At 32.1% G+C, this 144,179-nt stretch overlaps 3 protein-coding genes and 2 long non-coding RNA genes across 5 annotated transcripts in view; 2 read left to right on the top strand and 3 right to left on the bottom strand.

The window, feature by feature from the left end:
* The first annotated feature begins 1,293 nt into the window (after positions 1-1,293).
* On the top strand, positions 1,294-5,625 carry LOC143063231 (uncharacterized). Its single transcript, XR_012974978.1, has 2 exons — positions 1,294-1,512; positions 3,850-5,625. It is a non-coding gene; the product is annotated as an uncharacterized LOC143063231 (long non-coding RNA).
* Positions 5,626-8,003: 2,378 nt separating this feature from the next.
* On the top strand, positions 8,004-83,969 carry LOC143062183 (gamma-aminobutyric acid type B receptor subunit 1-like). The gene is made up of 18 exons (XM_076233970.1): positions 8,004-8,245; positions 35,983-36,117; positions 48,569-48,739; positions 55,654-55,755; positions 56,968-57,033; positions 57,390-57,587; positions 61,324-61,463; positions 66,322-66,427; positions 67,105-67,168; positions 67,631-67,708; positions 68,392-68,542; positions 70,315-70,447; positions 70,896-71,003; positions 73,614-73,818; positions 79,242-79,369; positions 80,934-81,062; positions 82,222-82,362; positions 83,670-83,969. Exons 1-18 carry the CDS (start codon positions 8,015-8,017, stop codon positions 83,919-83,921), a joined length of 2,538 nt encoding a protein of 845 aa, XP_076090085.1. The 5' UTR covers positions 8,004-8,014; the 3' UTR covers positions 83,922-83,969.
* Positions 83,970-97,772: 13,803 nt separating this feature from the next.
* On the bottom strand, positions 97,773-104,213 carry LOC143062006 (uncharacterized). The gene is made up of 5 exons (XM_076233860.1): positions 104,090-104,213; positions 103,189-103,356; positions 102,808-102,966; positions 102,117-102,293; positions 97,773-98,903 (listed from the first exon to the last, which is right to left on the bottom strand). The coding sequence occupies exons 2-5, from the start codon at positions 103,354-103,356 to the stop codon at positions 97,773-97,775; spliced, it is 1,635 nt and encodes a 544-aa protein (XP_076089975.1). The 5' UTR covers positions 104,090-104,213.
* A 4,879-nt stretch (positions 104,214-109,092) lies between these two features.
* On the bottom strand, positions 109,093-111,544 carry LOC143062184 (uncharacterized). Its single transcript, XR_012974597.1, has 3 exons — positions 111,503-111,544; positions 109,825-109,907; positions 109,093-109,227 (listed from the first exon to the last, which is right to left on the bottom strand). It is a non-coding gene; the product is annotated as an uncharacterized LOC143062184 (long non-coding RNA).
* A 16,078-nt stretch (positions 111,545-127,622) lies between these two features.
* Positions 127,623-144,179, bottom strand: part of LOC143063232 (uncharacterized) — a 27,427-nt gene continuing 10,870 nt past the window's right edge. Inside the window, exons 2-7 of the mRNA XM_076235239.1 lie at positions 142,063-142,219; positions 140,308-140,490; positions 139,320-139,633; positions 138,702-138,849; positions 137,967-138,030; positions 127,623-134,690 (exon numbers count right to left, since the gene is read on the bottom strand). Of these exons, the coding sequence (XP_076091354.1) occupies positions 133,133-134,690; positions 137,967-138,030; positions 138,702-138,849; positions 139,320-139,633; positions 140,308-140,490; positions 142,063-142,219 (2,424 nt within the window). The 3' untranslated portion in view covers positions 127,623-133,132. The remainder of the gene's footprint in view (positions 134,691-137,966; positions 138,031-138,701; positions 138,850-139,319; positions 139,634-140,307; positions 140,491-142,062; positions 142,220-144,179) is intronic.

Consider the following 144,179-nt stretch of genomic DNA (forward strand, 5'->3'; position numbering starts at 1 on the left):
AACAAGAGAACACTTTTCTTGCTTTTGACGTTCTTTTCTGAATGTACCTACATCATGAACGCTAAATCCAGCGGCTTTTTTCACAAAATTTTACATGAAGAAGATCGTAAGTTCTACCTGCTACAAGTGGAGGTAAATACCACAAACAAATAAAGATGAAAATGAATATCCCCGCCATCAGTATACATGACAAGGCAGAAAATAGTAGTGTTCAAGATATAATATAAATTTTAGTCGCTAAATAAAAAAGCGTATTTTCCAACACATGTAAATGAATATTCCAACCTCAAAAATCAATTAATCATTCTTCGCGAATTATTTTTCGTAAGAGACTTTGAACCCCAGTACTGTTCAACTGTTTCTTAATTTATCGGGGACTTAAGAAAAATTGGTTATAAATCATGTCAGTAACGATGTATATGAAAACTGTACTGATTTTCATTTCTTTTTTTCTTTTCTTTTGTTTTATATAACATCGAGTAAAAAAGTAACTTTAAATGAAATTTGAAACACAAATTTTCGAAAATTTGAAAAACCTCACATGTTGTAATCTTATGCACAAACAATACATTTGTACATGGGGCAGAATTGGGTAAAAAGGGAAATATAATCTGCAGATACCGCAAACAAATTAAAAAGACGAAGCAAGCATTTTTTTAAAATTCTGTGGAGCTATCAACATGTTTAGTTTTATACATTTCTGCAGGTAAATTTTCTCCTTCTCATTTTAGAAAATAAAAAATATATGAGGAAATGCATCATTCAATTCACTTATATTACATAAATCGCAGAATCTATCGATACTAAATAAAAGCTACCATCTACAATGGGTTACCTTTGACAGTTTTACACTTTGTTGTCTTTAAAATCATTTTTTTAGGTACAATAATATGTAATACCATTACAAAATTTTTCATGCCAAAGTTAGACTCATACATTTTGTCATTTAAACACCTAGATGATTATGAAAATATTTGATTATAGTCGTTTACTGTCTATACAATACTCGTACATTTTCTTCTATTTCAGAGCTAGTACAAATAAATTTCATATCTTCCTTCACTGTATGAATATTGTCTTTATCATTTAACACTGAACTTTAACGTATATTTTTTTTTACATCAAATTCGAATTTAATTTTTGAATAAATTTATCGACATTACTAAATTGCGGATGGCAATTAAGACCTCAATATTGAACTGTTATGTAATTCAACCAGTAATCTTAACATAACCATTGCTCGCAACGGAAGTGAGATACCAGGAGACTATTAATTTACAATATATTACGTCTATCACTTAATGTTATCTGTCAACCTGTATATGCGTAGTAGAAAGGTCGATTGCAAGATAACATGGATAACATCAAATCCTGATAAAACTGTTTCACAATTGTACAACGTCATAACCAATGTATTTATCTCTCTTTGTTCTGCATCACAAAGTTACACTTTACTGGTAAACGGTCCAGAGTAACTGAAGAATATATGCTACACACAAAAAGTTTATCAAGGTTCGTAATTCGGATTTAGTAGTTCCTCTTTCTTTACACTTTTTCTACCTTAAAAGGTCATCATTAGGTGTAAGTAATACACCTTATCGCTAATCCCGGCTGACCCGGCCGCTTGAACTTTTGACGCATACAACAATCACTTTTCCATTGTGTCGTCAGATGTTTTGTTTTATGACGTCAAAATTTTACGGGAACCTGCGTGATATCCAGAAATTTACATAAGTGGGGGCCCACTGACTGACCTAAAAGGGGGCCCGCTCCAGTCACGCTTCAATGATTCCCTATATAAGCAACCAATTTTTTTTCCCAAAATCCGCCTCTGCAATACACGAAGTTTTCTTTTTAGTGTACAGCAATGACATCTACTCATCTCTTCAGTATAATTACAGGATGCTAAACTATTTTTAGAAGCATACATGCACTGTAAATAAATATATGTATATATGTCTACCTATGTGTAGTGAAAATTATACCTTGTCCATCGGTCTTCGGTAGATTGATGATGTACTGTCTCTGAATAATAATAGATTCAGTGATCACTTACATTTAATATGTCCAAGTGAACTTGAAATTAAAGATATTACCGAAACAGGCAAATCTGCTTCGTCTTGTTCATGTTTAGACCCTTTTCTCGAAATGACTACTCACTGATGGTAGGTTAAATACCAAAATTTATGACAAACGCGATGATTTTAATTTTCTTATAGTCAACTTTTCATTTCTGTGTAGCAACATCCCAGCGGCACCAGCATATGGAGTATATGTGTCTCAATTGATACGTTACTCTAGAGCTAGCTCAAATTACGTTAGTTTTGTTGAACGAGGTATACTACTTTCCCAAAAGTTGCTAGAACAGGGCTATGAATCAATCAAGTTAAGGTCATCACTCAAGAAATTTTACGGTCGCCATCATGAGCTGATTGGCTATTATGACAAAAGTGTGTCAGAAATAATATATGATAATATTCTTCCTCAGTCATAATAACCTTCCATCATTACCGAACTGAACAAAGAAATAACACGACGGGTACCATATACGGTGCAGTAAAGGCTTACCCTTCCGGAGCACCTGATTTTACTCCCGGTTTTGAGTGGAGTTCGTGTTGTTTCTTATTTATTATTTATAAGTGTTGATGTAAATGTCTTTTGGTTTTGTGAGTCTTTGTTTACTCCTTGGTTTTGATTGTTATTGTCTTCTTATGATTAAGAAATATCAGACGTTAGAATACTAGTATTTGTAAAATGCCTAGAAAATCAATCTAACGATGTTAGAGTAGATCTGATTCAAAGTTAATATTTCATTATATATATAACATTTGATGATTACCGAGATGAATAAAATGACATATTCGAAAAATGTGTATAAAACAAAAATATAACAAAAGTACCGAAATCTGTGGAAATTCTAAACGGAAAGTCCCTTATCAAATGAAAACATCAAAAGCTCAAACACATCAAACATATGGAAACAACTGTCATATTGTTAACTTAATGTTAGTCATTTTTTAATTACAAACATACAACTACGTCTTCTCTTCTGGAAATGAAATTTGAAACGCAAGCTTTTGAAATTTTGAAAAACTTCACATGTGGCATGGTAGTAGTTCATCCTTCTTTACACTTTTTTACCTTGTTAGGTCATCATTAGGGGTAAGTAAAAGCCTTGGTGTTGTCAGTTTATTTTATTTCTATGGGTTTGACTGTCCCTCTGGTATCTTTCGCCCCTCCTTCACTTATTCATAAACGTGACAGGTACATATCTCTCGGATTTGTGCATGCAAAAAAATGAAATAGTATTATTTCCGAGATAAATGATATGAGATATACGAAAAATGTGTTTACAAAAATAATAACATTAAAATACCTAACTCTGTAGAAAATTCAAAGCGAGAAGTTCAATTTTGAATGACAAATTCAAAAGCTCAAACACGTCAAGGAAATGGCAAACAACTGTCGTTTTCCTGAATTGCTATTGGCCTTTTCTTATGTAGAAAACGGTGGATTAAAATAGGCTTTATGGCTAGCTAAACATCTTTTAGTGCATGTTTGAAAGCAGTCTTCTCGCTAATGTCACATAAAATAATTTTTGGACAGTTTTGGGCTAAACTTTTTCATTTTCCAATCAAAAAGGGACATAGAGGACGTACACACCTTAATCTGCCGCTGGAAATTAATTTTCAATATTTTACTTTACCATTTTCAAATGCATTTTTCTTAAGCTACTAGTACTCTTTAAAATTATATGGTTTTGCTTCTAAAATAGTTGAACCCTGTTTGTTTGTAAATTGATTTTTGTGTCAGAGAAAACATATATAACTTGATTATTATAATTTACAGAACATTAAAATGGACAAACAGGCCGATTCTAAATGTAAACCTTGTAGCGTCAGAGGTTCTAAGAAAGATGCGTCTGTTTGGTGTACAGTATGTAAAGAAGGTCTTTGTTCGACTTGCCAAAAGTACCACAGCTCCTTTAAGTCACTTAGATTACATGGTACAGTTCCTTTTGACACACGCGAACAAGTTCCACAAATCTTTAAACATGTGATGGAATCATGTTCATATCACGAGCGGAATTTTGAGCTTTTCTGCCCTGAACACCAAGAGCCATGTTGTATAAGATGTACCACTAATAACCACAAAGGTTGCAAAGGTCTATGTCCAATTGATGATGTCATTGAAAATGTAAAGTCGTCCGTTGCTATAAACCGCATTGATGAGGGGTTTAGCGGGTTGATTTTAAAGATCGAGCAAATTATTGAAAATAAAGAGCAATCGAAGCGTAACATTGCAGACCGAATTATCAAGATAAAGAAGGAAATTACTAATACGAGGAAGAAAGTAGAAGAAAAGATTGATTTGTTAATAAAACAGCAGTTCGATAACATAGACAGAATGAATACAGAATATGAAAGAACAACTAGCGAAGGAATAAAACAATTAAAGATAAAACTTGAAGATGTCCAAGACATAAAAACGAATATTCAACAATCAACAGAACACGGAACTAACCTCCAAGTATTTTTGAGTCTGTCCGAATTTGAGAGTATTTTATCAAAGCAAGAAACTTTTGTATCTGAAAGTATCGAAAAAGGCGAATTTGATAATGCAGATTTGATTTTCAGCGAGACCGAGGACTTTAAAAATATAATGTCTGTCGCAGGAATCTGTCATATTGAATTAAAGAAACAACCGTTAGAGGTCAAGCTTAGAAGTTCAGGACAAATTGCCAAGGTCCAAATAAAACCTACGAAAAAAGCTAGCGGACACATTGACACCATCAAAATTATAAAAAGTAAAGAAGCGTCTTTTCGTTCTCCTTGTTTACTAACAGGCTGTGTTGTTTTACAGAATGACTCAATATTATTTGCAAACAATGATAACAAATCTCATAGGCTGTTCTTGTATGATTGCAACTGTCGCTTTCTTCGTGATATTGAAACTGCGTCAAGACCTTTTGATATCGCCATTATGGATGAATCCGTTGTTGCTGTTACCATGCCTGAAGCGAAAAAAGTTTCTTTTATTGATTTTAGTAAGGACCAAGAACAAATTGTAAAAGAACTTGACGTGATTGGGGAATGTTACGGAATCGACCACTCAAACAACAAATTAGCAGTTGCCGTGAAAGGATATGGTGTTCAAATCTTTGATGCAACTGGGACACAAATCAAAACAATACCAGTCGCCAGCCAGTACATATCGTTCGATGGGTCATTTATATATCATGCAGACTCTGATTCCAATGTTTTAAAATGTTGTGATTATGAAGGAAAACATGTTTGGGAGATTACAATACCGGGAGACCAGTCTTCGCTAAGTATGGCATTAGACATTCATAAAAATATATATGTTGTCGCTAGAACCAGTTATAAACTTTATATTGTGTCAAGTGATGGAACCAAACACAGGCAGCTGTTGCAAAAGTCGGATGGACTTTATTATCCGCAAGGTGTTTTTTATGATAAAAGAAAACAACAGTTAGTGTTATGCGCAAATCCGTACAGTTCGAGTATAATATTTAGTATTGATTGAAATGCCCCGGCTCAAATTTATTTATATTTCAATATTGTATGAATGATTATTCATAACATTAAAAAGAAACGAAAATATGCTAAACATTGTCATTTAAGAGTAATATCTCTTTTGAGGAATCTATGTATCAATTAAGCCAAATTGGCATTTTCTTTTTTTTTTTTTTTTTTTTCTCATTTAGAGATTTATTAAATCGAGAGAAAAAAATCTCGCAGTATTTTTCTTTCATTGTTTTAAGGTAATGGACTAAAATCATAAAATGTTAAGAAATTAATAGACATCTATATTGTGTGTGTTTGTTGGTGATTAATGAAACTAAACGCACCTTAGCAACATCATGGCGGCCATCTATATTTTGTGAAGAAAAGCGTTAGAGCCGGGGAAAACTACCGATTTTCATCAGGAATACAAAATATTAGTTACATAGTGTGCTAGTGACCTAATACGGTATATATGGGGTCAGTAACTTCCATATGGGGATTCGAGCGTATATATGGGGTGAGAGCGAAGCTCGAATCGCCATATGGAATTTACTGACCCCATATATACCGTATTAGGTCACTAGCACACTATGTAACGAATTTATCTTACCGACTATCTTAACGTGTTAAAAATTTAGACTAAAAACCTATCAAAATGAGCAAGTCTTCAATATTGTTAGCATTAAAAAACTACATAGTTCCATTAATCCTACAAAAAACAGATACCAACAATAACAACTTGTTAGGTTTAAAGGTGTTTTATGAATTTATAACAATCGTTATCATCAATTTCTTCGTCTGTTGAAACTTTTAGGATTTTTTCTCAGTGCCGTTTTTTTTTATAAAGGGACGTAACACCACTACTAACCGTGTATGAAATAAGCCCCGCCTCCCTTCTACCTTATATGGTATATAAAGGGACGTAACACCACTACTAACCGTGTATGAGATAAGCCCCGCCTCCCTACTAACCTAATATCAAATATACACGGTCTCCACGAGGGCGCTTTTAACCAATCACATTCCTAGAAATGTATTGGAGGTAAGATAAAAGGTCTTCCTAGTATTTTTTTTTATGTAAAACCTACAATAAAACGGGATTCGAGCTCACAACACCAGTATTGCCCTTGAATTGTCACTTAGGATGATGTTTTAAAAGGACTCGATAGATGGTATCAATAGTCATTGGCATTTTAGTTATCTTGTAATGCAGATTATAATTTTCTTTTTACGGCGTCTTTCTTTCTATAACAATTTTAAATTAACAATTAAGTACGCAAAAGATGCTGTTTAAGGGAAACACTCCATTCTAGGTAAATTAACTATTACCGCTATATAAGCCCTGTTTATATAACTTTTGTTTCTTATGATTGTTTTACTGTTTATAGTTTTTTTTTTTCTGTTAATCGTTTTCAAGATAGTTTGAAAACACTAAAATTTGGAACAAATAGCCATTTAAACGCAATGATTCGTTTTAAAGAGCCGATAACAGACTTTATTCAGGGAGGTATTCCCAGTAAAGGCAAATAAAAATTACAAAATTTAAATGTTACTTTTTAAATGAATTCTATTATTGAGCTACAATCCGTAAATTAACCATTTAAACCAAAGTACATCAAAGGAGACAATTGAATACAGTTTGGTGATTTTAGCGGTTTGGAAATTTCACAGTCCCTTGACTTGTATTTTTCGCAAATTCGCCTCCATAACATGATATATCTGTTCAATACCGAAACACGTGTAGAGCTTTATCACCAAAATGGAATAAAATGGCAAAACCCATATAAGGTCGACCTTGCCTGATGAACCTAAGTTTCATATTTGTTTTTCAATTTTTTTCTATCAGAGAATTTCAGTAAGTATGTCAGTACCGAAGCACTGACATTAAAGCTGATGATACCAGAATAGGTGACTGATTTAAGGGAACGGAAGGATATATCCATAAGTATTTGTTAAAGGCTATAGTATATAAAACATGTTGTTAATATATTCATACCTAAAATGTCCTGATTCCTTTAACACCACAAAATAGTTACTGGACAATTATTTCTAGAGAACATATTCTAGATACTCAGAAATGATGATCGAGGATATTATTCAAACGTAAATTGTTGGTTGACTTTTTTTCATTACTTCTGACTTAATTAACGTTTTTTTAGTTTAACTAGTATTTTATCTAGTTTCAATACCTCCTGCAAAGCCAAATATAGATTTAATTCTTCAAAGCGATCATGTCCATAACATAACGAATGGCAAAAGCAGACGACATATTGACAAAAGGAAACTCTCCAACAAGTAGCACAAGTAATGATTCTGACTAAAATTCATCAATAACTGCTTTTTTTTTGTAACCTTTACATTGGCTATCGGAATTTTGTAGGCTTCAGACCATTTATGCTTTAGCAGTGAGAAAGCGAGTGTGTGGTTATTGGATGAATTCAGTTTTTAATTATAAATCTTTACAAGATGTGTTGCTGAACGTAAAAATGTTGTTTAAGAAATGGATTTTAATATCAATTTATAATTTAATTTGGATAAAAGTTTTTGAGTGTTTCAAACATAAAAATTTGACAATAGGAGGAATTTTCCCCATGTCCGGTAGCTGGGCGGGAGGACAGGGCTGTCTTCCAGCAGTAGAGATGGCTTTAGAAGATGTAAATAATAATTCCGATATTTTACAAGATTTTTATTTGAACATGGATCCAAAAGACAGCAAGGTAAGCACATTTTAATACTTGTAGATTTGAGTTTTTTAAAACTAGTTGTCCTTTGTTTTTACTATCAGTGCATTACCTTGAAAAAAGCGCTTTCTGGTTAACCATCTATGGGAATAATAAGGGCCAGAAGTTAGAATAAATTTGATGGTAAATGTTTGCCCGATAGAACAAAAAAATACATTAAAGAGAACACAACAATGGTCATGTTTCGTCTGAGATTGAATTTAGATTCTTGCACATTTTATCAAGGCATATTCTTTTCAGTATGACTGTAACGAATGCTGACTAACCCATGCAGGATAATCTCAAGTGTTTACTTAATCCAAAGATTTATTGCAAGATAACATCTATCTATATATTGGCCTATAGAATCATGTGTATATGCAGCTGTGCTGATGTTCAAATACATTTAAGAGTTTTAAAAAGAGAAACACTGTTTATTGTTTATTTGGAAGACCAGTTAATACTTCTTAATGGCAAATGTAATGTTAAGTTTTTTGTTTGAAAATTAACCCACAATTTAACACCTACCTAGCGTATATTCTTACTAAACATTCTGTACGATTAATATAATTTAAAATTTATGAATAAAACGTGTATAAAAAAATTATGCATTTATTCCGAATTTAACTGTAAATTACACATAGCTATCTATTATTGGGAAAGAGTAAATAAGGAGAAATGTATAAACAAAAATAACATGACATAAACAAAACACACGATGATGTGCTATCCTTATCGAACCAGTTCTTCTTTTATTTTATTAAAATTTAGGTTTCTTAATAATTATATACAAAATGCGAAGAAACTTAGAAACAATTTTATTTGGCAAAACGGTGTGGGAAAGTTCAAAATCTAAAACAGATCCTTTGTCCAAGCTGTGCTAACAAGGATAAGAAAACGCTCCGTTCTACTTTCTGTTTTTAAGGCCTCTTAGGAATTCTTTGGTTTTGTTGAATTGATACACACCTTCTTAATGTTGAAGGCTGAACTTTGATTGGCTGTTGTAATAATTACCAGAACAGAAAGTAAAGCAGAATGCTATGAGATCCTTGTTATTAAAGCACACAGGGTCTGAATTTCATCCTATTGGGAATATTCTGTATATTGATGCAAGTTTCCCTTTTTATTCCTGTTTTAGAAACATAGATTTTCTAATATAAATTATTACTATATCGCATTTACGTTGTTTTTTTTGTTTATTGTTTTCAATTGTTTGGAAATATCACACAGTGCATATTTATCATAAGCATGGGACGCTTAATCTACTGGGGTATTTGAGTTTATCCGACTGACCGTTTTTATTAACTGATTTTTCGACGGAAATCCGGTTATTCATATAGGATTGTACTGCGGGGATAGGTATGAAAGCAGCTCAAGTTGTTTCCGTTTAGTAACTTATATGAACCGTTCAACCAATGCTTCTTCAAATTCTTATATGTTGTCTCTGCAAGAAAAAAATGAGGTCAAGTTCGATATTAACGATTTTTTTAAAAGACTTTGATGATTGAAAAATGAAACTTGACGTCGTTTCATTGCAATTACATCCGAGCTGTTCGAGCGATGCTTTCATATTGGAACATGCTGTTACTGATGACAAAAAGAAGGTTGAGGTCGATATTGACTTTTTACTATTGCTGTTCGGGACTTATCATCACTAATTAATTGTAAAATAACACTTTATGTCAATTCACTGCAATGTTGTGAGAGCAGTTCAACTATATTTAATTTAAGGTTTTTCGTTATTTGCAGAATTTTTAAAGGTGGTATGGGAATCTAAAATAAAAATGATAGAATTTGTTCATACTTTGTCAAAACCTGATATATGTTCGAAAATATAATAAAAATGATAGGTCACTGCGCATTTTCTTAAGCTACAGAATATGACAAATGACACATTTTGTATGGATTATACAGGAAAAAACACAATTTTGTGATAAGAAACTAAACAAAATGATAGAATTGTAAAATGATCTAGGAAAAGAGAGCTTTAAGACAATGCTTTGAGAATATTAAAAGTAAAGATAGGGTCACCGTACGTTTTTTCCGGCTAAAATACAAAATAGGAAAATTCCATATAGATTCCTTCAGAAAATGCACTGTTTTAGAGCTAACCCCCCTTAAAATGCGAATTTAAAAACATTTAAAAACATTTAAAAACAACCAAAAATACTCTTCACTTTTAAAAAAAAAATTATTTAAAAGTTATATTCTTATATATTGGTTCTTTTAAATGTAAATTCACATTAAATATTTGCATTCCTACCTCCAATTTTGCTAACTTGAGAGAAAATCTGGACCTTAGTTTCTCTGTTTTTTACAATCCAAGATGGAGAAAGACACCCATAACACCTTACGTTTAAATTTTTGTCTGTTTCTGTTAGAATTAAGAAGTCTATGTGGACTTTTATTGGCGTTTTGGATAGACACATTTCTTTTCTTACAGACTTATACAATGAATTAACTCTCTAGATATGTTTTATATACAATGTATATATATAAAATGAATTAACTCTCTAGATATGTTTTATATATAAAATGAATTAACTCTCTAGATATGTTTTATATATATTTGTTGTATGGTTGATGGTTCTTTGACCCTTCTTTCCATTATTAATACTTCACATTTGCATTTGTCTTTTTTGGTGATTTTGTTCTAATAATGGGTCTCATTTATTTAGATATAAGTATCTTATTAAAAACGTGCAACTCATGTCAGTAGCGTGTGTCACAAAATGCACACAAAATATTCCAAATTTTAACAAAATTACCCAATAGTAGTTCTCAGTTTTTCTATGTTTTGATGCGTTTCAAAATTCCAAGTAAACACGTACCCATTGAAGAGTCACTGTATACCATTTAATTAAGGAGCTAGGTGTCAACTGTAGTTGAACATCCCAGTTATAAACATGACGAGAATAAATTAGAAAATAAATAATTTCATTTACATCAGGATTTCTGTTTCATTGCTTTGGTATTCAATTTAAAAATGAACTGCTGAGAATTAATGGGGCGAATATCTTATTAGATTGTTTCAAGGTTAGTTGAATTTAAAACAAATTACGTTTGCTCTTATTTTCAATTGTTTCCAAGACAGTCTGTTTCTTGTGTATTGAGTCAACGATTGAGTGATGCAATAAAAGTTTTAAAAATATCAGTACACTTTGTCGGATTCAGATAAAAAGAGGGGCGAAGATATCGAAGGGACAGTCAAACTCATGGGTTAAGATATACAACCGAAATATGTAATCTTAATAACAAAACTAATAAGTAGAAATGAATTTATCATTTAGATATTATTATCAAAATTTAAAAAAAAAGGTAGTGATTATAGCAAAAGACATTGAATGTTGGACGTGTCTTCTGCCCTTGCCGCATATATATAGTCAGCTATGAAAGTCATCGAAATGACAAATATAAAACAATTTAAACGAGAAAACTAACGGCCTGATTAAGATACACAACTTACATTATTATCGCATAATGCAAAATCTTTTTTTTATCATTATAAAAAAATATGTTTTTTGCTGGTCTTCTTATACGAAGATGTAATGAGGTACATGTATATGATTAAAACATATCGCTTTTCTTGAGCACCAAGTAAATATGATGCAGATGTAAATACGTACACCAGTTTAACTGCGTTATATACTAAACTCTAACAGAAACGTTAAACCCGTGTTCTAAAACCAACTCTGGCAGAGGGATTTCAATCTAATTTATAGTTAAATTACTGAAATCACATTTTGACTTAAAAAGGTATCAATTTGGTAGTTCATGATGTATAGATAAACAGTCATGTCAAATCGCAACGGATACTTTATGTCTGAAGCCTCATGAGGTTTGGGTGACACGTTTTCTGCATGAAGTAAAAGACCATTTACAACAACCTTGTGTGATGTCCGTATGTAGCCTGATGTCATGTCACATTTATAAACTTATCCAAAAACACCCTCACTTTTGTAATTGTTCGCCCTAATTCTGGTCGACCTACAAAGGAGAAAACCTACTCAGTGCATGAACATATAATTATCTTTCGTCCACAATATGCATACTCAGTGACCGGTTACTCAGTGCATGAACATATAATATCTTTCGTCCACAATATGCATGTACATTTGTCAACACCAATAAACCAATCAATGATAAACAAAACGAAAGTAAGGTGAACTATTCATAGCATCTATAAAAATATATGTTAGTCTTCCCTAGACCTTAGTCATCCCTAGACTTTTATCTCCGCACTCGTTTATCCTTCTTTATTAGAACAAGAAATTCTCATCATAACTATTAAAACAAAGCATGTCTGATCCAATAACCAACCCTTCGACATTTGTAACAGTTCTACTTGCATATAAATACATAATTGGTACGTTAACTTATCTAATATAAATGTTATCATCTGATGTGGTGGATTACTAGGTGATAATTTCAACAGAAATGACATTGTCAGCATTTAATGGACACAATGTATAAATACATCAAACTATTCCAATTACTGTTTCATATCTTGTATTTGAATTATCTATCATGTAAGCATAATAAGTTTACAAATTTGCTTACATGTAATGATATGCGATTCCAAAGTTCTTCCCATTAGTCTGTTATTATCCATCGTTTTTCTCGTCAAGGAACACAATACATACAGTTGAGAATAGAAATGGGGAATGTGTCAAAGAGACAACTACCCGATGGTAGGACAGAAAACAACCGAATGCCACAAATTGGTGTTCAACAAAACAGGAAACCCCAGGTATACTTAAAGATTACAACTCAATAAAATGTATAATAATGTATGCATACTTATGTTTTTCTTTGTTGTGATGTTATGCTATTGTTTCAGAAAAAGGGAGAAGGTTTGGATCCATTAAAACGTTTAATCCCGCTGCAAATGTTTGCACCTGTCCTAAGTCAGGAATCTGATGTACAGTAGTTGTCGTTTGTTTATGTAATATATACGTGTTTCTCGTTTCTCGTTTTGTTTATAGAGATTAGACCGTTGGTTTTCCCGTTTGAATGGTTTTACACTAGTAATTGTGGGGCCCTTTATAGCTTGTTGTTCGGTGTGAGCTAAGGCTCCGTGTTGAAGGCCGTACTTTAACCTATAATGGTTTACTTTTTAAATTGTTATTTGTATGGAGAGTTGTCTCATTGGCACTCACACCACATCTTCCTATATCTATATACATTAATGTACGAGACAAATTTAGTAGTTTACTTTTGAAGGCATCAATAACAGAACAGTGTGGATCAATCCTTAAATGCTTTACAGATCACGTTTAAGTCAAATAACTCTGCCACTACAGACTTGAAGAGAAACCTGATTTATGTTCTTACAATAGAGTATTTTAATCTTATCTTTGAGTTTGCAGTTGCAATGCTTTTCAAATACATAACTATTTCAAACGAAGAAAGTCGCGTCTTTCCACTTCAGGAATCTTTTGATAATCGAAAGTATACAAATCAAGTAAAAGTAAATATATGAGAATTTGTCAATTACGCCGAATTCCAATCTTCTACATGAAAGGATTCATTTTCTAGGAAATTAATATCAATTTAGCTGTCAATTAAGTCCTTTAAACAGGTCACTAAATAATCGTCACCAACTTTATTAGATTTTCTAGTTACGTAATTAAGACGTTTCCAATGCGTTTGATTTTCTTCAAACTAAGTAAAATGTTATTCCAATAATACGTACAACAAACCGTTAATATAGCACATTCATGTTCATCAATGATGTATTCTTGTGTAATTCAGCTGTTGCAAGAAATGTAATACTGTACTTTCCTAAAATTAAGCTGTTTAGTGAACCATTCTTAGGCCAATATACATGAATACAGATGAGATGATCTTAAAACATTTAGTTAAAAGCTGCAAGATAAATTGAGTGTCTGAACTTCAAGGAATTCGACAGACACAGATGCAATTGATATTTGTAAAATTTTTAATGCACTCCATGTTTAAAGTCAAACACTTATACCCCTAATTTATATAGCTGGTGGAATAAAACACACCTAAGTCTACAGAAGATTCCCCAAACGATGGAGGCAAGATGACATCAGCATATTTTCCTCTGTTTTTCATCACTGATTATACTTTTTTTTCGACGGTGCGGAATAAAGGAAACAGTAGTGTACCGTGTTCAGATGTCATAAATCGATTGAGAGAAAGCAAAACCGACAGCTGTAGCCATGTATGTCTGTTTTGTTCATGCATCGTTTTTAAATATAACGGAATTTGATGTGACTGTCATACAAGTGAGAGGTTTAGCGCTATAAAACCAGGTTAAATCCACCATTTTCTACATTTGAAAATGCCTGTACCAAGTCAGGCATATAACAGTTGTTGTCCTATCGTTTGATGTGTTTTATTATTTGATTTTGCCATTTGATTAGGGACTTTCTGTTTTGAAATTCCTCGGAGTTTAGTATTTTTATGATTTAACTTTTATCAATTAAAACCGAGGCAAACACATCAACTATAAGAGGAAAACAACGAAACAACAGAAACACCTAAGTGCAAGAACAAACATACGACAATGTAACATATATAGAAAAGATTATATAACAACTGCCAAATTTCTGACTTGGTACAGGATATTTTAAGAAAACTGTTGGGTTGAACATGGTTTTGTGACTAGCCAAACCTCGTGCGTTATGACAATGTTTATTATACCATTAAAATGACAACATTACATGACGACAGGAACACAGTACAAATAAATCCGGGAACACGCAGGTCAGAAAATCCATAAATAAATAATATTATAGTACATTTCGATATATTTACCACAGAATAAAAACGAATACTTAAAATCAAGTTACGACATTACACAAAGACAGCATAATATAATTACGAACTGTCACACGGATGTATCAACGCCGCAAAAAGTGACATAACAGGCTTAGAGTGGAAAAGAAATTTCAAACTTTCCTATGTTTATCGCGACGACGTTCAATCGTTTTCACATTCTATGATGGTTTTTGAACAGACAAAATATTCTTTGTAGTTAGCTATGTTACTATCTTTAAAGTCATCCTGTATTTTTACATGTATATTTTATGTAAATGTAATGTGATATGTATCCCCACTTTTGATTGAATGAATAATGCCTTGTCGGGCATATATATTTCAAACAACGTTGGAATTGCAGTAGACGTTTTTCGGAAGATTTCAAAAACATTAATTTAAACATGGCCTTGTATTTACTATAGGTTGTATCACAATGTTATACTGACATAACGATTATTTCAATTTTGCGGCTGAATTGTAAAAATAAAGAAGTGCCAAAGGTATCTTTTGGGTAACTAAAATTAACCTCAAATTTATATATCTAATTGCCAACTCAGTATTCCGTTTCAGATCTAAGCAAGATAAATTGAGACTGCTCTACATTATTTTTGTATGAAAAATACTAAAAATACCCAAAATATCTTTTTTACAAATTTGCAGCTAAACATAGGAACTTTTTTGTTAAAAATATGTAAAGATAATTTCAATATGTGTGAATCGGTATTCAGCGTCGATCTTTTCTTTACATTCATATGTCATCACTTCAATATTTAGAATAAAGTTGTAAGATAAGATATCTCACTTTGTGTATTGACTAACTTGTCCAGTAGGATAAGACATTGACAAACTATTAACTCATTTTATGTATAAAATCTAAAAATAAGTGAGACAATTTTTAACTTTACCAAACTTGTCAACTGACAATGAAACAAAGATTTAGATATGCCATTTGAATTTGAAATTGAAAATTGACGAATTATCATAAATAACACAAAACAAATGAATATATTCCAACATAATCTTGTTAATCAAGCAATCACAAAACTATTCAACAAGTGTAGATTACATGCTAAAGACAAAGTTTGATATTAAAGCGTAAGGTTTTAAAAATGGTCGATGAATAGTTTTTACTGGTTGCGTGTCGCTTACCAAAGTCTTCTAGTATAATACTTAAATCTTCGAAGTACAGACATAATTGTTCTTGAATGATTTATATGGTACTGTTTGCTTCAACTAGTAACCCAGTTTAATATGAAGAACAGTTTCTTGAAAATGAACCTCTCTAAAAAGACTGAACAATAGATTTTAAAATATTTTCCAATCGTTTAGTCTTATCCTCTGCGCTAAATCCAGTACTGTTCAGAATACGCTCGTTGTTTTCCTATACACATTACAATCATACTGAATTTCGCTATTTATATGTTACGGATTTCACTGGAAGCGAATTGTTTGCAACAGTACTGAACTGACCACAGTATATACGTCTGAAAATGAAAAACCAAGAATGTGTCCCTAGTATACGGATGCCCCATCCGCACTATCAATTGCTATGTTCAGTGACCGTGAAAAAAGGTATAATCTCTATTTTGGTATTAAAATTATCATATCATTGGGAACCTGTTTACTAAGTTGATTTAACTTCAACTTTATCAAAAACTACCTCGACCTAAAACTTTAACCTGAAGCGGGACAGATGGACGGACAAACAAACGAACGAACGAACAGACGGACGGACGGACGCACGGACGCACGGACGCGCAGACCAGAAAACATGCCCATAAATGGGGAATAAAAACAGTTTTAAGATGGTGTTATAACATTGACATATCTGTTTAAGACTAAACTTCAATTACTAGTTTTCAGAGTTATCAGTTTATGAATTTTGTATTTACCTCAAACTAAGTCCGAACATCCCTTACACAACGTTGACCTTAGAGGGTTTGTTTCTAGAACAGAAGTACGATTTAAGCCTTAGTCTGGTCTCTTTGATGATGCGGATGTAGATTGAGGATTTTATCTCAAAGGTTAATGTCAAAGTAAAAGTAGAACTGGCATTTAGACAATTTTTTTGTCTCATTTAAATTAAAAAAAACATCAGTCGGCTTTTTCCCTATTTCTGAAATAATCCTTATATCATGTTATTTGATACTAAGTGGCTCATTTCTATCAAAGTCATTATTGCAAAACAGACTTAAAGACACTCCTTTATCTTCAATTAAGTCTAATATAAATATATAATTGGGAAATTTTGTAATACAAATTAAAAGCGTCTTCCGATTTCTGTCTTTTTCACTAATGCTATTGATGAATGATTGACGTAGACAAATGTCACTTCCTTAGCATACTTCAAATATCTTTAAAAAAAACACATGATGAATGTAAAATATCAAATATAACTTTCGTATTTTAGAACCCTCGTACAAGTGTTCTAAATACTATTTGACAGGAAAATTCCACATTGATGTCAAATCTACTGAGTAAAGTTAAGGTAAACATTACTTTTACTTATCATATCGTAATAAACCTTGAGTATATCAAAGTTCAATCATATTAAATCTCCCTCTATACATAAACTTTTATCAAAGATACAAGGTTTTAAATCTAGAACGCCAGACGCAGGTTTCGTCTACAAACGACTCATCAGTAACGCTCAAATAAAGAAGGATGAAAAGGCAAACACAAGTTGAAGAGCATGGATGACCATAAATTTCAAATAGTTTTGTCAAATACAGCGACGGTAATCTACATCTAGGTTGAAGATCCTGAGTTATTCGAACAACTAAATTTTTTACTAATATTTAGAGATATGAAGATGGGGTATGAGTAGTTTATAATTTTGGCCATATCACTGATATTTCTGGTCAACATAGACGTGCTAACTATTAAGCTTGTGATACCATCGGGGGGGGGGGGGGGACCGTCACAAGCAGTTGCATTTTTAATTAAATCATCATATATACCAGGCTTTTTATTTACGCCAGAATCGCGTTACCTTTCCAATATATGCTGGGACTATATTGTATTCGGGATTCCATTAAATATTTCACTTGCCTTTTTGTCAAGTTCTACTTAACAGAATGACTTTAGAATTAGTCAGCAGCTTGACGTTGATGAGTTTTAACGTTTTGCACTTTTTGGGTCTGTCAGATACATACTTCCTGTTTACCGATACTTTGCAGTTTTCAATATGTTGAATTAACTTTTCTAAAGTATCGCTAAATATAATCACCTTAAACTTGCAGCAGCTTGACAGTTGTGATCTTTAATGTGTGAGAGCTTTTCTGATCTAAAAGAGACCAAATTTATCTGCAGATAGTTTAAATTAAACATTCTATAAGTTACAAATCCCAAAAGCTCAAAACGATTCTGAAAACGTGCACGCTTTTATATCGTTGACGATATAATAGATCCTTTAAACCTCAAAATGACTTGGAACTTATCTAAAATCAATTTTCAAGATTTGTTTCAAAATTTATATTAAAAATACCAATTCACACAGTAATTTTTATTTATCACAAAAATTTTGACAAATTCTTGTATAATCCTTGAAGGACTAGAAAGAAAAGTTACGTTACATTACAAATAGTGTGCGCGAAAATACGGGAAACAATTACATAACATAACTTTCTAAAGTCTCTTGGCCTATATTCACGACAACGGCATTTAGGTGAAGAAATAAAAGTTCATGCAAACGGTCTAACTTTCAATCTTGTAAATGACTTAACAAATCAACAAAATTTCTGGAGTAAAGGAAGCTTATTTCAAATACAGTCAAATACAGTCATACACAATATATTTAAAAGCACAAGGACGATTACATGTATCACTAAAATATAATCCATAGAATAGAAACATTATTCGTAATGATCTTTTAAACAATTTGCTGGAGTCTTGTTTCTGTTTATCTATTGTATAACAACACAATTCCAACTGATATAATATCTTCTCAGAACTGTTGAGCTATGTGAATTGACAGGAAATGACAGACAATTATGCTATCCCATAAGTATCTAAAATTGTTTTCTTGATTTGGAGGCCGGTAATTACTAGAAATGACTGTTAGGAGATCAAAGTCATTAGCAAACATGTTTGATTGATCGCATTTATGTTGTTAGCATCTACAATACATAAGAGATGCTAATTACTTAACAGAATGATAATACGGAAAAATATCACATAGAAGAAATTTGTCCATAATACTAAACGAGATCAATAGTGAACTGAAAACTTGTCAAGTGCAGGTTTTCTGTTATGAATAAATACATCATGTCCATTCTTGTGTCATTTCAATATGTTGAAATAGCAAAACTGATGTTTTATTTGTTAAACTTATGTACGAACAGTACATTTGTATCAAAGTTTTCGTGATATTCACATCATTAGACATATCATATATATTTTTATATATATGCTTGCATCAGCTTTACAAAGAAACATGTACGCTAAGACAGGTATTGTCCAATCGTTTCATGTGGTCGGGTTTTTAATTTTGCCATTTGAGAAGGGAGTTTCCGATTGAATTTCCCTTTGAGTTCGGTGTTTTTGTTGTTTACTTTTTTTAACATAATTTATATTGATTTTTTTTTAATGTTTTGTTTTCCAATTTATACTTTAATATATAATGGTGAAATGAGATAGGTTACAGAATCTGTTTTGTCTGTTGTGCAATCTCATTCAATCAATCTTAAAGATAACATACTTCAGAAATAAACTAAATATTGGTAGAACATAAAACATATTAAGCTAAAAGATGAAATTGAAACATCAGCAATTTAATATTTAGAAATGAAAAGAATTCTAGGTACAAAAAAAATGTGTGATTGGCAAAACAAAAAGCTTCATAAAAACTAAAATTCCATCAATAAAATGACGAGTTTTGTTTCAGGGATGAGCTATAAAAAAATATTTCTGTAGTGTTATTGCATTATATATCCGAGAAATTGTCCAGCCTAAAATAAAAAAAAAAAACACAAAAAAAACTAGTAAGAACAAAGAAATTGCCGAATAATATATACTTAATCATAATTTTTCACCGGAAAATTTATGTATAAAGCTCTTATCTGATTGTGTAAATTGAAAATATATGACGTCTTGCACAATGCTACCTGAATAGTGAATATAAGAATATCACTTTATTTTCTGGTTATCAAAATTTTTTATTTTAAAGTTTTCCTTAAAGCAGTTGCCTACGGGGGCGAGCTTTTGGTATTTTCTATGTTATATAATTATTCAATAACGTATAATCTATATTGAGAGTTATGTACTAATAACAAAATTAAGTTACCGACTTTATTTTTGTCTGATCGGGTCTTTTTAGCTTTAATGAAATACTAAAAACCTTTATATTAGATTAACAAAAAATGACATAATAGATTATGAGATAAAATCAATAGGCGATTTGAGCTTTTCAATATAATTTTTCGCCTTAACTATAGGATTGCTTAGCTCAGCTCGCTCTCCGCTGAGTACGCGAATATATACTATTTCAATATTACACTTAGTTACTTCAGCTTGATTATGGAAATACTTTCCTAGCAGCGCAAATATTGTTTGCACTTGTAACCTTTATTTACGAGACACCTTAAGACATTGTTTCAGGAAATGTTTTATTGGTTTGAAGAAATTGATGTTATAAAATGCAGAATACTTTGAAATAACCTCAAGAAGACATATATTCTATTTGTTTCCTGTTTGATACTTAACAAATTTTAAAAGTATACAGTAATACAGTTGCTGTTGAAAGTATAAAATATTTTATATGAAATCAATAAACTCAAATACGACGAACATGTTGCTTATTCGGTCAAATAGTAAATTTTACTATATTTCCCACTTGTTGATATGATTGGACATCAATTTACTTGAAATTTTAAGGTGGTTTTTACTAAAATCACAATTTACCAGAAACTAGGATATTTATCTTTTACTTAACAACTAAAAGCCAATTTCTCGGTATCGAAAATTAAAACAAGTACACAACAGCAAGACATTTAACCAAATATTCACAAGATTCAATTTTATAAGTTAAACTGAGTTCTAAATATTATTCAAATCTTCATTGTATTAACGTCGCGTAAATTGCAGATTACTTTTCAATTCCTTAGGATTTTTATTTATTTCATGAGAATTTGAAATTTCGCAAGAAATGGGAAACTCATGTAAGCAAAGTATGTGTGACCCATAACTGTAGATCTGACATATATACTGTATCAATGATAGCAACGAAAAGTTATTCAATCAACTTTTAGCGGTTTATTTTCATCAATCACATGCAATCCCTTTGGGGTAATATATAATGTTTTTTTTTTTTCATCAACATGATATGTTCACAGTCTGCGTACAAGGAAAATGTTCTATTAGTAACTATATAATTTCTTTTTATCAGATGGTTCCTTCTATCAGAAAAATACTATGAAAATGAAAATAACACTTTATTAATTAGTGTATACATCCGAATAGCTAGTTTTTATTGACCTTCATCAAGAAGTCTAAAGTCAAAATATTTGAAAGCCAAGGATATATAAGTACACGAACATCGTCTTATGTTAACTTTTTCTGAGGGACTTGACAATACAATAGTGTTTGTGTCCATGGTTCCATGAAGTCTGAAATAGCTAGGTCTGTTGTAATTAATTATTGTTTTTATTTTTCGTATGAAAAGGTAAACCACGAATGTAAGTATTCAAGAAATTACATCTGTTCTATAGTCAGCTTTGCAGAAATGTAGGTAAGAATTAAGAAATAAGTCATGGCAGCTGTATGCGAGGGGTAAAATATGAATATAAATGCCAAATCCATGGTTAAATAAAAACAAATCTACGGCTACCAGGAATTATTTCGATTATTTTGTTAACCGTGAAAGCCTTATACACACGATACTGTTTTGGCTGTTCCGTTTTACCCACACATGTGTTTGTACTATTGTCTCATTCGATATTTACTTTTTATCAATCGCATTTTTCACCTATATATTTTTTTTCTTATGTAATCTTATTGCATTCTGATGCGTATAAGAATCTTTAAAACGCCCGGTGTTTACATTTGATTGTTTGTTTACGGAAACATACTTATGACGTAAACCTTGTTTCGTTGCCAAGCCAAGACGATAACATCATTTCGCGGAATTTTTGTTTTATGTAATTTTACCACGAAAAATATATTGAAATAGACTCATTTGTTTATTTTGCTTTAGAATAGAAATATCTAAATTGTATCAGAATCTTTGCCTACGTAAACTGTTGGTTATGATGTCGAACATTTAGAATACTTGGTATTATATTTAAGTTGGGAGTAACGCGGAACAGCCGGTTTTGTGTATTTATGCGCTTGCGCGAAAAGTAGTTATACCGAGATTATACTGGTTGGTGATTATAGGTCGTCATATAAGAATGCAATTTAGAATATACGAAACTAGTATTTTTAATCAATACATGCATATTTATAACAAAGAAACGAAAATAAATGAATCTCCGGTTTACTAGAAATATCGCAATGACAAACCAGCAGTAGAAATACTCTAGCTTGATGATTTAAAGGAAAAAACCGATCTCTTTCAGGTAATCTAATAAATTACAAAAACACAGCTGTTTGTTTTAGTGTATATTATTATTTTTGATAAATGCATCTTTATTGTAATACATTTGTATACTTTTAGGAAATTATTTCAGATAGAGCGGCGTCTTAATTCGTTGTTTAATGTAGGCAATATCACATTGACTAATAGCTCACTGGCCGGATATTTATGAAAAGTAAAAAATAAGACAGAAAAGAAACACATCAAGGTTCTTTGGAAACAATCAAATTTTTAAAAAAGCCATATGTGCCTTCTTATTTCTTGGCTTTTGCAATTTTTCGAAATAGGTGGCAGACATGTTTTCTCACTGGCATTGCCGCAATCAACAACATCTGCGTATATCTATATATATTGGTTGATTACACTTAAAGTAGAAAGTAAAAATTTGTATAATTTTACTACATGTAGTTTGAATGCACAGTTTGGTTCGACTTCAGCCGACCTTAATATGCTAAATTCAGTGTTTTGCACAATAAATAATAGGAACAGAAAGAAAATATTTAGGACAATTACAAATAAGAAGATGATATAGAGCATGCAGCACCATGGTCGGTAGTTTCCCAATCGTGTGAAATCGGACGGAATTAGAGTAACGATTAAAAAATTCTGTGGTCAACATAAACGCTGATACTGCATAATGTTCAAACAAATCCGTAAAATCTTTTCACTGAATGATTTCGATTTTAGTATTATAAAACGGATATAAGCTGGTTCTCGGATAACACAACTTTCATTGAGTGTAATGTATATATAAGATGATTCTAATTTAAACAGGATCATTGTTCGAACCTTTAAACACATACTCAATATTCGGTGTTTGAATGTTAATTCAAAAAAATAAAATTATTCATAATAAGAAAATTTGAATTTTTAAAGACGTTTTTTTGCCAATTTAGGATTTTATCTCTGGAAATTTCTGTTAGAATATGTAATACTGACAAAATTACAAATTTGAATTTTCTGAAGAATGATGCATGACTGTAGAACTTTTGAAGATATTGACACAACTGAGTTGACTCAATTTTTGTTTATTTTTGCTACTACCTGTTTCTGTGATTGAACATTGGAATACTTCTATACTTTATCTCTGAGTTTATGTATTGTCATTTCCCAATAATTCTAAAACAAATCTATAATTAAGCAATTAAATTGTTTACTTTATTCGCGAGGTCTTTTGTATGGAATTTAAATCCCTTCAACACAAAACTGTGATATTTGCAGTTCTTCATCCACGCGTTATAATTCGATGCTACAACACATACATCAATTGAGGAGCAAATGTTCTAAAACATTGGAGACAGTATTTTTTACTATCAATAAATCGAAAAAACTAATAAGAGAAGTTAAGTTAACCTGCTGGTTTTTCGCCAAAGAAACCGCCAGTTAATCGTAATGCACCCAATGAATCAATTAACCAATTTGAAATGAGTGCAACTCAGACAACAGCAAGGAAATGAAGTGCAAACTATTTTAAACTTGATTATTGTCTGAGAACGAGACCAATTCCGTTTGAGCTTACAAGTCCAGTATTAGTTATTGATTCCAGTTCTGAATAAAGAAAAATGACAAGTTACCTTACAATAACCTCAGAACGCTATTTACATTTCCACTGCGATTTTCACTTCAGACTTAATACACTAGACTTATATTTATCATAGTGCACAGTTCTCGGAATGGACGAACTTTAATTGTAAACTTGTTTATAAATTTACTGTTTACAAAACATTAAATTTTTCGAAAAACTAAGGATTTTCTTATCCCAGGCATAGATTACCTTAGCCGTATTTGGCACAACTTTTTGGAATTTGGATCCTCAATGCTCTTCAACTTGGTACTTGTTTGGCTTTATAAATATTTTGATATGAACGTCACTGATGAGTCTTATGTAGACGAAACGCGCGTCTGGCGTACTAAATTACAATCCTGGTACCTTTGATAACTATTTACACCACTGGGTCGATCCCACTGATGGTGGACGTTTTGTCCCCGACGGTATCACCAGCCCAGTAGTCAACACTTCGGTGTTGACATGAATATCAATAATGTGGTCATTTTTATAAATTTCCTGTTTACAATCCTGGTACCTTTGATAACTAATTAAACATCATATGCATTTGTAAAGCCTCGGTCACACCTTACCGGATAGCTCGAACGGACGCCTAACAGTTCTTTTTTTCAATCCGTTGCATGTCCGTTAAGCGAACGTTTTGTCCGTCAACGTCCGTTCTGTCCTTCGGAGAATTTTGAGCATGTTCAAAATTTTGAACGGACGTCCAACGGATAAAATGTCCGTTGAACGTCCGTTAGGCGTCCGTTTTGTACGGTACTCGTCCGTTTTATTTCCGTTTTGTATCCGTTACATGTCCGTTATACATCCGTTAGAGGACTGGAAGATAAATTCAACAACGGACTTCTACCGGACGTTTAACGGATAAAACGGATGTTGAACGAATGAGAAACGGACTTCTACTGGACGTATAACAGATTAAACGGATGCTGAACGGATCTGAAACGGATAAATGCCAATTGAAAAATTTCGCGTCAGAAATGCCAATTATCGGTATGTCAGATTTCTTAAGGTTCATGAATTCATATTATTCATAATCGATCTTAGAGTAAAGGCATGTCGTCACAATCAAGCAGCCCTTATTCAGACCGAAACTGCCCGTTGGCGGCATTTTGAAGAACTAACCAAAACCAGTTACACAGAAACATTTTGAATATTTATGCGATTTACATGTATTATTATTGTCGCCTTTAATTTTCCGTATATCTTGTTTATCCGTTTTATCCGGTACTCTTCCGTTAGGTGTCCGTTTTATGCGGTACTCGTACGTTGGATGTACGTTCGACATCCGTTCTGTCCGTTACGTTTCCGTTTCTCGTACGTTGCATATCCGGTGTGTGTCTGTTATGCATTCGTTTCACGTCCGTTTTATTCGGTCATTACATCAACGGACTCCCAACGGATAACAATTTTGTCAACGAACAACTTTTATTTTCATCCGTTAGGCGTCCGTTCGAGCTATCCGGTAAGGTGTGACCGAGGCTTAACGCGCTTTATCAGTGTTTTCTCTGTATCACGTGTCATTTAAATCGATATATCATTTTTACGACTTTTTCAGAATGATATCTGATATGTAAAACATTGTTTCGCTGGATTGATTGGAAAAAAATCATTTTATCAGAAACTCTTGCATGTGCACAAAAATTTGCGCACGCACAATAAAACGCAAATAAGAGGAACTGGAATCCTTAAAACCGATATCAGCGACATACAATGACACAAAACTTAAAAAAAAATAATAACAAAAATGACAAAAATGACACGAAACACAACAAGGTTACAAATTCAAATTTACAGTTAAAATATTAAAAAATTACTAAACACTACAGTGAATGATCAATCGTACAAACTCATGTATTACTAAACATTACAGTGAATGATCAATCGTACAAACTCATGCATTACTAAACACTACAGTGAATGATCAATCGTACAAACTCATGTATTACTAAACACTACAGTGAATGATCAATCGTACAAACTCATGCATCACTAAACACAATGTGAATGATCAACCGTACAAACTCATGTATTACTAAACACTACAGTAAATGATCAATCGTACAAACTCATGCATTACTAAACACTACAGTGAATGATAATCGTACAAACTCATGAATTACTAAACACTACAGTTAAAGATCAATCGTACAAACTCATGCATTAGTAAACACAATGTGAATGATCAATCGTACAAACTCATGCATTACTAAACACTACAGTGAATTATCAATCGTACAAACTCATGCATTACTAAACACAATGTGAATGATCAATCGTACAAACTCATGCATTACTAAACACAATGTGAATGATCAATCGTACAAACTCATGCAGACCAATCTATTGCCAATATGTTTTTCAAACGACATTTAAAAAATATAAGTAAAAGATAGAGTTATGCGCCCTGTGACCAGTATTAAAGTATTAAAGATGAAAGTGTTATTTTAATTTAAAGGAGCAAGTTATCTACCAGAAAACAAACGTAGGTTGATTTAAATATATAAATTTAATGGACTCTAATATATCTTACAAATAATACGTCTCTCAGATTGTTTCCCTAAAGCAAAGATCCATTAGTATACATAAGGATACAAATGAAATTGCATTGAACAGAATGTGCTATAGCATAACTATAAAAAATAATTCTGTTCTAAGATTGATTGCACACAACTTCAAACATAACGCTAACTGGCTGCTTAATGTTTTCTGAAAGCCTTTTAGTGGAATTTAGGTTATCTAATGATTTACTGATTCAATTTAAAATGGATTAAACTTTCCAATATTTATGTTATAACGACAAATTTGTCGATCAATGATAAACACAGAACTGTCTTAATAAGAAAAATCTAGGATTAATGCGTTCCTTAGTATAATTATTTTGGATTTCCAGAAAATCAGGGGTTAAATATATGGAAGTTTGAATCTTTTTTTAATTTTGAAGTTTTAGGTCTGACACCTAAATTTGATATTCCTGATTACAACTTTAAATTTTTCTACTTTTGTAAACATTGTATTGCTTAAATGCTGGATTTTAGAAAATCGTGCATATCAATCAAAACTAAAAGATCGCAAAACACAAACATCAAAGATAAAGAAATTCATAATGTCCAATGAAAAACCCCTCAAAAAATCTAATAATATAAACAAAACACTAATGGAAATGTCAATACACAAATTGTGGCTCGAAAACGAAATCATCTATGTATATTATAATTACGTTACCCTCATCTCTATTGATAAGGTCCTCATACTGTATATTACAAGAAATAAATAGTAAATGAGTTATGTGTTCTGTTGTTTCGTTGTTTTCTTCTTATAGTTGAAGTGTTTTCTCAGCTTTAGTTTGTAATCGGGATTTGTTTTCTCTCAATCGATTTATGACTTTTGAACTGCGGTATACTACTGTTTCATTTATTTATGTATCCTTAATCAACTAGATAGAACATCATTTTTTTTTAAATATTTTTTAAGATTTGTATTATGTAAGGTGTTTTTTTAAAGATGCCAATTTGATATAAGGATTATACCATCTACCAGAAAACAACCGTAATTTTTATAGCCAAATTGAATAAATTAATTTAAAATGTGGTAAGATTTCTAACAAATAACCAGTTTCTAAGAACATTCCCTTTGAGAAAAGATTCATAATATGTAAAATTGTACAACTATTTTTTTGAGACGAAAAAACGTCTTCTCGATTAATTTGCTTTATCTTGATACTAGGCATTAGGTACCAAGATCGAAGTTTAAATGGCAGTTGCATTGAAAAGATTGTGATTGTATCATTAATCTAATAAATAAGTAATGTGTTAAGATTAATCGCACAAAACTTCAAACAGAACACTAATTTGTTGCTCAAGGTTCCTAAAAGACTTTCACTTGAATTTCAGTCATATGATGATTTACTGAATCAATTTAAAATGGATTAAACTGTCCAATAATCAATTATGTTATTACGGAAAAAAAACTCGATCAATGACGATAAACATTTCAACTCATAATAAAATAAATTTGACTCAGTAGCCGAATCAATATATTCGCATTTATTTAGTTAAACATTATTTTCGTTCATTTCTTTGCTAATAAATGTTTTCAAAAATTATTTGTACGAATTTTGTTACAAATTTATTTATATCAATGACCTATCAGAAGATATAGGTGACATAGATCAATTCCTTTGCCAATCCATTTCCTGTCCTGTCTCTTATCTGGAAAAGAGCTTTACAAAACGTCGAAAGGGCTATTATTACACATGTTCTGTCTTCTGGAAATAACCTTAATCACGCATGGGAATTTATAACCATTACAGTCTTTCTGAACAGAGATGATATACAAAATGTTGTTATTCCCAATCATCCCTGACTTGGAGTAGAAACAACTGTTTTAAACGTATTAGAAATCGCAAGTTAGCAACATTTTCTCGGCATTGAACGATATATTATTTTTACGACGTGCTTGTACCATATCTGAACTAAAACATTTAAAGAATGGAAAACACATCCGTTAAAAAGAATGCTACACATCCACATGGTATTGGTCATTCGATTCACGATGGAAACTATAAACCTTATGCGGTATTGATTTAAATAGTTCTTCCTCGAAGCTTGAGGAGTAGGTACTGAATGTCCCAAACCGATTTATCACTGGGTGTTTACTAACACGAGCAACACCTCGGTTTTTGGTGGTGTTTGTGGTGTCTGTAGTTTTTTGTGTTGTGTTTTGCATAAGTTTTTTTTTATCTGATGACCATTTTCTTGTCTTATGATTTGATCGTCTCTTTGTCTCTCTTTTGTGACCATGCACGAGTGTGACGTATTAATTGAGATATCCAAACGCAATACTATGGAACAGATAGTATGTTTCTTCTTTGAAATGGAAAATTTCCAATAGGGAAGTTAGCATCATGTTGGTCATTGATTCTTGAACTTATAAGAGCTTCACGTATTAATTAAGATATATAAACATAATGCGATGGAGCAATTGACTAAAAAAATATTCCAAATTAGCTCTCAGGTGAAAAATTACCAAAATAAATGAAGAGAAAAGTTAAATCACAAAAATACTGAACTCAGAGAAAAATTCAATCGGAAAGTCCCTAATCAAATGGCAAAATCAAATGACAAAACACATCAAACGAATGTACAACAACTGTCATATTCCTGACTTGGTACAGGCATTTGCAAATGTAGAAAATGGTGAATACAACCTGGTTTGATAGCGCTAAACCTCTTACTTGTATTACAGTCGCATCAAATTCCGTTATCTTTACAACGATGCGTGAATAAAACAGATATAATAAATAAAATAGTCAAAACATGGATACAGCAGTCATCAATGTGTTACTATCTAAAAACAAACAATCATTTACAAAAAAAAACAAAACACAAACGCATCAAATTAAAAAACCCATCCATTGCTTCGTGTGTCTGACGTCATACAAATGTAAACGTCACATAGGAAGAAGTGTTGTCGTTCAATTTTATTTCAAAACAATTATAATTTAACATGGAGAAGTAACTGATATCTAGTGAATATCTGAAGGACATTTCTTGACATCCATAACACCATTTGATTATAATTCGTTTACCGTAAAATAAATAGCGTTATTACCTCTTTTTTCGTACAATATCCTAATACATGTTAAATGATTAAAGATAATGGAAAACAAGTCTGTATAATGGCAACTTGACTGAAATCTAACTCCTTATGTCGATGTTACTACCTGTCCTGTACCAAGTCATGAATATGACAGTTGCTATCACATAATCAGTTTCTATATATGGAGGCGTTTGTTTTTGTAGCATTCAATATTTCTGTTGTTCCGTTTTGTTTCCTCTTATAATTGATGTGTTTCACTCAATTTGGTTTGTGACACGTTTTTGTTTCAGTTAAATTCACTTTTTACTATAGACAGCGGTATACTACTATTGCCTTTATTTACTAACCTTTTGATATGGTAAATATAGGTAGAGAGTAAAGTAAGTGTACTGAGAACCCGCGAGTTATTTGATAACATATACATTATTGAATTTGAGGTTACTTCTTTTTTCTTTTTTTCTTTATCTGAAAATTACTTTTGTTTACATAAAACGTTTCTAGTCATTGCAATACTGGAAAGTTACCAAGTATTTTTCCATGGTAGTCGTATGTTGTATGCTTCATTAAATGCTGTCTTTATTCTTTGATAAATCAAATCTTTATCAAATACTTCATATTACCTTCAGCAAAATTCGCGAATTACAAATAGAACTGGTTTAATTAGTCCAGACATATTCCTATATTAGATTATTGATATGTTTTTAATTAATAGATTTAAGCATCGTCTAGGCTATATATACAAGATCAAATATTGCTTTTTACCTCTTGGAAAAAAGAAAAAAAGGACGTATTATGTCAAGTCGTGCATAAATGCATAAAATATACATAACAGAATTACCTAGGTGTATTAAAATCGTACTTAGATTTAATTTCCGACGAAACATTAGTTTATAACTATATAAAAAATGATTTCATGGATCAAGTCATCAAAACAGTTCCAAATTGTTTAACACATCCTTGCTAACAAGTTTTAAATTGTGTAAGCCAGACGAGCGAATCGTCTAAAATGACTCCTCATTAGTGATGTTTGAATTAAAAATGTAAAATGACCAAAGGTCAAAGTTCCTTGACTTCAGCAAAAGCGACATATATTCAAAATCAGAATATTTTAACGGAAAGAAGAAACCACTTTTGTTGGTATTTGAAAACTAACTGATGCATTTTTTCCCCTTTATTTGTATTTTCCAAATTGCAGGTTACAAAGAGACATTATAGTAAATGAGGTTTTTTGGACAATTTTATCAAAAGAACTTGCAATAAATGACCCAAAAAAGACATTATGCAACATTCGCTAGATGACGTTTTGGTTTAGTAGTAGATTTTATACATTTTGGTAAAAAAAAAAAACTAAACACAATCTATCTTTCATCGTGTATTTGACAAAACTTTTGGGAATTTTGGTCCTCAATGCTCTCCGTCCTTTATATGGCCTTTTTAACTTTTTTGGATTCGAGCGTCACTGATAAGTCTGGATTAGACGAAACGCGCGTTGGCGTAAATACAAAATTTAGTCCTGGTACCTATGATTAGTTTATCTGATATCTGTTTAGACCTAGGCCACAATATTGTTAGAACCTTAATACTTGTACGCACTTGAAGCTGTTAAACTTTGAACGAAAGACTTTTCGTAAATGTCCCTGATGTGAAAAGGAAATCTACGGAAATTGACTGGTTGCGAATTAAATATTTGCAGGGGCGTAGCTGCCGTTAGGCACTTTAGGCACGTGCCTACACATAATTTTTTCACAAATATTTTTTTTTTTGTTAAAAAAAATAATAAACAACGTTATATGTACATGAATTCCAGTGAAGTTGTCACAACTCTAATTATCGAATGTCATGTGTACACTAGTCTCTTGTCCTTAGTGAATGGAATATTGGATAGAATTGAATGTTTTTTATGTGTGTACCTTATATAGAAACTATAAACTAGAACTTTGGTTCAAATCATTTCAATTCTATCAACAAAAACAAAAACAAAAACATGAACCTCAACTTAGACACATGAATTTTTAATAAGTTGTTACTAGTTTTCAACTAGCTTTCCACTTTGTCTTCATCCGACTTGCCAATATTGGTCGTCCGTTTGGCTGTGCAGGATGTTAAATACGTAGTCACGTCTGGTCAGAATGGGGAAATTTAATATTATGCCTAGTTGTAGAGAGAATGCCACTCTTTGAGGAGTTCGTAGTTGGTCTACTGAAAGGCAAAGTTTCTGCTCCTATCCAATAATCCCTCACTTTCCAATGCATGGCATTTTCAAATTTCAAGACCTTCGTCCTGTACAACACCTGTTACCATGATTACAGGACTAAGCTCCCTGTTGTGTTTATTGTAAATAATCAATTTGTTTGTTTTTTTTTTGTTCTAAACTTGCATAAATATTTTACACTGGATGTTATAAAATCAATCTATCAAATAGCTTCCAGTAGTTTTGAGTACTCTCAGATCTACGTCTAATGACCACAATTATTCAAATTCCTAAGCAGGTAGCAATTTTACAGTAGAGCGGGATATAAAGAAATACGAATTTCTTGAATTTTGTTACGTTAGAACTTTTGCATTGGCATCGACTATGTGTGTATGTGTTTGTGTGGCTAGGGTGAAGGTTTAAGAATCAAAAGATTGATGGTTGATGTCTTTCTAGCCAAAATGATAGTGTTATTTAATAGTAATATCAGTGTTAAAGTGCACGTGCCTATCTTTTTAATGAAGGATCGTCAATATGTACTATCAATTAAGTTAAACGTATATATCGATCATATTGGAATAGATTTGAAAATATCAAACAGGGTGTACTGCTTAATTAAAGGGATACACTGATCTATGCTGGGCAGTACATATTGTAAATATTTTTTTTAATATTTGATTTTCCAATTGTACTGCTTTATTTAATTCACCATTCAGATGTTATGGTAAATTATTCTTAATTCTTCAATTTTTTCATCATGATATTTTTGTGCATAAAATTTTGCAGCCAAAACGCTGAAATCCGTTTTCCGAAGGGGGATTGGCCCCCCTGAACCCCCTACCCGGGCTCTGCCCTCGACCTGCTGGAGGCCTTCAGCGGCCCCAGACCCCCTGCCGATTTGTGCCTACAGTTGAAAGAATACCTAGCTACGCCCCTGATTTGGAAACTTTAACCAACCTCTATAAATGTTTCGACCTTGATTATTATAGTGATATTAACTTCTGGTAAACTTAAGAATGAAAAATCTTCTAAGTATGAGGTATAAAAAGGTCTTATCGTATGCCCCGGATGGAAATCCATTATAACGATTATCTTGTATGCCATGCTAAAATCATTTATAACAAACTAATGTTAGTTTTACGTTTGAACCACATCTTTCTTTTATTCATATCAAATAGCAGCATGTGATGCATTTCTCTCCTTTAGACATTGGTATATCTACTTGCACGCACGTGATAAATGATACTGTTGATACAATGCAATGATGTTACGTAATACAGAAGTGATAAATATTTCTAATTTCATTGGAATTGACACGGTGTCGGTGTAGAATGTAAAACGAAGACAAAGACGTCAAAGGCTAACACTTGATAAAAACGGAAAATTTCCCAAAGGATGCCTAATTTTCAACATGCGAGAAGTACAGTATAATTATTGGACACCATTTAAGAGACGTTTATAGATTCCTGGTGTTTAAACCAATGATTTAGTTTTACTGTCGCTTATTTAAAGTAAAGAGAACCCTCAAGTGTAAAGGCAAACACAATTCGCTGTATTGCAAATGTTTAAATGTGTTTTCCTGTTCTTTATAGAGATTCTTTTTGCCCTAGAGTTAAGTTTGTGTCAAATTGAATAAAAAAGAGAATCGTGACAAATTTACATAGTTAAACTTCTAAGTCAGCACTTTTGCGTTCACATACAATGTCATTGATATGGTCATAATAATAAATTCCGTTCAAGCCCCAGTCCCACTAGACCACGATCGCACCACGCTCACCGCGATCTAACTTAAATTCAGATCGTGGTGAGGTCGTGGTATGAGTGGCATGAAAATGTAAATTTTCGTTGCTTTCACGATGCTACTACGTCCTCATTACACTTCTACAACGATCCCGCTACGATTATAACACGTTCTCACCGCGCTTATTCTGCGACCTTACTACACTTATCAAGATCTTTCTACGCTCATCACGTTCTCACAACGACCATACCACGAGTTATCCGATTGCAACACGACCTTACCACGCTTCTGCTGCGATTATAGCACGTTCTTACCACGATTACACTACGTTCAAACGACGATCTTACTACGCTCTCAGCAATAACGTCAACATCGGGTTCCATATCAATACAGTATCATTCCTTCAGTTCTATTTCTAATTAATACGTAGATTTCTCGAAAAAAAAAAAAAACAATCAAGCCACCAAAATCTACTAGAACACGTGGGCGTGGTGTTAGGGTTGATGTAGAGGCAGATGGAGCTCTGATAGTAACGAATCTTGATCAAGTAGAGATGTCGGACCGACCAATCCGACCTAAATTACAACCTATTGCTGGTCCATAAAGCTGAAATGACGATATTTTAGTGAACGATAGCAGATATGAAACAGATGTGTCAATAGATATATATAGGAAGATGTGGCATGACGGTGCCAATGAGACAACTCTCAATCCAAGTAATAATCGGCCTTCAACACGGAGCCTTGGCTTACACCGAACAGCAAGATAAAAAAGGCCCCAAAAATTACTAGTGTAAAACCATTCAAACGGGAAAACCAACGGTCTAATCTATATGAAAACAAGAAGCATGGTTGAGCCGTTAGAGAAAATGGACAAGAAGTCCCAATTACATACAGACAAACAAAACCTGCAGAGAATTAATATATTTTATGGGAAAATGACAATGAGAATAATGGTCGCAGTATGAACGTAGTCAGGTCGTGAGAAGAGCGTGATGAGGACGGCAAGGGCGTGCTAGAATCGTTCTATGGTCGTGAACAGCGTGGTATAGTCGTAGTGGAAGCGTAGTTTGGTCGCGGAGAGAACGTGATGATCGTAGTGAGGTCGTAATAACGTCGCAATGAGATCGTAGCGCAGTTTCTCCGAATAGAATCACGCTTTCGCTACGCTCTCACTACGATGGTACAGCGACCTTTGCGATCTTACTACGATCTTAATGCGCTCTCACTACGCTTCTACTACGATCTGATTTGGCCACGACCGCACCACGATTGTTTTGAACATGTTCAAAGTTGGCCACGCTCATCACGATCTTGAAGACCTCACCACGACCGTGATACGACCTTACTGCGATCTACACGATCGTACTACGATCATCAAAATTTGCATTTTTTTCACAGATCGTAGTGCGATCGTGGCCTAGTGGGACTGGGGTATCACAAAACTTTTTGTTGTCCGAAACATTAAGGATTTCCTACCTCAGGAATATATAATCATGGCTGTATTAGTCAAAACCTTTTTGAGTTTGAATTCTCAATGCCCTTGTTCTTTGTTGACCTTTTAACATTTTTGATTCGATCCTCAAAGAAGTTTTTAAAGACAAAAAGCGCGTATGGCGCACACAATTATAAACCTGGAATCCCTTACGAGTTTTTCTTTCGATACAGCAACAAAAAGGACAAATTATCATCGCTTTGTATACCCATTCTAATAGATCCACTCCGAACTTATATAGACCATAATTCAAAGTTTCCACTATACTTGAACTACAAGATGCTGGGTAGATTGTCTGTATCCTATATTATCGAGAAATTAAACCTGTTGAAAATATTTTAATAATAACGTTTTTCATATATGAATTAATTGTTAGGGGTATATTTCTGGTATTCTTGATTGAATTAATTTCTCGAAGTGTTTATACTGAAACCTATTAATGGGAACTACAAAACTTTTTATTATTATGAATACAACAAGATGTTGGAAATGAGCAATGCAATGAGGCAGCAGTCCAACCACAAATTAATACAAAAGACACATTAATGTCAAGTGCCAATACAGCATGTTAAGCTCTAATATTATCCTATACAAAAAACGATAAAAAAGTATTATCAGATATATTCTAAACAAATCTGTACCAAAAGAGATTCAACTCTTTTTAACTCTATAAAATTATATATTCATCACTAGCATTTATTGAACAGCGGTATACTTCTATTGCCTTTATTTAACCCATATGATAAAGCGAATTGATGATACATATTTATTTTTTCAGTGCCTTCCAGGTCTTGGTACCAAAAAGTTATATGAACTCCTATACAACGAGCCAACCAAAATTATGGTATTAACTGGATGCAGTATAGTATCAACATTCGTAGCACAGGCAGCAAAAATGTGGAATCTTATTGTGGTAAGCATTAACTTAATTTAGATGCCAATATAGTTCGTTGTGTTGTTTGTATTGTGTCAACTGGATCAAAAATAACTAAAGTTTGTTCTGTCTGAATGTGTATGATCCAGATGGATGGATGGATGGATGAATTGATGCATGAATGGTTGGATACATAGATGGAGAGATTGATAGATAGGTTGTTTACCTTTAATTATTGACAGAAAATCTTAAAAAATGTGCAGTACGAATGTTGAAATTATAGGTAAGCTTACAAAATGTGACTTGTATTTTCAAGAAAAAAGTGCCTAATGTGTATGAAAATAAATTGACTGACATAATTTTATCCATTGATTGAGCAATAGCTTGATTGTTATGCTCCCCTGGCCTGTGATAAGTGTTCCAGGAATATTTTCTTTATAAATGTTTGAAATTAAAAAAAATCTTGATTTGATTTTTGTTGTTGTCAACTTTAAATTTATAGCTAACGGCCCTTTAAAATGTACAATAAGTTTATATAATGTGTTTCTCTGTTTGAAACGAATACGTGTCTCATTAATAATGAACGAATCAACATGAATCAGAGTAATATGTTTAACAATCAGCAAGCAGTCAGTAAATGTGTATTCAACATGCAAAAGGATATTTTAAACGTTTGCAGAGGGATATTTTTTCCAACAGAATTATTGCTTTATATTATTCAGATTGAAGACTTTTTCTACGCAAACGGCTGACATGCCGTTACAGCTCACTTTTTAGAAATCTTTGTAATGAGAAAGTCTAATCACAGAGCTCGTCATTGTTTAAGAAGAAGTATTTTGTGTCCTTTTTGGTAAATGTCGCTCATTTTGGGTACTCATCAGGCACCAGTGATCTGATAGTTCAAACATATATACCTATGAAACATGGATAATCATTGTTATCATATGTATAAAAGAATACAAAAAGGAGTGCATCCACAATGAGAAAATATATCAAATCAACAGAAACATGCACAAAAAATATTTCTAGCTCTCTTTCAATGCAGTGGAGGAATGAAAAGAAAATTAAAACAACAAAAATACCTAACTCCAAGGAAATTCACAAACAGTGAGTCCGTAATCAAAGGTCAAAATATCAAGGTCAAAAACATCAAGCAAATGGATAACAACTGTCATATTCCTGTCTTTGTACAGGCTTTTTCTTATGTAGAAAATGGTGGGTAAAACCGGATTTGATCACTTGCTAAACCTCTCACTTGTATAACAGTCGCATAAAACTTCTTTATATTGACAATACAAGCAAACATAATGCGTAAAAATGTCAAAATTAGGAGTACGGCAGTCAGCATTGTGTTATAATGTTTATCACTGTAAAACAAACAAATATGTCAACAAAAAGGCATACAGAAACAGCACTCAAGCACAAATGAAAGACAAAATACAAAAATTCACCATAGCATATCTTATGAATTTTGATTGTCTTGTCTTTTTGCTTTCTTCTACTTCTTTTTCTTTTTTTGAGAAATAAGTGAACCAAATAGTTCAATACACCATATAAGTTAAATAAAGAAATAGAATGTTTAAAATACGAATTGTAAGTTGACAAATAATCAGAATGATATTATAAACTAATACGATTCTCGGTTACATATTGTCTGCATCTTTAATTGTATTTCCGTTCTGGAATGTCAGCGGAATAAGTCAACGACAAAATGTCATTAGAAGCATGCTGTTTCATTTAGTTTATCGCCGTCAAAGGAATTAAAATGCAAAACATGTTTATTTATGGACAATCTTATTAAAACCCTTTTAAGTATGCATATAGACTTCTGATAGATTTATCAAGCTGAGACCATATTCTTAAAATCAAATTTTATTTATTAGTTATGATATGTCAATGGCCTATGCACAATTTTAACTTTTCTAAAAATAACTTATCACTCTCCAAAATAGACAGGAAATTACATGTTACCTAAGGGACAGTCCAAACGTTGAGTCCGTAAAGTTAGCTTTACTTTATATAAGACGTTTCAGACTATAAAAGATCTATAAGTGTCAACGGGTAGGTTATTGATTCAAAATTTTCTATGAAGTTAAAAAGCTTTGGTTTAGTTTAGTTTAAACAAATTTATGTATAGTGAATTGGGAAACAGGATATTACAACTTAATATTAATTCCTTTCCACTTCGTGGGTGCGAGTGCTGCCTTGTAGCAGCATTAGCCTTCTTTTTTCGAAATCTACAAGGATGTCTCTTATGTGCGATAGATATTGCTCTCTGTTAAAACGGATCAGCCATTCATCGCCCCCTTCTATTCAATTTTTGTAAATAGAAAACTTGTTTTACAGTAAGTAAAAAAAAGAACAAATTTAAAGATTTTTTTAATTCTTTTTTGTATACGAAATCCCGTTTACATTTTATGCTCATGGTCGACAATCAATTTTCTTTTAACGTCCGGTGATGTAGTATCCCTTGAGAAATTGTGTCAACTTTAATCAATTTCATCTTGTTATGTGAGCAATTTCTGCTGTGCCTTTTGCTATTCAATTATTTTATAGTGTAAGCCACAACGAACGGTAGTAATGTTCGATGATTGATTCGGGTCTGTTTATAGTAATTGATTTCTAGGGAATAAAAATGGTTATTGAATATAACACTTTATTACTATTATTGCAATCCAAACAGATCTTTATTTAATATGACATTAATGCTTGAAAATTGCTGATATAATCTCGGTTATAGCTCCCATTTGTGGTTTTTCAATTTGTTAAAACAAACATTCTAAACTGGGGTAATGCAAATCCTCGAGATCACGACCAATAGTTAATTCTTTTTGTATCATTTGTTTGTAATTTGATGAATTATTTTGGTTAATTATTGTAAATGGGTAGTATAATACAGGAATCGCCAAGAGAGAATGAGATTTGAGTCTTTTATAAGAGAGAGAGATAAGCTTAATCAAATTATTGCATCAAGTACTTAGTAACTGCTAAAAGACATGAAACCAGCTATGTTTAATATATATTTGAATGCATGGTAATATTTGTAAAGGCCTACTCTAAAATAACTTATAACCATTGAAATGCCGTTATTTTTGTTTTGGGGCACGAACATTGAAATTACACATAATCCATTAGATTCTGAAAGGACGAATTACGGCTTCAACAAATCGAGGTCAAGAGGATATCAATGCAAACACAGCTACTTTTGCAAAAATACTATTTCTGTACCAAAAATCTGTAGTATTTGATACTGGAAATCTACTTTTAATATTCAGTGCTAGTGTCCTAATTTAAAATAATTGTAAAATTTAGGTACCTGTAATTTACATTACTTCTTTTGTACTTAGTACTGCACAAGTAGTAGTGTAGTACATCAAACTATATAACGCCTTAAATTACTATAGTTAATAAGATAGATATACTACATTTACTTACTGGACGTGTGGTGGTAGGAATAAAGCTGTACAGTTTTCCTTAAACGTCAATTTAGTTTATGGACAAGTATTCCATTAGGCACCAATTGCGTAACTTTGAATAAATACTTGTTCCTGTATTGTTTTGCATCACAGTCCTTGCCTAAAACTGAAACATTCTATATTCAAACTAAAGGTCAGTATACATTCAATTTAATCAATAATTTCAGTGTCATTTTTATGAATAAAGAAGTAACAAGGAGGACAGAATTACAACCTAAAAAACTGGATCATGAATTTTACTAAATTTACTAAAGTTGTGATTTTGGTCAGTTAATTTAAAAAAATAAATTTTAGTAGTTGTTTAAAGTCAAATAGTCTTGAGTGACTTATATGAATTCAATTTTAGCTAAGGAAGATGCTGGTCTAGAACTGTATTTGTAGAAAATTTTATCAAAAGGGATATCAAAACAATATTGTGTCTTGAGTCGTTATGTCAAGTTTTGTATAATGCCAATCTGATGAACCAAGCTTTATATATATAAAAGAAGATGTGGTATGATTGCCAATGAGATAACTATCCACAAAAGACCAAAATGACTCAGACATTAGCAACTATAGGTCACCGTACGGGCTTCAACAATGAGCAAAGCCCATACAGCATAGTCAGCTACAAAAGGCCCCGATAAGACAATGTAAAACAATTCAAACGAGAAAACTAATTGTTTTTTTTTCAAAAAACTATGTTGTGTTGTTAGGGGGATTATGTTCTCCTAAATAGTATAATTAGCCATATTCTGTATGTGCCTGTAGCGCAATGGTTTCCATTAATCGCTGTCTGTCATATTCGTTTAAAGCAGCATGTCAGTTTTCTCCTTTGAATTGTTTTACAAGTTTTTATGTAATGGCCTACAATATTGTACGGTATGGGTTGTCCTCATTGTTGAACAGTCGGTAGTACTTCAAATATTTCATTTAAGTTATGGTAGATGGTTGTCTAGTGGGAAATCATACTACATCGCATTATTTTAATATATTCTCTAGTAAAACACATCAAGAAACACATACACTCTTTTGGCAAAACAAAGCAAAACTTAAAACGAAGGCTGTGTGAAAAAGTTAGATGTTCTAAGTTATATAAATCAGTGATTAAACATACAGATTGCTATTCATTTAACGAGGAGTAAACACAACAGATTGTTGAGAGAGTCATCAAATTAACTGAATCCTGAACCATTCTTGTAGCTGTCTCACTAATTTTACCCCACATTTAATTGTTGAAATTGATTCAAAACGCTATTGTCTGCCGCGAATGTCCTAAAAGCAAACAAATCATGTAATGTGTTAAGTCCTAGGCTAGTCTCGGCCTTCTCAGGATGTCTAATCAATGGTCGATATGGACTTTGAGTGGCGAAACATCGAACGATGTTAGTTTTGAAAATCTAAATACTCATTACGCTTCATGATTGGACAAAAACCTCTGTTTTAAAATAACTTCACTATAAACATTTGACAAACGCTGAATAATTTTTAAAATTATACACAGAGTATAGCCATATTAATTGACTGGAAACATGTGGTTTCCTTATAAAGGCCACATAAGAAACGACACAAACAAGCAATTGTGATTAAATCCTCATTACTGAACAGTCATAAGTCAAGATACTTTGATGTAACAAACCAGAGCATAGTAGCATGTGATGCGGACTAGTGTATTATTATGTTTATGCATCACGGCCGACACTCGGCTAACCGAGAGATTGGTCGGTTAATCTATATTGAGTATGCGGCTATATGGGCGATTGGTCTGTTAATCGGGTTGGTTATACGTCTGTTAAGAGTAAAACGCACAATTTAATGTTAAACACTATTAAATATACAGATTTTTTGGCATATTATAAGAACCAAATCAAAAAAAGAAAAGTGTCTGACAAAATGATATCTATCATAGAACATTTTCAACCTGTAAAAACATTTCATAGTCTGCGCAGTTTTCAGTAAAACTAAAAGGCGTCGCGCAAGTGTGTAGTATTTACGTTATACGCATTGCAATTTTTTTAATAAAAGGCGAAACAAACAATTTTAGATATCATTTAAAGTACACAAAATAGCACTTTGGTTCTAAAAAACAAATTGAAATTATTAAATGTTTTATTATTGTAATATAACGTGAATAATACCACGTTTTAGGGAAAATTATGGGAATAAAGTCTGTTAATGGGTTGGACAATTGAAATTGTGTCAGTTAAGAGTTATTTAGCCACGACAATATATAGTTTTGCTACCTTTATATTTTCCCATTGGAAAAGTTAAGAATGAGATGTTCTTGAGAGAGAAAAAAATGACAATACAGTATCCTTCTATTAACCGTAGTCAGTTTATTTTGACTTTCTTTTCATTTAATTGAAGGGTGTGTCACTTCAATATAGATTGGATTGGCCGCTTGAATATGCATGAATTTATTATTAACGTTTTCAATCAGCCTTAATTTTTGTGTCTGTTCAAAGTAGCTTGTTCTCAAATCCGACTGAAAGTGTCCCTCTAATACAACACAGGGTACATATAACCTGTTGTCGTTCTCATATGCACATGATATTTGTCACTGGACGTTAAACTCTTATTCGTCAGCATTATCCAACTGGTTCTTTTCTTCTATTACTTAATCATATGTTGTTTACAAATCATTCTAAAGAAGTAAATGGAAAGGGGCGAATGCAGCTACATTTGGTTATCTTGAGTTTTCATTCATTTTGTTCCGTTTAGTTCCTTTCTACATTAGTGCAGAGGAGAACTGCAGTTGTCCGTATGCAAACTTCTAGCATTTGTCACCAATATGAGTAAATCGCAATCCGTTACTGTTTTAACACACAGGGCCGTTCTATGTCTGTATTCTTAAACAATTATTATTTCTCTCTCTGGACAATGCATCTCTCTCACTGTCCTTATCTATTATTCTATATTCTGCGTCTCCATCCAGATTCTCGTGTAGGGTCCAGATTAGGGTTGTTGTTTATTTCTGTATTCTTTAAATTGTTATGTCATTTTTCTCTACATTTTATTTATCTTACTCATTATTCTTTCTCTATTCTTTATACTTAAGCATCCCAATATATTTTACTTACTGATGTTTATTTACATTACGATGTTTATCTCTGATTTATATACTGGTTACCAATGTAGATGACAATTGGCGTCATTCATGACAATTAAACAGTAAACAGAATCCACATGATATACTAGTATGCGACCATTCTTGGATGAAATTAATATTAATTTTATTACACTTTTTGAAACCATTTTTATCAATTTTCAATTTCCATTGTCTAAATTGGTCATTATTCACGTGTTGTTTAAGAAATAATTGATGCAAGCTATAATGCAGACTAAATTGTAGTTTTAACATGGGTAGGCATTATATTCGTGATTATTTTTGCCCGAGCGATAGTGAGGCCTAAAATAACACGAATATAATGCCTACCCATGTTAAAACTACAATAAAGTATAGTTTGAATCAATTATTTCGATTCTGAATAGGACAACTTGGGTAATTTCTATGTCCGATAAGTATTAAGTGTAAAAGCGTTTGTGTAGGATCTTCCAAGAACCTATCTTTTTTGTTTGTAAAGAAGCTAACGGCTGGCACTGTGATTTTTCAGAGGGAGGAGTTTGAACAGCCAGCATGAACGGTTGTCGTATCTAGGTCGAATATGTTAATTTCGGAATGCAACACATTACAGTCATCATAAATAAATTGGTACCATCATGTGCACCATTTAAGAGTTTAAAGTGTTTTAAAGTTAAGGAAATATATTAAGTGCATGATAATTTGATAAATTCATTATTCTGAAGAAGTCAATATACGCATGTGCAAACAAATTTTATTGGATTTAGTGCATAGGTTTGTTCACAAAGCGAAAGAAACACGTCATCTTAGAATTCCGTATAGTTTATGTTTCGTTATTCATGTGTTTTTATCGTATATTTTAGCTGCTCGCCTTGAGCCTACCCATTGGATTCGATAACAGTTACCCCATATAGCAATAAAATTATTCTTGTGTTGCCATTCATAACTCTTAACAGACCTATTAACAGACCGGGTTTTATATATCCGACCAATTAACAGACCAGGTTTTAAATAAAGATTGATTAATGTCACCAAAATACAGATTTTCCTGTAGATTTTTCACACAGTGATATCAATATGGTTGACAAACATAATACCCGTCTTTTTTCGATATTCAAAATATTGTATGCAAGTAAATTCAACCAACGTGTCATTTGTGTACATTTTGTGTGTGTAAAATGTGTATAAATCTATTGATGAGTAACCCGCCTTTTCATTTTATAGATCGTACATCGAAGCTAGAAAAAAATTGATTACACCACTGGATTCAGTACATTGAATTGTTTTGTTAGACATGACTAACTTTTATGATAAAAATATATTTAAAAAGTTATACAATGAAACAGGCTGAACTTTCAATGATTTTCTCGATAACACCTGATTAACAGACTTTAGCCAACCCGATTAACAGACCAACCGCCGATATAGCCGCATACTCAATATAGATTAACCAACCAATCTCTCGGTTAGCCGAGTGTCGGCCGTGTGCATGCATATAAGCTTTACGAACATAATCCAATATGAAGCAAACATTATGAAATGAATTTCACGGAAAAGGTGAATCACAGTTGTTAAAAACAAAGTTTTATTTTTTTTTGTTATTAGAAAAGGCTTTTATTTTTAATGAAAGTTTTAATGTTTTTGATTGACATGCTTTTAATATGCTAGCTAGCATGCGGAAGTCATAGAATAATTAAAGGCATACCAATTTGATACTGTTAAGAAAAACTGATTGGGAAAAGGAAAACGGTAAAATGAAAGAACATGCTGAGAAGACTAGAAAAAATGTTTGCTCTGCAAATTGGAGCAAGTGAACTGCTTTTCTAAGAAAAAAACAGTGCATTTTTATATTTATATAGGAAGTTAGATTTGATAACAGAACGTTTATAATCTTTGTGCAATGTATTCTATTCTTGAGGCTTATTTTCTTATTGTTTTAATCGATCTATTGACCAAAGAAATCAAGAGGTTTTTTTTGTTAGGTTTCTGCCGCTTCAGATATACTCCAACATACAGAATAATAGATGATTATGGGCAGGGGAGTTGGGTTAAAGATATGGACAAGTGTAAATAGTGTTTCCTGTATAGTTTTTTCCAAACCAAACCTTTTTTTCCAACTGACATATTCCACGTTTAAAGAATTCGCTTCTAAGGATATTTATATCTCTTTCAATCAAATGAAATCCCGATGTATTTGCTATATTGATGGCAATAGCCAATTAAGATAAGATCTTTTTCGTAGTTATAAGTTGCTTGACGAGTCCTTGAACTCTGAAAGCAATATTATGGACATTGACATTTTTTTTTTTTATTCTGAGAACACAGAGACTAACTAAATGGTTGATTGAAATCTTATTAAACGGATAAATTGAGAAATGAAAATTCTCTTATTTCATTTACTTAAAGTTATCCTGTGTGGTAAAGCTATAAAACAAGAATAAGAACTTCAAGTCAATATTTGAAATGTTGATCATACAATATCGTTGTGACAATATAATGTCAAACTTACAGTTTCAAGAATGTGTGCCCTTTAAGCTATAGCTGTATAATTACATAATAAGATATAGTAGAATTCCGAGAGATACATACATTATATAGGATTTCGCTATATTTTTTAAGAAATGAACTTTATCATATACTTAAAAGAAAAATGAAATAAAAAAATGGGGTCACCGTTCATTTAAGCTCACAATCTGCCTCCGGAAGAAGCATACATTTTTGTTAATGTCGTTTCTTTCTGTTGACCTAATAGGTGAAATAGAGGTAATATCGTAATAAAAAAATAACCTAATTACAGAAATCGCTTAAATTTGACAAATATTTATTTTATGTACAGCTTATTTGAAAACAATAATAAAAAATATAGGTCACCGATGAGTTAAAAAAGATATTTCAAATTCAATGCCAAAAAATGGCATTTTGCTCCAAAGGGAGATAATTTGGAGCTTTTTCAATGATATAAAAATGTTAAAAGTCTTCTGGGGCCAAACCGAATCGATCTTTTGGGTTGATTTTTGTACTATATCATAAAGTAATAACTAATAGTGTAATAAATAAAATTTGTAATGAAAAAATAAAGGTTTAATTTTTTGCTGAAATTTTTGTACCCACGAGCCACCTTAACACAGTTAAACCGTGTTCTGGTTACTTCTAAGTGTATACAGTTAACCTTTCCAATGACTAGAAGTATATCAGCATACATGTTATAATTTATCTTTTTGAAACTGTGATGTAAAGTAAAAAATGCTTATACATTAACTGTAGAATAACTAGTTTCACGCACACATGGGTGAAATGTTAACATGTAAGTTTGAATATGCCTTTATGACAATTTGCAGTTACACAGGCTGATAAGGAGGTTGAAACATCAGCAACCTACTTTTACACCGCAGCATGTCCAAATGTCTGTCCAAATCTAGAAACCGAAATTAGAAACCGTGTTAATGATTATGTTTTGCTATTTCCAAATTAATTCTTTTGGTCATATGAAAATATGTTTTTCTATATTTACGATAAAAGGTCGTATTTTCCACCAACAAGGAGACATAAAACTACTTTTACCTGTATAGACCTCATGTTTAAAAATAGATTAACATGCAAAAGCACTATAGCTATAGCTACAAACAGCATAATACAAATTAATAACAACAATATACATTCAGAGAGAGAGAGAGAGAGAGAGAGAGAGAGAGAGAGAGAGAGAGATTTAACATAATTAAGATGTGTGTAGTGCGTGTGGTTATCCATTATTACAGACTTACAAATTATTAAAATATAACGGTCAAATCTGTATCAAAAAATTCATTCTATTGCCCTGTGAAATTAACATATTAAGAGAGGCGACCTTTGATTTGAGGGTCAAAATGCATATGTACATCTACGACAGGAAATGAAAAAAGTAGCTTTCCAAGAAAGGTATTTTGCTAAAAAGAAGTTACCGTTTAGCAGGTTTGACTGTACTTTAATGGTGTTGACTCATCTGTTGTCTGTTGTTTATCTATATTTTGAAAATGACCAGAAGAAATGTAAATATTATGCAATAATGCGGTTTTATGACATTTTAATTTTCTATACCATTACACAAGCTTTTCATTAAAATTGCATTTCTTTGCCATTAAACTGTTTTATAAATATATTGATAAAAGATGAAGATTTTATAATCTAAGAGACCTAAATGAAAATATCAGAACCTGCAGCTGTGAATGCTTCCAGTTAAAAAATCTTAATATAATTTATTGATTACTGCCTGAGTAAGATTAGGAGAAGTTTAATAAGTTTGATGACATTCCGAGAGAGCGTTGAAATTGGTTGCATAATCACCCCATTCTTCAAATTTTTATGAAATATAAATTGCATGCTATTCTATCCATCACAGCATTTTGATGTTATATTTTCTGACATGTTTTGATTGCACTTCAATTTCTAAAACACTCTCACGCACAAAATGCAATTTTATATTCGATTTAATATTATTTTCTCCTTAATACAAATTATGTTCTGATGAATGACATTTAATGCTTCTTAAACGAATGAACAGATTATAACAGATTACAAAATCAGATCAATTTTAAACAGAAAGTTTTGTTCCCTTTGAATACTTTTTCTCATATTCAGCATGCAAGCCATTTGTTTATTTGATACAATTTACATAGTTATTATAAATGTGTATAATATTAATAGTACACCACCACTTCAAAAAAGGAAAAACAAGATATTATGTACTGATGGTATCCTCGGAGAGCAACAGTCCGCCAGTTTTCAACACCAGCCTACTTCTTTTATTCCAACCGATGTAGGGCTGTTTAAAAATATTGTCCATGATCTGAATTGTGACCATTTCCTTTCATAGTGTTATCGATTTTCCAGTTAGTTTACGTCTCTGTCCACTATAAATCATATCCTTATTCAATAAAACTATGATTGAACCATTTCCTTTTCCCGTTTTATTTCTTAGTGGATGATTATCGGAGATTCTTCACTTTTATAACCCATCGCCTCTGGAATAAGAACGAAAAACTTATTATTAACTCTATCATCAATTGGAAATATCCTATTTAGAAAATATCTACATTGCAATAGTTTTCACATTAAAGGATATGTTATGCCGTATTTTTTATTTACGTGTTCCTTTTCGAAAATATCAGATGTCAAAAAGGACAAACTTGTCCTAGGAAGTAAAACGACAAAAACACCAAACACCGAGAAAAATTAAAAACGGAAATGAGATAATGAAAAAAAAAAAAAAACACAGAAAAAACCCAATAACACCAAACTAAGCAATAATAACTGTCATACCAAGGGGACAATTAAAAACAATATTACATTGCAGACCGGTAGAAATCCCATGACAAAACGCAAAAAGATGCACTGACAATCTCCACAAAACACAAAACAGAAAACCGAATATTGGGTAATTCTTACTCTACCGATACTATATTTTGTGATGGAGTAAGTATTTTCTTCTCCAATAATATAGTCTATCGTGTTATCTACCGATATTCAGGCTAAAAATCTTATACATTTCTACGTATAAGATTTTATAGCCTGACTATCCGTAGTTTACACGATAGACTATATTATTGGAGCAGGAAATACTGCACAAAACCTATATAATTTCATGCTTCGTTTACCTTCATCTGGAATGTTCAAAGTTAGATGTAAGAATGTCAAGTATCTTTCAGAACAGAAAGAGTTAAATAGGTTAATGACAAAATATGGCAGAGAAGTAATAGCCAAATCAATGTACGGCCTACCTTGCCAGCAGAAGTTGAAATCTTGATCTCTAACTAATTCAAAATGTCAACCTTGTCCTTTTATTACAATTATACCATTATATAAACTAGACATTTGAAGTACAAAATGTATGATTTGAATTTATACCAATACCAAAATTAAGAATATTACTACTACTACTACTTTCTATCAAGTATATTTTCTTAATGTTTATTTTCAGCTTGGATACGGTTCTAGCTCGCCTGCATTATCACATAGGGAAAGATTTCCCACATTCTTCCGTACTCATCCATCTGCAACACTTCACAATCCAACACGTGTAAAACTGTGCCAAAAATTTGGATGGAAGAGAATTGCAACAATACAGGAAACTCAAGAACTGTTCACCTCGGTAAGTTCCTATTTAATAAGCATTGTCGTCTACAATTATACTTGATACTAACCTGTAATTGTCTTGACATGTGGTGCTGTTATACTAGAGTCTTCTTTTAAAATGCCACAAATGATATTTCTCGGAATGTCTCAATGGCAATCCTCTTTAATCTTAAATAACTACATACTTTATCGATATGGGCATCGTCATTGTCATGTTATTAAATGTGACTTTAAATTGGCAACTAAAGTGCTTATCTATGCTCTGGTTTCTTTCACTATTGTCTGATATATACCCACATACTCCAGATAAATTTCTTTAATTAATAAACAGAATGTTTAAAACAGGAAATATTTTTGATATGTGCATTTATGAAATACACATATTCCTTGACCATTCGAAAACATCTTATTTATATTTAATTATATAAAATCTTTTGGTCGACGACATAAAATTTGTTGCTTCAAGAACAGTTGTGGTATTTTAAACAGAGTACATTTCGAGTTTTTATACTGTTCTATGCTGATCGATATCTCAACTCTCTCGCGACAAGAATCCACGGTCTTATATAATTAAATATCGATGCGGATGATGCCTGCATAGAAGAAGACGCTTACCATAGAAAGCACACGGTCTTGCTTCTTTTGGAGTTCATGCGATTCCTCTGATCTGATTAGTAACTTAATTTGTCTCTTCTTAATTGATTTATGAAAAAAATGTTAAATCAAAGTACCTGGACTTTTTTGATAGAATATCAGTCATCCCTTTCATACTAACAACGGAATCAATTACTTAATTATAAAAGACTTTGTCCATGCACCGGTCTATTCCTTTAAGGGTGTATACGTTGTTATGTTGTTACCTTGATTTATGATGTTCTTAGTTGATTACATTTATTTGAACATCAGTTAACTACAGTTGTCTCTAATTAAGTTCACGTTTACGACGCCTGACACTAGGATTAGGTTAGCTGACTCCCTGAACTTTTAATTGTCAGGAATATATGGTAAGTGAACATTGATTACCATCTGTCCTATGACAGGAACCTGATGTTCAGTGGTTGTCATTTGTTGATGTGATTCATAAGTGTTTGTGATTGAGTAAAGCCCTTCCAATTGATATTCTTTAGTGTGTCTTTCTAAATTGTGATGTTACACCGATACTTCAGGTAAGGTTGAAGGTTGGCTCCTGGTAAAATGTTTAAACCCGCTGCATTTGTTTGCTCCTTTCCTATGGCAGGAACCTGATGTTCAATGGTTGTCGTTTGTTGATGTGATTCAGAGGTGTTTTTTGTCTGAGTAAAGGAGGGACGAAAGATACAAGAGGGATAGTCAAACTCATAGATAGAAATAAACTGACAACGCCATGACTAAAAATAAAAAGACAAACAAACAAATAATAGTACAGAAGACACAAAATAGAAAACTAAAGACTAAGCAACACAAACTCCGCCAAAAACTTATGTTATTAAAAATCCGGTAAATAGTCTAATTCGGTAGGTCACATTCGTGAAAAGGAAAAGGGTATTGTAGTTAAGACATAAGGAACATATTCAATACGAAGGGATGATTTCAACTTCACCATTTGGAACTCTTGGTTTAATTGCTTCTTTGTGAGTAGCAATCCCCTATCAAGGAAATCATGATAGGAAATACAAGTCCGGGAATATCGTATCAATTGGGAGATATATCCCAATAAAGCCATTTCAATTGATATTCTATAGTGTGTCTTGTTAAAATCTTTAAACTTGCTGAATTTGGTTGCACCGGCCCTATGCGAGGAACCTGCTGTTCAGTGGTTATATATTGTTGATAGGGTTCATAAGTGTTTCTATTTTTTTAGATATATAAGACCGTTGGTTTTCCTGTTTCAATGGTTTACATTAGTTATATTTTGGGAGCCCTTTATATCTTGCTGCTCGGTGTGAGCAAAGGCTCCGTGTTGCAGGCCGCACTTTGACTTATGACGGATTACTTTATATTAGCTTGCCTGGCCCGATGGGCCAAGTGAGCTTTTCTCAAATTTAACCAAACATGACCACAATCATCATTGGGGTATCTAGTTTTAAAATGTGTTCATTGACTCGGCCAACCAACCAAGATGGCCGACATGGGTAAAAATAGAACATAGGGGTAAAATGTAGATTTTGGCGTATATCTCTGAAAGCAAAGCATTTAGAGCAAATCTGCCATAGGGTAAACTAATTTATCAGGTTAAGATCTATCCGCCCGGCAATTACAGATGAATCGGACAATCTGTTGTTGGGTTGCTACCCCTGAACTGGTCATTTTAAGGAAATTTTGCCGTTTTTGGTTATTTTTTGGAATACTATTATAGATAGAAATAAACTGCAAACAGCAGTAATGTTCAGCAAAATAAGATCTACAAATAAGTCAACATGGCCAAAATGGTCAGTTGATCTTTTAAAGAGTTATTGCCCTTTATAGTAAATTTTTAACAATTCTTGGTAAATTTTTGTAATCTCTTACAAAAATCTTCCCCTCTGAAACTACTGAGATAAATTTAACCAAACTTGTCCACAATCACCATTAGGGTATCTAGTTTTAAAAATGTGTCCGATGACCCCGCTCGCATACCAAGACGGCCGATATGGCTAAAAATAGTACATAGGATGAAATACCGTGTGTTGCTCATATCTCTGAAACCAAACCATTTAGAGCAAATCTGATGGGCAAAAATTGTTGAATAAGTCAAGATCTATCTGCCCTTAAATTTTCAGACGAATCAGGCAATCCGTTGTTGGGTTGCTACCCCTTAATGGATAATTTTAAGCTTTTGGTTTTTATTTTTAAAATTATTATAGATAAAGATAAACTGTAAACAGCAATAATATTTAGCAAAGTAAGGAGTGATTGTCCTTTATAGTCAATTTTAAACAATTTTCATAAATTTTGTGATTTTTTTCAAATTTTAACAAAATATGTTCCACTGTAACTACTTGGAAAAGTTCATTATACATAGAGATAATTGCAAGCAGCAAGAATGTTCAGTTAAGTAAGATCTACGAACACATCACCATCACTTTAACACAATTCTGTCATGAATCAATCTGTGTCCTTTGTTTAATATGCACATAGACCAAGGTGAGTGACACAGACTCTGTAGAGCCTCTAGTTAATTGTGTATTTGATGAAGAGTTGTCTCATTGGTACTCATACTACATAATTGTACAACTAAGATTACATGCAGAGTAATGTCAAACGGTATAAAACAGTGAAACTGTTTGTGAAGGATCTATGGTTTTGTTAAAAATCAAAAATTGCATGCAGTAATATAACTCAAACCCACTGTTGATTATACCATCAGAACGTGTATTGAAACCCTTGCCCAAGAAACAGCTGTCACTCTCGAGATTTTGCAGTGTATTCAAATAATGGGTTTGGAGATGACAATGTCAAACATTTTGCCGCAGCCCTAACCACGGGATATATGGTATTCTCTATTTCGTATAGATGTTGTATCGACAAAGAGTATGGATATAACACCATTGTACCAAAGTCATGATCACGGAGAAAAAATGTGATCTCTTTCACAGTGTACCAGCTTAGTAGTCGTAAAAAATCGTCTAACCCATTAATTTCACTGTATTTGATTAGCAGTCAGTTCAAAAGCTTTTTGTATTTACATCTTGTAGATTAGTAGCTATCCATTCCTTATTGATAACCGATTAAAGTCACTAGTTATTATAATTTATAATCACGTCGTCAGTTGTCAATTTTGACATGTAATCAATAAGTGATCACACCGTTACACTGATAAAAAAGTAATATTAAATGGTATTTTAAATGAACAAATAGAAATGTGCTTGTATGATCGACCATATGTTTATTTCTATTTCTATTTTTTTTTAATTAAAGTATACAAATGTGCTCAACAATTAGTTTCTAAATAACAGTACAATTAATCAGAGGGCAACTTATAATATGTCCCCTTTTCTTATCGAAGCAGCAGAATAACACTCTAGTTTTCCTTTTAAAGTAAACCAAATAAATTTCAATTGTTGCAATTATGAACCTTTAAAATAAAGATAGAAGGACATGACAAGAATTAAAAATCACAGTGCCAGAAACATTTATAACTTAATTAGACAAGGTAAAATGTATGTTCATGTTACTCACTTTCCCATAAAAGGATTCAAATTAACCATAGACACAACTGTGATTTTGTTTTCAGTCATACCTCAGGAAAAAATTACCTTAGCCGTATTTGGCAAAACCTTTAGGAAATTTTGGTCATCAATGCTCTTCAACTTGGTACTTTATTTGGCCTTTTTAACTTTTTTTGGATTTGAGCGTCACTGATGAGTCTTTTGAAGACGAAACGCGCGTCTGGCGGTAATACAAAATTAAATCCGTGTATCTATATGAGTATATTTATCTTACATGATATGTATTTGAAATTTGGTCATTAAACTGAACTCTCAAATTTATCGGCAACATATGTTGGTTTTATTTTTAATTCATCTGAAAAATTTACCTAACAGAAAACCAATTAATGGCAATTGTTTTCATACAAAACATTACCTAAGTTTAATCTAAATATTACAGTTAAAACTCTACAGTACTTGCATTTGACTACTTCAAGGCTTCCATCACTAACTCATGATTAACCCTATTCATGATATCATCAGTTAAATTGTTGTGATACTTTTTATTCAAAACTCATATATCTGGAACATCAATAACTATATTCAAAACAAAAATGAAGAAATTATACCTTCATTAAAGGTTCACATCAGCTCTGCAAGTGTCCATGCTTGACCATGGCATGTGTGCTTTAAAACCTTTCAATGTTTCTAAGTCCAAAACAATAATATTTTAGTTGTAGAATAGCATCATCCTTAAAACCGTGTACTTATAACTATAATTCTATTAACATTACATTTTGAATAGCGGGGAACGAACTAGTTTAATAGAGTCATGCGAGTTTTAGTAAAGTTATCAGACATTATACATGATGATTATAGAATTCAAATTGTTTTATTGAATTTTTTTTTTGAAATATCAAATATACACTGTAGGTTCGTTTATACTCTTTGTCCTTTGGTTAAATTGTCCTCATAATGGTTGTATTAGGTTTTCAAATAATTTGGACTTTTGGCATAATTGAAAAAAATATTAATTGTCGAAATATTCATCTGATGTAGAAAAGAAGGAACTGTTATTGTTCTTACTAACATTTGGTCGATACCTTCGCTGTTGGATTTAAAGATTAAAGTATACTCGTTGATTCAATTAAACAATTGTGTGGACATAAGAATAGTGTTAAACTAGCAAATCTTGTTTTGTTGTTGTTATTTGTCGAAATAATGCGATTTGGATAAAAACACGAATAATACAAAACTGTGAAATATAGCAGACGTTTGAATAATATCTTATGTTATTTAGAATTAAGTCTATGTTAAAAAAAATCATTTAAACTGTATTTGACTTCTTCATCCTTTTTACTTTTATTATTTTTTACGAATAAATAAATTAACAGTTACTCAGCTTTTATACATTTTGAAACTATTAAGAATCTAAGGTTTTAACTCCCTCAGACAAAGTTGACTTTAGATGAGTTGGTTATCAATTTTAGGTATTTTTGTCATATAGCTCTTCGACGGTTTCGCTACTTATACATCCTCGGATTTCAAATGTCTGGCTTTGAGCGTTCCTGGTGAAGGTAAATCCAGAAAAGCGCTTCGGACGCATTAATTATACGTGTTGTTTTCACTTTTTTTTAAGAATAGTGCTGTAAAATTGGATTTCATGTTTGAACTCATTATTCCCATAAATACTGTTAAGATAAAATACAGATACACTAATGCAGCAATATAAAATTATCTTAATGCTATTAATTTCACCATTGTCATTCACTGCAATCTTTAAAATTGACGCACGAGTGACGTGATCGAGAAATGGTATTTGTATTATTAGTTTCCTCCACTAAAACATTGTAAGTTAGAAATAAAATTTAGATAGAAAGTGCATCTACATATTATATTATTTTTGTAAGGAAAGTTCAATTGTACTACATTGTATTTTGAGAGTGTCCTAATGGTGAGGGTGATGTCCGAGGTCTAAATAGTCATTACTATTCAGAATGTTTGCAATACAGAGAGGTTGTTTTTACTCTTGTCGGATTACAGTACCCATTTTACAATCCATTTATGGATAAGACCTCGCATCACATTGTAAATAAATGCATTGGTAAATGATTAGACTGTCAGCACTTTAATAGATGCTTTTGCATTTAAGCTATCATTTCTATTTTGATTACATTCAGTACTACAAAGTGAACTTATATAAATATACATTCAATTAAGAAATGTGTAAGTAATATAGTTCAAAAGCAGCAAGTTTCATTATTAAGTGTACATAAGTGAAATTGATACAAAAAGATAGGCGGATGATATCAAGGAGATATTCAAACTTACACAGGTATAAGACCAACTGAGAGCGCTATGGTAAGAGAGAATGAAAGACAATAACACTTTTTGGTTGCTGAATATTAAGCTACGAAATTATGTTTTTTGTTTTGAACAAATTGATTAATTGACACGAAACACGCAGGATTGATCTGTTGTTTTTTTTCTAATTCTGTAGTCACTAATGGAATACTGATATCTGTTGGGTCACTTTTCTGGCAGTTGTAATCAATTGTCCATTTCAACGTTTGTTGGCGTTTGTTTTGTTGCAGTTCTGTTGATGATGTTTTTCTCTTATAATTGATGTGTTTCCGTCGGTTAGTTTGTAAACAGAATTTGTTTTCTCTCAATCGATTTAAGAATTTTGAACAGAGGTATACTACTCTCGTCTTTATTTGTGAAATTGTAATATAAAGAACAAAATTATATGAAATACAGAAAATATTTAAAAAAAAATATTCACAACTTGGTCATTATATGGTTAAATGCTTTGATATTTCAGACAGTAGAAGATTTAGAGGAAAGGGTTAAGAAAGCTGGTATAGAGGTCTCTGTTAGACAAAACTTCCTTACTGATCCAACTAATGCCGTACGTAATTTAAAAGTAAGTAGTCTATGAACATGTACTAGACTTATATTTGCGCAAAAATGCATTTTTTTGTCATTGCATTACCTCTCATTCTTACGGAATAAAAAATATATGTCAAGGTGTGTATGACTAGAATGACAAATGTCTAGGGAAATAGATCATAATTTTAAGTGTTCATGGATAAACTCATCATATATACCAGGATTAAGTTTTATATTTACGTCAGACGCGCGTTTCGTCTACAAAAGACTCACCAGTGACGTTCGCTTCCAAAAAAAGATAAAAAGGGCAAATAAAGTACGAAAGTGAAGAGCATTGGGGACCAAAATTCCTAAAAGTTTTGCCAAAAACAGCTGAGGTAATCAAAGTATATATTTTTTTTCCCAGAATAAATGTATCTTTGACATTCTTGTTTCGAAGATAGACAATATATCTTTTTTCAAAATAATTATCTTTCGCGTTCTTTATTTCATTACCTTATTTGTGAAACATATTGATTTCAAGAAAAAAAAGTGTACTTAACCATTAAACAACTCGAATCGTAACATTGTTTTAAATGCTATCATGAAAGGGAGAAAAATAGTTAGACATGACGGTGAATTGAAAAACATATTTGTATGAATTGGAATTGAAGGGGGAATCAACAGGGCAATCAAGACAATTAGTCGATGAAAAAGAGACAACATTATGACCATAATACAGAAAAACACGTTTTTCCGATTGATTCAAAAAATTCTTGTCAGGGCATTTAACAGCTGACCTTAGGTTAAGGGTTTGCCCATTGTTGAAGGTTGTTAGATGAACTACAGCTGCTTACATACACATCAATTGATCTCTGTTTGATAATTGAGTCATTTGTAAATCAACTCTATCAGAAAACTAAAGCGTAAGCAACAGGACATTTAGTGATTATGGCACAAACCATCTGAAAGAGTAACACAAATTACAACATTTGAAACGTTTATTTAATATTATTTTGATATATATTATTTAGTTCATGTTTCAATGCAAATAGTGTATACATAATTAAACATATTTCCAATAATTAAAGCAAACTTAAAACTGAGAAAGGAAATGGGGAATGTGTCAAAGCGACAACAACCCGACCATAGAGCAGACAACAGCCGATGGCCACCAATGGGTCTTCAATGTAGCGAGAAACTCCCGCACCCTTAGGCGTCCTTCAGCTGGCCCCTTAAAAAATATGTATTGATTACTTTGTTTTAGCGTCAAGATGCAAGAATTATTATTGGAGTATTCTACGAAAATATGGCAAGAAAGGTGTTTTGTCAGGTATGGTAGTCTAAAAGTACACTAGAGAATTGTTTTCGATGCTTTTAAAAATATTATCTTTTTGTTACATTAAAAATTATTGAAATGTACGCGTTTGTTTGTATTATGTATTCGTCATTTCATCTCATCAACTTTTCCCCTTTAAAATCATTAACGTATACTAAAGAATATCTAATAGTTGTAATATTAAAAAAGTAATAAAGTAGTAATTTTAAACGAAAAAAAAACGATACAGCACGCATAAACTATTCTTTGAATAATAAATTATTTTGATAGCTTTTAAGCAACTTTTTTTAATTAAGTTTGTGTTAATACATAGCGTTAAATCATCAGAACTCTTTATGGGTTTGTTTCAGGCATACAAAGAAAAATTGTATGGTAAAAAATATGTTTGGATAATAATTGGTTGGTACCCAGACAACTGGTACAAGAAGAAGGATCCTAAATGGCCCGTAAATTGTACTGCTGACCAAATCAAAGAGGCTCTCGAGGGTCATATAACAACAGAGGCTGTTGTTTTACACCAGGAAAACACTGTGACACAATCTGGAATGGTAAGCATAATTACATAACTCATAGTAAGTACAATTGTTAATATTTGTGTCATTAGATCTCTTGTGAAGAGTTGTCTCATTGGCAGTCATACCACATCTTCTCTTTTATATTTTCAACACTCCGCTAGGTAACCTTTGACGAGTCTAATGTCCAGTAAAGTATTTTTAGTTTTTCCTATTATCAATTTTATGTATGGTAATAAATCAGCGTCTTGGGGGGAAGGTAACTACTGGAATGACATGATTATATAAGACAACCACAATTACGCAATAGTACAAATGTTACATCTTAACTGACACGAATCAGTCTTGATGGATGTTTCAAAACAGGCCGACATAACCTAAGGAAGTTCCATTGGGACACATCACTATAAAAAAAATGTTATGTCTGATTAGGAAAACGCGATTAATCATTGTGGAAAGTTAGTAGATTACGGATTACGTCAATATTACTCTAGATGGGTATGAACTAACAACTGGGTGCATAGAGTAGATAGACTTGGTGATGAAGAAAAAGGGTATATTATACGTTTTTTGCTTTACGATGTCAACATTGAATTTTAACTTCTTTAATAGATTTGTCTAATGCTGATGTAAAATGACGATTCCATAAAAACCAATTTTTGACCTAATTACAAATGGCAGAAAATTAAAACTAAACACTGCCATTAAATAGGAAAACGAAGTAATGACGAGTTCAGATAAAGACACCAATCCAATCAAATGTTTTTAATAGACAGTTTTACTCAAGAAATTGACATTTAATCAGTTTACTAAAGACACCGTTATCTAGGCAGTTTACTAAAGAAGCCGTTGTCTTTGCAGTTTTCTAAAGAAATCGTTATCTATGCAGTTTACTAAAGAAACTATTGTGGACTTTCCCCTTTCTGAATTTACCTTTAACATCGGTATTTTTAACTAGTTTTGTTAATACTTTTTCCTTACACGATCTGAAATAGCGGTAATGGTTAATGAAGCTGTATAATCACCCTAAATATATTTTGTTATATTCTATTCTACTTTTAATCATAAGTCTAGAAGAAGGACTAAAAAATGTAAATATTTCATTGAAATATATTTTTTTTTTAATGCAAATCTTTGTTGAAAGTTTTCAAATCTTACAAAATCGCTATTATAAAACTTTGATTTATCCAGTCAAAAATCAACTTCATTCTTTTGTCCATTGGTTCTTTTTCTTCAAAACTGCTTTGTTTTTTTAACGCGATTAAGATAAGAAAATAATGTTGACCGCTGTACCTCTATTTTGAACATTAGTATCTGTTATGTCTGGTTTGCTCACACATCGTTGTCAATATAGTGGAATTTTATACGACAATCATACAAGTGAGAGGTTTAGCTCGCTATAAAACCAGGGTTAATCTACCGTTTTCTACATCTAAAAAAATGCCTGTACAAATCAGGAATATGACATTTGTTATCAATTCGTTTGCTGCGTTTGAGCTTTTGCCATTTGATTAGGGACGTCCCGTTCTGTTTTAAAATTTTCCAGGATTTCAATATTTTTGTTATTTTACTTTTTTAGAGTATGAATTTCATTTCAAAGTTTGAATGGCAGTTCTTGATAGGTGCTTGTGATTTTTTGGGGCTTATGCAAATTTATGTTAGTAAGATATTATTTTGCGGTTTTATGATAATGAATTGATAGGTATTCAAATAACAGTTCAGTTTTTGATTGCATATTTAGTTTGCTCCTTCATAGCTTCCACGCCCATTACGAAAACCATAATTTCACAGAAATTACTTATTTTATTGTACATTGTTTTAAATTTGATTAACGTGACAACCGATATACACTAATGTATATATCAACTAAATAAGGATGACAACCGTAAAGTTATAAAGTGATTATATTCACCATCCAATAAACTTTGCCGTAAATACGAAGTGCGCATATTAGAGACATTTCATTGATTATAGGTGTATTTGCAATAATTCTTAATAATGCTTTTCCAGTGTTTCAAACATCAACAAATTAAAGTTAATCGATAATTGATAAAAACAGGCTTTGGAAAGTTGAGGGGACAAAATTGTCATGACGTTGATATTCAGCTACCTATCCAATGTTAAACTTTAATTCAGAGTCTATGCTATTAGCACTACTGTAACACACGTCATTATCCCTATTATAACATCGGCTTACAACTTTTAACATCTGGACTATTTAAAATTGAGAAATAAATTCTCAGTGACCAAATAATTCAATAATAACTATATGCCACCATACAATTCTTAGAATTAATATAATGAATTTCTCACGTCTTTAAGTAATCGTTAAGTCCATGTGATATGTTTATCGTCAGGATATGTTTAGTTACTATAAGCGGAATTGCATTTTGAAAACCGAATACATTCTGCTTCAAAATAGTGGCTTATTCTTAGCTCTATAAAATACGTTAAAGTGCCGTCAATCGATTCAAGGTTGTGATGAAATCGTCTACAAATTTGACATTCGAGTAATGGTTAAGAACCATTGATCACTGTAATACCACTTTTCGTTTTATAAAATATCAATTGAGATTTTATGAAGATTTATATTAGGCATACGTTTGGCACTGCTTTTTTAAAGCGAATCATTGATGTTTAACCACGTTTCTGTAAAACTATTCCTTATACTATATTTTTCTGACAGATCAGATAAAGATCTGGATCGATATAAGTGTTTTTTCTCAGATGTAATACCACTTAGGTCAACCACAAGCTTCATTAGGTCTATGGACAATTTCCGATCTACTGTAATTTTATTGAATAAGGCCTTTTCATATATATGCGATAACCACATTTCTACTTCTGTAACAGTAAAATCTTTAACTCCTAAAACCTGTTATTAAAATGAGGTTTTAAACAGATGGTGGCTTTTAAACAAAGTTTATCAGTATTATCGTTACGAGTAACTTATTTTAAAATGATTGTCGGTAACTAAAAACATAAATTTATTCACGCAAACCATAGTTTCCATGGACGACGAAGACAGACTAGAAACCATACATTTAGAAATATTATGAACATATAGCAAAACTAAAAAAAATTAGTTTTGATTTTTTTTCTCGAGTTTTTCAAAATTCGTATGTTTAAGATTAATTCAAACGGCATACCTACTATGTAAAGTTTAAGATAACGATTATCTGTTAATTTAGAACGATTTAGTCATATTTCAATAATAGATTAGATTATAGATGTTTTAAGTTTTCTGAAGTAGAAGCTGTGTTCACATGGGAGATTATATACCTTGTTGAATGTTGGAGGTTATTTGGACAAGGCCAATTGATAGTGCATTTTTCGCATTTAAGCAATTTCTGCGAAAAAGTAAGACAATGATCAGGTGATATGAAGGCGGGACAAATATTGACTGTGTACAGATCAATCTGTATTTCATTCAAAAAAGGATTTCATATGAACTGTAAAAGTAACAACCTTCCCTCACTATTTTGTCCGAAACAAATTCACGATTGAGTGTTGTTATATTGTTCCTTGTTTACCAACGTATATATAAGAGTGTGTTGTATGAGTGTCAATGAGACAACTCTCTATCCAAGTCACAATTTATAACAGTAAACCATTATACATGAAAGAACGGTCTTCAACACGGAGCCTTGGCAAACATTGAACAGCAAGCTATATAGTGCCCTAAAAATTACGAATGTAAAACCATTCAAACTTTACATGTACCCTCAATAATTCTTTTTAAATTCTATAATGCGGTTCAATATTTTTTCAGACCTCACAAAGATTCAAGGAAAGATTAGATGACAAACTGAATGTTACAGATACAAGTCAGATCGTTGGGTACCCAGAGGCACCATTGGCTTATGATGCAGTCTGGGCTTTAGCATTAGCTCTGAATAAAACTTCTATGCAGTAAGTGTGTACATACTCAGTGGTGTATTTAGCAGTAAGTGTGTAAATACTCAGTGGCTTATTCAGATGGCATCAAATGTTTACTTTCGGTTCATATCAGATTAAAATCGATATTATGTCTTCTTCTCAAGGTATTACTTGTAAGCTTTTATGTCATAATCAAATTAGATCCAAAAAAACTATTTCTAACAAATGGGTTATTCAAATTCTAAAATCATAGTGAAATAATAGGAAGTCACGGAGTTTCAATTGTTTCGCGGCATCCTTGTTAAATAAATTATCTTTGTTATTCAAACTGTTTTAAAAATTTGTCACTTAAAAACAAAGGTTATGGAATAACATAAAACAAAAACATTTCACCGAGTTTCAAATAGTTTGAGGCATCCAAAGAACTATTTGGCACCAAAACCTGTTTATATTGAGCAAATAGTAGATGAAATTACTATCCATCGAATGATTTTTTAATCTAATGACTTGTATTATATAATCAGTATTCTGAGACACAAGACTCATTTGTATCATGTCATTATCTGTATGTTAATAATTTGTTATAACGAGAAGATTACAATAATTTGTATTTTGATATTTTCTTTTCTTTCAAATCTGAACATTGGTTTTCCCGTTTTTGGCAGAAATGGAAATTTTGTTTCCAATATAAATGTTTTTGCATCGGTTGATCTGAAATAAATTTCTTCTTAATCTTTCTTGTTTGTTTACCCAGCATGCAATTTTTCACAGCTTCCCAAACTATATTTGATTTGACAATGCACTTTGGTAGCTCTGCAGCACCAGTGGTTAATTAGATCTGTGTTATTATTTAGTAGCAATCTATTTATTGCTGGCTTTGTGTCATGTGAAGAGGATACATCATTGTTGCTGTGAAGCCATCACTGTATAGTAGGACAGATCGTAATTGTTAGTAAGAAACCATTGTGAGTGGCCATTAGTTCATTCAAGTAAAGAGGATTATATCAATTATCAACTACATCAGTGCGTATTAATTCAGATCAAAATCTTTGAAATCAGCATGAAGCAAAAACAGAGGTTAACGATTTTACAACTTTTACAACAATTGTATTTGCACGTGATTTAAAAATCTTACTCAAACGATATCTTGTTAAAAAAAAACAATTTGACCTTTTGTGTCAGTGTAAAGATTATCAGTGGTTGTCGTGGGTTGTCTATTTTTTATGTTTATCGTTTTGTCATAAATCCGGCCTTTTTCTCTCTTTTGAAATACTTCACATATGTCATGTCGGAGTCTTTTGCGTCGGGCTATGCGGTGGATTTTAACTTGTTGATGAAGGCCGTACGGTTACCAATACATTGCATACATTGACTTCATTTGGACTTTGGCTTTTTTTTTTGTCTCGTGAGCAGTCACACTTCATGTCTCTTTTATATAACTTATCTAAAGTTACCTTTTAACGTTTACAAATCGTCAATAAAAAAAAGTGGGATTACTTAGGCAATTGTTGAAATTAAAATAACAAAAATAACGAACTCCAAAGATAATTAAAAAATAGAAATTCCTCATCAAACGGCAAAATGATAAGCTCAAACACAACAAAAGAATAGACAACACCTGTTATATTCCTGGTTTGTTACATGTATTTTCTTATACAACAAAATTGTGGATTTAACTTTGATTTATAGTTTGCCAAACCCCAGTAATTGAGGTTATGATTTATCATTGGTTTTGACTAGACATTTGAATGACTCGTCGGTAGTTATGACTCACTAACCATGGATTATGACTCGTCGTTAGTTATGACTCACTAAACATGGATTATGACTCGTCCCTGAATCATCATTTTGTATGACTCACCATTAGTCATGGCTTGTCTTTTGTTGTGGCTATGATCGGTTTTGACTCGCAATCGTTGTACTTTTTTAACAGGAAGTTCTATCCCTTCCGGGTCTTCCTAAATCACTGAAGGATGTTGTTCAATATTTAGAATGATGTGTTGTGATGTGTTGGCTATTGTTAATGTGTTCGTGGGTTATGGATTCGAGCGTCACTGATGAGTCTTTTGTAGACGAAACGCGCGTCTGGCGTATGTAAAAAAATTAGTCCTGGTATCTATGATGAGTTTAATTATCACTTATCATCTTATGGTCTTTGATTGACACCTTTGTATCTTCTCCTTTTTTGACAATTTGTATGTATCAACCGTTTTTGAATGTTACATTAGTAAATCTAAGCACGTTAAGAGTTTTATATGTTTACACTGTCTCTTATTTACTCTATGAAATCGAATTAAAGACAACGTTCGTAGTGTTAAAAATCAATCTCAAGCTAATTGTATAACTCCTCTGTTAGATCATGAAATGTGAAACTCAATTTTAAAGGTTATTAGAATTTAATTGATATTTTGAAAGACATGTGTCAACCTCAATAAACAGCATTAATACGCTCTTTGTTGTGTTGAAGCTATGACATGTACAGAGCGAAATAACAGTAACAAAAAAATGATGAAGATTACTCAGAAGCGTTCGGATGTTTCGCAATTGATCAATAACTTGCTGTCTCTTCATAGAAACAGTATTGCTGTATATCTTTTTAACTGGTCATACACTGTTCAAAAAATGAAAATATTTTAGTGGATCCGAAACAAACCTGACTGATATCGACTTTGTTCGATATATTAATTTACCATGCAGGATATGTTGGTTAGTAAACCATATATACAATGCCCTCATTTGAGTTCAGTCATGGGTTTAAAACCGACAGCAAATTAATAATCCGGATTCTATGTAACATACTTTAAAGATTCTTCTGCTATTTAACGTATACATGTATTTATAGATTAATTAGCTCCAAATATGGCTTGACAATATACAATTTATCCGAGATTGTAAACTTATGGATATAAGAAGATGTCGTATGAGTGTCAATGTGACAACTCTCCATCCAAGTCACAAATTATAAAAGTAAACCATTATAGGTCAAAATACGGTATTCAACACGGAGCCTTGGCTCACACCAACAGCAAGCTGTTTTGCAACGAATGTTCACCGCCACCAATAGGAATAAATGTGAATTTGAAAAATATTAATCGGAATTAAGAATTGTTTCAAGTTTAAAATCTGTTAAGATTGTCTTTCCAATAACATTTTAGATAAATATGAGGCATTTGCAAATTGTTTTCGAATTATATACATGTATTTGATTTTATTGAATAAATTTATAATTTATTACTTATACAGAATTATGTTCTGACAACTTCAAGGCTTTTTTAAATGACCATAGTCATGAAAAGTGCGAAAGGAATTCATAAGAAATGTATGCATGGATCTTTATTGATTGAGTGATCTTCAGAAAAAAATAAACAAAATGATTTATAGAAAAAAGACATTAAGATATTTTATTTCAGTCATTTAAAATTATTGAAAAGAATCTCGCATCATCTCTCAACATAATGTTATGTAACGCTGTAATGATGATTTCCTCTCACACTTTTTGTAACAGTTATCCTATTTGTCTAAAAAAAGAGAAAATCATAGATATAATTATGCCAATCATTGTGTGGGGAGGGGTTGGTGGGGATAAATTCCACTTTATGCTAGTTAAAGTAAAAAAGAAATGAGTTGCCAAAAAACAACAGATGTAGTGATTTGAATTTCGACTGTTTAGCCAGACCTCAATACACCAAAGTCATTAAGATTATAATACAATGATGACTGCTGTATGTTTTGTTCACATATTGTTGTCAATGTAATTGAATTTTAAGCGACTGTCATATAAGTAAGGGATTTAATTAACTATTTTGCAACAAGCCAGTTCTATAACAAATATTTTCCATTCGTTTGATGTGTAAAAGGTAAAATCACAAAAATACTGAGCTCCGAGGACATTCAAGACGGAAAGTCCCTAATCAATTGGTACCCAAAAGCTCAAACATATCAAACGAATGGATAACAACTGTCATATTCCTGACTTGTTACAGGCATTTCCTTAATATGTAGAAAATGGTTGATTAAACATGGTTTGATAGCAAGCTAAACCTCTCACGTGTTAGACTGTGGTATACAATTCAATTAAATTGATAATCATCTGTTTCAGCTTAGATTTTGTCAATTAATAATGGACTTTCAATTTTGAATTTTCCTTTTAGTTCAGTGGTTCTGTTATTTTACGTTTTTCAACAAAAATGTAAGCCATGGAAAAGGTTTCGCTAGTTATAAAACCATTTTATTTTTCACTCATTTTCCACATAAGGAAATGAAAAGCAACAAGGACCAAAAATCTACCATTTACATAATAAGACAACTGTAGTATACCGGGGTTTAAAGGTCATAAGAGAAGACGAATCTGGGTTGAAAACTAAAACCGAGGAAACTCACCAACTATAAGAGGAAAACTAACAAACAGAAGTAACACTGATATGAAAAAAAACAAAAGCACACGCTTACATACATAGAACGAACTATTTTATAATAACTACAATATTTCAAACTTGGGATAGGACATTTTACGACAAAAATGGTGGGTTGAATTTGGTTTAATGGCTAGCCATTAAAATGTATATTGTAACAGTGTTTCTGTTTTACCAGTTTTGTTGAGCTAGTCGGACACATATGTCGAGGTCCCTTTATCTCACAGCACGATGATGTCGAATAACTCAAAATTAAAATCAAATTGTAATAGAGATACAAATTTAATTTCAAAACCCATGAGTTTCTTTCAAATCTACTAAATGACAAAATAACCAGAAAACATAGAGACTAGAGACCAAGAACATCTCCTTTTAGTCGTATGTTTTTAATGATTATCATCACTGTGTTGACATCAATTGGTGAATGCACATTTTATCGAAATTCAAAAGTGAGAATAATGGAGGAAGTGTATTTTCAGGTTGGCGGAACAAAAGAAATCGTTGGAACATTTCGACTATTACAGTGATGATGTAACGAGAGAAATTTACTCAGCAATGAATAATACAAGATTTCTTGGAGTTTCGGTGTGTACTCTATTGGCTTTTATTCTTAATAATTAATTTGTATTATCAAATAGGATTTCAAAATGAACAAAACTGTGTAATAAATGGCATACATAAAAATATCATTTTCTGACAGTTAAAATGAGTGGTCGTTGACTACTTAAGTTTGGGGCTGTAGTTTTTTTGTTGTTTCTATGGAATAACCAAACAGTATAAAATGAGGCGGCAATTGATTGTTATGCTAGACCTTTTGGTGGAATTTTCTAATTAAAAGTTTTTGAATGAAATAAATTTGCAAAATTTCCGACTTCAACAATTCAAAACTTTAATTTTGGCAACATGAACTGCATCAACCATGTACTTTAAACTTTATTTAGTCCTATACAAACTCTTTATATTAGTTACTCTGTGATTTATGGTACTGTATCGGAAACATACAAGCAAACATAATATAACAACAATTAATCAAGGTTAGCAGTCATCAGACAGAGTCATTAATTTTCAATTACATCTTGATAGTCTTCAGTAGCACAATGGTTAATGTTTTGGATGCCCTTTTCTTAATTTTGTTCACCGAAACAAATTGTTTTCATTGCGTTTTTGGCTAACGTAATATTTCTTTCACTGTGTCTAGACGTTAGAAATAGACCATTATTCCAATGTGGTTATTAGATGTGTTGTTAATTTTATATTATCAGGGAAATGTTGCTTTCTCCTCGGAAGGTGACAGAATTGCATGGACACAGATTGAACAGATGATAAGTAAGATATTTAATAACGGTTAAATTCCTTAAACATATCAAGTATATATAAAATGTGATCGCAGAAAGCATCTACTCTAGACAATAGTGTTTATAAAGCAGGACTTAGTCCATTTATAGAAGTGAAGATTGCATTAACATTTTACTTATTCTGTTTAATAACTAGTTTTACTTTTAATGAGGAGTATCATGTAGACGATATCGTACGGCGTATCAAATTATGAACTAAATATCTTGATGAGTTTTAAAAGTCTTTCAAAATTCATAAAAGTGTCTTATAAAGTCTTTTCTTTGTAGATCATAAAGCTTTTTTTTTCGATACACACGTAATAATGAATGTCATGTTTATATTCAATTATCTTTTACAGTTTAGATGAATTTCATATGTTCAATATGCATATTGAGCCTTGAACAATGCATTATTACAATATATTAGAGTAAACAAGTTCATGTTCTGTTTCAGATGGAACATATCGCAAATTAGGTTATTATGATTATAACACAGATAATTTTACATGGTTTGATGCTGAAAAATGGAAAGGTATGTATATACTAACACTGTTTATTGGAAGTTTACGCACAATTTCAATGAATGTCAGATTTAAAATGTCTTTAAATATCTTATCTTTATAGAATTAAATATTAAAAGTATGTCGGGCACGGACATCAACAAGAAAACTACAGTGATAAAACAACAAAATATGTGACAGCAGGAATCAAACAGATGTGTAATTGGATTAAATTACATTCCAAGAAAAAAAAGACGATGAATACCATTGATCGAAATCTTTTTGAACACTACTGTTGATCTTGTTTTTTTTTTGTTTTTTTTTTTTTTGCTATGTATTTGCTCTTCAATTTCGTACTTTATTTTGCGTTTTTAACTTTTTAGGATTCGAGCGTCACTGATGAGTCTTTTGTAGACGGAACGTGCGTCTGGCGTATATACTAAATCCTGGTATCTATGATGAGTTTATTAACAACCACTTGGTCGATGCCACTGCTGGTGGAGATTTATTTACCCGCGGGTATCACAAGCCCAGTAGTCAGCACTTTTTGTTCTGACATGAATTGTCTTTGATATGGTTATATTTATAAATTTACTGTTTACAAATTTTTGAATTTTTTGAAATACTAAGGCTTTTTTATTTGATAGTTATGCACATTTGAACACTATGATTAATATTTCTACTTATAGAAATTATGTTCCATTTTCATTTTTAGATGAAAAACCACCACCGGATCGTACCGAAATTGAACCATTCCTTAGAGTGGTGACATACAGTTTATTTGTATCTGTTTGTGCCTTAGCTGCCTTGGGAATAATCTTTGGAATTGTTTGCTTGTGTTTTAATATTGTCAACAAACATAGAAGGTATGGAATGAACTCAAATCCATTTTCTTCTTTTCGAACGTGTGCATACTATAATATATTGTTGAAGGTTCTGTTTCAAAAAAATGTATACATTGCAGGGTCTTTAAACATGAGCCATACTACTGATATTGCGCAACATTTTTAACTTTTAACTGCAGTCTTGTTTTTATTCTAGAGGAAAACAAAGATCCAGGACATAATTCGCAGAGATAACTTTATTTGTCCTGTCAATGACCTCTTTATTGTGATAAAATAATAAACAAAAGACATATTGGGTATACGACAATCAGGGAACACATGACTAAACCAAAAGTCAACAATAGAAAATGTAAAAATTGTTGTAACAACAAAAACGAACTGTAAGCTAAATTAAATAAGGAAAATGTCCATTAAGACTATATCAACTAACTTTACTGCTGGCAAAAACTGTTATGTTCCTGACTTGTAACAAGCTTTTTTCAAAGAAAATGGTTATTCAAACCTGGTGTTATAGCTAGCTATCATCCAACTTATATGACAGAATTTTAGTCATGCGTAACATTTCCTAACTTGTATGTGAGTGAGCAAGCATAACATTCTTAATTATAAACGTGACAATAATTTGACAACAATTGCTTCACATGCATCATAGACATACAACACAACTGCCGACTTAAATATTTCGAACAAACATACAGTCAAACCTAACTGCAATGCCAACAAAAAAGTGTGTACAGAATAAACAAATGCACTTTTACTATTCTTGAAAACCTTGGAATAATTTGTAAAAGCATTGAGCTTTGTCCTTCACTAATGCATTATTTTTCATCTGGTCTTTTTCACTGTCAAGTATCTACGTAATGCAAATGTCGCCAATATGTACTCTTATATGTATCTAATTGTGTTTGTTCATAAAGGACGATGAAATACTTCTTTTCAGTAATTGTTAGATGCAAGACGCTTATTGGTCTTTTTCTTAGAATAAATATTACAATTATAATTTTATATCGGGCAAGTGATGGAAGCCTTGACCACTATCAAAATGCTGCATGATCGATACATATAAACTTCATCAGTAATGAAAATATTCCCATGTGAAGCCCTGGTCATCCATCCCTAGATGAAGCAGTAATTGTGAAATATAAGATGCCATTTGATTAACCAACCATAAAATAATTAATCTTGCTGTCAGAATTATTGGTAAAATTATTCAAAAAGCGATCAATTTGATATCAAAACTAATATATTCATTGCTGTTAAAAAAGATATGTGTTTTTACACAAGAATAATAGAGATAATTTTTTGGGGTATATGGGATTTCTTTTGACCTCTGTACACCAAACAGCACTTTTATAGTAAACAATGCCTTTATTAACATTCAGCTCAAGTGTTCGGAAACGAGAATGAAAAATGGAAATACAAATATGCATTTAATTAAAGTAAAACCTATTCAATTTTATTGTGAAGGTCACATTTCAATCTGCAAATGTTTTATTAATAGTAAATGTCAAAGACTCACTAGGGTAGCAGATGTCTCTTGCTAATATTTGGTTTCCATTTCCCAGATACATTTTAATTAACACTAGTAATTATAACAACGGAAACTTGTTTGAAAAACCTGCAGTAGCAAGGTTTTCGTTAAAGTTTGAAATGCAATAGTGGTATTAGTTTCTTAGTAACAATTGACAACACTTACCGTCAGTTCTGATACAACTTGATAAGGAACTAACAATGTGTAACCTATTATTTAATTCAATGCATATATAGATGACAAACATATACTTATTTTGTAGGTGCATAGCGTACTCCCAACCCAATATGAATAACATAACCATATTTGGTTGTATGGTGTGTTTGGTTTCAATATTTTTATTGGGATTGGATGGACAATTTGTTGAACCAGATACCTTTCCTCTTATCTGCCAGGTAACTTCCTATCAACTATATTTTGTTTTATAGAAAACAGCCACATTTTTTTAATTCTATATAAAATTAATCCACTTCATTGAATTCTATTGTAAATTGATGAATTGATGATATTGTTTTAACTTCCGTTACTGATTGGATCCACAGTTACAGTTAAGAATTAAAGGTCAGTCGTCAATGATTAATTTACAAACTTTATCTTCTGAAACAAAATTATGAACACATAGTATTCATACAACGACAAAATAATCAAATGCCTTGCTATCTTTCGGGGGGGGGGGTTGCAGAAACAACCCTATTTTAGCATTATATCTTGTAAATCAGTTTCCTCATCTAAAAATCATACTTCCAAAGCACGCTTTTCCATACACATTGATGCATTGCTGAAAGATTAAATAAAAAATATCAGCTATATGATCTCTGTGTTTTATGTTGTTTCCATTTGCAGATCCGATGTTGGTTATTGTCACTTGGTTTTACATTGGGATATGGGGGAATGTTTTCAAAAATTTGGACAGTTCACAGGTTGACAACTGCAAGGAAAAAAGAAAAAAAGGTAAGTTTTATGATGCTGAATGATTTTTATGAAAATTGAGTTAATTTTCAATTTATATTTAGTATCACTTTGTTTGTATCTGTTTGGTGTTGTCTGAAAGACGTCAGTTTTATCATGTAAATCTTTTATATTCATTTGATAAAATTTACTGTTTGCAATAGCATAAATTGTTCTATATAATAAGGATGTTCTTATCACACGCAGAAAACCCTAGCCGTATTTGGCACAACCTTTTTCAACTTTTGATCCTCAGAGCTGTACAACTTTGTACCCCTTTTTTTTTCTTTCGAACTTTTATATCTGGGCGTCACTGGTAAGTCTTGTGTGGACGAGGCGCGTTTTTGGCATATTGAATTTTAAACCTGATGCCTTTTGTTATCTATTAATCATGTGTTTCTTTGTCTAATACGTTCTCCTATGTATTTTTTATTGTAGTCCTGTATTATTATGTTGTCATTTTAATGTTATATTTAATAATGCCATCAAAGTGCGAGGTTTGGCATGCCACAAAACCAGGTTCAACCTACCATTTTTTTCTTTAAAAATGTCCTGTACCAAGTCAGGAAAATGGCCATTGTTATATCATATAAGTTTCTGTGTGTGTAACATTTTTACGTTGTGTTTCCGTTGTATCGTTTGTTTTCTCCTATATTTGAATGTGAATTCACATTACTATAAGACGTTTCACGGTACTTTTCTATCCCAAATTCATGTGTTTGGTTTTGATGTTATATTGGTTATTTTGTCTAATGCTTAGTCCGTTGCTGTGTGTGTTACATTTTAATGTTGTGTCGTTGCTCTCCTCTAATATTTAATGCGTTTCCCTCAGTTTTAGTTTGTTACCCCGATTTTGTTTTTTGTCCATAGATTTATGAGTTTTGAACAGCGGTATACTACTGTTGCTTTTACTGAAAGCAAGATATCTGGGAATCAGTATGCTGATATAAAATATTAAATTCTGAGGTTTAAGCAGATGATTTTGTGAAGGGTGGATACAAATTACATTTATATAATAATAGTATGTTTTTATCAATGCTAAATGTAAAAAGGTCCCCACGGGAGACAACAAACGGTGGTGAAAACGGATGACCTATTATAGTTCGCGACGTTTTTTAACGTTAAACACCCTCATTTGCTTTTTTTAAAGACCAATTTCGCCGTAGAAAAGAGACTAGAATTTTTAATAGCTATACTGGCTTTTTTACGATGTACTTGACTTTAACATATGAAATAATCATGTGACGAAGTATTTACGTTACGTATTTTAACAATATACTATGTCATTGGATGATGATATTTGAGTAAAAATGTAAAACCCCAACCAACAATAATTATAAAATTGAAAGTATAAGTGAGATTCTGACATGACGTCCTTCAAACGCTTTTAGTACACACCCGTGGTTAAATATGAATATATTGCCTTGGCTGTTCCGATGGTACTTTTTATGAATGAGGAACCAGACGGTACAGACCGATGACGTAAGAATATAAGCATTTTACGGGAAAATACATGCTGGTGAAACCGAAAACAAGGAAACGTGAACAAACGATCCTAAAATGTGGTATAAGCCAATTTTTTTATACATATAAGACATTCAAGTAAATAATCATTTGAATTCATCCAAAACTACCTAAATACTTTATTGTAAATAGTTTAAGCATATCACTAATTCAATTTGCTCCGTTCGTTTACGCCAATTTAATAGTGCGTTTATTTATTGGAACAGCAAATATTCGACTCCACCTAGAGCGCTTCGATCCAAAATAATTGCCGTATTTGTCCTGTTAAAATCGGAATAATTCATGGGGGCTAGAATTTCGTAATTTTACCACGGGTTGTCCCTTTATGACGATATTGTACCCCTCGCTATTGCTCATTGTAACATATTTGGCATAAGGGCCAAACCGTGGTAAAATCACGATATATTCAAGCCCCCATGAATAATTTCTTGAATAATAAATACAAAAAACAAAATTCATTCAATTGAATTTTTTATACCTGATATACCATATAATTCATAAATAAATCTTTACGTTTATTTAAAACAATGTCGTAGATGATCACATAATCATCTTACAAAAGGAAAAAATTACCGATGTTCAAATCCCACAAATTGCAAAACAAAAACAAATTAAGGTAACCAACAAAAACTGTGGGAATCACATAAACTCTGAAAGGAGTAAGACTGTGTGCGTAGTCTTTTGCTATTCATGTGTTATCCAATATTCGAATTCAGACTAAAAATGTAACAATTGGGAACAGGTCACAATTTCGTTTACGTATTCATTTTTTCAGTACACATTCACATTCATTTTTTTGCGAAATCATGAAAAACGCTTCGAACACATGATGTTTTTTTTAAGTATTGTTTTCGTTTGGTATATTCTTTTCTAGAAGAATTGCGCCCCTAGCGTGCACAATATTATGCATTTTATCTTTAATGGGTTCTTCTTCTTGTGTAGCTTTTTTGGAACATTTTGAGTTAAATAACCGAAAAGAACATTTAATCGATGTGGTATGACCCCGTAAAAATACACGTATTCAGTATATTTTTTGTTGTTAAAAGAATTGATATTCGATCAAATAAGTATTTATGAGTTATTTTGCAGAAGGTAAACAGTTGTGAGCTGTATACAGTGTTGATAGTCATTCTAGCATTAGATGTTGCCTGTTTGACAACGTGGCAAATCAAGGATCCGTTGTACAGAACTGTAGAGACATTTGACATGGAAACACAGACAAATGCGGACAAAGATATAGTATACCAACCCCAGCTAGAGCACTGTACTTCAAAAAACATGTCAGTTTGGTTAGGTAAGTGACCAGTCTATAAAAAAAAATGTAGTGTTAAAAGTAAAATCACAAAAATACTGAACTCAGAGGAAAATTCAAAACAAAGAGTCCCTTATCAAATGACAAAATCAAATGATAAAACACATCATACGAATGGACAACAACTGTCATATTCCTAACGATAAATATCATACTCCTGACAGTAAATGCTAGCATTGTTGTTTTTGGTTTCTTATCTATATTTGTTTTTATTTCAATCGATTATTTTTACTTTCGAATAGAGATATACTACTGTTGCCGTTATTTGCCATTTGTATTGAAACCTTGGACATTACTTCCGTTGGTTTTTGAAAGCGTAAAAGATATACGGCACTTTCATTATATCCTATATATATATATGTATATATATATATATTGGCGTTGTCCTAATAAGAATGCAAATCAAAACGATTGACTGCCTATAGAACACGTTCATGTCTTCACTTTTCCGAGTGACACCTTTGCTTTTTATGATTAGTCGTATGTGCTCTATGTATTTGAAGATGAATTTCTAGCGGATAGCTGACGATAAATCCGATAGCTCTTAATGAGTAAGTGGCACACTCTCTACATGTTAGGGATCTCTCCTACAACTCTTTGATTGATCAGTATGTAGCCCTGTTGCCAGGCACAGTTTATGTATACCACCTAACATATCTTTATTTTTCAGTGGCAGTCATCTTTCCCCTCCGGGGTCGACTTTCCGAACATTCCTATTGAATTCATTGATAATTTGGTCTCGTTCGAATTTGTATGAATTAATTCCAATGGGTCAATCAATCAATGTAAGGAGCATCATTGTGACAATCTTTGCCGAACCTTTTCTCTCATCATTAACTATAGTGAAACATTTCCTTCCGATGGTATCATGGCTATAATTTCAATTTGCGAGTACATAAGCATGACATTAAATTTTGATAAAAAAAATGACATTCTTTGCATTAATTCGACCTGGTGATAAAGTAGTAAAAAGCGTCGTTTTAAGTGATATACATCATTATGAAATAATTATTATTGATATTGCGAATATCTTATCTTCAAAACTTCCATTCTACAAGCAATGAGTATAAATGTAGCAATATGATAATACAACAAAAAAAGCAAGTTGATTCCTAATCTAAACACTTGATTCTGTTAAATCATAATGATTTCATGTCTGTTTCCTTTTTTCGTGTATGTGTTTTCGTGATTTAATGGTTTCTAGATCTGCTTTAACATTTTACCTTCTACTGTAATCTTTTATCTTTTGCAATTGCTTGTAACCATTTCAACATTTAAAATCAGCACATGTAGATCCGATCGGCTTACCCTTTAAATCACCTGAGATAACACCTAGTTTTGGTGGATTCGTGTTTGATTTTCTTTGTTGTGTTTTATGTATTGTTGTTTGTCAGTTTATTTTGAACTATTAAGTTGGCATGGCCCTTTGGTATTCTTCGTCTCTCTTTATACACATTTAATACATTACATGTTTTGCACAATTTAGATTCTTGATAGTCAGTATATTCTAAATTAAAGTAATTAAAAGGAATATACTTTCTTCGTGTAAATATTCACGATCCACAGCCAAAAGATGAATAATTTATAAACAAAAAGCACTCAGAAGATTTCAAAGACTACCTTAAATTAATGCATTCAGACTGTGACAACTTCGTCGCTGTGAATTAAAAACAACGAGACGTCAAATGGAATAAATCAGACTTGAAGTTAACATTCAATCGTCATTAGTCGCAAACTTGACTTATAATTTGGTTGATCGAATTATCACTTCTTATGGCTCATTTTCATCAGTCATAGTAAAGTCATGACGACAACAGATGCACGGTTAGTGTGTTACATTGAAAGTTGATAAAGACAAATCGTACATATTACATCCATATAACCCAAACTATGTTCAGTACGGATTAGAGGAAAATCAAGTTCAAACTGAGTTAAGCTCTATAACTAACATACAATGTTATTTCTAAAAGTTTGCGACAAGGCATTTCACGTTCATTTTCAACTACAGACAGACTAATAATTTCACTTTTTTTTTCTATTTATTTCACTATCGATAAGTAATGAGGTTGCAATTAAAATGGGACAAAGGTCCATGTTGTGTGTACTGTGCAACAGAAAATCATTAGTAAACGGAGAAAAACAGACCTGTTTCAGCTCTAATACACAATATTATCCTTTAAAATTGGCTCATAAATCTGACAAATCTGGATTGATGCGGAGTGAGTGTAGTCAATTTCAGATCAACTGCAAATGGTTATTACGGAGATTACCATTACAAAATTAAAAGACTAACATTTGGTCAATATTAAGGAAATATATGGCAAAATCTCAATACACAGCTTTGTGACATTTACCAAATTGTTCGATTCAAACGGACTGACCGACCAAGTCAAGCGATTTGTGGTAATTATTGTCGAGTATATGCAGAAAACGTGTAGTTAATCGCTCTTTTTGCCCATTGTCATTCAGGAAGTTAAAAAAAAATACTTGTAACAAGTGAAAATCTGGCAATGCGAACGTTGATTTCTTGTAACACATAATGGATCTCTTATTTTTGTGCTGTACGTGATTATCCATCAAACTTAATATATAACTTTGAATGATAAGATGAAAGTGCATCAAATAGCATCATATGCATGCATTTAATTCCATTTATGTGCATACTTTCTGCTATTATAACTCATGTTGTCAAATTGTCTGAATGTTCACCAATAAAGTGTTAATTCAACATCAATCTTCGAATTCAAAGTCATTTGTGTTCATTTGTATAAACTTGAGACCGGATTTTCTAAGTAAAACATTAATCATTATTTGCAAAATGACCAAAAGACGTATTAGAATATTTGTTATACGTGACAGTAATGTTTTCTTTGCAATTTAAATTAATGGACTCTTTAATTATTTGTTTCGTGTCACGAAATAAGTCTTGATCATAATACATGTATATAGATCTTTGCAAGGTTCGACTACTGCGTGAATCTAAAAGAAGAATATTGACAACAGTACAAATAGTACAATTATAGGAATAGGCAATAAGGAGGGGAACACAATCGTGATGATCATATTAACACTGGGTAAGAACGTTACCTGCTTGAATTCTTACATAAGAAAATTATTGTACCAAGTCTGCAATATGACAGTTGTTATCTATTCGTTTGGTGTGTCATGATCTCTTGATTTTGCTATTTGATTTTAGACTTTCCGTTTTGAATTTTCCTCGGAGTTCTGCTTTTTTGTCAATTTACCTTTTACCCACTGTAAAACAACATCAAAGAGAGGTGAAAGATACAAAAGGGATCATCAAACTCATCAGTCGAAAACAAACTGACGATGCTACGTCAAATAAAGAAAAAATCGACCAAAAACCAATAAACAGTAAAAGAACATAACATAGAAAAACTAAAGACTGGGTAATACGAACCCTGTCAAAAACCGTGGGTGCTCCAAAAAGGTACGTACATTCTAATTGAATTGTGGCACTCGTCGTGTTGCCCATGTAAGTAAAAACCCGATAACAAGTTAAATGCAGAAAGTCACATTCGAGGAATTGAGGTGGGATATTGGTAACGGTATCTTGAACATATATGTCGTCATCTTTACACAAATATTCAATCAAAATCAACCAACTCTTGATGGTGTTCGTAAAATTTACGAAAATATGTTACCTTTATTACTTTAAATTTTTAGTATAATAACCTTCTTGCGAGCAGCATCCCTCTATATGTCAACTGGGAGTTATATAATCCATATGCATGCGCTGTTGGAATTTTGCTACATAGAAATGGAAAACTGAAATCATGTCTTTTGTCGTTAACTTTGTTTTAAAACGAAGTTCATTGTCAATTTATAGATGAAAGTCAATATATGAGCCAGACTCGACTTTATCCGGTGTGTCATTTATTATATGCTCCCTGGAAAAGGTGCGTTCAACACTGATACCATACTTTGAATTACGTAGTTAGAATACATCACCTTTCTTTCGAAAAGTGAAGTAAATTGCTTATGCTAGCTTCTATTAAAGAAACTCCTGGCACAACAATACTTCAAATGTTTAAGAGAGGGACGAAAGATATCAGAGGGACAGTCAAACTCATAAATCGAAAACAAACTGACAACGCCATGGCTAAAAATGAAAAAAACAAACAGACAAACAATAGTACACATGAAACAAAATAGAAAACAGAAGAATAAGCAACACGAACCCCACCACAAACTAGGCGTGATCTCAAGTGCTCCGAGCGGGTAAGCAGATCCTGCTCCACATATGCACTCGTCGTGTTGCTCATGTACAAATCCGGTAGGTCACATTCATGAAAGGGAAGGGGATTATAGTTACGACTTATGGAACATATCCGATATCATCTGTGAAACGGTTGTTCAATAACGGTCAACCAATTCGTGATGGCGTCCGTAAAATTTACGAAGGGATGATTTTAACTTCACCATTTGAAACTTTTGCATGGTTTAATAGCTAACTTGTGAGCAGCAACCCCTATTAAGAAAATCATGATAGGAAATAAAAGCAGAGAAATATCGTATCAATTGGGAGATATGTACCCCGTATGCAGGTGCTGCTTGAATGATGCTGCATAGAAATGAAAAGTTTACAATCGGAAAGCTGAAATCATCTCTTTTGTCGTAAAGTGTTGTTTTCAACCAACCCTTATTGTCAATTTCTAGAAGTCAAGATATGAGGCCGACTTAACGGTATCTGTTGTATCCTCTATTTCTTGTTCGATGGGATTGATGCGTTCAACATAGTCACCAAATTTTGAATTATTTAGTGAGATAACATCATCTATATAGCGGAAAGTAAAGTTAAAGGATATAGCTAACTTCTTGTCTTTCTTCCTAAGAAGTTCCTGTATGAATTCAACCTCATAATAATAAAGAAACAAGTCGGCAAGAAGAGGGGTACTATTGGTTACCATTGGAATGCCGACAGTGTGTTGAAAAAAAACGTCTTTAAATATCCCTTTTGTATGTGTTACATTTTGATGTTGTGTCGTTGTTCTCCTCTAATATTTAATGCGTTTCCCTCGGTTTTGGTTTGTTGCCCCGATTTTGTTTTTTGTCCATGGATTTATAAGTTTTGAACAGCGGTACACTACTGTTGCCTTTATTTGTATCTTTCGTCTTTGATATGTGCTGCTTTACAGAGAATGAGCATTTCACAATTGGAAAATTAAATGTAAATAAGAGACGCCTTAAGTGCTCACGTAAATATAGCATTTTTTGTTGTTTATTGAAATATTATCAATCAAGTCTTGGACATTTGTCGTTTTTTCCTTCTCCTTCCTTTGATGTGTTTGCTTTCATCCTCTGTGTCTTATCATTGTGTTCACACTAAGACAGAATTAAATTAAAAAAAATGATTTTAATGTTTATGCTTTTTCTAATTTCAGGAGTTATATTTGGTTATAAAGGAATCCTTTTATTATTCGGCATATTTCTAGCCTATGAAACCCGGAGTGTCAAATTGAAACAAGTGAATGATTCTAGATTTGTTGGAATGAGCATTTATAATGTTGTGGTGAGTAGAAATATGTGTATGAAGACATCTTTTTGTACTTTAACCGGAACTTTGTGATATTTGACCCATTGACTGGAACAATAATGTTTGATCTGTTTGCTAGACATGTTTACTTGCCATATATATCTTTTAGTTCGCATTATTCAGTAATTGGCGTACACATATCATTCAGATATAATAGGAATTTGTGTAATTGGACATTTAAAGGTATTCAGTATGCATAACGTTACGTCATTTCCTATTTTTTTAATAATAGAACCACTATTTCTTGTTATGCTTTTAGATGTGTAGATATCTTGAATTCATTATATATATCATGTTTTTTTTATCATGATATGGTATTGATATTATGGTTTGAATCATTACTAATAATGTTGAGATGAACAGAAAGAACTATTCAACTAAACATATGAGTTTTGTAATAATGGTAGATGGTCATAGGGTCATTGTTATTTTAGTGTATCTCAAGGTAAAACGCTTTAAAGTGGTTTTCATGTTTGTCATCTGAAACAATATCTATAACGATTAAATATTGAACCTAATTAGAAACAACAAAAAAGAACTATAAAAAGGATTCTTGAATAAGACAAAGTTGATTTAAAAAAAGCATGAAGTGTTTTTGTTATTTTTCTCTTTTGGTTAATTGATCGTTGATTTTTTTTCCCGAAATCAACTCAATATCATGAATCTTTTACAGATGGAAAGAAAAATTCTTTAAAAAGAGGAATATTTCTGAAAAAATGAGAGGAATATGCTTAAGTACCACATATATTCTCGACTGTTTGGCTATATTAGATGGCGGCTAAAATTGCGTCCTTGTACATATTGTTTACATCTACTGTGAATATTCTACTGTTGGGGTTGATACGGACATTAATTATTTCAGCTATCTCAAGAGATTTAGTCCATCTATTCTATAATCTCGAAGCACCATACAAAGAACCAGTCATCGTTTGTAGTGTGAATTCAGTTGTTATATCTTTTGTCTGTAATTTAATTATTACGTGATGAAAAGGATGCAGCAGTATTTTTTCAATGTCTCGTCAGATACAATTATGATTTAATAAAAGAAGCAAATGTAAATCATTCGGTTTTATTGCATCTTTGTATTGTTTATGTCAAAAGCTTTAGGTTTTATTCGATGGGGATTTAAAGTATCAGCCAGAAAGTTGGAGCATTGCTCGATTGATTGAAGCTTTTTTAATTGTTTTTATTTTACCTTTGTACAAATATATCGGATTATGTAACGTGAAAACTTGTATGACTGTGGTTGTTCTGTCCTTAAGCATAGATGATCATAGCCATACTTGGAATTAATTTTGGTGTGATTTTTAGATTTCAATCTTGATGCTCTTTAACTCCGTAATTCGTTGGTTTCCACATTTTTTAATTTGATTGCATCTAATGAGTAAAATGTAGACTAAACTAGCGTCTATCGTATTTACTTAGAAGCCTTGTATCTTCTTTGTTTTTATCTGTCTAAACCATTAAATATCGAATAAATGCTCTATTGTTAGCCGATGAAATATAAAAGTTAACTTTCTGCATATTTTGTATGTTACAGGTGCTTTGTGTAATAACTGCTCCTATTACACTACTCATAAACAATCAACAAGATGCCAGCTTTGCCTTTGTGTCATTAGCCATTCTTCTATGCAGCTTATTATCCACGGGTCTTATATTTGTTCCAAAGGTAAGATTGTAAATAGATTGTGTAGTATGAGACATAATCCTACCAACAATAAACAACAAAAAACTTCAAAAGAACAAACATAAGTCTTCTATAAGAAATGTTTCTTAACATTATTTTTAAGCTCTTTTAAAATTGTTCTGAGTATATAATGCAAAGAACTATCAAAAACATTAAATTCTGCAAATAACATTAAACATTAGGATATGACCTACGACAACAGCTTACAAAGTTCCAAACATTAGACTGAATAAGTGGAGTATTTAACGTGAATATAGATTTAGATAACTGATAATTAAATCTTTTCAATCGAAAACGAAAATATGAATCAAAATAACAAAACTGATGGACTCTCTTGATCTTGAAAAAGCTTGACTGGGTTCGTCGTCATCGTAAGCGTCTCCAGCTAAAACTGATAATGCGTTATATCCTCACAGGCTTCCCACAATGCTTGTAATCATGAGATCTGTTGCATCCACATAAGTTTTCCAAATGATAGACAAATATAGACTTGTAAATATAGGAATGTTAAGTGGGTCGATTGCACCATTTTCTATATACGGCCATGCCCGTATCAAGTCTGGAATATGACAGTTTTTTTTTGTTCCATTCGTTTAAAGTGTTCCAGCTTTTCTTTTTCCATTTTATAAGGGACTTTTTGTTTTGAATCTCCTTGGAGTTCGTTTTTTTGGTTTTTTTTTTATTTTACCTTGCGAACTAATCTATACCAATGGGGGCATTTCATGGCGCACATAATGAAATAAGGGCGGTCACACGATGTGGAAAAAACCGAAGCAAACAATGGATAGTTGACGGAAATAAAGATTTGGTATGCGCAACAGTGAGCCTAAAAGTAAAAAGTGGAACATAAGCATGGTGAAAATGAATGATAAATATTTTGGTCTATCATTATTATATCTAATGTTGGCTTTAGTATGTTTTCGAGGTCTAAACTTGCCATCGCAGGTCATTCAGTCAATGATACACTTTTTTTATTTTTCATTAAACTTCCCCGATAACAAATTAAAAGGGCATGCAACCGTCGATTACAGTCGCAGCCGAATAAACCAATATGTGATTAAATTTATAATGATATCATGTACAAAGTTTACGTCTGGTTTAGCAGAAATCAAAGGAACTCAATTTTTGCTTATTTTTTTAGATGATAGAAATAAAAAAGCGACCCAAGAAGTATAATTCAGAAATAAGAACCATAACAGAGTCACATGCTAGTCGTGAAGAGGAGGAGAGACATCAAAAACTACTAAGAGAAAATGATGAATTTAAAAACCAGCTTTCAGAGGTATATGCATTTATTTTGCATACATCTATTATTTAATAAGAAAGTTGGAAATATGCATATTAACTTTTGTATAAAACAACGAGAAATTGTCAATTTCGAGTACTCGTAGAAAAATCGGTGAAAACCTCTTTTGTCAAATAGTAGACGAAAACAAATCATGAACAACTTTCAGAATTAAATCATATCCAAGGATATTAAAATTTAACTTCAATTTTGTGTATAATATGTAAAGTTTAGGTGACAGTTTGTTATCGTATGTCGATTATTAGGATTAAGTAAAACCAAGGTAACAAACAACTACTGATGATATTGCATGATGTGCAAAAGGTTACATCTTTAATATAAATGTAATAATCAATGAGGCATTATGATGCGGATGTCAACAACAAAAGCTCACTGTACGGCCTTAAACAATGAGCTGTTCTGATACAGTATAGTAATTCCCTGGTTTATAAAAAAGAATTAAAACATTCAAAAGTGATAACTAACGGCCTTATTTATGCTATACACAAAACATGAAAAACAATAATGCCAAATGACCTCTAATGGATTACAGGCAGAATTTAGACTTGAGACAAGCACATTTAGTGAAGAACGTGGCGGGGTGAAAAATTATGTGCGCGCTCTATCCTCCCGTTTCCTGACCCCGGGGTGATGTAGCACATTATATGAGCAAGATATTGTAAGCTAGTTCAATGTTTGTCTAAACCTGTAGTTTGTGCAAGACCTGGGTTGACTTTTGTCTTTCTTTCCTGCTTTTGTTTTGTTGTTCTGTGTCTGTTCCATGTCTGTTCCATGTTCTTTTTGTTTTATTGTGTCATGTAAGAGAGAATAAATCAAACAAAATAATAAATTGCTTCTCGAAAATCTTAATCCTATTACGAAAATAGATTAAGGAGCAACATTACTTTATCAATGTTTTCATCTTATAAATCAGTTGTGAACATACCAACCGAGAAAAAAGAATGAAAGTGAGCTCATAAGAAGATTAAAGGTGTCTTCTTCTATGCATGTTGCACCTGCGTGCATTCTAGACCCAAATAAAAATTTCACTATATTGAAAAGAGCTAATTCAAAATCTTTTCAAATCAGACAAATGTTTGGGTTCTGCTGTCTTACAATTGAGTCGTGTGACACTAAGACTTGTGTTTTTGTCGATTTCAATCGTTTTTAACTTACATCTCTATAAGAGGAGTACTTATGTTATGATCGCAAAATAGATATACTACAACATTTTACTTATTTAATAAAGAATGTGTATGAACTGTTTTTCAATGAATGATTTTGATGATTTAAACAAATTTCAGTTGGAAGACCAAATTAAAGACTTGAATTGTCAACTAGAGAAAAGATCTCATCAAAGACTAGCAATAAGTGCTGAATACAACAATAGTCCGATTTTTATAAGGCATTCTGAAGGTGACGATGTGGCGTCGGTACACGAGTTCCGAACAAGTCTTCCAGATAGATATACTATTACAGTAGATCCCTGCAGTGACTCTGGATTTGTAAAAAGTTCTAGATTTTCTGTTTCTGATCAAGATTTAGAGTTTTTATGATATATGTTTGACGTTTTCAATAAAGGTTGTGAGCTTTTTATATAATTATGTTATTTCTCTTTTAATTTCATCTATTACACTAGTACTTTTTGCTGCCATCCAATGCCGAAAGAATTCTTGTAGGTTAAATCGTCTCCAGTAGTATACACTTCCATTGCATATTTATGAGAGAAAAAAACGCATGCCATGTAGAGCACAGTATGATATTCAAACAAAAACAAAAAACGATACAACGAACAGCCATTATGTATTAAATTTGGTAAATTTCTTGTGCAACCTCAACCTTATATTCACTGTTTGTGTCGTTCTGATTGAAAATACTTGGTAAAAAACATTAAAATGAAACATTTCGTTTTCAATCCATACAATTAAAGTGGTGAAATTGAATTATCTTTAATTTTACCACCATATAATTATATACGTAAGAATTGTAATATATTATTGAAACCTTAAGGTACACTTTTAGGTACTTAAATTACCACTATTCCTACATGTGAATATATTCATGTATGAAGAAACTTTGATTTATCCCCTTAATGGTATAGCTGATATAATGTTTTGCAATCCTGTCTTCGAAGTTTATCTGCAAGCAAGTATAAAGAATGAGTCGCTAGAAAAGAAATTCTGTAGGTTTTGTTGTTGATTTTTTAGGTTGATTACTATGGTAAACGTACCGCATTTTACAAAAAAAAAAAAAGATTTATACGGTATTAAGCAGCTAGTTTTGTTAAATACTTATACACGCTGCTAATTCATTTCAGCTTTAAGTTGTTAACAACTGGTGGATGTTATTTTACTATCAATGTGTGATAAACTTGGTTTTTTTTTTATTTCTGCCATGCGTCAAAACTCAAAAAAGAAACAACAATTAATGGGTCTTCCTTTTGTTTAACTGCTGATGTAATGATCATGGCGAACATGCCTTATGGCATCTCACGACAAGAACACATTTTGTTTGTCGCTGACAAAAAATAACTTTACAGTTTAACGAAGTCATATGGTGACCAACCTAGACAAGAGCTCTGTAATAAAGGCTTCGATATTGTATTTCTGTCATTTTCTCTGTTGTTTACTGAATCACTGAACTGGATTATGGAAACAATGCAAACACTGACCATGACCTTGGAGTGACAGAAGAGCAGACATTTTACACAATATATAAAGACCTATTCTAACTATAAATCCTGTATTTGATAGAAATGAACTTGAACTTTTGCCATCTCTCGAAGTTTTTGACGTTCGATAGGCATATAAATACAAATTTATGACAGGATTATTTCAGTAGATGGCGTCATTCACGTTTGAATTTCTGACAGGAATTTTTCAGTATGTGGGGTCATTTACATTTGAATGGACGATGTAATTAATCATGAAGATAATGTCAATAACTCGATTCTATACAATAATATGACGTTTGTCAAACAAAAAAATTTCAAAAAAGTAGTAAAAGGCATTATTTGTTAATGTAAAGCAGAACAAAAGTTGGAATGGATATTTGTAAATATAGGGTTTGAAAGTAATGAACATATACGTTTTATTTGGTAAAAGAACTAGATGTACCTAGTTTTATATTAGGATTTATATATATATATATACATACATACATAATAAACAGGATGAAATAATCTTCGGTTTTTTTTACTAGTCTCCAGTGCAATATCATATCTTATGGTTAAACATCCCTAATTGTTCCCCCTATACCAAGTAGAAGTTGCGATACAATTTACTAAAATCATGATTAACAGAACAATATCGAGCCTGCACCATACTAAAGTATTATACCGAATTAACTCATCAAGGTGTCAGATTTTTTGTAATTGTCTACCAGACGCGCGTTTTGTCTACAAAACACTCATCAGTGACGCTTGAATGCAAACAGTTAAAAATGCCAAATAAAGAACGATGATAAAGAGCATTGGGGACTCAAAATTCCAAAAGGATGTCCCCAAAACAGCTAAGTCAATCTATTCCTTGTGTGTGAAATCCTCAGCTTTTCGAAAAATGTAGCAGTTTGCAAACAATGAATTAATAATTATATCAATATTGATTCATGTCAACACAGAAGTGCTGCCTACTGAGGTGATCATACACGCGCTGAAGAAACCTCCACCAATAATTGGAATCAACCCAGTGGTTGTAAATAAAATCAAAGATACTATGAGTAAAAAGGATTATACCAGACGCGCTAACAATCGAAGGTAGATCCAAGATTTTAAGGGTGGGAAGACCTAAAAAGAAAAGTTTTTTATAGTGAAAAATCAGTCAACAATACTCTAGCCATGAATTATTTACCTGTTATTGTCTAATAGTATCTTTGATAGTAGTCTCCATGTTAATCATCGTTGTATACGACGGAATATAATGAAGAATTTGTTAATGTAACGAGAACTACATATTAGAAAATAGTTAACAGAATATGCTCATAGTCTAGGCAAAGGTTTTATTTACGACATATTTGTACTTCTAATAGAATAATTCCAATACAGTGTTTATCTTGTTAACACAAGGACTTCCAAATGGACAATGAAATGTGTTCAGATTATTTATGGCTCGTCTTCACATCAAGATAGCACGGAATATATCTTTAACAGACTGATGTGAAATTATTCTTAACTGCTTAAATTATATCAATGTTAACTTAGTTTATTGCTGCTAAGAATAGGATAAAACATCTGTTTCCTTTTGGACATTAAGATCACATATGTAAACTGTAACATGTAAAACAATTCAAATCTAATTGTGAAATCTTTAATTTGCATAACCACTTATAAATATCTGGTTTCGTCATTATTTTTGATAACATTTTGGACTTTTAGAAACGGATTTTATTTAATAGTTTTATAATGATATCGTTTCAATTTTCCTTTCAATTAATAAAGAAATTAAACTTACTCGATTGTTCTCTGGTAGGTTTTGCAATTCAAAACAAGATCTATATGGAATATTCTGTTCATTTATCGAATATGGTCAATTAGACAGCACCTTGGCGATAGAAAAACGACGAAAATACAATCATGTTAACTAGACTTATGAAATATAGAAGATGTAGAATGTTTGACAATGAGACAGTTACCAAAAAGGTCCAAATCAAGTGGATATTACCAATAATAGTCAACCGTACGACCTTTGGCTATATGAAAAAATAGAATAAAACTTTGAAATATCCCGACTTGAAAAATATGTAATTTGAGAAGACTAACGGCCTTATTTATAACAAACCAATGTTTACAAATATGAAATTTAGAAAATGTGTTGATATTAGTATTTTAAAATAAAATCAACTTAGTTCACATAAAATCAGAATACATGCGATTTAGAAGTAGGTTTTATTTTATGGTTGATAAACGGACGAACAAACGGATGGCGTCAAGCTGTGGCAAGACCTTTTTTTCGCCTTCGTAACAATGTTACATATGCTCTGTATACTTAATAACGAACACAAAAGCATGCCGTATATATATATATAAAACTCATCACATCTATACATTATATATGTATTTTAAAATATTATATAATTGCTAAATGTAAAAGTACACAAATGTCGCAAAGAGAATTGCAGATATGTATGAAAGGAATCAGAGATTTAAAAAAAATAAAATTAAAATTTAAGCATTGTTTATATGCAAAATACCAATTAAATGTGTGTATTTAGATAAAGATAAGAACTTTTTTAAATAAATATGTTTTAAAATATTTGCCTGAGCTTAAGTTCTCTAGCTAGACTGTTTGGTATATTGCAACATGAAGGTTAGTCAAAGGTCAATTAACTCTCAAACTGATGTCAATCCACTCTTTAAATAAAATAATACAACATAGAATTTATTTCAATTTTCAAGTTTCCGTAAAATCACGAAACAAACGGTTACGTATACTTGTTAATTTCTGTGTCATTTGATCTCTTGTGAAGAGTTGTCTCGTTGGCGATCATACCATATCTTCTTCTTTTATAAAAACAGTAATTGGGTTCGCAAAAAAAAAGTGTTACAACTTATGAGACCAGAGGACAAATGTTATCTAGAATAATATTCAATAGAAACATTTTATTGAAAATAAAATAGAACAGTGCCTTAAAAAAAAGTATTAACATTTTGATTTCTGAAATTGTTTACTTTTAAAATGTTCTTTATGCTCTAGGTCCGGAAACTCAAGATAAGAAAGAAAAATGCTTAGCTCCATACTTTCACGATACTAACAATAATCGTAAGCTCCCTTAGCTGCATAGAACCATGAATTATAGTTTATAGTAAATCATCAACCCATTCAAACTCATTTTACACTACATATAAAATACAAAAAGTGGGGATTTTTTATAATTTCTTTTCTTTTGTAGATATCATTTAGTATCAAAATGCAGTTTGTCATCGTATTTGTCATCGCACACTGCTGTGTCTGGAGTTTAATCCTGTTTTAATTATCTAAAGTACAGTATTTTGTATCCCCTGGTGACATTGTTCTTCATGATGCAATGAAGTTACTCAACTGAACCGACAGATAAACTGGAGTTCTCCACAGAGGTATTTAAGGATCTTTACGTTCAGTCAAGACAATAACAAGTTTGACATGAATTAATTTCTCTGTTATATTCATTGATATTTCATTGTAATATGTTAAAAAATGTTCGTCTGTGTCCTTTTCCCTTATATATAACGTTGACCCTTATTTGTATGTACTTTTAACTTTAACATTAAATTTCTTACCTAAATTACACGATTTCTTTTTTATTGGAAACTATCTTTACTTTGTTAAATTTTGTTTATAGGATAAATATCTTTTGAAATAAAACCGTACATCCATTGATATTTTAACTTTGACTGCCTCTGGAATATAAACGTAGAATGATATAGATCACCTACATTCATCTCAGTGTTGTTGCAAATGTGCTTTAATGTACAGAGAGCGTGGTACTTTCAAACGTATGATTAAACATCCCCATTCCGAACGGACGTGTAATGATAAGTCCCCTTTAACAACGATTTTAAAGTATTATATGTTTCTGAATTCAAAACTACAGGGGAAATTATCCTTTATTTTAAAAAGCGTTGTCATTTTTGTATTTGTGTGACAGAAAACAGATAATATTTTATCTAAAAGGGCATATTTATACATAGTTTTGGCATAATCTTATATGAGCCCCAACATACCAAAGACGACTTTTTTCCAACAGTGTGCGTTTAAGTGGAAATTTCGTAGTAAAATCATTGTTTCAGGTGTTGAACATTGGTTTAAAGGCTTTCCTAAACAATTATGAAAATCACTTAAGACACATTTGTCTCGTTTTTTATTCCTGGTACAACAAAATTGGCCACATTCTTTATGAGTTTGTCCCAGGTCAGGAGCCTGCATCTCAGTGGTTGTCCGTTATAGTTTTGGTTTGAATTGTTTTATTTTGACATGCCGGGCAGGACCTTTTATATCTTGCTATGCGTTATTGGTTCTGATCATTGTAAAATTCCGGATGGGAATGTATAGTTGCTTACTTTTACGTCATTTCATCTCTGATTGAAAATGACATTTGCAATCATACAGCATTTTCTTATATTTATACCGATAAAAAGTGTGCACCTTACAGTTCTAATAGCAATAAAAAGAAGGGGTGAAATAGAGGAAATTACACCCGATAGCAGTTTTCATGCCTAAAATCAATTGCATATATAATATTTGTCCATACAAAATTATTCTTTTTTTTAATTGGTAACATCATCACAACAATTGACAAGTATTGCATTTGTTAAGATTTCCCCAGGGTAACAAAACGTAATATTAATTCGAAGAAAATCAGGATAGTTGTCATTGTCATTCCAGTAAATCAAAAAACATGAAGCCCAATTTACAATCTAAAAAACGTTAAATGTCAGAGATACTGACATGTGAAGCAGATGTTTTTGTCTTATTTTAATTGTTTCTGTCCTATCAGTTGATTTTTTTTTTCTCTGAATGACTAGTTTTGAAAAAACCGTACTCATTACAAAAAAATATATCTGTAAAGCAAACAATATAAAGACCGATATATTGTATTAGAGAAAGTACATGTAGACGTGAACAGCTTATTATATCAGTATAGATTTTGTTTATATATATTGTCGAATACCTTAATAACATACACTTACCGATGCATCAGTTAAATTTTGAGTACTAGTATTTATCCCCCAAAACATGGAAGGGTATCGTTAGTCAATAATTCTGTAGTAGGTTATCCCAGATTTGTCTTTCCGATAGAAATAAATTCATGTAATAAGCGATATCCTTCGACGCACAACATGACAGAAATATGTTGAATTTAAAATTTCTTTCAACAGCAACAGGTAGTGCTAAATAGTTTTGAAGCAATATTTGAAATATATGATACTCTTAAATATTCTATATCAAATACTAGTAGGATTGAAAACTTTTAGATTTGGACCATGTGCGTGAAAGAGATACAAAGGAGTAATTGACCTTACTCCTTTAAATCTTTGATTACAAGATAAGAGTGAGCTATACATGCTATACACGAAACCAAATATGTGAAACCTGAAATTGTTATTTTTGATTATCATATTTCTGTTTATCTTTAAACATCGTTTTGAACGAACACACAATATATTATAAAACCAATGTTATGTCAACAGTTTATTCGAGATGGGTAATATTTAAAGAAAAAAATTCCAATTTCATTTTCTTTAATCAGTATTTTCGAATCATCATGGTTGTTGATTTAAGCGAGTAATAATTACCGTGCCATGTTGTCCATATTACACCTGTAGCATATGAACAGTTGGACCTCTAAGATATAGACCATTCAGGTTGGAATCATGACAGTTACTATACCACCATGCTCCTCTGTATTATTGTGCACAATTTCCAGGGTCTATGTCATTGTCTCTGTCATATGTGGTAAATTTATGTTGCCACAAGGAATCGCCTGGTATACAAAAAAGAAAATAACGGTTAAGACTCCAATATTTTAGGTGTAATACCACCAAATCATGGTACGTCACATCCGGTTGTATACGAAAGTAGGTCGAAAAAATATTCCCTTGAATTTAACAGTTGTAGGTAATTAATCCTACATTTATTGTAGTAAAACCATTTCTGTGTCATAAACATATGTCTTGGGTATTTCAAAACACCCTTGTTAACTTCCAATGATGGTTATTTTCTTATATGCAGTGAAATGTGATGTGAATTTTTTTCTGTAGAACTGGACAGGATAAAACTTTACTCATGCCAAGTATTTCTTTATTTGAAACAAAGATAAATTCTGCACATTTTTTTGAAAAGTGCAAATTTAACAAAGACTAATTGGGGAAAATCAATTGTGTAATTAAACCTAATATTGGAAGCGGTACATGCACCTTTGACCTTGTGAGTAATCTCATGTGTTAAAATTTCTCGCTATTTAATTGAAATAATTCAAAATATGAAAGATTCTGAAAGAATTGAGTCTCCAAAACACTTTTTATGATAAAATTGTCTTGAAATAGGACTCTACCATGAATATTCAGTTCACGGAACAAGCCATACTAAGGGGGGGGGGGGGGCTTTTTCTCCTTATTTCTTATATTCTGCTATGATAGAACATATTCCTCGGAAATACTTAAATAAATATATAATTATAAGTAGATGAAATTATTTTTAATGCCGTAACGACAAATTATTTACTAAAAGAGAAGCCTTTTGTGTCCCTCTTTGGAACGCGGCGTAAATTTAATTTTTACGTAAGGACTTATTGAATCCTCCTTGGAGACAGTAAACTTTTATATTGATTGTTCATTCTGCTGAAATGCTTCAATTACTCATTTCTCATAACATTTCTACCATAACTGAGTGAAAGTTACCCCATTATTTTTTATTTTTTGGCCTGAAAAGTTGAAATTTTGAGGAAATGAGTGGTATAAATTGACCAAAAGAGACCTTATGAAGAAAACAAAGAGGTCCATTAGAGGTATTAATCTTCCAAAAATCATCTTGTGTATCATATTCAACTGTTTGTAGGCAGATAATATAGATATTTGATCATTTATTGGTCCACACTCTATTCTATCTTGATGCAGCTTGGTTTGGATTTGTCGAAGAAATTTTACTTAATTGAATCGCTGTAGATGTCGTCTTTCATTATACTAGATTTTTCTCAAACTATTGAACTGATTATGACAAAACTTAACAGCAATGCTTGAAATAACTAGTACTACAAAGGAAAAAAGTCACATTCAGTTTATTGAACAAAAATGTCTTCTTTAGGTGTAATACCACCAAATCATGGTACGTCACATCCGGTTGTATACGAAAGTAGGTCGAAAAAATATTCCCTTGAATTTGACAGTTGTAGGTAATTAATCCTACATTTTATTGCAGTAAAACCATTTCTGTGTCATATACATATGTCTTGGGTATTTCAAAACACCATTATTTTTTTATTTGGGATTTCTATAGAAAATTTTGAAATCTTGAGGCTACATGGTGACTAAACCTTATACACAAATAAAATAAGGGGAGACATTTGATTGGTTAACTTCCAATGATGGTTATTTTCTTATATGCAATGAAATGTTATGTGAATTTTTTTCTGTAGAACTGGACAGGATAAAACTCATGCCAAGTATTTCTTTCTTTGAAACAAAGATAAATTCTGCACTTTTTTTTGAAAAGTGCAAATTTAACAAAGACTAATAGGGGAAAATCAATGGTGGTATTACACCTATAGAAGTGCGCTTTTTCGTAAAGTAGTCGAAAACCATGATCGAAATCAAGCAGTATTGCACAACTTTTTAAAAATCATTTTTTGATATTGATAACATTTTTATCTAATTTTGTTAACACTTTTTCATATGACGAAACATATTTATAGCTGGATCATCAAAATTTTGTGACCCCCAAGGGTGACTGGGGGATAGAAATATGGTCACTTGGTCTTCTTCCGACCGGCAGTAAAACACTTGTCGAAGTGGGGCGTCCGTTTGGCTGTGCGGAATGTATCAAGTTCGCAGTCACGTCCGGTCAGATTGGGGACGTTAAATCCGATGCCTCGTGTAAAGAGAGTGCCACGCTCTTTACACGTCAAGAACCCTGGCAACAACTCTTTGAGGGGTCCGAAGGTGGCCTGTTGCAAGGCAAAATTTCTGTCCCTATCCAATATACCTACCTATAGTATTTATTGTGAACTTGTTCTCGTCCTGAATATGCATGAAATATTTGCCACTGGATGTTAAGCAACCAACAATCAATCAATCAAAATTTTGTACTAAACATTTTTCTAGAGTGTTGACTTCAGTAAAAGATAGCATTCAAGAATATTTTTATGAGATATATTCAATCAGTGGTGTCAATCAGATGTGGATTCTCAAAAAAGATCTACTACTAAGTCTCAGACCACAATCTCTGCAATGTTTTGCAACATAAGAACCTTTGATTTTTCTACGTTTTATACTATCATTCCCCATGCTTAATTGAATTATCGACTTAACCATTGCATTTAACCGAGGGTTTTCTATAAACATGAAAGTTGTAGATATAACAAATATGTTGGCGTTTGTTTTTGTTACGATTCGGTGTTCCTGTTGTTCTGTTGTTTTCCTTTTATACTTAATGTGTTTTCCTTGGTTTTGGTTTGTAACCCAGATTTGTTTTCTCTCAATCTATAGTATACTACCGTTGACTATATGTACCTGCATTTCCTGAGTATTTGCCGCAAGTTAACTGATATCCATTTTTGTCGTTAGTTTCACGGAAAGATGAATATTCCGCATACTTTGTAACATTATTGTAATCTGTCATAATTACCATCAGAGCGTGATTTAAATCAGCTGTTAATGCATGCATGATGTCATTGCCTACAAAATTTTACAAAATATACTCGTTGTTTACATCGGTTGACCACTGGTGGATAAAGTTGTTTAATTGACAATCATACTTCATCTCCTCATGTTAAAATTAAGTTATGGAATAAAACTGAGTTTTGTTCATTTTGTTTACCAGATATGAATTAAATTGATCATGGTTTCACAGCGACCATATTAGACGACGTAAATTGTATTGGTTGTAAGATAATTTTATATCCCTTAGTCCTGATTAAAACCGTTTATATATCTATCGGAAAGATGACAAATATTTAGACGTATATATATATATACATGTATATATAAAGTCTGAATAATAGTCCACGATCTTTCCCATGAGGGCTCTGGATCGTTACGAGTAACGATACATATACACAATAAATAAATTATATAAACTCCTAAAAAGTGAACAAAACAACACCAATAACAAAACAAGGAAACTATAAATGTAATTATTTATAAATATTTCGGATAACATATCCTTTTTCAGTATGACCATGATGTAAAATTAATCATATCAATCTACTTTGATTGAACTATAACAATCTTGAAATTTATGCAATAAAACAGTTAAAACCGAACACCAGTTAAGACGCTTGTACATTTCTAAAAGCATTAAACAAGACATAGGTTATTTAGATATTTACAACATAGACTGCACATATATGTTTCAAATACAAAAAGTAATGTGTGAAATGAACTGGCACAGCTCTAAAATCTCAAAGGTGACGACAGTTATGATATTACCGTCAAGAACGACTGAGTGGATATACATTCCAAATTAACAGCAATGACCGGACGACAGTTACGATGTTACCGTCAAGAACGATTGAGTAGATATACATTGCAAATAAACAGCACTGACCGGACGACAGTTACGATGTTACGGTCAAGAACGATTGAGTGGATATACATTTCAAATAAACAGCACTGACTGATCTAAGTTTGTAAATATATCTTAAATTTAACAACGGTAGATTAATTACCACAGAGATTGCGTATTTCAACATCCCAAATAAATAGCAGCTTAAAAGATATAATAATAAATTTTGACTACGGTTAAATAGTTGAACAGAACTTTGTACTTTAACATCCCTCCAAAATAAATAGAACCAAGCAATTTAAACTGGTATAATTACAAAACAAAATAGAGTTGATGAATGTAAAGAAATAGAAACATAGACTGTAGTATTATGTAATATAACCCAAATGAAAAGCAGTGCACGAATTCGAAGTACATCTTTTCATTTATCAAATTAGGTGCCAAAAGTTTTAATGTTCTTATCCAAAATCTTTCTCGAGTGAGTCTATCCTCCCTAGACCAAGCAGTGTTGTGGTCAATGAATGTGATGATCAGTCGATTGAGATCTGCCTTACTGTGGCCAAGGGATCTCAAATAACAACTGAGAAGGAGGTCTGGCTTACATCCTATAACAATCTTGAAATTTATACAAAAAACCAGTGAAGACGCTTGTACAATTCTTAAAAAATTAACATGACATAGGTAATTTACAGAGACTGCAAAGATGTGCTTCAAATAAAAATAGTAATGTGCGAAATGAACTGGCACAGCTCTAGATCTCAAAGGTGACGACAGTTACGATGTTACCGTCAAGAACGATTGAGTGGATATACATTCCAAATAAACAGCACTGACTGGATGACAGTTGCGATGTTACCGTCAATAATGAATGAGTGGATATATATTCCAAATTAACAGCACTGACTGATCTAAGTTTGTAAATATTTTGAATATGACAACGGTAGAATAATTAAAACAGAGGTTTCGTATTTCAACATCTCAAATAAATAGCAGTTTAAAAAATATAATAATAAATTTTGACTTCGGTTAAATAGTTCAACAGAACTTTGTACTTTTACATCCCTCCAAAATGAATAGAACCAAGCAATTTAAACTGGTATAATTACAAATATGTTTAGAGTTGAGAAAGGTAAAGAGACTGTAGTAATAAGTAATATAACCCAAATGAAAAGCACTGCGCGAATTCGAACTACATCAAATTTGGTGCCAAAGTTTTAATTTTCTTATCCAAAATCTTTCTCGAGTGAGTCTATCCTCCCTAGACCAAGCAGTGTTGTGGTCAATGATTGTGATGGTCAGTCGATTGAGATCTGCCTTAGTGTGGCCAGGGGATCTGAAATGTTGACTGAGAAGAAGGTCTGGCTTGCATTGGTACGATTCGTTTGTGAAATGGCTGGTCCGACTCGCCAACATACTGTTCACCACATTTACACTGTAGAAGATAGACAGCATTTGTTGTCTTGCAATTAACATTGCAAAATATGGTGTATTTTGTACCAGTGGAGTGACTGTTAAAAGTCTGGGCATTCAGTGTATGTTTGCAAGTCAGATATCGTTTGTTTCCACAACCCTTGCCAGAGCCAACAGACGAAGAGCCCGGTTTAGAGGATAAGCCGGTATGGTAGGCTTCCAATACATCACAGATGAAAATCTTTTAAAACAGTAAGAGTACCAATCTACCGACTATTAGATTTCGCCTCATTCTCAAGCTGAGTTATTTTTGCAGAAAATTAAGCTTGACTCTTAAGGCAAATGCATTGACATCGCGCTAGCCACCGTTTTGTGTCTGAAGCAATTTAGAACTTAAGCAAAGCAGATGGCGGATGAACATCAATTTGTATTTTTCTACAGTTATTAGATAGATGAATGTTATTGATTATATTCTTTACTATAATAAACACAAAAACCTAACGATAAAGTCAAAATGATTACAAAAAACTACCTTTTAATACATGATTTCTAGTTTCAAGCAATACAAATTGTACAAACTAAACAACATTTTCCTACCGATTCTTTTTCATAAGGATCTAAGTATATACACTAACCCTTGTCACTAATTGCTATTGAAAAAATGATACACGACACATGCAAAAATGAGACTATATGGAGTGTAACCGTCTTAACATGCAGTTTAGAAAGATGTGTATTGACCATATCCTCAGTGTCCAATATCTTCTTGCTACAGTTCCATTAAGTTATGGGTAGCAGAAACTCTGCAGGGAACTGGTGTGAGATGATATCGAACACTCCTGGAGTACCAAAATGGGGATATACCTTTCCTATAGATTCTAAACAAGACAATACTTAACTTTTAAGCAAACAACAATCCAAATGACTCAGTATAACAAAACCAATCAAGTCTATGTCATGAAATTAGCAATTAGGTGTCATGATTTCTATCATGTCTATTGTTCAACTCCTATTATGATGGACAATAAACATCAAAGACTAGAAGGACTTGTGGTGCCTCTGCATTGAATAAATTAAAAACAAAAATAACTCAACATTTCACATACAATCCTGTATATCACATTTTGGTACCACACGACTATAAACAGACAATGGGTGGGATGAGGTGGGATTAAAATAACTTCACTTGCAGGCTATAAACATACATTACAGTACAAACGTTGCCTATTCTGTCAAACGTTTGCCTCCTCATTGAGTGGATATTAAACAAATGAGACAGAATCACATGGACTTCCGCCTAAGTTAATTGGCCAATGAGGTTATGACCATATCCTCAGTGTCCAATATCTTCTTGCTACAGTTCCATTAAGTTATGGGTAGCAGAAACTCTACAGACTTCCTGAAGATGAAACCCAAAATCTCAAATACAGTATAATGCCTCTTCCCAAAACTCAAAATAAAACATATCTTCTTTCTTAATATTATTTATTACATAACAAGTGTTGTACAGATAACATAATTATACATTGCTCTTAGATTCACAAAATGTATGCATGGGTATTTTATAAATTTAACAATAATAACTTGTGCAATTTCAATTATTCAAATAAAACTTATCAAAATGATAGTTACGATGAAAACATTTTAATTACCAATGCAAGTACAATGAATATGGTGCAAATACTTCATTAAACTTCCTCAATCTTAGGGCTAGATCACAATTAAGATTACTTTTACTCTTTGTTAAAAACATGAACTAAACTAGAATAGTCAGCTTGTTCTTTAAATACAGTTTCAATATTTTCAGAGACCCTGAGATAATCTCAATGCAATACTGCCTGCATCAACTAATGTATGAATTCTACTATAGTACTCGGCACTTGTTCTGCCAAACCAACCAATATATTTCATTGCCTGGTCTACATTTTCAGCTGCCCCTGATAAAGCCATGGTAACTGCACAACCTGATCGAAAGCTATGGGGGGTTTCTCCTTCATAAATTCCCAACAGTGATAAGTAATAACGCAATCTCTCATACATGACAGAGTAATTGACAGCCTTATCCAACACTCTGCCTTTTTCAGAAACTATTCTGAACAAATAACCTACTGACATATCAACTGTACTGACTTGGCAAAAATTAACATAATCAAGCAGACCTTGTACAGGACAAATAGACAAGTCATCACACTTTTTAATAACAAATGTATTACTCTTTCCCTTATCACCTCGGAGTGTCTTTCCAAACGTATGTTGAAAAACCAAGCCACTATTATCATTTAATACTTTTACCTCCTGAGCAACAACTAAAGAAAGGTCACTAGCCCTATCACCTGCAAAAAATTGTAGTTTCATCCAAGCTCTATCTCTATACAGAATATACCTCTCCCGTAATGACAGACCAGGGCTTTTAATTTCCCTATCAATGTATGAACACATTGCCTTAATTTTTGATAAAAATATAGGCTTAGCTTGTTTTGGCAATACATGTGCACTGGCTTGTTCTTCCCTGATTAGTTTAAGATATTCTTTTACTATGGGGGCACAAGCAGGGTTACCAGACTTAGAAAAAATGTCCCAATATCTCCCAAAGCCATTATCATCAAATATATTAACCAATTGATTAATCACCCCTTCAACTGTACCGGACGCCAGTCGTTTTGGACAAAAACAGTCAAACTCCCCCTTTTGGCCTAAATGTTTGCAATGAACACCGTGAATAGTAGTTTTTCCAGAAAAATCCTTCCAAATTAAAAATCTTCGAATATCATCAGGTGTACAAACTGACAAATGTTTGCAATCTAAATCTTGGAGAAATTGGAGAAAAGAACCTTGAAAACTTTTCTTCCTCTTGTGACCTGATGAACAAGTTATTCGTTTATCTAACTCGTCCATTCTTCCCTCAATTTTTTCCAAATCAATGTCACTATTTATCTGCAATGACAAATATAAGGTCCATTTTTAGGTCAATGACAAAAAATTTAACAATTAAAAATTGAAAATATCTTAATAGGACTTATAACCTCAAAAGAAATACAATGCACATGCATTACCCAATAACAATATACATATTTTTCATAAATAAAAAGATTAGCAACACTGGTACATTAAAATTATACAAAAACATTCAATTCATTTTAAGTTCACTTGAAATATCCGTATTACAGATGTATTACTTCACATGAAATATAAACAAAAATAAGATCAAGAAAAAGAAACTCTGAATGCCCACAATGGCCATCTTAAACCAAATTCATCAACAACAAAGCCTTTCCTTGAAGGTGCTTTGACAACCCCTTTTTGACCCCTAGCTCCTAGAAGAATGGAGGTTGATGAACAACTAGTCAACATTGGCCACCACATAGGAACTGGATAAAGTTCAGGTACCACAACTGTGCAAGAAACTGACTGTTCCTTCAAAAAACATAGCAAAGGAAAAATCAATACATAGGGTGGATATACATACATATTAGATTCTGCCTTTAAATCTTGGGAAAACACATTAACACCAGAGGTTTCTGGTGTTAACCATGGGGTAAAATGTCTAAGTGGCCTACTGTCTACTGATTGCATTACATTCGAGTCTAAAGACATAAGATCAACAGTATGTGGACCAAATCGAGAATCAACTAAAACCCATGAAGCATTACTCAACATAGTATCAGCCGTGTTCAAAATTCTAGAAGGACCATCAGCCTTATTCAGTTCAGATGGAACAAAACTTAGATGCAAATCAACATTTTGCCCAGCGACCAACTGAAATATATCCTTCATAATACAATTCAAGGCCGGACATTTGCTCCCTTGACTATTCCAGGCTCCTATTACCGCCATGCTATCAGTTAATACATCAACCCGAGAGTCTAATAAAGATTTTCCCAAAGATTGCAATGCCTTCAAAATGGCTTCAGCCTCCTTTTCGTGAATAGGTCTAGTATCATCAGCCAACCAATAATCACCCATAGTCAAATGGTTGTCACCTAAATTCACAAGTGCCCCATATCTATAACCTGAAGAGTCTGTAACCATGTCAATCTTATTATGAAATTCTGGTCTCCATTTTGAGAAGCCTTCCCATTTGTCCAAAAATTTCCAATATTCAATCTCCTCTTTAAGAGGTCCAAATACCCTAACAGGCCTACTACATTTAGTACAAACAGAAATAGCAGCATTCACCTCCCTGCAAAAAAGCTTACAGCCAGGTACAGCTAATTGCATACTAATACACTTTCCAGAAAACCTTTGTAAAGTTCTCAAGTCTACCTCCTTAGAAGACAAAATAAATTCACGCAACTCAATAAATTTTTTCCGCTTATCCTCTGGTAAAATAAATGCTTGCTTTTCCGAATCAACGAAAAAACCAAGAAATTTCTTACAAAATTCTGGAACCAATGAACACTTCTTAAGCGAGAGTATACCCCAACCTTGTCAAAACCTCCAGCATAACATAAACCAACCTCCTACCTTCGAACTCTTTCTCCTCACTAGACTGCAATGGGCCCCCTCGAGTTACTGAAAACCTATCATCAATATATAATGTATTCAGTACATTTAATTTTCTTAAATATGATGTTACACACATCCCTATTGACTGGTATATGAATGGGTTTGCTTTCCAACCAAAGGGCAATGTTGTGTAAGTCATGTAAAATCCCCCAAACTGAATACCAAAATATGTAAATGAATGTTGACTAAGTTTAACATGGTCATAACCTGACTTTTCATCATATGTTACCATTAATGCATCTTTCTGTACTAATCTAGGAATATCTTTCAAAGTTTCAAGATGAAATGGTAAATCTTTCACCCACAAATTTAAAAAACGTTCATCATGGCATAAACGTGGCTTGCTGGGTTCGACTGTAAGTGGCATTACTATTCTAGGGGGTTCACATTCACCAACTGCTCCCAACAGCTTAACTGAACCCATAGCAATTTTCTCGCATAATTCTTTTGAAATAAAATCAACATGTTGCTTACAAATTTTTGAATTTTGAAAATATTGATTTGGAGGGATATCCGAATCATAGAAACGACCCTTAAAATTTCCTTTAAAGTATCTGAAAAAATCTGTAGCATCAACCCCATTTATAAGCCATTTTAGTATATCTTTATCATCTGTCCCTACTAGAATATCTTTCCAGTTAGACAAATGGTGATGAATCTGACCGCTTAGAAAAAGATCAGGATCACGCAAAGGAAAAGTCCCACTATCAAAATGAACACCACATGCACCATTCAGAACTTCTTCAGCCGAAGGAACGTGTGTTGTAAGTGAAGGAGTTTCACCTCCAAGTGTTACCCATGCTGGTTCTTGGCGTACTTGTACCTTTTCGGGATTAAAACCACTTTCCATTTCCCATTCTGGAACATGAATGTTGAATGAATTTAAACTTCCCAATGTATTACTATTCTGAAGAGAAAATAAAACTCTCTCTATATCCAAGAACCAACATAAGAGCACTTTAAGGAGAAACCCCTTCACCTACAATCCACGTGGAACATGTAGAACCACTAGGGTATCAGTGACCCTTGAATTGTAAATGAAGACATTTCAAATAGAGAAAAATAAAATAAAATAAAAAACAAAATATTTCACAATAAATTAAAATTCCCCAATTAATTGAACATACAAATATACGAAAAACATTATTTTCCCTTTGCAGCCTTCATTTTGTCACAGTCTCTTATCTGATGACTTGTACTCTCGCAAAACAGACAAGCACCTCTCTGGCGTATTCCAGAATTTCGGGGTCTACCCCTATAATTATCATTAAAGCCACCTGGATATGGCGGTTGCAAGTAAGGCATAGCATTGTATGGATACATACAAGGAGCCTGGTATTGCGGGTATAAATTATGCAATGGCGAATCTTCAGGTTTTGGAGTAGTATCCTTTTCAGGTTGCTTTTCCTTTAAACACTTCGACACAGCTTTTGTGATTGCATCCGCAACCTTACCACCCAGTACGGACAAACACAAAGAAGAGATATCTAATTTTAATTGATGTCGGTTTGCCTGACGTATTAACTCTTCAAAAGTATCGGCATCATCATGATTAACCCGTCTTGCAGCTTTAGCAAGTTCCTCCAGAGTAAGTAATATGAGTGAATCACTAGGATTATCTTGCAGACAAAGTGTCCTCACCTTCTCCTTTAAGTTCTTAACAACTTCTTCTTTTGTAGTATTCTCTAAGTTAGCAATCCTGTCTTCCAAATCGTCCCTCTTCCTTTTATTTGTCCCATTGTTGTTGTTGTCACCACTACTCTGCACAATGTCACCACTCATCTGCACATTGCCAGGATTAGCACTAGTAGTGGGAGTCTTAAAAACAGAAAACAAAATCGGTCTTAAAAACAGAAACAAAACCGGTATCATTATTAACACACATTACATAACACCAGTCAATGCCAGTGAATCACTATTAATATCAAAATTCTATGTAAATTACCACAGTGTTGTCAATATTTTCATTTATAAATATGAATAAACATATACTTGGATTCAACCAGTATGGATTACGTCACAGTAAGACAAGTAATTATGTATTAACCAACAAGACAATTTTATATTTTTATATGCTCGTTATGTGGTACAATTTGTTGCTCATAAGTGAAGGCCACACAAAGACCATAAATGATGGCATTGTCCAATTACTTCTTAGGTTATTATCTCATTGGCATACAATTTTAGAAATTCTCTAGTGCGATCATTGATTTGTCTTCTAAGCTTGTCATCCTAGTCAATGTGCAGAATTGTATATATAAAATTCAATAGATTTAATTTTATCTGCCAGCCAAGACATTACATTCAAAGTGCAGGACTAGAAATTACTTACTTGATCTTGTGACTGGGTTAAATCTTGTCCACTAGGTTGCCCATATTCATTTGCATACAGTATCAAACAATGTGTGGCCCACCTGGCTTCTTCAACTGTATTATCTCTATTGGCAAATTGAAGTAAATCTTGTAGTTCTGCACCAGTTAAATCCAGAACCTGATCAATAATTTAAAACAAAAACAAAAAAATGACAAATAAAACTCAACAGAGCTTTTGTTTTACTTCTTGTACTAGTAACCTTGCTAAATTTAAATAAAACTGGTTTATTTATAATGTATTACAAAACACTTGACTTGCATATGATTGTCTATAAATGGTTTTAAAATAGTAGCAAGATAAATCAAGTCAAACAATGAAATGATTAATAGTACTACAAACCTGTTGCCTCAGATCATCCATGGATAAATTATCCAATTTGTTGTCCTTTTGAAAACGGGCAAACTCCTTTAAGCCCTGTGGTTGTCCTCCTCTTATTCTCTTAATAGCTGTCACTAACCGTACCCCTTTTAATGAGTGCCTCCGTTTCAAACACGTGGGTAAAACCATCTGAAAATACACAACTCTACACACTAGTCTAGACATCAAATGACCTTGCGCACCTGTTGAGGGAAATCCCCTTTTGGCATTTTTTAAAAACTATCTGAAGTACCACACATAATAAACGAACATAGGCAAATGTTATTTATCATTATAATCTTAAAGAAACAAACAACATTTTTAAAAGTGTCTATCATTTGATTATATAAATCAAATCTTATAAAATCTATGATAACACGTGTCGAGCGCACCTTTCGCCACGACGGGATTGTTGAAAATCTTTATACCTCATTAAATTTTGTGAGAAACTATGAAATGAACATATCTTATCAACCAGTTTAGAATATAAATACAATACAAATGTTAAAAAAAAAAAAAACATTGGTCCTATAGATATAATTTATTTCGCACTCGACCTCGTGGTGTCGGACTTTCCGGCCAATCTAAAATTTATTATATCTCCTTGGCCCTGGTTATTTTTTCAAATTATACCTTATAACCCTTGTCATTATTCTTCAATTATATCTCAAAACCTCTTGCTTTATCAAAAAATAAATATTACGGTACCATATCCAAATAAATCAAACCATCTCCTTGGCCCTCGCCATTTTTCCAGTATCATATCTCATGGCCTCTTGCCCATTTAAAAATGTATTATGTCTATTGCTATTCTCAAATTACATGACCTCTTGTCATTCTTATATCATATGGCCTCTTGCCATTTAAAATAAAAAATATATACCTTTCCTATGAAGTATGTTGCCAACTTGGCCTGAGCAGTCAGGACACGGTCCGCTCTCTTCAGTGGATATTAAACAAATGAGACAGAATCACATGGACTTCCGCCTAAGTTAATTGGCCAATGAGGTTATTAATATATTAGTAGTTCATATGACCAAAAAAATACCTCCATTCAAATTTGAATCTTTAACTATTCAAATGTGTACAGTATGATCATTTTATGTTTTTATTTCATAAAGGTAGGTAAGGCCATGAGCTTGTCGTTTTATGTAGCGTTCTGGTATGACGACGTTTAGATTAACAGTACTTAACAACAATATTTCATTTTTTTTTTTAAATTATCATTTCCAGACTGTAATGCTCTTCAACTTCGTATTCGATTTTGGCCTTCTGGTCTGATTCGTACACCACTATTGAGTCTTATTTGGACGAAACGCGCGACTGACGTACACAAAATATAATTCTTGTGTTGTTAAATTTAGTTTTTTTAAATGCATTACAAGAAGACTAGATATAAACGTGTTTACATAGAATTTAACAATAACGTGAATGTGTACCTATCCAGTATTCACCGCTCGCTTGTCCTAACCCATTTTTATAATGTTGCCAATCCCTGTAGAAATTAACAGATCCATTGAAGCGACGTTGAATAACCTAAATGAAAGGAAGAAGCACTTCTATGTACCCGGTATTTATCCTCAAAAGATGGTATTAAATAAGGGTTACCAGGTACATACATGAAATTAATTCTGTATGATACCCGCTGTGAAAGCTATCAAAACGTCAGTTGGATATGAGGCTAACTTGTATTGGTTAAGAAAGTCAGAGTACCTGGACAGAATCGCCGACCTTTCACCAATCTTAGTCAATCAAATAGTTAATTTTACTACCTGGTCAAAACTATAATTAACACATTTTATGCCAAAGTCCATTGCCGATTTGCTATAACGAGCGAAAAGCAAAATGTCGATTTGAAAATATAACTTCCAAATATTCCTCAATAAACTGTTACAGAAGAAGTCATTGACAAGGAACATTTATTTCAGTTGTCTTGAAAATATTACGATATTTAAGACCTAGAGCTTCATAAACATCGTAGCCGACATATCGCAATAACCAAAAACTTACATCACTGCCCACAGCTGCAAAGAAGGCTATTTTTTACTTGCAAACAAAGGGTATAACTGAAAAGCATCGTACACAACCAAGACGTACGTGCAAATGCGAAAAAAAGTTATGTTCCCGTGTGGAAGTAAATGTCGCCAAAAGCCTACATGCAAGAATGTAATAAGCGAAGAAAATTAACTTTGGCATTAATATTTAATTTTAACGTAGCCTTTAAATTAATACATTGTCATGTAACTATCATTGTCTTTTTTAGATCAAGTTTTTTTTTATAAATTTCCTGTTTACAAAACTTTTTTTGAATTTTTCGAAAAACTAAGGATTTTCTTATCCCAGGCATAGATTACCTTAGCCGTATTTGGCACAACTTTCTTTAATTTTAGATCCTCAATGCTCTTCAACTTTGTACTTGTTTGGCTTTATAAATATTTTGATTTGAGCGTCACTGATGAGTCTTATGTAGACGAAACGCGCGTCTGGCGTACTAAATTATAATCCTGGTACCTTTGATAACTAATTATTGTATTATAATTATTGAAACGAAACGTGTGGAATGCATATTTGAAAAAAATACATATATGGTCAAAATACTCATATGGTCCGACCTGTTAATAGCCATACGAGTATATACATTGTATTCATATGGTCCTACCATACGCGTACGGTCGGACCATACGCGTATGGTCGGACCATATGAGTATACGCATATGGTTATGACCATACGCGTATGGTCAAAATACTCATATGGTCCGAAAAATTTACATTACAAAAGACGATATCCACTATATATGAAGTTCGTGCGATTCTCTCAGTCTAGTCATGCCAGACCGTAACACCACAGAAAGGTGTTTGAAACGGATGAGAAGCTTAGTCCCATAAATATGATATTCTACTCAATTCCACAACTCCTCTAAAACCATTGCATGGTAAGTTACTAGATGAATTTTTGTGCCGAAAATTTTACAATCCAGAATACGTTTTTTTTCTCTCTATCGAATGACCGAAATTTAAGAAATAATATTCATACAATATAACATAACGTATCGAGTCCTGTTTGCCTGGGGGTTACAAGGAAACTATTGCCTCAAATGTTCTAAAAGGTAAATTAACATGAATCGTCCAGTACACATCTTAGTACTATAATCTATGACTAACGAGACGGTTTTAATTTTGAAATTATCAATTTCCCCGCCTTAGTAGCAATACTAGTATACTTACTCCACCTGCATATGGAATATACATTTCCAACCTTATTCGAGATTCAAGAGCTTGCAGCAGCTTCTTCTCAGACTTTTTAAAACCAATGCCTTTTTGTGTTTATTTGATACACATGACGTGGCTTTGTACTTATAATCCCGTCATTATGTAATCATGCTTTTGAACATTTTTGTATTCTTGTCTATCATTTTTGCCAGTGTGCTTTGTCTACATGCCTTTTTGTGCTTCTTTGTTACATATTTGATTTTTTATAGTGATTAAGATTACAACACCATGTTGATTGCTGTACCTGTATGTTAACATTTTTACCTATTATGCCTCTTTGTTTTTTTCACACATCGTTGTCAATATAATTGAATTTAAGCGACCGTCATACAAGTTAGATAGCTAGCTATAAAACCAGATTTAATCCACAATTCTGTTTTTGGCATGATGTTGTCTGTGTATTTCGGACTGCTATTTCGAGAGTCTCCTAGGGATTATTCGCCTTTTGGAAATAAACGTGAGGATCTTATTCTCACGCCAATGATTTCTATCATGTCTTTTTGATCTATTGGAATAAAAGGTCAATGTTCTTTTTATTATGTATTTATATTTTTAACATCAGTGATTAACGATATGTACCTGCTTAGAAGCACATCCAAAATCAAACCCATAGATTCCAGATTCCGTAACATAGTGATGCATGTAGCATAACTGCAAATATAAATTAAGCAAATTTGTTTTCTTTTACATTATTGAATTTGTGAGATAAATGTTTTATAATTGAGTAAGTTATAGTCGGAAATTTTAAGAAATTTAGTATATTTCATTCAATTAATTTTATCACCATATTTTTGGTTGAGACATTTATTCCTAGATTCTTTCTTACAGAAACGAATAATAAACGATATAAATATATACCGTATTATTAAAGATTACAAAATTCTAAATAAAAAGAAGTGTGATCATAAAAAATGTCAATCAGATTAATTGACTTCAGCATTAATACTTTCTTATTAGTATTCCAAAATTGGATAAAAAAAAGCGTTGTGCAGACTAGGACAGCTTTAGTTTCTTGCTTGTTTGAAACTAGTAAGTTAATAAACTTTGTCTTTGAAATATATACAACAACAAAAGAATCAAAAACAGTAATACAACAAGCAATAAATATACCAAATAATATAAGACCTATTCAACGATTGTATATACCTTCAGTTGAGAACGACTACAACAGGTAAAATATGAGGGGTCGTCAAAACAATAATAGTATTGATCACTATTGAATGTTTTGCCAGAAATTTATTTGCTAGGCAATGATAAACCTTCCAGCAGAGTCCAAATGAGATGGATTTTATTGATTAAATGTGAAGAAAAGGATGGGATTTAAATATCATTTCACCTTATTAGACGTTGAGCTTCAAGCGGTCTTGATGCACTTTGAAAATGAAAAAAAATGGATGGTTGTAGGTGATGTTAAATTAACCAATGATTTATGTCTGTTGACAAGGAAGGCACATGTTTCTACAATGTCTGTTAAATTTGGCATTGGTCCATGATATATCTGCCGAATCCGATTAAATTAAAAACTATTTTTCTTTTGCTGTTTGTGCTTTCCGCAATTGGAATCAAATCACATAAAACACACATTCTTCATTGTGGTAAGACATCCTTCTCATTTTCCCAAAGAAAAATCGAGAAAAAATAAGAAAATAAACAAAAAGCGATTTATGATCGACTAAAAATGATTCAAATATGAAGGCGAAGCATAATGTCAAAATATAACATCATAAACTGAAATTCGACCGTGTCATCAAATGCATACCCATCACAAACATATTTTAGACTTAGTTCAGGCGCACAAAACATGCGACGGAGTTTTACTAGTCTTATTAGATTGAAAACCTTCCTTTGAATGGTCAGAGTTGAAATTTTAAAAGAATTATAAGTTCGACAGAAAGAAAAGATTACAAAAACAGAGCTATGTTTATGAAAATGGAAATAGAGAAACAAAGTCCGAAAAGGTGACAGCAAAACAAAATATAGCAATGACAGGGTAACATATAAAAAACACGGACCCCATTAAACTCCAGTGCTAAGCAAGTCCCGCTTCCTGTAAGGAACATAAAGGGAAATTTTTGGAACAGGATAAAGACTCTTCGACAAAGGGACACGGTGTATAGATATAAGAAGATGTGGTATGAGTGCCAATGTTGTCTTTCGGAACACGGCCAATCAGTTTGTGAGGACAACCATATAATCAAATGGAGGTTGTTCTTAGTCGTTAGACTCCAAACCCTCGCCTGATACTGTCCAAAAAGACTTTGCAATGTCATTAAGCTCTATAGTAACTAACGAGTTGAAATATAAATTCCATACGTAGGTTTGTACTGCTTAAATGTTTTAACATTGGAACAAGAAGTCAATTACATGTTTCCCTATTCATTAAGGAAATACACCAACTTTAACAAGGTATCTTGAAGCAGATGAGTCCTTCGTTGATAAGAAAAAAAAATGTGATATTTTTCTTCGGCCTTAAAATTAATAAATTTAGCCCTCCCAAAATATGATATGTCTATCAGGTAAAGTAAAGATCGGTTAAAAAAATCCAACTCGACTGTGTTTTTAATATATTTTATGTAGCAAAATGGTCAAGACAGTATACAATATATAACTGCCAAATCGAATATGCATACGTAATTATATTCATGATGTTTTTTCTGTCTTTGAGATGAGCCTTCAATTTTACTGTAAACTGTATATGTCATTAGTCGGTGTCGATAGTTGTTGAAAAGGTTTAGTACTAGTACTGTTTCACTGAAATTTCGAGAAATTTACATTGACTCTCAATAAATAACCTTTAAAAGTATAAATGTATGAATGAAAATATAAAAAAATTACAAAACAAAAGAAGAAATATTTATTGCTGATCAATTTGGGATTGTCATATTGCATGCATATAATAGGACATTGTCGATATTTGTGTGCTCTTATTACAGTGTTTCATCGGTATACTCAATATTTCACAAATGATATGGTTTCACAAATGAAATCGGATATGTTCCTTACGTCGTAACTACAATCCCTTTCCCTTTCATCAATGTGACCTACCGAATCAGACTATTTACCGGATTTGTTATCACATAAGCAACACGACGGGTGTCATGTGCACTATTGTTTGTCTGTTTGTCTTTTTGATTTTTAGCCATGGCGTTGTCATTTTATTTTCGATATATGAGTTTGACTGTTTCTTTGGTATCTTTCGCCCCTCGCTCTTTCAATACATTGTTTGGTGTATAAAAAGGGACAAGCTTCTTCCACTCGTACCAGGTCTTATCTAAGACGTAAATAAATAATACTTTGTTCTACATATCAGGCCTTTTTAAAACGAGTTTTTAGAAAAGATTTTCAAACCTCGTCATCACCACATTGGATTCGATGGACGCAGTCATCTGCACTTTCCATTGCAGTGCATGACAGACATTCTTGTCCACCTTCTAAAAATGATTAAAAAAGAAAAGAAAGTAATGATCAATAAAGCTTGCTAATAACTTAACCGATGCTTAAAGTTTTCAGGAACTAATCACCTTGCCGAAGCCCCTTCAATATACCCCGTTTTTTATGGGGTTCGTATTGTTCAGACTTTATGCTGTGTTTTGTAAACTGTTCATTTTGTTTGCCATTTAGTTGTCACTTTTCATCGACCTATGAGTTTTAATATTCCTTTGGTATCTCTTTTATTCAAGATAGAAGTTAACCTTGGTTGTTTAGAAAATACTTCACTGTCTCTTGAAAATATGATTTGATGAACAATTGTAATTGCTACCCATCTGGTTATGATATCACTGAAACTTCGCTATAAGATTTCATTTACATTGCAATTTAAAGATATGCAGGAAATATGAATTTAATAGACATTTTGTTTACGCTTTTAAGTGGTTAAATTTCATGCAAAAAGGGGAAAAAAATGCAAACCCGTAAAATCGGCAAATTGAGATCCGTTTGGCACTTTATTTATGAGTCGCATGTATTGCATTTTATCAATACTGTTTGTTTCAGTGTCGTTTCAACACGCAAAGCTCTGTATTCTGCGTCATGCATTATATGTTACTGTGTATTATGTTATAAAATGTGACCTTTAACAAGGCTGAAATGATGGAAAGTACATGTATTTTCCGGTGTCACAGACAATGCATATTCACTCTACCTTAAAGATAACTCCTCCAGGTTTTCACTTTGCTGGTTATTTGTACATACATTTGTATATTGAAAGTGGTCTGTGTATTGATTTTTATACATATTTGCTTATTTGGGAGATAGTTGTAATTTTTGGTGTATATACACCAATAAGAGGTGCATAGAATTTCAGAATTACTCCTTAAGTTTGAATGATAGAATGCTTCACTTTGCTGGATGTTTGTATATATATGAAGGTGTGCATATGGTCAGGGTTTTGTTTTTTAATAATATTTGCTTTTTTCAAATTTTGGGAGATAGTTGAACTTCTAATATTTTATATGCTTGCATAAGAGGTGCATTATATATAATTTCTGAATACCATCTATAGTTTGAATGCTAAGAAGTTTTCACTTTGCTAGCTTTTTGTTCATATCTTGAAGGTATATTAATGGTCACGGTTTTGATTTTCATGCATATTTATTTTATAGGAGATAGTTGAACGTAGTTATTTCTTATTATATACGTGTCTATGAAGTGCGTAGCATTTTCTTATAACTCTTCCTACATTAAACCTTAAACCTGTGAGCTCCCACATTCAACGTTGTGTATTTAAAAAAAATAGTTTGTATCTGCAGGGACATCATTTATGTCTCCCAGGCAAAACAAAAATGTCTCAAAGAAAATGATAGACTTTATTGTATTACATTTATTTCAGAGTGGAGTGCGGGGAATCACTTTGTCTAGTTTTTAGATAAATAAAATAGATAAATTGCTCCTTGAAAATATAGTCAACTTTAACACTTCTGGTCTTAAAAATTCTTCCATGAAGTTGATGCGTTATCACCAATATATATAAACTGTATATTAAATTCCAATTATTGAATACTTGTATTCTGTTGTTCCCTATACTCACCAGCTACCATCATTGTATTTAGGAAAACAATCAGGAGGAAATCTAGAAATGAATGATATGTCATGAAGGTTTAAATGGTTACAATTTAAAAACATGGAATATGTAGCAATTTTCAGTTCTTGTGTTTATTCAAACCTTTGCCATGATATTGTAACGAAAACCGAGCGATCAGGCTTTGATGTTAAACTATAAATGTGTAACCCTTAGTGTTTTGCTATAAGAATGTGTTTTATAACAATGTATAAGTATATATGAACTAAAGTTATAACTGGCGACCCTTCTTTGGTAGCGTGGTACTCTGGTATCGTGGTACTTTGCGGTATACCGGTAGATCTAAGATTGGTTCTGTATAGGTTTTGTGGTACTTAGTGGTATTCTGGTAGATCTTAGTTTGGTTCTGTTTAGGTTTATGTAAGAATAACAGACTCGTTAAATAAAAATCAACTTGCATTAACTTTAATATGCGTTAAATATCTACAATTCATACAAATAGTATATTTCTCAGTGCTCATTATTTTATTCTAACAAATAAATACTTTATTAACCCTAGAATATCGTAAAGAAAATGAATAGCGGAAATATAAATACCTCGAAAGTTTAGTTTGATTATCGGCAAATGGTAAATCAAATTCAATGTCAAAATATAACGTTTCTCTCGAGAAGTTATTCTTTAAATGCAACTCGAGAAGTTATTCTCTAAATGCAACTTGTAAAAGAATTAACAAGCCCACATTATACGGAAGTAGTCTAATTACTACTTAACGTAACGGTACCCAAATTGCACCGGGGACCCAAATTGCACCTATTTACCAAAAATAGCTGCGGATATCTTACAAGATTTCCAAGAGACTAAACAAGAACAAGAAATCACAGGAAAAAATTTAATATTAAACAAACTTAACACAGTATCTCCATCAACAGTTGTTGCTTTTACAGACGGTTCTTGCCAATCCAACCCAGGACCTTGTGGAGCAGGTGCAATTGTAATCTTCAACAATAAAGAAATTGAACTTAAACAACCAGTTTCAAAAAGGGGTTCAATTCTTTTGGCAGAGCTGGTTGCAATAAAATTAGTATTAGATTATGTAAGCAGAATTGAAAACAAAACATTAATTGAAGAAGTAAAAATATTTTCGGACAGTCAAACAGCAATTGGAATTTTAACATTAAATTGGAAAATTGAAAATAACAGATCCACTTCACATGAAATTATTTCCCTTATTAAATGTATCCAAAAACACCATGGAATAAGAATTAATTTTGATTGGACCCCAGGACATGCAGATGTTAGAGGAAATGAAATAGCTGATAAACTAGCTAAAGAGGCAGCTAAAGAGGCAAATCAAATTCAGAAAGAAGCCCATATTACAGTAACTAAACAAGATATTAAAACAGCAGCAAGAATTTTAGTAAATAAAAAGTGGCAACATAGATGGGATAATAGTGATACAGGAAGATTTTATTATAACTTTCATCAGACTGTCAGCAATAAATCGACATTTAATTATCCAGATCACAAAACAGCAAAAATTATTAGAAATTTAAGATCCGGATACTACCTAAAAAATTATCAAAACAAAATCAATCAAAATATAGACCCAAAGTGTGAATGCGGTCAATTAGAAACTGTGGAACATTATTTACTATTTTGTGAAAATTATGAAGAGGCAAGACAGAAACTTATACATGAGATATACTTCAACACGGGATCGTTACATATTGATTTGGAACTTTTATTGTCAATAGAAAAAAACGACAATGTCTCCGTCTCTAATGAAACACTAATGCGATTGTTGGGTGACTTTATTTGCGAGTCGCGCCGGTTTGATTAATGTAATGTTAGATTTTTTTTATTTTTTTTCTTTATTTTTTTTTTCTTTCTTTTCCTTTAAATTTTCATGTTAATTAATAAATGTAGATATATTTTTTAATTTTTGGAAAAATATGTTAAGCACAGTTGCCACCTAATAGTATGTATTTTAAAGTACAAGTGAGTTGTTTACCAGAGTGAAATATAAATACACGCGAGATTTAAATAATTACAAGGGAGACAATCCAGTGTCAACAGCGACACCTACAGAATACAGAATATACAATTTGAATTTTTATGATTTTATATCATGCATGTCTTTCAACATAGGTAAAACTATTTAAATATACACAAAATGTTCACAGTATTTATCAACAGATGAAGTGTTTACTGAAAAAGCAAAATGTACGAAAACGTCACCGTGCGACGTCATCAAAACGTCATCTTTTTAAAATTAGCAAATACAATGTGTTAAAAGTATCTATTTGTTAAAAAATTAAGAGTAAGCATGGACTAATATTCAATTGTTAAAAATATTTGAAAAAATTAATCGACAACTCTGTTATTCGACTTTTGACGATGCAAATTTAAGCATGGATGCAATTTGGGTACTCCTCATTACAGAATCATTGATGGTTTGCAGGTCAGTTCAGACCATTTTTTCTATGATTCTATATGGATTTAAAATTAATTTGGTGAAATCATATATTAAATAATGATACATCTACAAAATAAACTCATAATGAAAACTTTTGTCTGAAGCATAAAAAAACGTAGGTTAAAAAACTGTCAAAATAGGTGCAATTTGGGTACCCTCACGTTAGCATGGTTAGTCTGGTAAATGGTTTCGGTACATGTATATATTTAAATCGCTTGGAATTAGCGTGTGTTACTTGCCCAGGGTAAAGTCGTACTGAAGTCTTATCCGTTTTCTGTACCGTATTTATACTTAGGTAAACCATTTACCGAAAAGATTTACCATTTACCATTTTGGTTTACCATTTACCTAAATTACCAAAGCCACACGTCATAACAAAAATAGGTTATGACGTCATTGTGTTGTACGTCATTTGAAGTAAACAATTCACAGGTGTTCCGATTGTAAAAACATGGACAAGAATAATAAAAAGTTAACAATCATAGTTATGCAAGAAATGAATAATAAAAACAGTCAATTAACGGTAAGGTTTTAACAACACCATCACACAATTTTAGGGAAAACAAGTTCCATTCCAAAGGACCCCCATTTCGTTACAATATTTATCAGTTAGTGTTCGTCTTATGAGTGTGTACACTCCTTTCGTTTCTTTCGCTTCTCTTTTATAGAGATTAATAACTGATTTTTCAATCATCATCTTTCTCCTCATGTACTAGATTTTAACTCTGACTACAATTACAAACAGTAGTGTCATGCTGCATGCGTCCATACGTAATTCGAATTTGATTCGCATTATCAAATTCGAATTAGTTTAATTCACATTCGAAATGTTTGACGTCCGAACGTAAATTCTAATACGAATTACAATGCGAGTCAAACTTGCTCTACTGTCGAAACGACTTTAAAATTTAATTCGCATTATAAACTATACTGCGTTCAAACGAAATTCGATTTCGATTCGTATTAACTAACTCGAACTAGTTTAATTCGCAGTCGAAACATTTTACGTCCAAACGTAAAGTCGAATTCGAATTGCAACGCGCGTCAACTTCGCTTTACTGTCCGAACGACGTTAACAAAAATGCATTTCTAATGCGTTTTAGCCAATTAAAAAAAAGAACAGAGTGTGAACGCGACTAGCGAATTTGATTTGCATTCGATTCGAATTCAATTGGAATTAAATGTACATCTGAAGTAGGCATTCAGGAGGCTCAAAGGTACAAAAATTTCAGCATTTTTTTTCAATACAAATTTTATTTATTACTTTATTAGTTTTTACTTTATCATATGGTACAAACATCAACTAAAAAACAATTTGTGTTGAATCCAGATATCATCATAAAAGCTCCAAAGTATCTCCCTTTGGTGAAAAAATGCCATATTTTGTCATTAAAATTGAAATATTTTTTATAACCCATCGGTGACCTATACTTATTATTATTTTTTTTTCAAATAAGCTGTACTTAAACTAAACTATGGTAAAATCTAAGTGATTTCTGTATTATAATTCTTTTTTTATTTCGATATTACCTCTATTTTTCTTATTAGTTCAACAGAAAAAAGTACCTTTTCAAAAATGTATGCTTCTTTTGAAGGTAGTTTGTGATCTTAAATGAACGGTGACCTCATTTTTTAATTTTATTTTTCTATTGAGTATATGATAAAGTTCATTTATAGAAAACTATATTTAAAAAAAATGATTTATACCCGCAAGCTACCTTGATTGATTATAATTAATTCGAGTTACACCTCAGGAAGTGGCTAAAACAAAGTATAATTCGAATTAATGCGAATTAACTGATAAGTATTCGCATCTGATTCGAATTTAATTCGAATAAAATTTACTAGTTATCAAAGGTACCAGGATTATATACTATAATTTAATACGCCAGACGCGCGTTTCGTCTACATATGACTCATCAGTGACGCTTAGATCAAAAAAGTTATAAAGCCTACTCGAATATTAAAGAATTTATATCATATATTTCAGATATTGATACATAAATTAAGTAACTTAGCGCTACATGTTGCTGTTGAAGGAAATTTTAAATTCCATATATTTTTGTCATGTTTTGCTTCAACGGATATCGCTGATTACACGAATTAATGTGTATCAGAAAGACAAATCTGAAATTACCTACAAAAGATAAAGATGCCCTTCCATTCACTTTTGGATAAATATTAGTACTCTAAATTTGCAAACATCTATCAGAAAATACTGAACTCCGTGGAAATTTAAAAAACGGAAAGTCTCTAATCAAATGACAACATCAAAAGCTAAAACACACCCAAAGAATTGATAACAACTGTCATATTACTGACTTGTTACAGGCATTTTCTTATATAGAAAATGGTGGATCAAACCTGGTTTTATAGCTATCTAAACATTAAATTCCATTATGTTGACAACGATGTGTAAACAAAACAAACAGAAATAATAGATAGAATGTCCATAATAGGGGTACATCAGTCAACATTGTGTTATAATTTTACTCATAACAAAACAAACAAATATGTAACAAAGAAGCACATAAAAGCATATAGACAAAGCACATTAGCAAAACTTAAAGACAAAAATACAAAAAATAAAATCGAATTTATTTGTGTGAACGAGGCATAAGATAAAGCTAACATGGAAATGACCATACAAAACTCGTGTATTCTGGATGGAATGCAATTTGTCATAGAATATAAAACAAAAAACTTACACATGGTTACTTTCAGCACATCCATGTAACTGTTCAGGTTCACAGCACTGATAAGATAACAATAATTAGAATATGGAATATCATATAAGAAAGTGCGTTTATTGTAACATATTCTGCGTATCACCTTTTATGGTCATTTCATAATACTTTTGACGTCGCTCCGTATAAAAACTGTCATCCAGCTTTCATATTTTTGCCTTTGATCGTGCCTGCAGATGAGCTCTCGGATAATCCGATGTATGGAAGTTTTATAATTTGTGTGTACCCTCGATGAATGTTTATACACTTTTGATATGCCGAATTCAATTATAATCACGTTTACAACTCATGCTTGTTTAAGTAACGCACATAATTTTGTCAATATAAAGGATCTATAATAACGTCACACAGGAAGGTTAGTCTACATTTTAAATCAGATTTAACTCACCGTTTTCTTTGTAAAAATGCCTGTACCAAGTCACGAATATTTCAGCTGGTTTCTGGTCGTTCCGTTAAATGTCCCAGTCACACTAAACCATAATTGCATCACGCTCACCGCGATCTAAAATAAATTCAGATCGACATTTTAGTTGTTTTCACGATGCTACTACGTTCTGATTACGTGTCTACATTTTGCAACCGATTATACCACGTTTTCACGACGCTTATTCTGCGGCCTAACAGCGATTATCACGATCTTACTACGCCTATAGCGTTCTCACTACGACAATACCACGATTCATCCGAATGCAATACGATCTTACCACGCTTCTTCTACGATTATAGCACGCTTCTACTACCATGATTTTACGATCTTTCAACGTTCAAATCGCGATCTAAACACGCTCTTAGCAATGACGTCAACATCATGATCGATATAAAATTATTAACACTGTTCTATTCCTTCTAATTTTCATTAAGACGTAGAATTCTCGAAAACAACTCAGGCATGCCACTAAAATCTACAAGAACTCATGGACGTGTTTGTAGGGTTAGAGGTAGAGTTAGATTGGCCTCTTATACAAGTCCTGATCCAGATGAAATGTCGATTAAACCAATCCAACCTGAATCACAACGTATTCTGAACCATCACGATCAAATGACGATATTATATTGAACAATAGTGGGAATGATACAGATGTATCAGGCATGGTTTAGCTGTTTGAAATTAGGAACATGAGGTCCAAATTACATTCAAACAAAAACCTAGAGAGAATTTATATATTTTACGTGACAATGACAATGAACCCGAGCATGGCTAGAACTCTAAATGATCGTAGTTTGAACGCAGTTATGTCGTAAGACGAGTGTGGTGAGGACGGCATGAGTTTGCTAGAATCGTACTATGGTCTTAGACAGCGTAGTATAACGTGGTATAGTCGTAGAAGTTGTAGGGTCGCGGGGAGAACGTGATGGTCGTAGTGAGGTCGTAGAAACGTCGCTGTGATATCTTAGCGCAATCTCTTCCACTAGAATTGCGCTTTCGCTCGGCTCTCGCTACGATGGTACATCGACCTTTTCGATCCTACCACGACCTTACTGCGCTCTCGCTCCGCTTTTACTACGATCTGATTTCGCCACGACCGCACCAAAATTGTTTTGAACATGTTAAAGGTTGACTAATGACTATTTTCGTGGTGATCGCTGATTTTTTTCGTTTTTTCTTTCAATGGAAAACACTTTTAAGGGACTCTGTAACTTCCAGCACTGTTATTTCGGAGAAAAAAAATATGGTACTTTATGGCTTCGGAAGTTTCTTTTTAGTTCCTTGGAATATTTTTACGATAAATAAAGACCAGATATTTACGTTGCAGACACATTAATCCATAACACAATGTACAACATAATATTAGTTTACTCAAAACCTATTTTGAATACTCGAAAACTAAGATCGAACAAAACACGCCTCGGTAAATCGATTGGATTCATTCGGATAAATACAAAGTTAGTGCAGAAAGGTTTGGTATTTTTGAATTCATTCCACACTGGGCCATTTTCAATTGGATTTTCAAACTTTACTTAAATTCAGAGTTTGTATCCAATGTATGCACTTTTATTTATTATAGATTATTTATAACAGATCACCAAATTAAACAGGCCTGCAATTAGTTCGTAAACCGAAATTTAATTATTTCGTTTTTGCTTATGTGCTTTTTCTATATGCCTTTTTGTGTTTCTTTGATACATCTGACGTGGCTATGTACCTATTGTGTTATTTTCTATGGTACATTTTTGTATTTTTGTCTTTAAGTTTTGCTTATGTGCTTTGTCTATATGCTTTTATGTGCTTCTTTGTTACATATTTGTTTGTTTTGTTATAACACAATGTTGGCTGATTTACCCTTATTATGGACATTTTATCTATTATTTCTGTTTGTTTTGTTTACACATCGTTGTCAACATAATGGAATTAATTATTTAATGTTTAGATAGCTATAAAACCAGGTTTAATCCACCATTTTCTATATAAGAAAATGCCTGTAACAAGTCAGTAATATGACAGTTGTTATCAATTCTTTGGGTGTGTTTTAGCTTTTGATGTTGTCATTTGATTAGAGACTTTCCGTTTTTTAAATTTCCACGGAGTTCAGTATTTTCTGATAGATGTTTGCAAATTTAGAGTACTAATATTTATCCAAAAGTGAATGGAAGGGCATCTTTATCTTTTGTAGGTAATTTCAGATTTGTCTTTCTGATACACATTAATTCGTGTAATCAGCGATATCCGTTGAAGCAAAACATGACAAAAATATATGGAATTTAAAATTTCTTTCAACAGCAACATGTAGCGCTAAGTTACTTAATTTATGTATCAATATCTGAAATATATGATATAAATTCTTTAATATTCGAGTAGGCTTTATAACTTTTTTGATCTGAGCGTCACTGATGAGTCATATGTAGACGAAACGCGCGTCTGGCGTATTAAATTATAGTATATAATCTTGGTACCTTTGATAACTATTAACACCACTGGGTCGATGCCTCTGCTGATGAACGTTTCGTCTCCGATGGTATCACCAGCCCAGTAGTCAGCACTTCGGTGTTGACATGAATACTAATAATTTGGTCATTTTTATAAATTTCCTGTTACAAAACTTTGAATTTTTAGAAAAAACTAAGGATTTTCTTGTCCTCGGAATAGATTACCTTAGGCGTATTTGGCACAACTTTTTTGGAATTTTAGGTCCTCCATGCTCTTCAGTTTTGAAATTGTTTGGCTTTATAACGTTTTTGTTCTGAGCATCACTGGTGAGTATTATGTAGACGAAACGCGCGTCTGGCGTATCAAATTAATGTATAACCCTTGTACCTTTGATAACTATTGAAAACCTTTTAGACTTGGTCCATGTGAGTGAAAAAAAATACAAAGGACCTAACTCCTTTGAATCATTTGATAACACGATAAGGATGAGCTAGAAACAAATATTTGAAACCTGAAATTTGTATTTTTAATCCGTCGTATTCCTTCGATAATTTATAAATATCGTTTTTAACGTACACACAATATTGTGACAAATCTGGACTTATTATTGTTATTATTTAACGTATTATTTATTGTATATGACATATATTTATTTGAATATTGCCGGGTGGTCAACTTCTCGAGAGAATTAAAGACAACGAAACAGCTTGCAGCAATTTTTCACGTTTCCTGTCTTGATTTCCCTGAAAGATTACTGTTTTTAGGGAAGTAAAAGTAATGTTTCTATGTTCTAAGTGTTTAAAAAAGGGTATACCAACAAGGTATAATTGGTAAAGTTGAAGTGTTCATTGATGCTCTGTCTTTTGTGTTCTGATTAAAATTTTGTTATTATTGTTTGTTTTTGCGTCGTTTTTCATCTTGAGAATGGTGTTGTCAGTTTTTTTTTTTTTTTTTAGTTTTTTTATTATTGTGCTGACGATTTGTAATTGTCCCCTTGGTATCTCCTCTTTAATTTGAAATAACCTTGGTGTTATAGTCATTTTGGTCCGTGATTTTGAGGATGCCTTTTATTTTACATTCAAGTAATTAAACATTGAATAAAATGTCGATGTTCTTGATGTTATTATATTAATATTATCTTTGTATACACCAGCTATTAACTATATATATACCTGTTGAGAAGCACATCCAAAATCAAACCCAGAGGTTCCAGATTCTGTTACATAGTGATACATGTAACATAGCTGCAAATACATATCAACCAAAATGTATTGCTTTTCTTTATTATTTTCTTTTGTTCATTATGTTTCATGAAACAGTTGATAAAGGTACAAAGTTGTAGTCAATGTATAAATGTATAAAACTCATGTTTATTTGATTGTTCTTAGTAAAATATCTTGTTCCTGAGTTTTTTTTTCTTTCTGTAGCGAGTAAAAGATTAATGACATACCCTTAAAACTTCCTCAAACAATAAAAACGAGATAAAGACTGGTTTAATAAGATATATGAATAAGCTCATTTGTCCGCGGAAACATTATCTTTAAATATTATCCTTTAAAGTAAATGCTGAAAATGGATGTAAAAATTCAATCGTTGACAATACTAGAACAACTTAAAATTCAGACGTGATTGAGTGTTAAAAACTGTGTCCTTGAAACTTATGCAACCAAAAACAAAATATGAAAAAAAAAACCACAAATACCCTAATAATGTGGTATAAAAATAAAATTGAGAAAGGAAATAAGGAATGTGTCAAAGCGGCAACAACCCGACCATAGAGCAGACAACAGCAATAAATGTATACAAATACCAAATAATGCCAATATGTCATTTATCTTTCAATATATAAATATCAGTACTTGATTGTCATTTAATATGCATATAAATCATCAATATTCAGGTGTGTTTTTGTATCTCCCTCATGCAAAGCTCTGATTCCTTTCACGGATTTGGCTATACTTCTTGGACCTTTTGGATTATAGCTCTTCATCTTTTATATAAGCTTTGGATTTCAAATATTTTGGCCACGAGCATCACTGAAGAGACATGTATTGTCCAAATGCGCATCTGGTGCAGGAAAATTGGTACTGTTAATGTTATTACAGTGTTTCAACTGTACAATCAATACCTTTTTTTGGTTATACACATCAATAATACCAAAAGAGAGATAATTCTGCTTTTTGTACTAGGTTTATCCTAGTGATAATTAAATAATCATTTGGTAACAAGACAATAACAACCAAAACCAAGGAGTAAACAAAGACTCATAAAACCAAAGGACATTTACATCAACAGTTATAAATAATAAATAAGAAACAACACGAACTCAACTAAAAACCGGGAGTGAAATTAGATGCTCCGGAAGGGTAAGCTTTTCCTGCACCGTATACGGCACCCGTCGTGTTATTCCTTTGTTCAGTTCGGTAATGATTGAAGTTTATTATGACTGAGGAAGAATAACAGATATGATTTCTGACACTCGTTTGTCATAATGGCCAATCAGCTCATGATGGCGACTGTAAAATGTCTTGAGTGATGACCTTAATTTGATTGATTCATAGCCCTGTCTTAGCAACTTTTGAAAAGCAGTATTACTCGTTCAACAAAATCAACGTACTTTGAGCTAGCTCTAGAATAAAATATCAATTGAGAAAGCAGGCATTGCTACAAAGAGTTCTTTGGTTCATACCTCGTTATCATCACATTGGATTCGATGATTGCAGTCATTAGCACTCTCCACTGCAGTGCATGACAGACATTCTTGTCCACCTTCTAAAAACAATTTAAAAAAAGAAAATAATAATGATCAACAAACTGTGTCATATCGTTTCTTAGGATTTTCCCTTTTGGCCATGGCGTTGTCAGTTGATCATCGACTTATGAGTTTGAATGTCACTCTGGTATCTTTCATCGTTCTTTACGATGTAGCTACCTTGGTTGTTGAGAAATGTACCACTATCTCTAAAATGATAATGCCATTGAATAATTATTGATGCTCCTAACCGAATATGATAGCACTGAAACTTATCTTTGAAAAAAGAAAGGCTAAAGATACCAAAGGGACATTCAAACCCAGAAGTTGAAAATAAATTGACAACTCTATGGCTGAAAAACAAAAAACAAACAAAAATAACAACGGTACACAAACACAACAGAGATAAGATAATAATATAAATACGTTTATTGCAATAAGCACAGTTATGCTATAGCACATTTGAATAACAACATTATCATGTGTAAGCAACATGAAATTTATATTAATACATAGGTATACAAAACATAGAACACTAATGACTGAGCAACAGGAACCCCACCAAAAACTTGGCGAGATCCCAGGTAATCTGGAATGGTACGGAGATCCTGCTCCACATGTGACAGCCGTCGCATTACTCCTAAGTTGTTAAGTAAAATGGGAAAATTACATTGAAATGAGAAGATACAAAAGAAATGCAAATAGTACACGCTTGCTGTTAAGCTGACAATAATTTTCATTTCAAATGCAAACTCATATAATCTTTTCACTCTCATTTACTGGTATTTTTATTTAATTATTTATTATTTTGATTTAAATTTGTTCGATGCAAAAATGCAATATGAAACAAAATTCGACAGTTAGTTTTCCAGTCTTTGACTATTTTTCTTAAATATGATAGGAAAATCCGGAATATTTTATCTTTTATTAATTCGTAAACATACCTGCGGCCATCGCCGTATACAGTATAAAGATCAGGAGGCAATCTAGAATTGATCATACACTATGTCATCAATTGTCAATTGGTAAACAGTAAAATAGAAGCATAAAAAATATGTAGTTTGTAGTTATTAGTCATTTAACATTAACCAATGGCATCTATTTTGTAAGGTATTTGGTGAACCTTTGTCAAAACAAATATTATAAATATGAAATGCAGTTTATAAACTCAAACATCATCTTTATCAATTGTCCAAGCAGAAAATTAATCTATAAAATGCTAAAAGATGCAGGCCTCTTATAATGAATATACTCTAGTCTTCTAACAAAGTTAGAAATTAAATTAAGTCTTCAATGGCAAATGATGCAAATAGTAGTCTCAAATTATAATATAGTTTAAAGATGATTGACTATACGCTCAACTTATTTTCTTGGATAAAATGTCATAAAAATTTGTCATAAAACAGAAAAAGAAAAAAAACTAACACATTGTTACTGGTAGCACATCCATTCAATTGTTTAAGTTTACATTATTGATAAGATAACAAAAATCGGATCAGTTTAATATGTAATCTCATATAAGACAGTGCTGACTTTATAACATAGTCGGCCTGACTTTTCATGGCCTAATTTTGATGTTATACCTACAATGTATATCCTTAACTTTCTTTAAATAAATCTGTTAACTCAACATTAAAAAATGCTAGTCCGTTATAACAAAACACCTCTGAAAAGTCTAACGTTTTCGTCAATAATGGAAAGACATAATTATAAGTTACCTTTCGGTTCTTTAATTTGGAAAATAAAATAAAAATATCATAAATCTAAATAACATGCTTCAGATACATACACAAAAAGTAAAATAACAAAAATACTGAACTCCGAGGAAAATTCAAAACGGAAAGTCCCTTATCAAATGGCAAAATCAAATGATAAAACACATCAAACGAATGTCATATTCCTGACTTGGTACAGGCATTCTCAAATGTTACAAACGGTGGATTGAACCTGGTTTTATAGCGCTAAACCTCTCACTTGTATGACAAACTTGTATAATTTGATATTTTGTATCTTTAATATTTGTATTATTGCAGCGTTTTTCCATTTGGAGCAAAACGGCAAAGTAGTTTAAATGTGGCATTGTCTCAGTGAGGTATATCATTACATTAAATCAAAATAAACAAACGACAACATTGCATTAGATTATAAGGACAACGAATAAAATCATTTCAAAACGTAAATTGATAAACGATGCCTTGGAAAATACAAGAAAAACAAGAGAGGTGAAATATACTTAAACGGATATTCAACTCGCAAGTTTAAAGCAAACTGACAAAGCCATTTCAAACATTTTGCTTATGTAAGGACAAACCCAGTGATATGTCTAGTTTGGTAAGTATGTATTTACCTTTTCATATTTTTTTTTTAGATTATAAGATTAAAAGCGAGCAGATGAAAGATCATTAATCGTCTCTATTCAGTGTATTTGTCAAGGTATTATGTGTTTTTTAATTTGTTAGATGCTTTTGTGCTTTTTGTAAATGAGATTGTAGTAACACAGTGATGACTGCTGTAACCATATTTTGACAATTTTACCTATTATGTCTGTTTTGTTCACTCATCGTTGTAAATACAGTGGAGTTTAATTCGACTGTCATACAAGTGAGATGTTTAGCGCTATAACACCAGGTTTAATCCACAATTTTCTTCATATGAAAATGCCTGTACCAAGTCAGGAATATGTGTATACAGTTGTCCATTCGTTTGATGTGTTTTATCATTTGATTTTGCCATTTGATCAGGGACTTTCCGTTAGAATTTTCAGTATTTTCAGTTCAGTATTTTAGAGTTCAGTATTTTTGATATTTTACTTTTCACTGTATACGTGAAGCCTTATAACCAAAAGATTGTACTGCAACCATGACATGTCAGTAAAAGTTCTTTCACAGATTTAGATTTTAATTCAGATGATGTTCTATCACTGAATAACCCATACTCAAGTCAGTATTTCCATCTCATACATCCGAGTGAACGTGCAGCGCAGGATACTACTGGTAATACTAAGACTGCTTCATACCTTGATCTTTTCATCAGCATTGACACAGATGGGCGTCTTTTCACTTAAATCTACGACAAGCGGGATGGATTCAACCTCCTAATTATCTATTTACCATTTCTCAGCATCAACATACCATCTGTTCTCACGTGTGGTGGTTATATGTTTCATTTGGGACAACTATTACATGTATTATATTATTTGTGTGTTTCTCTGTTTTTTTTGTTTTTTTTGTTTTTTTTCGTTTTTTTTGTGTTGTATTTCTGTCACGTAGTGATGTCATTTTAGCGATATTGTTTAACATTGCCATATGAGCGGGAGGTTTGGCTAGCGATAAAACAAGGTTCGACCCACCCATTTTACTAAAAATTCGTAAGGGTTCCGCGGAACCCAGTGTTTCGCCTACTTTTGCTGTTAATCACAACCTCAACAAAAATGAGGAAACATTCAGTAAAGATATTCCTCCGGATACTAGCTTTTGATCATAAACAAGCTTCTGTCTAAGTTTGGTACAAATCTAAAATAGTATAAGAAAGTTATTAAAACTTTAAAAACTTTAACCACAGAGTGAAAGTGTTGTGTAATTTCCTGGCAGAAAATCTAAGTCCATTTAAAAGTAAAATACGGAAAAAATGGATTTATTTTTTTTTTTACAAAATTTACTTCTTGATACTATCTTATGATCATAAACAAGCTTCTGTCCCAAGTTTGGAATAAACCCAGGATAGTTTAAGAAAGTTATTAAAATTTTAAAAACTTGAACCACATGAATGTATTGTTTCCCAGCCGAAAAGCTAAGTCCCTTTATAAGTAAAATACAGAAAACATGTAATTTTATTTTTACAAAATTTACTTCTGGACACTAGCTTTTTATCATAAACAAGCTTCTGTCTAAGTTTGGAACAAACCCAGGATAGTTAAAGAAAGTTATTAAAATTTTAAAAACTTGAACCACAGAGTGAATGTTATGTTTCGGGGCAGGAAAACTAAGTCCGTTTATAAGTAAAAAAAGGAAAAAATGGAACTTTATTTTTACAAAATTTACTTCTGGATACTAACTTATGATCATAAACAAGCTTCAGTCCCAGTTTGGTAGAAATCAAGTATAGTTTAAGAAAGATATTAAAATTTCAAAAACTTTAACCACAGAGTGAATATTTGTGGACGCCGCCAGAATGTAGAATCGCTTAGTCTCGCTTTTTCGACTAAAGTCGAAGGCTCGACAAAAATGGTGTGTACCAAGTATGGAATATGGCAGTTGTTATCAAATGGTTAATTTCTATGTATGTTGCATTAGTATTTGTTTTTCAGTGTTTCTGTTGTTTTTCCCTCATATATTTGATGTGTTTCCCTCAGTTTTACTTTGTAACCAGGATTTGTTTTCTCTCAATCGATTTATGACTTTTAATTGATTGGTTGTTTGTTGCTTAACGTCTAGTGACAATATGACTTTGGGACAAAGGTAAACTACGTTTGACTTTATTAAGGATAAATTGACAAATCATAGAAGATACAAATCAAATTGAATAAATACCCAAATTTGAGCAATAAGGATTAATATCACAAGTGAATTCTTCTTTATTAACTGATTAAATAGTACTGTTGTCTCACATTTATAGAAAGCATTGTGAGGTAAGGTTATTGTGATTTCTGAACATTACCACTTGCAAAGAACATAATATACAACATTTGAATGATTTGAGTAAATCATGAGAGTATACAGTCTAAATTGGTTAGATGAAACACTCCAAGCCTTGAAGCAAAAAACTACTATCTGAGAAGAGACTTTACTGAACTTATTCCCCAATACAAACTCATCAAAGGAGTTGGTGACAATGTCAGGGAAATATTTTCATCCTGGTTTTATTCATTTACCAACATCTTATTTCTTCCTAGGTGAGCACTTACATTTTGAGGAGTTTATTGTTCAAGCTTTAATGACGATAGTGTTATACATATGACCCTATTTCCAAGTTTGGTTCCAAAACGTGTCGTGCAAGTTATCATTTGGAAACTTCTTGTCTGTACTGAATTTTTTGTACCTATGATCTTAACTAGGCACATATTGTAATAATTAATATGGATATATACCAATATATCCAATCTAAAGCAATGTTCTATCTTCTCTTTTTGGGACCAAATTTGACTGACATATGGACAAAAACATTCCTCAGGCTACTTTATAGCACAAGGTAAAATAATCAATCTGTTTGGGATACCTCAAAGCCTAGGATTAAATAATCAACCAGTTTGGAAAAGTATAAATCAGTTAAATATTACAACAACAAAGTAAACATTTAATATTTTATTTTTCATCTGAATTAATATAAGATGACCTTTGATTGTTAGTGTCTCCATTGTTAAGTAGTATACTAACACATATTGCTCATCAACATTTATATTATTATTATTATGCTAATAGGTGAAGCTGTCAACTAAATATAAAGTGACACCCTTAAGTTCAAGTCAAAGTTATTTTAATAACCTGGGAGTTTTGGGAAATTTATAAATACTGGAAACTTGTCATAATACATAGTTTGCAGCATAAATTTATCATATAAATAAAAATCATTAAAGTCTCTGTACTAAATTTTTTGCAACTTATTATAAAATTTAGCATTAATGTTCTTATTTTCTGATATTATAAAACTGTGAAAATTGTGATATAAAACAATAAATTTATAAATGGGTTGATATACTTTGACTTGATCTTAAATTAGGTTTCACTGTGAACAGTGACAAATAGTTAGGTTGTACTGTAGATATTGACAACTGATTGATGGAAATTAATACTGAATAATAATAATAATTAAGAATTAAAATTCTTCAATTTGAACCTATACATTTTTTTAAATAGTTTAGTGAAAATTTCAGCAGACCAATGTGGTTCATCTATCATAAAAAGTCAAGGCACACTCCAAACAGTGAACAAAAATTTGCTACCATTTCATCCATTTGGCTGAGAGGAGAGGAGAATATTTTTACTAGCTAAATTCTTTTCATTTTGGTAGTAAGTTTTAAATTGTTTAATGTAGGTAAAAATGACATACATTAACAAATAAGTGATAAGAAATACCAAGGACACATATTTCTAAGGTATGCCTTGTGTTGGTGTAGCCTCATTTTTTATCATAACATTTCTGGATTGACGATGGATTTTTTGCTTGGATTGAGAAAAATAACTCACCAAAACATTTTGGCCATGTTCTCTTTACATTACATACATATAACATGACTGGTTTTGTTCGTTTTTTAGGAGTAGGTCAGGTAAAGTCCGATTTTGGCCTCAAATTTCAGGTTCATCTGACGAAAGATTTTGACCACTTTTTAAACACTTAAGTGTCTATTTCATTTGAATCAATTAGTTTCTGTGGAAGATTGTAACTGTAACTGATTTAGTCATTAAAAACGATCCAATTCAAGCTCAAATATGAATAATCTACCAAATATGCCGAAAAATGTCACTTTTCAGATGGTTTTTGTTAAAAATAAAAGTGGCCGCATCCGTGTTCATCCTCAACCTTTATATATGTTATGTATTATCATAAAATACAACTTACATTTCAATATTAAGGATGAACACGAATGCGGCCACTCTTGTTTAACACGAAAACCATATAAAATTTAACTAAAAAGATGGAATTGTGAAGATTTCAGTATTTTAGCATGACTTAATGGTGCTAGTACCCGATATATGTGCATTGTATTGTCAAAAACAGCCCATATTTATGTAGCAGAAGCATTCTACTGTCAAATAAATAACTAAAAGTTTACATTTTAATAATTTTGTAAAACTGTTATATTTTGGGGCCAAAAAGAGGTCTTACTGGACCTACTCCTTTCTATATGTATTAAAACATTTGATTATTAACAGAGGAACATAACAAATATAAAGCAAACTATATTTAATGTAACAATTATGTATAACAAACAATATTGCATATTTTCTAGCCTTTAACCAGCATTGTATTAAAAAAACATTATACCATATTAACAAAACATCATAAATTTTCAAAGTAATGCCACCGAACAAGACAACATTAATATATAAAATTTGAATTGAGATAAGATAAGTTCTAAAATTATGATACAAAATCATTTAACACACTTCACAAAACCTAAAACAAAGGTTCACCAAATGTATTTGGACAAAAATTCCTTCCATGATTTGACCAATTCAGTAAATTAATGATCAGTTTAAGGCTCTAGATATTTTTTTAATTTACGGTTATTGAATCAGACTGAACACATGTGAACATGGTCCATTGTTCTGTGTAAGTGAAAATAACAAAAGGTCCTCTGATAACAATAAGAATTATTAGCCTCAGTGTTTACTTTAATACATGTTAAAAGACATGAATAACAGGATCATAAAATTTATAACAGTTAAAAAAGGGTGTTTGACATTAACATGAAACCTCCTCCAAACTTACTAAGCAATACAACCAACAAGCAACCAATATATAAACTGAAAAACACATAGGGACTGTCTCAAAATATTTTTACTACATTAAAATGCAATAATGGTATTTCTGTAAACAAACTAAATGTTAAATCTATCACACCTTTATTTATTAAGGACTTCTTAAAATAATGTTTGCTGGTACTAAAATTAAGGAGTTTTATTATATTATCAATGTCATGAAAGTACTGACAAATATTAAAAAGTACTCTCACATATAAAGTCTTTGGTTTCATTTATGCTTTTTTTTTTATTTCAGGGGAAAAAGATGTGTGAATGTCCATCACATCTTGCCTTAGAGTGAAAGATTGTAAAAATCTTTCTGTAAAAGTGTAAAAATAATTTGAGACAGTTCTAGACACTCAAAATATATAAAATTGTAACAAAGGCAACATCAGGTTTAAATGGGATAAAAATAGGTATTGTACAAAAATTCCAATAAAAAAAACATATCAAAATAAATACTCTGTAAGCGTTTGAACATTTAGCAGTATTTTATGATTATATACAAATATTCCATACTCAACAAATGACCTGGAAAAAATTAATTGCATGTTGTGGGTCAATTAAATTCAGTAAAATGTCATTATATAAAAGTAAGCAAATGAAGTTAGACTTCCCTGTACAACATAATGAGACAAAAATACAGTTACACCTCATAAGATTTTTTTTCTAGAAGAGAAGAATTTACATGCTATGGGTACAGTTAATAGAACATTAACAATACCTTCTTAATGCCAGAACAAATGAAAATTGATGGTAAATCTTAATGAAAGACATCAAAAATAAATATCAAAATTGTTTGTCTTATTGATGCCTTTTTTTGAGTCATTATTATTAGGTACTTTGTTGTCTACTGATAAATCAACGGGGTTTGTGTTGTTAAAATACCAATAAGACAAACAAACCTATAACACAAGATCAATAATATCATACGACAAGGTCTATGAAATGTCTTAGAACTTAACTGTTCATTTTTACTAATTCCATGCACTTTACCTTATAAATTTCACATTTATTGATGCTTAAATTTTCCTCATTATCATGTAATACATGAAACATTTATATCAAAACTGTATAAAAAGCTTTCAAATCTATCTTATTATTGCACACAAGTTAAAGAAACACCTACATAATTTATTAACTAGACATGTTGTTCATTAATCTTTCTTCCCTTGTAAACATTCAACATGAACATATTACATCACTTTTATTATTTCATAATAACTATTTTTACATTTTATGACACATACAGTTAGAAGCCATCCACAATGTTCAATCAAAATGTTGTTAAGGGCTATTCCATTAAAATGTATGGGAGTGGGTAGGAAGGAACTTTCAAAATATCCCTACAATCAAGAACCATTTTTTAGATAATTTTGCATAATTAGATAGACACATACTGAAAAAAAGACCCATGACCCACATTTAATAATTTAACTTCCCTTCCTACCCTTCCACATACATTTTAATGGGATAGCCCTTATGAAGGCTATCCCTTTAGGCAGATGCAGTTTCATGTAGGGATGTGCAATGTAGAGGGAATATGCTCTCCATTGATTGGCAATTTATCATTTTTAACATAAAATTATTAACTTTTTTGACAAATATGGAAATCACAGTTACCCTCACAAAAAACGTGGATCTTTCCCTATGATGGTCAAGCCAAGTGAATGCTTAAGAATTTAGATGACCTCTAAATTACATTTTAAGTTAGACTTAGTTTATAACAACTGTACACACAAAAGATTTACACAATACAACAATGTTTAACATATCTATACAATTAAATTCTAAAAAGTCGAACAAATAAAATGTTCAATAAAAATTATACAACAAATTAGTATAACTATTATATTATAAAGATCACAGTTCTATACCCAACAACATCTTAACAAGGTTTTATATAGCCATGCATTTATGAGTGATAATAATATCTTTGAAAGAAGAAAAATGCCTTCAAATTAACAAGAAATTGACAGAGTCTTACATGATGCTATTTTGCAATTCTCGTTTTCTAATGCACAACTACATTTGTTTAAATTGGCATTTTTCATGTTAAAAAAATGGTGCAAAAACAATTGCAGAAATTAAGTATTTTTCTAATTTCTGGAAGCCCTACCAAAGCACCATAATGAAGATAAGCAATATTGTTTATTAATATTTCTTTTGTATTTTGCTATAAATAAATACAACTCTATAGTTTTTTTTTTATCAAACAAACTTAAAGAGTTCAATCATGACAAATATTTTTGGCAACATTCTACAAAATATTAATAATTCACATATTTAAAAAATCTTTCTTTCAAGAAATGCCTGATATCTGCAGTCTTCTCCAAAGTTTAAAATGTGTGCCTAAAAAATTTTTCCTGACCAAAATTTTATTTGCTTGGCAGATATGAAAATGATGAGTTCACATACTTTTCTTGTTTTTTTAGTTGGAAAAGGAGAATAAATCTGAAAGAAGGGAAAAACAGTAATGAAGACTTAAATTAGATTAGAAAAACTACCTGGAGTATTATTTATTAATATTTGTAGACATCAATCTATGATTAGAAGGTTGCAAATTTAAATTTGTATGTCATCTTTTAACATATCATCACTAATAAAACTTACATCTACAACTGACAGTAGTAAAAAGGATAAAAGAAAAACAATAATCTCTGAATTAGTGTGAGAATAAGAACTTCGATATTGTCAGGGATACTAAAATATTTACAAATCTTTTAAAACCTTCTTTACCTAAAATCATACAAATAAATTTATTAATTTGATCTAAAATTTGTTCATCACAATTAAATTGTACACAATATAAAAACAAATGTTAAGTACTTATGTACCTTGACTAGCAATAAACCAAAAGCATCCTATATGCCCTATTTTAGATTGCACTTTGGAATGTGAAAATGTCTTAATGGCTAACTAATTGCATTTAACAACAAGTGTTTTCTTTAAACAAAATCTATTATAGAAATGCTTCATTTTTAAGTCACAAATGACATATTTCAAACCCTGTATTTCATGTTAATCTCTCAATAAAATGTCAACTAGCAAAATTTTATAAATTATGCAACTATTTTCTAACTTCAAAGTTTTTCTAAGATTCAAATTATACATAAAAAAAGAGGAGGTACCTATCATATCATTTCAATGGAGATTCATTTAAAATATCAACTAGTGAAAAAACATTTTCATGGTTGCTTACAGCCATCCTTTTAGTAATTATAACATATGATTTAAAAAGTGCATATATGGCATGATGTTTGTTTTTCTGTAAATAAAGCAGTATTTTTCACAAGATAAAAAGTGATTACATTTTTCTAACTATTGTGAGAATTATCTAACAAACAGTATGTACTTTATGTCCTAAAGAACTAGATGATGCCTGGCGACTTGGACAAACTGGTCGGCCATTGGCGAATTCATTATCTGAGGAAGAAACCGAAGGCGTTACATCATGTCTTGTTCTACGTGTAGGTTGTGGAGAATGTTGTTCTAGGACCTGTGGATCTGACGCTGCTCTCTCATGTCGATAATGTAACTGAGGCGATTTATCTTCCTTGCGTTTAAATTTGGGAGATTTTCCATCTTTCCTTGTTGGCAATGGAGATTTCCCATCCTTTCTTTGAATTTGTGGGGATTTCCCCTCTTTTCTTTGTATTTGTGGAGATTTTTCATATTGCCTAGGTTTCCTAAAAGATCTAGTTCTTCCAGTCACATGAATGCCTTTCACATTAATAGAGATATTGGGATGACTATACTGACGCTGTAAAGAGTTACATGGACTATTTGGAAGACTTTTAGCCTTGTTAGAGGAATAGCCTTCTTCTTTAGTAATTGAAGACTTTTCCTTATTTGAACGTTTGAATAAGTTCAGTAAAGACTTACTCTTTTTAAGGTTTGGATTAGAACCATGGATTGATCTGGCTTTTTCTACTCGTATATCATTTAACTTGTCTTTATTTAGTAACTGTAAGAAATTAGGATTAGAAATGGCTCTTGTCAATGGAGGTTTGGCAGTTTCATCAAACTTTTGAAGTACTTCAGCAACTGAAGGCGCATGACTAGAATCAATAGTACCCTTAAGTCCATCAATATTATAATATCCTCGTTCATCTTGTAGCAATAATTCCATACTTCCCTTAAATTCCTGAATACGAGGAAAAGGTTCTGCTGTTGTAGTTTCTCGTGAATTATTTTTAGCATCCTGTCGTGAGTTGGCAGTTCTTGCCCTTTGTCTCATTTGACCCTTTTTAATATCTTCACAGCTCAAGGAGCGCAATCTATAATGATTGTCATTGTTATTTGATGGCTTAGATGTTGACCCTCTTTCCCGTGGCAAACTGCTTGTATTAAATGTTGTTTCATACTCAGCAGTGGGAGAGAGATAAGTATCAGGCACATTTTGATTAAATTTCTCTAGTGCTATTTCCTGAAGTTCAATAACGCTAGTTCTGGGATTTAAGTAACCATCTCTGCCAACATGTCCAGGACTCATTAAACTATAATTTGTAGCTTCCTGAAAAGATGGAGGGGGGCTCCATTCACCCGTGGGTGAAAACGGTGGCACTGAATTCTGGGCTATTGTTTTTACTGCAGACAAAGAGTTCATTCTCAAATAATTACCATCAGCAGTACTACTCCTATTTAATGGTGCTGGCACTGGACGAGAGCGCTGAGAATTAGACAAAGCTCCTGATGTAGGTGTTGGAAGTGGTGGTCGACTAACTAATGATGATGAAGAATTACTCTTTTGAAAACTTGAGTTGACAACTGATGGTACTTTTGATGATTGTTGTCGGCCAGGGGAACTACTTGCCAGATATCTACTTGATGGTGTTTCTGGTCTCCTACTTGGTAGAGGTGGACCAGGGGTTCCAGGAGTACCAAGATCAGACCTAAAGATATAAAAACGTATTCATATTTTTCAGTAATAATTTCACAAATTATCATGTGTATTAATTTTGAAAAGATCTGGTTTAGTATTGGGAATAAATGCATGTACAAACACTATATTCAAAGTAGTTATATGTTTGATTAAAATGACTTCTGTAAGCCTTTATATCAGGCTCACAGCACCAACAATGAATTTGGTTTTAATTCTTACAAAAGAAGTACTATCATTTACTGTTTTTTCTTATTCAACAAACAGAAGGAGGTGCCAAATAAATGGATATCAATATCTCAAAACAGATATTTTGACTGTATGTAGGATTTGTAAAGATTTATATTACAACCAGATGCTCCGCAGGGCGTAGCTTTATACGACCGCAGAGGTTGAACCCTGAACGGTTGGGGCAAGTATGGACACAACATTCAAGCTGGATTCAGCTCTAAATTTGGATTGTGATTAAATAGTTGACACAGCATAGGTTTCTGACACAGAATGAATGTGTTCTAATGAACTTAAAATTTTTGTTTTCTCTTAGAGCAATTCACTATGCTGTTGAATATTAATCCTCTCAAAACAAGAATGTGTCCTCAGTACACGAATGCCCCACTCGCACTATCATTTTCCATGTTCAGTGGACCGTGAAATTGGGGTAAAAACTCTAATTTGGCATTAAAATTAGAAAGATCATATCATAGGGGACATGTGTACTAAGTTTGAAGTCGATTGGACTTAAACTTCATCAAAAACTACCTTGACCAAAAACTTTAACCTGAAGCGGGACAGACGGACGGACGAACGGACGGACGAACGAACGAACGGACAGACGGACGGACGCACAGACCAGAAAACATAATGCCCCTCTACTATCGTAGGTGGGGCATAAAAATGTTTGAAGAAATTTTCTTTTTTATTTATGAAATTTCAAATGAGAAAAATTGAACCCAATTTTTTTAATCACATCCCCCTTTCCCTTATTCCAAAACTAATCTCAATTAAAATTTCGAATGGAGTTTGCAACAATAACTACTCATTTAAATACATCATAAAATATTAAGATGTAAAAAAAACTGCTTGTTATCACTGAATGTTATTTATTATAATTGATCAGTTGGTAGTAAAAAGTGAATATACATTGTATATTGTATATAACAAAGCTTTAAGTTGATTCTGGACAAAGAAAGATAACTCCAATTAAAAAAAAATCTTGCTATTGCACAATATTTTGCAATTAGATATTTCTTGCTTACTATTCTGGACAAAGAAAGATAACTCTAATTAAAAAAAATTTGCTATTTCACAATATTGTGCAATTAGATATTTCTTGCCATTGCGCAATACTGTGCAATTGAAAAGACTTGCTATTGCACAACACTTAATATAATAATTTTAGATCCTGATTTGGACCAACTTGAAAACTGGGCCCATAATAAAAAATCTAAGTACATTTTTGGATTCAGCATATCAAAGAACCCCAAGATTTCAATTTTTGTTGAAATCAGACTAAGTTTAATTTTGGACCCTTTGGACTTTAGTGTAGACCAATTTGAAAACAGGACCAAAAATGAAGAATCTACATACACAGTTAGATTTGGTATATCAAAGAACCCCATTTATTCAATTTTTGATGAAATCAAACAAAGTTTAATTTTGGACCCCGATTTGGACCAACTTGAAAACTGGGCCAATAATCAAGAATCTAATTACATTTTTAGATTCAGCATATCAAAGAACCTAACTGATTCATTTTTTGTCAAAATCAAACTAAGTTTAATTTTGGACCCTTTGGACCTTAATGTAGACCAATTTGAAAACGGGACCAAAAGTTAAGAATCTACATACACAGTCATGACAGTTAGATTCGGCATATCAAAGAACCCCAATTATTCAATTTTGATGAAATCAAACAAAGTTTAATTTTGGACCCTTTGGGCCCCTTATTCTGTTGGGACCAAAACTCCCAAAATCAATACCAACCTTCCTTTTATGGTCATAAACCTTGTGTTTAAATTTCATAGATTTCTATTTACTTATACTAACGTTATGGTGCGAAAACCAAGAAAAATGCTTATTTGGGTCCCTTTTTGGCCCCTAATTCCTAAACTGTTGGGACCTAAACTCCCAAAATCAATACCAACCTTCCTTTTGTAGTCATTAACATTGTGTTTAAATTTCATTAATTTCTATTTACTTAAACTAAAGTTATTGTGCGAAAACCAAGAATAATGCTTATTTGGGCCCTTTTTTGGCCCCTAATTCCTAAACTGTTGAAACCTAAACTCCCAAAATCAATCCCAACCGTTCTTTTGTGGTCATAAACCTTGTGTCAAAATTTCATAGATTTCTATTAACTTAAACTAAAGTTATAGTGCGAAAACCAAGAAAATGCTTATTTGGGCCCTTTTTGGCTCCTAATTCCTAAAATGTTGGGACCAAAACTCCCAAAATCAATACCAACCTTCCTTTTGTGGTCATAAACCTTGTGTTAAAATTTCATAGATTTCCATTCACTTTTACTAAAGTTAGAGTGCGAAAACTAAAAGTATTCGGACGCCGGACGACGACGACGACGACGCGGACGCCAACGTGATAGCAATATACGACGAAAAATTTTTCAAATTTTGCGGTCGTATAAAAACTTGTATACTATAAAAAAAAAAATGATAGAATAATGATGACATTGGATTTCAGCATCTCTGTTCACACAGTACATACAAAAACCATTGCAATTAGATCCAGAGTGATAAAAAAATTAAAGTAGTTCTTGCCTTAAATATGAATATTTCAAACAGACAAAAACAAATCATCATTGAAGGCTGTACAATGACCTTGAGTCCCCCCCCCCACTCCCCTATGGACAGCACATTTTATTAACCCTCACCACTCTAAGAAATACAAATACATTAGAACAAGTCTGAACAACATTCCTTTGCACTTTGGTATTTCAAATAAAACTATCCACATGAAATTAAAAAAAAAATAATAATAATGCCATCCCTGGGAAGACATAGTCTTTTCTCAAACAGCCCTAATTGGTATAAATGATATTTTCCTATATTTACATGGAAACTTTATAATCTTAAAAATAATTGTCCAATAAAACCTCATCCTGAACAGTTATTTCCATATCTATACATAAGGTCCTTCCGACAGTATGGCATGGAATCAGCACTCAGTGAAATTATCTATACCATCTAACCACTTGCAATCCTTGCTGTATAAATACAGTATTGACAAACTATCAGTTTAAATATGTGCCATTTTTAATCTTGTCAAATCTTACCCTGTTTCACTTGCATTACTTGTCTGTCTGACATGAACTGTTGGTCTTGTTCTTATTGTGTTTCCTGAAAATATTATTTGTATAAGATTTGGTAAATTTTTCAAATGATATTCAAATTTCAGAGGTAAATAACAGTGCAAGATATTTTATTATCATTTTTACATAAACATTAATCTAAGATCTGCATGATTTTTGTTATCAATTTTTATCTTGACTTTGCATTGTCTAACATGCACTATAAATATGGAATAAAAGACTCACCATACTTAAATTTGAGTAGATTTTTTTTTAAATGCAAATGTTTAATTACTGTAAACCAAATACAATTATAATTGTAAAGTTTATTTCAAAAATGTTCCTTTCCTATTAATATACAATTTTTATTATCCCTTTAGTTTTTTAGAATTACTGTGGTTTTATTTTTTTAAACTGGCGAGTCAAAAAATGCATCAAGATTGAAATACTTTGTATAAACTGAACACACATATCATCATGCTATAGCAAAGTTTAAAAGTAATCTAAATTCAATCTCATTCCATTGCTGTATTAGGTCATAGAGACTAAAATAATAAATTATATTGCAATAAAATATCTCCTACTTACTGTTAGACTCAACATGACCTAAAATACTTATCCTTAAATACAACTCACCATTAATGTCAATATTCCAACTTATACTTAAATACAACTCACCATTAATGTCAATATTCCAACTTATACTTAAATACAACTCACCATTAATGTCAATATTCCAATTGTCCCTCATGATGTTTATATGATCAGGATGATTAATCATACAAGGTATAACAGAGGTCAGCAAGGTCAAATTGTTCGATTCTAATACATAATCTTCCATCTCTTCTGTTGTCCCCCTTCTACCAGGCTACATTAAAAAGAGAAAATATGCTCAAATGTTAAAAAAAAAAAACAATGTATGTTCCTCAATAAGGGAGTGTAAAGTTCATACAGAATATTGAATAAAAAACATGTGTACTGAAGCCTTACTTTTAAATTATTTATTTTGAACACATAAAATATTATCATTTTTTTTCAATTAAAATCCTGTAACTCTAGATCTGAAAATCCAAATGGAATGACAAAAGTAATTGTATAAAGACAGACCCTCAGATCACTATTCTTAGTAAAGTTGGTAAGTATATAAGTAAATCACACAAAACAAAACATGATGCAGTATGCATGACATGTTTACATTTGGTGCATCGTTTCACCACTCCTTTACCTATCTGCACTTTTTCAAATGTCTAAAGTACAATTGAAATGAAACAATCTTGAATCGTAAATTGATAAGGTAATATTTTGATTTAGAATAGCCTAAGGTTTGAACCTACTAACCTGCATTTTGGTCAAGGCATCAACAATCCTCTGGTCTAGTAAGTCGTAAGCATAGTTTTCTTTTCCGTCCTCTGTGTGAAATATATATGTCCCGTCTCCCATTGGAGCTACACGTCCTGCTTCCAGCATAAATTGATTTTTACCCCCTTCAAAATACCTGATGCTTTTCAATGGCCATTGTGCCAACACTGTCCTTGTTGCTTGTAAGGCAAGAGTTACTCCCCATGGGGAGATATGTAAAATACAGTTAGTTCCCTTTGCTCCTATTCTCCTGTTGACATCTGAGTTTTCTGGCTTCACAATGATAAAATCATCTGAAATAAAACTTGTTATGATAATTAATTGAAAATAACCAGTTTAGCATGCTATAAACTTTATGTGTGTTCTGTAATTTTTACACTGAATTAATATACATGTAGTGTAGTGTACTACATTATATGCATGTAAATAAAATTTATTAATAAATAGAAATTATTTTCATTGACAAGCAATGTCTGAGAGTTGTTTCATTCCTGTGTTTTAGTATATTTGTATATTTCAATTTACAAATTTTTCTTTTTATATCAATAAAATTTCTTTTCAAAAGAATAAAAACATTCCACATTTTGGAATATAGAATGAAATTAATGTCACTCAAGTTGAGCAAGCAACAATCAATAAACATATATTAGTTCCATTAATTTGATAAACAATGTACAGTTTATTCAACAGTCAGGCAAAGCAAATAAAGACAGGAAAGCGACTTTGTCCCAGTAGTCGCATGCATATGGTAGCGTGAGCCCTGCTATTTAAATTATTTCCATTAACTTGATTTACAATGTATACTTATTGTTACAGTCTGAGTAAAGAGAGTCTTCTTTTTTTTCTTGTTTAATTCAGTGTAAAAATTTTGTTCGACTTAAATTATTTTTTAAATTTACATATAATTAGTATGCCACAAATAAAATGAATTGTTACTACATAGTAAATGTTTGCACAACTTCCAAACCTTTAATTTGTTCTTTTAGTTTAAGCTGAGACATCAACAAGAAGACGAACACATCCATATTTTTTTGCTCGTCAGCTGATAAACACAAATATTTATCCTGGCTGGTAAGTTCGAAGACATAAGCTCTGTTTTTTGTATTTGTTACTTTCTCTAAATGGAATCCAGGTAGTAATGGGATTTTCTCTATAATAGAAGATTGGTTAAAAAATTATTGAATTTTTTCTACTAAACACAATTATTTGTCATAACTAACTTTAACTTAAAAGAATACATTTGTAATAATGATATTCCTGATAATAAGCTAAGGACTTCACAGAACTCATGATAGTAAGCTAAGGACTTCACAAAACTCATGATAATAAGCTAAGGACTTCACAGAACTCATGATAATAAGCTAAGGACTTCACAGAACTCATGATTATAACCTAAGGACTTCACAGAACTCATGATAATAAGCTAGCACAGATCTCATGATAATAAGCTAAGAACTTCACAGAACTCACGATTATAACCTAAGGACTTCACAGAACTCACGATAATTAGCTAAGAACTTCACAGAACTCACGATAATAAGCTAAGGACTTCACAGAACTCACGATAATAAGCTAAGGACTTCACAGATCTCACGATAATAAGCTTAGGACTTCACAGAACTCACGATAATAAGCTAAGGACTTCACAGAACTCACGATAATAAGCTAAGGACTTTCACAGAACTCATGATAGTAAGCTAAGGACTTTCACAGAACTCATGATAGTAAGCTAAGGATTTCACAGAACTCATGATAGTAAGCTAAGGACTTCAAAGAACTCATGATAATAAGCTAAGGACTTCACAGAACTCACGATAATAAGCTAAGGACTTTCACAGAACTCATGATAGTAAGCTAAGGACTTCACAGAACTCATGATAGTAAGCTAAGGACTTCACAGAACTCATGATAATAAGCTAAGGACTTCACAGAAAAAAAGAGACCTAATAAGCTGTATCATTCTAAGGTGTTTTTTTTTCTTTGTATGTTTTTTTTCTTTTTCCCCCCTTTAGATATGATTTATGCAGCAGCTTTCTTAATAACTGAACATGAACAAATTGTTGACAAACTGCACAGCAATTCATCTACATAACTAACCATTAGAGAAAACAAAACAAAAAGATAAAAAAAAGTCAGAGCTTATCATGAACATACATGTACATGTACATGTATATATACATTTTCCTCTTTTTTTGGATGTTAGATATAAATATTTGGGTTAATTTCTTATTTTGTCAATTGCATTTTGTTATAGAATTATGTTTGATGAGTGAAGTTCTGATTTTTGGGACAGTTATATTGTACATCTTCTTTCAGTACTGTGTTCCTGTTTTTCCTTCTTTTACATTGTACACTACCTTATGCAATACATGGTTTATTTTTTTTGTTTTTTTTCAGTTATATTCAATTGTACATTACTTTTTGGTTGTACATGTACTGAAACTGTATCTTTTGGGACAGTTAATTAGTTATACTGTACAATACCTTACTGCATTGTTGTACTATATATAAAGATGATTGATGGCTTTTAAAACAGTGGGTGTTTAACTCAAGTAGCTTGATATGAAAAAATATCACAAGAGATCAAAGCAAATTTTTTTAAAATAGCAATACATTTTAGTACTGTAGTTCTGTTCTTTATTATTATAATGATATTAAACATTACCTTTCAGTAATGTAGCCTTGTTGTTTTTTTTTGCACTACATATATAAAGTACATTACCTTTTGGAGCTGTAGTTCTGTTTTTTGGCTTTTTGCTGTAACATTCCAACACAGGTTGATTTCCACATTTCTTCAATATAAAGTACCTTAACTTCCAAGGGTTATTTTTTCCAAAAAATCCTTTGTTTTTGTTTCCAGACAATTTGTATAATGAATCCTACAATATCATACATACAAATCTTAAATTAAAAAATTTTACTTTCACTATTAACAAACCCACCATCGTAGAACAGAAAAGCCACCTTTGAATAAGACTTTGTTCCTTATAGAGGAAAAAAGACATCACTGTACTGGCCTGTGGTAACTTTGTTCCTAGCAGAGGATAAACATGTCTTTCATTGAGAGGCAGCTGTACACTGTACAAGGTAAGTTTACTCTTTTATATCATCATGATCATTTATATAAAATACTTAAAAGTACAGTTTGAATTAAAGATATTTTTTTTCGTTGACTTCTATTTAGTGTAAAATCCACAGCAGACATATTGCAATATTAATAATAATTGAGGCACCATGTTGACTTGCTAAAATCTATGAATGTGCGCTTGATGCAATAGAAAAGAAATAGACACAACACCTATAAACTAATCAAAGAGCTGATAGCTCTGAGGTGGAAGAAGGTGGATAAAAGGTTACTTGAATTACCATAAAAGCAGCCCCACTAACCCAGCCTGGTTTGTTCCAATATCGTTATGACGTAATTTTTATTATTCAAAAAAGAATGTGTCATAAGTACATGGATTTCCCATCTGTACAATCATTTTCTATGTTCAGTGGACTGTGAAAATTAGGTAAAATCTTTAATTTGGTAGTAAAATTGGAAAGATCATATCATAAGGAACACATGTGTACTAAGTTTCAAGTTGATTGGATTTCAACTTCATTAAAAACTACTTCGACCATAAACTTTAACCTGAATCAGGACGGACAGACAGACCAGAAAACATCAGAGGCCGATTTAGGGGGGGCCCGGGCCCCCCTTTTTGGAAAAAAATTTGGTTGCTTATATAGGGAATCACTGAAGCATGACTGGAGCGGGCCCCTCTTATGTCAGTCAGTGGGCCCCCACTTATGATCCGCCACTGAACATAATGCCCATAAATGGGACATAAAAATAGTAAGACTTGTTACATACCAGCCAACTTTTGAAAGTTCCCATGGGGGTTTTTAGTGCGCGACAACAATTTTAAAGGTTACAATTTTTAGCGAAGTATTTTCCATGATCTGGATTGTCATATTTGTATGATGAACTTACAAGTCTGTTTGCATGATTCTAGTTATTGAAGCGGTAGAAAAGATGAACATATAGCTAGCAGACCAGGGTTTATTTTCTTGCGTAAGAATATTAGATAATTGTTGAAATTTTCAATTTTGAATTATGCACAAAGATGGACCTTTAACAGGTTGGGAACATCTCTCCAAATGAGTCATAACCCTCATTGGTAGAACATTACAAGCCACTGTAAAAAGATGAGCCCCTTTATATTCATATTATTTGATGTTTTTTCTCAAGAACTATGCATCTATCAAGTATAAAATGGTCAAAACATGTCAAAAGAATTTTGTGATGTTTCTTAACTTCTATCTTCTTTATCAATTTGACCCCTGAGCCTCATTTAGAAAAGTTGTTCCAAATACAATGAATTATCCCACTTTTGAGTTAAAAATCTTTAAAATTTTCTTTCTTTATTTTCAACAGTAAAATGACCCCTTGTTTTACGGACAGTCCCTCATTTAAGGGACACCACTCATAACAGAGGGTGGGGGTGTCCAAAACGGTTTGTTGGTCTGTGTGAAAAAAGAATAGTAAATTGTTCTTTAAATGATTTAATAAATTGAATACAAAAATAAAATATGATACAACAAGTATTATGTCAATAAATTAGTGAAAAAAATACTATTCATTATCTTTATGGTAGTACTTGGTAGTACTGCATCATTGAAATTTGTCAATCAGCCATGCTTTTATTCTAAAAGCTGTGTAAGAACGATTGCAGATGAAAACTCCCATTTTACAACTAGATGAAAACAACACAAATCTAGCATGTTAGAATAATCTTCAGAGAAAACGTTTTTGATTGGCTTATTAATTGATCATGAGAAACACAGAATTTGATT

This window comes from Mytilus galloprovincialis, chromosome 2 (genome assembly GCF_965363235.1).
Source record: "Mytilus galloprovincialis chromosome 2, xbMytGall1.hap1.1, whole genome shotgun sequence".
In the NCBI taxonomy this organism is placed as follows: domain Eukaryota; kingdom Metazoa; phylum Mollusca; class Bivalvia; order Mytilida; family Mytilidae; genus Mytilus; species Mytilus galloprovincialis.

What these genes read in the sequence shown, in the direction of transcription:
- LOC143062006 (XM_076233860.1), bottom strand. Translation starts at nt 103,356, where the DNA reads ATGGTTTTACCCACGTGTTTGAAACGGAGGCACTCATTAAAAGGGGTA. An exon ending in TAACCCAGTCACAAGATCAA is followed by an intron (nt 102,294 to 102,807) that starts GTAAGTAATTTC and finishes TCTGTTTTTAAG; the next exon opens with ACTCCCACTACTAGTGCTAA. An exon ending in TTAAGAACTTAAAGGAGAAG is followed by an intron (nt 98,904 to 102,116) that starts GTGAGGACACTT and finishes TTGTCATTGCAG; the next exon opens with ATAAATAGTGACATTGATTT.
- LOC143062183 (XM_076233970.1), top strand. Translation starts at nt 8,015, where the DNA reads ATGTTGTTTAAGAAATGGATTTTAATATCAATTTATAATTTAATTTGG. An exon ending in TGGATCCAAAAGACAGCAAG is followed by an intron (nt 8,246 to 35,982) that starts GTAAGCACATTT and finishes TTATTTTTTCAG; the next exon opens with TGCCTTCCAGGTCTTGGTAC. An exon ending in TTAAAAACCAGCTTTCAGAG is followed by an intron (nt 82,363 to 83,669) that starts GTATATGCATTT and finishes AACAAATTTCAG; the next exon opens with TTGGAAGACCAAATTAAAGA.